This window comes from Danio aesculapii, chromosome 5 (assembly GCF_903798145.1).
Source record: "Danio aesculapii chromosome 5, fDanAes4.1, whole genome shotgun sequence".
NCBI lineage: Eukaryota > Metazoa > Chordata > Actinopteri > Cypriniformes > Danionidae > Danio > Danio aesculapii.
Genome location: NC_079439.1, coordinates 45,975,233 through 46,119,411, shown reverse-complemented (window position 1 = coordinate 46,119,411; position 144,179 = coordinate 45,975,233). Strand labels below are relative to the sequence as shown.

The following is a 144,179-nucleotide window of genomic DNA, read 5'->3' as shown; positions in this document are numbered from 1 at the left end:
CGTCAACCTTAAATAAAAATGGCATTTTCGAATGAAGATAAGAGTTTGATCAAAGGTTTAGGATAACTGAAAGGCTACAGTGCTTCCTGTTTTCTTCATGAATTCCTGACTAAAAACTGGACAAAAGGTGGATTGGATTACTTGTTGGTGAAAATTGGTCCCAATGGATCAGTATATCGTGTGGCGGGGAGTGGTTGTCCACGCACTGCCCGTACTGTTGAAAATATCACCACTGTCGAACACATGGTACTAAACCAAGAAGTCGCAGAAGAAATTCTTTCATTCATTTTCTGTTCGATTTAGTCCCTTTATTCATCAGGGGTCACCACAGCGGAATGAACCACTAACTTATCCAGCATGTACGCTATCCACTGCACCACCGTGTCGCCGAAAACGTATACATATAATGTATTATATGTATATTTCATCTATTTGCCATATCATTACAAAATATAATTAAAGTTGGAGGTAATTTGATGAAATTCTGACAGAATTAATTTTGCTTGGTTTGATTTGAGACACGGTGTGTGCGTGTCGAAGCTGTGAAATAAAATTAATGTTACACAAATTTTACAAAATGTTGTAAAAATGTTCAATTTCTTGCATAGATCAGTGTTTCTCTTCTTGTGGGTCATCATGACCCAAAAGTGGGTTGCAGAAGCATTTTGGGTCGCTGAGTGGGTCGTAAATTATGATTTTGACATATGTATGTGAAAGTCATTGATGTTTCTTGTCAGATGTGATTGTTTGTGAGAAAGACATGTTCCCCTAAAGGCCATTTCAGACTGGACGTAACATTCGCGAGGGTCTGGTTCATTTTCAGTGGGAGAGATGCGGAAAACAATGATTTCACTGGCAGCAGAGAGGCGGCACACAGACAGTGCTGGAGAATTAACTTTCCTGACCTGTCAGCTGTTATTCTGTGCTCACAGCGCACACACAGATGTGACAGCACACACAGCGTGTCACTTCATTATAAATAGGGAGTAAAATTACCAGCATGCACCTTAATTTTGACTATGTGGCCTATAACATGAATTTTATTTTAATAACATTTATTTTGTCTGTTTATTTTATTGTATCAAAAAAGTGATCTAATATTTATGTGTGTGTCAATTAGATTGGGGTGGCGCTTGAGTTGAACATGCGGAAAATGTGTGGGTCAAGGCAAAACCACTTGAGAACCACTGGCATAGAAGAAGATTTTGCTTCCTTAATATTTTGTCAATAGTTTTGCCCCCTGTATATATTTTATTTATTCTCAACATGCCAGTGGCTGTTGATTTGCATGCTATAAATCACAATGGACCACTATTTCAGCTACAAATTGTCTTTCTTGTTCTTGAATTTTTGAGTGAACTATACCTTTATGTTGCCACGTTCAACAAATCAAGGTAAAATATAGATGAAGTCACTGAAGTGTCTCTGTGTTCTACCTCAATTCCCCATCCTCTTCTGTCGATCCAAGAATTTCTGTCGCCTATCAGTCGGGATCTCATCCAAGCTGATACCATGGTTGCTCGCCCTTTGTGACGACACAAAGCAATTTATCAACACATCACACTGAGAGGATTACTGCTTACATTGTACACATGATCAAATGTAAATGTAAATGAAGATTAGTTCTCACCCAGGAGTAAGGTCTGGCGGTATAGGTAACGGCTTGTCAAATCCATCCCTCCCAACCAACCAAAATGTTTCTTCTACACCTTTACCCTGTTAGAAAATGACAAGAGCTCATATGATTTTCAGAAGCATTGTACTGTGTAGTCTAACGTGTGTTTTCAGGGTGTTCGCTTTCAGTGTTGGGTAAAGTTACTTTTAAAAGTGCTAAATTACAATCTTAATAATGTTTTTAAAATAACTACATGGGATACTCAGTTACTTTTTAAGGCAGAGTTAATTGTGCCAACAAACTTTAATTTAGTGTTAGTCTTTTGACTAAAATGCCATCAATTCAGTTCAGTTGATTTATTGGTTTTATTAGATTTTTTTCAGCAAAGTTTGGCACATCACACATACACACATATAAAAATGTACATACAAAAAAGCACTTCATAAAATATTACAATTTATTCAGAGTGACAATTGATGTTGGGACAAAAAAAAGCCATGTCATATTTTAGTCTTCTAAATCATTATAGATTTAGTCAATGAAAAACTAGGCTTAAGCAATAAGATTATTATTAATTAACCTTACAATTGATCTACTCTGCCCAAAACTAGATTCTATTGCCCATATTAGATTTGTCTTCTCATTGATTTATTTGCTCGTCGATGCAGTTTGTCAGCAGCAGTGGTCAGAATACTGCGCAACTGACCATTAAACCTCTGTTTTAAACTGTTTACCTTTGTGTGTCCTATGTTTGTCGTAGATATTTTCTGACATTTAAACCATACTCATGCAGTATTTTAAAACTGCATAACAACATCGGTGCATTGTGAGATCCCATAGGGTACTTCTAATGTCAGACATGTTCTTTTTGTATATTTTGAAATTGCATGAAAACACCAGTGCATTGTACAATAGGCTTTTTTATACAAACATTCTGAAATGTGGTGTATTTAGAAACTGCACAACAGCCTCAGCGACTTAAGTGCACATAACAAAAGGTTCACATTACAGTTTGTGACTAACATTTGTTTAAGGCGTTACAAGGAAAGTATCATTTTTGCTTCTTTTTTAAAGATTAAGATAGGCTTAAGACTGTATTAAATTACCTTTAAAAGTAACTTTGTCTGACACTTTTGCTTTACGGCTGTAAAAAAATCTCTCCATGGGTATTTTCACTTAACTTTAGGAAAAGAAATCCTTTGCATTTTTGAAATGTTTCTCATATAGATCACAATGTTGTCAAAACAAACCAGACACACAGAAATGACTAAAATGCTGAATTACGCACACCAGGCTAGCTGGTAATGTCACTAAAAAGTTACAGTACTGTAGTCTGCTGTTGCTTTGTTTGTAACATCTTTGGATGTAACATTTTCAATAGATTGACAAGAATTCCAGACCACCTACAATAAAATTGTTGTACATATAGACGGACTAAACACATAAAAAGTTTACCCTTATTGGATGAAATCATTGTTGTATTAATGCACCCTTAAAGCATACATTTTACAATAGTTTTGCTAGAAATTGTCCCTGCTACAGCCTGTAGCATGATGGCATACTGGATGTGGGCTAATAGGCTTATACATGGTGTACATTGTAACGCCCATTATGTTAACGCCCATGCTAATGTGACAGTTAGGATTGGGGTAGGTGTAGACGTTTATTACAATAATTTAATAATTATTATAAATAATTCTAGTTTCTGACTGACAGTCCTTTTTTTGGTTATTTCCTGTAGGAGAATAAAGGTTGTGGATGCTTGATTGAATAATTAACCAACTGAGTTGTTTTTGCGTTAGCTTTAGCAGTTTATTTGGTTTGCTCATATAGGGGGTGTTTACACAACACCATTGTAACTTCTTTTGAGTTAAACATTTTTTTGTGGGAGTAAAAACAGGTTTCAAATTGCAGGTTTTTGAAAACGGATTGGTTTTTATGTTAGTGTAAAAATGTGATTTAGTGAAAAAGGTTATTGAGTGTAATAATATGCATCATGTTTTCCATTTAAATATTTTAGCAAATTGTCAACCTAAACAATAGATAGATTACATGAGAAGGGTATAAATGAAGGTCAGAGCCAGCTCCAACTAGGAGGGTATTCGAGCTCCAAGTGGGCTGTACAAACATCCAGTTTAAAATTTTTTTTAATGTCTTGTACATGACACGGAGTCCAATGTTGTGCTTTATGAATGTCTACACCTACCCCAACCCTAAACCAAACCTCACAGAAACCTGATATGTTTTATTAATATCTGCTTCACCTACACCACCTAAACCCAACCTACTTGTGGTTTAAGTCCCTCCCACTTGGAGGTCCCCGGGCAGCATCACCTACTTGGACTACACAGGCCTGTTGCTCAAAGCTGGTCCCAAGCAAGATTTTATTTATATAATCACCAGAGTCCCCACCATATAATATTATCAAAAGGTCATGATGCGATATTGTTGTGATTTTAAATATATTGTAATATTCTCCAACTTCATATATTTTTTATGTATACATAAAATGGGCGGTTCATTCCGCTGTGGCGACCCCAGAATAATAAAAACTAAGCGAAAAGAAAATGAATGAATGAATGAATACTTAAATGAGATCTTTCTGTAATATCCGTTTAACTAAACAGAAACATCAGTTATATTTTTTTGCTGCAGGGTAAATGGGATTATCAAGCAGACAAACTGTCCAACACGTTCATGAAAATCTGTCATAAATGTAGTATGCACCTTTCTGAGAAGCTGCATTTTTATTTGACTAACTTTCCTGCATGCTGAAGGTGACCCAGCTCACCAGAAATAAAAAAAGTTTAACACCACCATCTACTGGACTGTGAATGTATAATAAATAGTATAATAAAATAGTACAAATAATATAGTTATTATAATAAAATAGTATAAAAATAGTTTATACAAATGGCGACGTGGTGGCGCAGCAGGTAGTGCTGTCGCCTCACAGCAAGAAGGTCGCTGGTTCGAGCCTCAGCTGGGTCAGTTGTCATTTCTGTGTGGAGTTTGCATGGTCTCCCCGCATTCACGTGGGTTTCCTCTGAATGCTCTGGTTTCCCGCACAAGTCCAAAGACATGCGGTGCAGGTAAATTGGGTAAGCTAAAATTGTCCGTAGTGTATGTGTGTGAATGAGAGTGTTTGGGTGTTTCCCAGTGATGGGTTGCAGCTGGAAGGGCATACGCTGCGTAAAACATATGCTGGATAAGTTGGCGGTTCATTCCGCTGTGGCGACCCCAGATTAATAAAGGGACTAAGCCGAAAAGAAAATGAATAAATGAGTAGTTTATACAAATATACAATTTTGCCATTATATTGATATGAACCTCCGTATACTAGTCCTGTATTGTCATGGAAAATATCACAATACTGTAATGTGTCAATATTTTACCTCATCCCTATAAAAAGCATACAGTAGTATACAGTATATAGTAGTTAACATTTGAAGTGGATCAAAAAAACTTTTTCAAAATTGTCCTAAGACAAGAATGGGTGTTGTTTAATAATTTTAGGACAACTTTGAAAGGTTTTGATCCACTTTAAATGCTCAGTACTGTATATGCAGTATATGCAAAGACACTCATAAAAGCCATAATAAATCAGTTTACAGTGATATTACATATCAACATATCAATATCTGATCTCTTCAACAGAGACGTAAAGTGCGAGGAATAAATCAAACTGACTCTCTCTCTATGTTTTCTAAGTTTGTCTGTAAGCTGCAATCATCACACTTTCAGTTGGTCCAGAGTTAATAATAAACTCTGGATTGCACTCTGAGATAAGAGAGGACGTTTATACCAAAGCATTGTGAAACCACTGAACCTGAACCGTCTTAAACAATGTGGGATTGTTCGGTTTTGTAAATTTTAAACCTACTCTGCAAATGAGAGCTTGTTCAGTTGGCTTCAACAGGTCAGAGGACTGTTTACTGCTCAAGATACTGACTGAATGCATAATACAGCATTTATAGCCAATTTCTAAGTGTTTTGACAGTGTTGTTGCTTGTACTTGACACATTTCAAAAATGCAAAGGAGAAACATTTAGTACATCACAGCCCTATATAGTTATGATTTTTTAAGTTGACTTGTAAGATAAAATCTGTCTTGTATTATAAAGCGCTAATAACTGTTTTTTTATTCTTTTAGAAAACCAAAAATAGACAACATTAGTAAGCCAAATTAAAGAGATTATTTGTTATTGACACACCATTGCATTGATTTTCTTTATTTCATTGCATTAGCATTGATGTGGTATTTGCCCACATATATTTAATATATTTTTCCCCTTATTTCTCGTATTGTACAATTCTGAAGTGTGATTAATATTTAACTTATATTCATTTATGCTTTACTCATATACTAAGTACAATTTAGGAGGGATATTTCACCCAAAAATGAATATTTGTTTGCTGTTAACTCACCCTCAAATTGTGTTAAATATGGGTTTTTCTCTTTTTATTTTCGGACACAAAAGAAGATATTTTGAAGAATGTTGAAAACCGGTAACCATTGACCATAGTAGGAAAAGTCAATTTTTCTTGATTTTCTGATTTCTTCAGTTGTGTTCAACAGAATAAAGAAATCAAACAGATTTGGAGCAAGTGAAGGATGAGTAAATGATGACTTAATTTACAGTTTTGGGTAAACTATCCCTTTAAGGAGAAAAAAAATGCGATTGAGATGATGGCAGAACATTGGAACAGATGTAAGTTATATAAACATGTGATATGATTATGATATAATAATTTTCTCTCAAATATTGAATGGATTATTGTACTGTCTGTTTAGATCACAGTTATAAGTATAGTCATTTCAATCAAAATAATTTCTCTGAACGTAAAAAAGCCTGAACTGAAGAAACACGCCAGCGCTTGTGTGTTTTCATACCTTGAGCTCGGTCCTGCCCCGAGTATCTATTTTGTAGCCAAGTTTGAGACTGTTTAGGACATCAACTGTACTCTGGTTGACATGAATTCTGTAAGCTGTAGAAACAGAGAAAACACAAATTAATGAAAAACATCTGACCATACAGGTTTCCTGTGAGCTCAAACACTTCATGATCGTGTGTTCCAGATATTAACTTTAAAGCAGAGATGCCCAAAGTAGGGCCGGCCCATGTCGGCCCATGGTAACCTTTGATTTGGCCTGCTATCCCATGTGAGAAGAGATTTAGAATGCACAAGTTATTGATGGGCAAATCAGGGCAAAGGCAGGTTCAGCTTGACTCATGTATTTAGCATTGAACACCATTGTGTTATAATTGTGTTTGTTTATGTTTTATTATAAGAAGTTTATTAAGGTAATTATCATTATGATTGAAGTATTTTATTTCTATTTATTTTTCAATATTAATAAATTAGGAAATTACCATGGCAGCTTTAATGTAATAGTTTGGTATATTCCTCTGCCCACCTCCCTTAATCAAGTTTGGTTTTTGGTCCTTCATAAGAAAAAGTTTGGGCATCCTGCTTTAAAGCAATGGTGTTTCCTGAGAAAACGCTAGATGGCAGCCTTGTCCTAAACTGACAGGACAGTTCGCTATAAACTCCACCACATCCCTCACAACTTTCTGTCAGGGGTGGAGTTAGTGATTTGGGGGCCCTAAGCAATTCTTGGTATGGGGCCTCATTGAAACACAAAACATTCCCTTTCTCTAAAGATATTTTTCCTCTGTAGATTCATTTATCATTAGTATTATTATTTTTGTAAATAAACTGATAAAAACTGCAATTGTATCCATCGCCACTGAACATATTGGACCAGTTACCAAAGATGCGACAGCAAAAACACACAGCACTGACATTTTTGAAATTCTATAGTAGTATTCGTTTGACCATTATTTGGATAATAGCTGTGTGTGAATCGGTGGCCGTCATTGTTCACTGGCAAATGTTCTTTTATTTGAACAGACCCCTCCTAACAAGCTAACTAAAGTTGCAGTATTCATGGGGGCCCCAGATTAGAAAAAAAGTAATAATGTTAGATCATAATGGTTATACACAGATTTTACAACATATGATAGAAAATTAATAAAAAGAGCTATATGATTAATATAGGCTTCTTGGCATTGGTCAGGGCCCCCTAATTCCCTGGAGCCCTAAGCAGCTGCTTACCTTGCTTATTGGTTAAGTCTGCCCCTGCTTTCTGTCACTTAGATAATCTGGGCAACTGCTTTAGCCATTTTATCCCCAAAGTGAAATTACACAACACTAGATTTGAGACCTATGAAAATATCTCCACTCTTTTAATTAAGATTAAATGGAAACAGCCTAAATTTTTCTGTTCTGTAAACAAAGTCTACATGTAGCTTTTCTTTGCTTGCTTGTAAGATATAATCTGGTATAATTAGGCACTAATTATTTTATTATGTTTGTAGAAAACCTTCAATTATCCAACACAAACAAACCAAACCAAGTCAAAAAGATTATCTGTGCCAGAGATGCCCAAAGTAAGGCCCATAATCTTTGATTTGGTCCACCATCCCATCTGAAAAGAGAGGGAGAATAATGGGGACGTGGTTGGGGTGAATGCCTTTGACAGTGATAGTTATTACAATATTTTTTTTACATAAATCTTTATTTCTTTGTTTTATTGCTGAGTTAAAAAAAATGTCAACAGGAATTAAATGTTTTAATTAATAGTTGTGAATAAATCAGACTTGAAAATGCAAAAAATGTCACTTGACAAAAAGCGATGCACAAGACATCGGAGAGCAAATCAAGGCAAAAGCAGGCACAGGTCGACTAGTGTTTTCAGCAGAACTCCATTGCAATATAAATTGTTTTTACTATAATAATACGTTTGTTATAAAATGTTAAAAATGATACTGCATCGGTTAATATGATAAAAAAGCAGTTTTCTAGTTATTTTTAAATAATACTGAATAAATTAGAAAATAACCAATGTCAAATTTAATGTTATACGATGTGATGAATTCAATTTGGTATATATTCGGGCCACATCCCTCAATCAAGTTTGGTTTTTTGGCCCTTTATCAGAAAAGTTTGGGTACCCCTGATCTATGCAATCGACACACATTTGCAGTAGTAAAATGTAAACTAATGTTTTGGTAGCACTTTATTTTGATGGTCCATTAGAGGATTAGTAGACTGTCTGCTTAATATCTGCTGATACTGCTCCCAAACAGACATTTAACTGACTATAAGAAACTTTGCAAGTACATGCCAACATACACTAACCCTAACCCTAACCCCAGCCTAACAGTCTACTTACATCTAATGAGAAGTAGTTGGCATGTAGACGCAATGTAACTTAAATTCAACAAACGAACCAAAATAAAGTGTGACCAAGGTTTTCTATTGTTTTATTTTTATGTGTGAAATGGTTTCACAATTTAAAATAACTCAGTGTCACATAATCAGTCAAAAATTATTGAAATATATTGATTTAGTGCTCATTTATTACTATCAATGTGTTATATCGATGTTGAAACTGTTGAGCTGGAAACATTCAAATATTTTATTAAGAATTTATTAACAACTAAGTAAAAAAAATGAATTATAAGAGAAAAAATCTGCCAGTTTTAAAACGTCTTTACTGTCACTTTTGAAACTCAAATGCATCCTTGCCACTCAATTTGCTGTACATGCTTTCTAAAGTCAATGGCAAACCTTTTATCATGTTTCAAACTTTCTTGTTTCTTCGAAACACGAAGTAACCTTTCTGGGCTAAATATGGCAGAAGGTCTGATTAAAGGTGAGACAGTTCAGGGTGATAGCGGAGGCTGAGTCCTAAGAGGACATTAGCTTTAAAGCAGAATTTTCTTTCTAATTTGGCTTATACTCTTAAGAGCTTACAGGGAACTCTGCACTTTAAGCCCTCTGAGCTTCTCACTGACATGCACTCGTTTATCAGCACACACATGCACAACTACTGAGTCTTCAAACTGATCCTTAGCAAAGACAAATTCCAGGAATCACGGCTTCAGAGACGGTCACAAATGCTGACACGGTTACTATCTGACTTGTGCACGTGCTCATTCATATTCAGCATGACATGTTAGTCTGTGTTACTCACGCAACCCTGTGGATTCCATTCGGGAGGCTGTGTTTACTGTGTCCCCGAACAGACAGTATCGAGGCATCTTTAAGCCAACTACACCTGCGACCACTGGACCTGTAACACACACACATGAGAATGAGGTTGACTTTTCACTTGTGTGGAGAACAGCATGTGTTGAATTGTGGGAAGGGGACAGAGGCGACACTGTGCTTAGTAATTGGATGAATCTGTTAATTGGATTTTGCCTGGGATTTACATTTCACTTGTTCTAGGAATACACCGCTATCAGAGGATCAAGTGTAAATACGCATTTACATTTAGCACTGTGTTCAGTACATTGATGTAAGACTGGGCCATATTTGTCAGTGAAAATCACATATAGAAGGAAATGGTTTGTTTGATATTGGAAATAATTGATTTACTTTATGAAACTTTAATTTGAGGAACATTATTTTGGAAATGGGGTCATCTTACGACTCCATTACAAGTAAACAGTGCAGTTTGACCTTTTTTGAAATCATTCAGCCGATTTCTGGGTATGCCGAGAGCACTTTTAGCTTAGCTTAGCATAGATCATTGAATCAGATTAGACCATTAGCATGTCACTCAAAAAATGTTGAAAACGAGTTTCACTAATTTTCCTATTTAAAGCTTGACTCTTCTGTAGTTTCATCATGTATCAAGGCGGATGGTAAAACAAAAGTTGCTATTTTCTAGGTAGATAATATGCCTAGGAACTTTACTCTCATTCTGGCACAGTAATCATTAGGTGGTGTCATGTGATGATCATGTGACACAGAAGACTGGAGTAACAGTGCTGAAAATTCAGATTTCAGAACAGGAATAAATATCATTTTAATACATAGTAAAACAGAACTGTTGCTTTTCTCACCAGAATGGAGTCCAATGCGGATTTTGACTTTGACGTCAGGCATGTGCCTCATTTTAAATGTACCGATGCAGTGCAGAATGTCTAGGGACATGTTGGCCATCTCTGCAGCGTGGCGGGTACCATTGCGATTGGGAACTCCTGATGCCACCATGTACGCATCACCAATAGTCTCCACCTGTTGATATACACCACACAAAATGTTCACACAAAAGTGGTTTTATATGCTATTGGTCTAACAATAAATGATACCTCATAAATATATATATATATATATATAATTTATTTTCACTTAATTCAATTTTCAATTTAAACATAAAAAAAATTCTTAAGAAATTTTTTTTTGGGGGGACTCAAATTTTTGCTGTCATTGTGCCCATTTAACAGGTACTATTAATACACTCAGTGGCCACTTTATTAGGTACACCTTACTAGTACCGGGTTGGACCCCATTTTGCCTTCAGAACTGCATTAATCCTTCATGGCAAAGATTCATCAAGGTACTGGAAATATTTCTCAGAAATTTTGGTCCATATTGACATAGCATCACGCAGTTGCTGCTGATTTGTCTGCTGCACATGCATGATGTGAATCTGTCATTCCACCACATTCCAAAGGTGCTCTATTGAATTGAGATCTGGTGACTGTGTAGGCCATTTGAGTACAGTGAACTCATTGTCATTGTCATCAAGAAACCAGTCTGAGATGATTCACACTTTATGATATGGTGCGTTATCCTGCTGGAAGTAGCAATAAGAAGATGGGTACACTGTGGTCATAAAGAGAAGGACATGGTCAGCAACAATACTCAGGTAGGCTGTGGCATTGACACGATGCTCAATTGGTACTAATGGGCCCAAAGTGTGTCAAGAAAATACCTCCCACACTATTAGACCACCAGCAGCCTAAACCGTTGATAAAAGGCAGGATTGATACATGCTTTCATGTTGTTGACACCAAATTCTGACCCGTCACAGCAGAATTTGAGACTCAACGGACTAGGCAACGTTTTTATCTTCTATTGTCCAATTTTGGTGAGCCTGTGTGAATTGTAGCCTCAGTTTCCTGTTCTTAGCTGACAGGAGTGGCACCCGGTGTGGTCTTCTGCTTCTGTAGGCCATCCGCCTCAAGGTTGGATGTGTTGTGTGTTCAGAGATGCTCTTCTGCATATCTCGGTTGTATCGAGTGGTTATTTGAGTTACTGTTACCTTTCTATCAACTGGAAACAGTCTGGCCATTCTCCTCTGACCTCTGGATATCTCTCCTCTGGACCACTCACTGGATATTTTCTCTTTTTCTGACCATTCTCTGTAAACCCTAGAGATGGTTGTGTGTGAAAATCCCAGTAGATCAGCAGTTTCTGAAATACTCAGACCAGCCCGTCTGGCACCAGCAACCAGGCCGCATTCAAAGTCTTCAATCACCTTTCTTCCCCATTCTGATGCTCGCTTTGAACAGCAGATCGTCTTGACCATGTCTACATGACTAAATGCACTGAGTTGCAGCCATGTGATTGGCTGATTAGAAATTTGCATTAACGAGCAGTTGGACAGGTGTACCTTATAAAGTGGCCGTTGAGTGTATGTACCTTTAAGGCATTTCTGCTCAGCTTTTATGAGTATACAGTGTCCTCCACTAATATTAGCGCCCTTGGTAAATATGCGCAAAGAAGGCAGTGAGGTCATTAAAATAACATCAATAGACTAGTCATTAAATACACAGGAATGAACAATTACACGTGAAGTCTATCTGATCTTTCCTTTTGAGTCTAGTCTATTTTTTACAAAACAATCTTGCTTGCCTCACAGACTTCTTTGATCATGTTTACCAAGGGCGCCAATATTAGTCCTGTCTATTTGTTGACAAGTCTATTTTTGAACTATTGTTAGTTGTTAGACGTCCATTCGGTTACCAATGACTGCCCAAATTTTGCCTTGTTTGGCTAAATCTGTTTGCAAGTCTATTAAACATATATTAAACAGGAAATTCCTGTGGTAAAATGTCTCTATTGTTAAACCTTTTGCTCATCATAATATTAACAACAAAAAAAGATGCTCAAGTTGTTTTTGGATGACTATCAAACTATTTGTGGTGATGTCGGCAACACTGGATTGTAGTTTTGGAGACTTTCTGACTCAACTACCTTTACGATTCTGACAGTTTTGTTGGGAAAGAAACACACTCTCCCTTACAGACTGATTCATAACACTTCCAGCTGACAGAAGTTTTCAGTGTTTTTGCTGTTGTCTTAGAGCCACTTCCCCTTTTGTGAAGCTCCTTTGGGAAGGTTAAAGATTTGGACTTGTGATCTTGTGGACTTGGAAGGTTGCAGGTTCGAGTACCAGCTCTGGGATTGTCGGTGGTACAAGTGAATAACCAGCGCTCTCACCACCATCAATTCCACGGCTGAGGTGAGTCCCTTAAGCAGGGCACAGATTCCCCAACTGCTCCCTGAGCACCACAGCAATGGCTGCCGACTACTATGTGTACTCTCGGTGTGTGTATGTGTTCACTGCTGTGTGTGTGTGTGTGTGTGTGTGTGTGTGTGTGCACTTGGATGGATTAAATCAAGAGCATAAATTCCAAGTATGGGTCAATATACTTGGCCATGTCAGGACTTTCACTTTTGTTGTAAATCAGAGCTCAGTTCTTTGCTCTTTTCCATTGTTATTTATGAGTGAGTTTGGCCTTTATTTTACCTAATATTAATGTATTATGTATATACTTGTGAAACAGGATGTCATGGTTTAACAATTTCCTGTTACTAGTCACCCAGGTGTACTAAAATCATAAACAATAATGACTGCTTCATTAATTGTGGCACACAAACATTTATCAAATATATTTGCTTTTGATAAACTGCACTGTTAATATTTGAGCAAATCATTCTTAAGTTTACCAATGAAGGGAGTCTTTCCACAGCCTTCTTTTCTGATACTTAACAAGTATAAATATGGGAACTGTTAGGCACAGGGGCGTACATTTAGACACTCCTAAAGGAAGGATCTGCAGAAAAACCCTTCAATCTGTTACTGTGAAATCAATATTGTCTGTTTAGTTCCCTGAAGTTCATCAAACCTTGTAGACATCGTGGATTGCGATGATTCCATCGAAGTGTGTGTAGAGGTCATTAAGCAGATCGACCACTTCGATGGGTTCACTGAGGGCAGAGATGGTGGTGAAACCTACGATATCACTGAAATACAGTGTGACTTCAGCGAAGTGCTCTGGCTTCACTGGCTTCCCTGTTTTTAATGCCAATGCCACCGACCTAAAAGACAGAGCAGCAGTGTGAGAAATAAGAAGAGTGGGAAATCCAGGGAGAAACATGAGCATGTGAAGCAGCACTTACTTGGGCAGCATCTGAGCTAGAAGAGCATCAGTTTTCTGTCGCTCTACCTCCAGTTCTTCGGTCCTCTCTCGGATCAGATCCTCCAGGTTTGAGGAGTACTGCTCCAGCATCCTTAACATTGAGTCTATTATGTTTGTCTTCTTTCCCTTGTTCATGCTCTTAAACTGAAAGAAGGGACATAGAAAAAGAGATTTATTATATTGTTTTCTCCCATATTTGTTTATATAGTGTGTGACCCTGGACTGGGTCTTTTGCCTCATTCACACTAGCAACAACTTTGTAGCTGTCTGTCGCTCTGGGTGGCGACCTGCTACAATCGCAGGTCTGTGTAGGTTCACAGCACGAAGAATTTTTTATTTATTTTTTAAATTCCCAAGTTCTGCTGGTTGACGCATTTGCCGAATATTTCTTGCCAATCTAAAGGCAATTGTAATCGTTTGTTTTGACTCAATTTGGAATTTTCCCAACCCTTGCAGAGCTCGGGGGATCAGAGTGAGTGCTCCTATTTGGGGCCCACCCTGATCCACAGCACGGAGAATACAACTGGCCGCTGAGTGAGCTGAGAGAAGATCATGTGACCTCTACTGGTGCTCCAATTGGCTGTCGCTTAAGCAAGTCACTCTTCATTTGCATAAAGTTGAAGGATTCTCAGCTTCGTTGAGTCACTCGACACGCCCACATGGTCAACAACGGTCACTGTAGCTCGCATAAAGGGAGGTTGCCGGAAGTCGCTCATTCTCTGTTGAAATGAACGGTCGCTTGTCGCTTTGCCTCTGCGAGTCGCACAGGTTTATTTTCAAGTTCATTCTCACAGTATTATTTTACATACGTTAAGTCTAAAATCATAGACTTTTATTTTAATGCAAAAAATTATTAGAATATTAAGTTATTTTGTGAAGATCAACTTTCAGTTTTTTGAGAGTTTGTGAGAATTCTGACAAATTTAAAGGCCATTTTCTCATTGTTTATATTTTTTAGAAACTTCAAATTTCTGATTTTTAAATACTTGTATCTCGGACAGATATTATTGTCTTATCACAACAAACCATACATCAATGGAAAACTTATTTATTCACATGATGCATATATCTCAATTTCCAAAAATGTTCCCTTATGACTGGATTTGTGGTCCTGGGTCTTTTTCTCATCTATACACATATATAGATGGATGGATGGATGGATGGATGGATGGATGGATGGATGGATGGATGGACGGACGGAATAATTCAACCCAGCCTCATTCTGAAAACTTACCGCTATATATATTTCTGGAGAGCGCCAAATGCGTTCCAGGAGCTAGTTTTTTTTTTTGTTTTTATTTTCAAATACTTGTATCTCGGACAGATATTATTGTCTTATCACAATATATATATATATATATATATATATATATATATATATATATATATATATATATATATATATATATATATATATAGATATATAGAGATATATATATATATAGATAGATGGATGGATGGATGGATGGATGGATGGCTGGCTGGCTGGCTGGATGGATGGATGGATGGATGGATGGATGGATGGATGGATAGACGGACGGATGGACAGACAGACAGACAGACAGACAGATAAAGCTAACTCCCATTTCTCATATCTATTCCACATATTTAACATGTTTTCAGGATACAATATAACTACAATATAAAAAACAAAACCATGTCACACCATGGATATACGTTATAATAAGAACTTTATATAGGAATAGGAAAACAGCTAATATATCATACCAAATAATGTTTTTGAAAATGTAAAAGTGCTGAAAGTTTTCTGTGAGTGTTGTGTTTAGGATTAAAAGACAGGTTATATAGTACAAAAATCCAACCCAGGCTCATTCTGAAAACTTACCGCTATATATATTTCTGGAGAACGCCAAATGCGTTCCAGAAGCTAGTTTTTTTTTCAGTTTTTGTTTTTGCAAATCCACCAGAGGCCGCTGTGTACGCTTTTTCAGATCTCAAATTTCTCTTGCAAGTGCCATGTGCGCCTGCTGTTCTCGTGTTAATTCACCAGAGGCCGCTGTCGACTGATGACTGACTGACCGACCGATCGACTGGCTCACCCTCCTCCTCCTCAGCCCTCGCCTGATTTTTACCGTCTTTTCAAATTTTACCACATTCTCACACTGTTACTTACTTATTTATTTAATCTTTTGGCTTCTGTTTTTGTCTTACCCAATTTCTGGAACTGTTTTTCGCCTGGTTCAAACCCCGGTGTCGTGGTTAACTCCTCTCTGCGCTCAAGTCCGCCGATGTACATGTCGAACTAACTGGACAAACTGGTAACAGCAGGAAAGCCGTCCATATGGAGATAAGTGGTCAGCTAGTAAGCGCGAAAAGAAACAGCGTCATGCTGCCCAGTAGCATTCGTTTTAAAGATGAAATCCAGCCATATGTACTTCTGGCTACATAACTCGCGATCTCCAGAAATGTATATAGGGGTACATTTTTAGAATGAGCCTTTGTTGCAAAAATCATTATCTTTACAGAAAGGCCCCATAAAACAAAACCAACACTTACATAAGTATGAAGTGATGCAAGATGGCTAAAAGACACATTTTTAGACACAACATGTGTAAGTGTCTTGTTTGTGTGTATGTGTGTGTGCAAATGAAAGAGTTAGTGTGTACCTGTCTGAATATATCCTCAAACGTGGGTCTCTGTTCAGGCTCCTCACTCCAGGCCTGCTTCATGAGCTGAATCACATCTAGCGGAGCTTCATCCATAGACACAGTGGGTCGGCACAGTGGTGGAGGAGAGCGCACCTTTTCTATTATTTCTGTATACAGAGAAACACAACCTGAGTATTGACAACTTACTACTCTGTATTCAGATCTGAAGTGCTCCAAACCAACTCCAGCTTTAGTTTTACTAAAGTAAACTTCGATGTGGATTGTAATTATGCGGTCTAACCTTCAGGAGGCATATCCAACATGCAAAAGGGTGCGCAGCGAGAGATCACCTCCTGCATGATGATAGAAAAGCTGTATACATCTGCTGGATACGTTCCCTTCTTCTTCAGATCAGGATTCCTCAAAATCTCTGGAGCCGTCCAGAACTGATCTGTAGCAAAGATATAGAGGTCAGAAAGACAGAATACACTACCAGACAAAAGTATTATTGTTAATCCCTGTTGTAAAAGCAACAAATAATAACTTGACTTCTAGTTGATCATTTGGAAAAGTGGCAGAAGGTAGATTTTTCTGATTAATCATCTGTTGAAATGCATCCCAATCATCACAAATACTGCAGAAGACCTATTAGAACCCACATGGAATTTGGTGAAGGGAAAATCATGGTTTGGGGTTACATTTAGTATGTGGACGTGCCAGAGATCAGCAGAGTGGATGGCAACATCAACAGCCTGAGGTATAAAGACATATGTGCTGCCCATTACATTACAAATCACAGGAGAGGGCAAATTCTTCAGCAGGACAGCGCTCCTTCTCATACTTCAGTCTCCACATCAAAGTTCCTGAAAGCAAAGAAGGTCAAGGTGCTCCAGGATTGGCCAGCCCAGTCACCAGACATGAACAGTATTGAGCATATCTGGGGTAAGATGGAAGAGGCATTGAAGATGAAGCCAAAGAATCTTTGTGAACTCTAGGAGTCCTGCAAGAACGCTTTCTTTGCCATTCCAGAGACTTTATTAATAAGTTATTTGAGTCATTGCAGAGATGTGTGGATGCAGTCGTCCAAGCTCATGGGAGTCGTACATAATATGAATTATTTTCCCACTGCACCATGACTTTATATTCTATACTGTACATTATTTCTCTTAAGTGACAAGACTTTTGTCTAAGCAAAGTCAGACCTTTCTGTCCTAATTAAATCATTAAAAATCAAGGCATGATCATATTTTATTTTGGTAAAATAAGCATAATCTAGAGGCCTTTGCTTTTCATATAAGCCACTTCTGATACCAAATGATCAACTAGAAGTCACGTTATTATTTGTTGTTCCTAAAACTTGGAAAGGCGACAAGACTTTTGTCAGGTAGTGTACATAGAGGTCTCTACACCCTGCTTCTTGAACTTACATTCCACGTATTTTTTGTGTATATTGTTTTGTTTAGTGACTCTTCTGTATCTGTTCCCATTAACTTACGCTACTCTTAAGTGTGTGTTTATTGGTCGATCTTGCTGTCAATCATTGTTACAACATCATCATCTCTGCCAATTCACTGAGAAGCTGACTGTGATTTAAAGGCTATTTAAAGTTTATTGTGTGGTGTGCACTCGGCCTTGGTGTACATTGTTCTCGATGTGGATTTCATTTGATTATGTATTACTTCAGGTGCCTGATGTAACTTAGGTTCATTTGTTGAACTTGTGATTTTGAGTAAGATTCGCTCCTTGGTTGTGAGAGAAACTAATTTGTGCACTGAAATCTTGTACTTTTTGTTCATGTTTATTAGGTTAGTTTATATCTTGTTATATTAGGTTTTGAGTTTGCTTTTTTAGTATAATTAGTTTAGAGTTTCACATACATAGAAGATCTCAGTTTATTCTTATACTTTATTTTGTCTATTAGTTTAGGAGTTCGATTTAAGGGTTGTTTACTTGTTTATTTCTTTGATTTGGCCAACACTTATGTTTTCATTTGTTAAATTATTATTATTATTGTATGTATCTTTTTTGGTCCAACTTTATAATAAGTGACCTCAACTAATATGTACTTGCACTGAAATGAATCATTTGTTACAAAGTACTTATTGTGTAAATACATGTTTTTACATTGTACTTATCCTCGATTAAACACATGCATGTAATTACATTGTAACTAATTTCTTTAATTACACACATAATACGCCGCTGACTGTCCCTTACACTTTTACACATCCCTAAACCTTCCCATACTCACAGACTTGTCCCTAACCTTAACCTTAATAACACCAAAAGTGGTCTCATACCTATGTCCCTGTCTTACCTAAATGTTGTTCTCTTTTAACATCTAAATTCGTAACATGTGTTTCACACATACCCTCCGGTGCGTTGTCCTCCAGGATGATGTTTTGGCAGTTGAGGATTTCATTGAAGCCATAATCCGTAACCTTCAAAACAAACCGACCATCCACCACACAGTTCCTAGACTTCAGGCGTCCATGAATAATGCCCCGATTATGCAAGTACTTCATTCCCTGACAGGGTAAGATAAAGAAGGCATTAAGAGGAAAGTGACAGAGAGTAGGAGACACTTTAATATTTAACAATATTTGGCATCTATATTTCTAGCAGTCGTTTTTTTACTCATTGCCATTTGAACCATCGCCTCAATTCCTCACCCTGATCAGGTCAAGGAGTAGAGAGGATTTGAACATCCAGTCGAGCCTCATTTCCTCGTTGTTGAGCAGGTCTTCCAGGCTGCCTCTGGTGCAGTGCTCTGTAACAATGCCGAATATACCAGTGTCCATGAACAGACCAAGGAACAAGTTCAGATTCTCATGACGCATATCTCTCAGCTGTGGAGAGTGAAGACAAGGACAAACAGAAGGGGAAAAGATGGTACAGAAGTTGAGTATGTCTCTTTTCAAAACACATACACAGTGTATTAGTTAAATAACCTTAGTTTCATTCTCTCACTTTCTCCTACCTTGACAAAGATGCTCTGTGTGCTTTCACTGATTTCTGTAATAGAATCTGCACAGGGGCATTTCTTTAGCCAGACCCAGTCACCCTGGCAGCACAGAATAAAACAATTTAACACAATTCAGATTAACACGCAACCTCCCTGTGATAGTTTTAATCATAATTTCTGTATTTCAGTAATAAAACAATAATAATCATAATAATAATTAAATAATTTACAGATTTTTTTTAACCAAGAATGCAAAAAAATATATAAAAACATGCAATAGTCACAAAATTCTACTGTTGAGTTATTGATCTTGATTTAATGTGTGGGTGGGAAATGGAAAACACAAAATACTGTAGATGTTTATAAAAAAAGAAGTGATTTTACAACATTGGAGCCGATGATGTGCAACTGTACACCTTATAGAATGCATCAGTAATGCCCTTTTTTCAATAGCATGAGTTTTCAGAACTGTTTTCTAATTAATTTTTCCCATATGGATCTTAAAAGGAGCGTTAGAAATAGTAGTATGACCCACAAACTAAACCAATCAGCTAAAATATTAATCATAAAAAGAAAAACATTAATTTGAAGTAAAGACAAACAGTGTGTAAAATAAGTATTGAACACGTCACCATTTTTGACAGAATTCTGAAGTTGCTGTCGACTTGAGATTTTTACCAGGTGTCAGTAACAAGCAAATTAGACCATACATACAAACAACAAAACTATGTATAATAATAATGACACAGAAATAGGTATTGAACACATGAAGAAAGGAAGGTATAAAATGCATGGAAGGCCTAGACAGCAGCTGAAATCTCACAGGAGTTAGAAAGCAACCCTGCCCCTCATCAGTGTTAATTAATATTAGCTGCTTCTGTTAAAACACCAACATTACCAGGTTGATGAAGGTTTCAGCAAAACAATGACCCCAAACACAGCCAAGGAAACTCTCAACTGGTTTCAGAAAAAATAAGCTTCTAGAATGGCCCAGCCAATCACCTGATTTGAATCCAATAGAAAAAAATATATATAGATCAGAGTTCATAGAAGAGACCCACAGAACCATCATGATTTTTTTTTAACTATGGGGAAAAAAAAATCACACCTGAGCAATGCATGCAATTTTATTCTCCATACAAGATGTGTGTTGAAGCTGTAATTACCAAAAAAAGCCTTTTATACAAAGTAGTAAACTCTCAGTCACTGAAGCCCTGTGAATTGCTAAAGCAGGTTCCAAATAATCTATTCTGCTTTAAATGGACCTGCCTGCTGCTTTTTATATGGTAAATCATCAGATTCTACGGTCCACCCTCTCGTCAATAGGCATCACTGGAACCCTACTCTGCTGAGTGTTACCTCACCGGCAGATCATTAAGGGTTGCCTAGAGAGAAGCTCAGCAGCTGGTCACAGGGGTACCTCAGGGATCTGTTCTTGGTCCCCTACTATTTTCTATTTACACCATATAACAAGGAACCATTTTCCAATGACACGGTATATTTAATAACTGTTATGCTGATGACATACAGCTCTACCTTTCATTTCAGCCAGATTACCCAACAGTATCTGCAAGGATCTCGCTCTACCTGGAGGATATAGTGGCATGGATGGAAACTATCACCTACAATACAGCTTAATCTGGCAAAAACAGCACTTCTTGTCCGCAACAAAATTTCTCCATCCAACTCCATCACCAAATATTACCCCATCTAATTCAGTAAGGAATCTTCGGGTTATGCTAGATGTAGGATCACCCCATCTTGCACCCTTAAACCTATACAAAGGATACAAAATGCTTCAGATTCTCTGGTTTTCAGTAAGCCCAAGAGAGCCCATGTAACACTCCTCGTTACCTGCTGAAGCTTATATCAACTTCAAATCATTGATGCTTGCTTACAGAACAGCCACTGAGTGAACCTATTTCTACGTGGACTGCTGACTCACTGGTATCCTTCAAATGACAACGTAAAACCCATCTCTTCCACAAACACTTCAGCACATAAAACTCTCCTCTCCCTGCTTACTCTAGCGCTCACTTCTCTGAGCACTAACAGTATAAGTAGAACGTCTTATGTGTATTGCCTCTTCATGTTCAATCGCTGAATGCCTCCTCATTTCTAAGTCATAAATGTAAATACATTTCAGAAGTTCAGTACTTTCTTCTTGTGTCATTCCATTGTTATTACACATAGCTATTTCTGATTTATACCTTTTGTTTTATTTGTATCATTGAAATGTTTTTGGTTTTACCAAAATGTGGTACAATTTCAACACCGCATTTAGAAATATATTTACCAGGAAAAGTCATGACGTACTAATTTCATATATAAATATAATTTTAAATGACTTTAAAGCTTTACGATAGTGCACAGGCAACCAGTCCAAAGAGTGTACCACTGGTGTGATGTGGCCATGTTTTTTGGTACCGTTTAAAAGCCTTGCTGCAGCATTTTGAACTAACTGTAAATGGGATAGAGTTGTCTGACTAATTCCAAAATATAGTGAGTTACAGTAGTACAACCTAGAGGTCATAAAAGCATGAATTATTATTTTTTTTTCTAGAGAGAATAGGCCTGACTGGTTTTAAGAGTTGGAGCTGAAAAAAGCAGGATTTGACCACTGCGTTTATCTGTTTATCAAATCTCAAGCCATCATCAAAGATAACACCCAGAATTTTTACTCTAGGCTTGATTTACCAAGATTTACTGTTGGTGTCCCAGAAGAATTTGATTGGTCGAACACAATTATATCAGTTTTACCCTCATTATGTGAATCATTTACAGTATAAAAACATTCTTTTTAAACCCCAAATGTCTCAATGGTTATCGTTCTCATAAATCTATTTCTCAGAAGAGAAAATAAGCCCTGGAAGTTTTTGTTTCTAGAATGATCTTAATGCTCTTATCTTATTTCCTGTTGCTTGACAGGTTTGGTGTGTTTTGGCTTACTTTGGAACTATGTGCATTGTTTGGGGAAAACCACTAAACCTACTGGTCAAAAGTTATCTGAAATTCCATTTCATAACTTCTTGTTTTTCTAAAATCATTTTACTGTACCGAGAATTAGATTACCTTCTGGTAACTAGTCCAAAATCACACTAGCTTGTTTAATATCGCTTCATCATAGAACCAAAACAATATGTCAGTGCACAAAAACTCCCAAATTTCACACACCTCAAATACAGCAACATTGGATGTTTCTGGGGTTGACGTGATGTAACTGCGACCTGAGACTGAGTGGCGAGGGGTTTTAACATCTAGCTGACTCTTCATCATACTCTCGTCATTCAATTTCTACAGAAATAAGCCAACAAAGAGAAAGACATTCAAAAATCGACACACAAGAAAACACTCATGCCTGTACTTAATATCATCACACTTGTAGCAGATCTAAATTCTAAACACATTAAAATTATTTTAGATTATATTATTACTATCCTCCTCTTATTCATTTTCTACACAGTGAAAATAACAGAGAAGTGAACAGTGAGAGAGACATAGACAAAGTCATTGAGGACGACCGAAAGACAGAGTTTGAGACCGACCCTTCTGCTGAGTGTGGTGTTGATGAAGACCAAGTCATCCAGTGTCAGCACTATCTTAGTGGGGCTTCCTCCTCCTCCCATAAACGCACTGAAAAAACCTCCAGACCCATATTTTCTGGACAAACACATATACACATCATTCAAAATATTAAAAAAACATTAAAAAATGAGTGTTGTTTGCTGCGACTCATACCTAACTTGTAGAAAAAGGATGCCTGCACCCCCTATCAACACAACGAAAAACATGAGCAAGAAGAAAAGCGTCACTCCATCCAATCCTGCAGAAAAAAAGAGTAAAACACAGCATCAGAGCTGATCTTTCAAGTGGAATACAATGAATTTATGTCGTTTTTTTACCTCCACTACATGCGACATAAGGACTAAACCAGCAGTTTGCGTCACTGCTCGGAGATGCTCCAGCAAAATGAATTGACTTCCCCAAGTACTTCAACCCTCCATATTTTCCATATGTGTGTGGAGCTTCCAGGGCGTGTGTGCGGTATAGGCTGGACCCAGAGCCGTCTGAATCCAGGACAGCATAGCGGACCTGCATTCCCTCTCCATTGGTACCTCCCGATATCCGCTGGTTAAAGCCATCAAATTCAAATCCACCCTCGTTTTGAGAAAGTAAATCGCCCGATACCCATCGCCCACCACTCGAAGCTCGGCTCTGCTCTGCAGCCATGGCTGTATAATAGATCATGTTATATATGGTCCCAAAAAATGGAGAAATCTGCCAAGAAGAGAGAAAAAAAACTACATTTTGAGTCTTTAGGGGACTCTAAGCAACTTGTGGTAACACATGGGCTTTTATATATCAAAACCTTTAGATATTTAAGTTCTATGTTCTTCATTTTCAACTGAGACAGACTCTAGTTAAGGTTTTGAAAGTGTTCATTATGGTTTGACCTAACTATGAAAATCCTGTTTAATTAAAATATGGAATTCATGATTGTTTATGTTGGATTTTTTTAGCAGGGAAATCACTCTTGTGGAAAAGACACCTTCTAAATAACTATAGTTTGAGCTTTTGCTGTCCACAAAACATTTACTGCCATTTTAAATTGATACCACTTGTAGTAAAACCTTTGGTAAAGCAAGTTCATACCCATTGTGTTACCTCTTCAGCTGATGTGCTGCTGCGGATTTCAAAGGATTCCTGTGCTGCATTAAAGGCCTCATAGAAGTTTTGTTCCCCTTGGTCCATGGTTACTGTTAAGACCCCATCGTATGCTCGTCGCAGTTTGGTGTCATTGGCCAGGATTGGATATTTTACATTTTCATATGGCAGTGAATATAGCAGGGTGTCGTATGGAATGAAGATGTACCCTCGGTCAATCATTCTCATGTCCAATGCTGTGGTCAGCAACTGATACTGTTCTTCTCCACCAATCAGAGCAGAGTGCATGCACATGATGACAACTGCACACAACAAATGAGGAAGGGGGGGAAAATAAAGTAATTTGAAAATAAATTATCAAATGAAAGAATAAGCTAATGATTATTATATCAAAACGAGAGACATAACATAATGGCTAAATAAATGTAACATTTAACCAAATTTTGTTTTTTAGTAGGCTACACTCACAATAAAGATTATTTATTATCATCTAGCTTCAAACATTCATGAAACCTTTTCTATCAAGGGTTATTTATAGTGAGAAAATATTTTAATTGTTAAAATGATTGACAATGTTTACACTAATAGTTGTTCTTTTGGTTCGTTGCTTTTCTGGAATAATGGTCGATACGGACCAACAAAAACACATTTAGTCCATGTTCACTTCAACAATTTTAAAGATTAATCAGCTTAAATGTATAAACAATGCCGGTTTTTATTATATTTTGCGACCAAACCTACCGAACATCCAGAATATTTCCGTTGAACGAGTTCCTTCGTTGTTTGTGAGTACAAAAAAATGACTGAAATGGACAATCAATCAAATTAAAGTAGGCGGGGTTTGCGGATCACAGACAAACAGTTCGCGACCAAAAGGGAAGACGGTGAGGTAAGTAAGATTGAAGTAACGAAACATTAAAGAAATTTTAACTGTTTGACGATATAAATGTAAAATATCTATTAATGTATATTGTAAAATATTATTTGCAAATGGGTCAGAATACTTCCTTCACCCTCAACCAAATGTCTAGGAGAAATGTATGTGCTTGTTATCAAACTATTTAATAACTAAGAAGAGGCAATTCAATCATAACTTAATGTTAAAACAGCTATCATTACATTATCAATATTATATGTGTCTCTTTTTGCATTCTTGGAAGCTATAGAAATGAAAAATGTAAAACAGGAAATACATTGAGACCATTGTTTTTGTTTACATTTATTAAAATGGTCTGTATATGCCACGTTCAAAAATACCAACACACCACATGATTAACAGATGAATCAAACTAAAACTGACTCCTTAAGTCAACCTGAACCCACCTTAAGCCATGAACCCACCTTAAGTGAAAATGATTATTTTAAGCTGTTGATAAATTAAATTTAAGGTTAAGGATAAATTAGGTTAAAAAAAATGTTTTACATCTGGTATTTGATATCTAAAATCTGAAAATCTGTATATTTTCAGCACAACAAAATATTGAAGTGAATAGCAATACTTTGGAAGCACTGATAATTCAATAGTAATTTTGTTCTCAAAGCAGTTAAAAACCTATTTACATTTCTAAGCACAAATGAACAGATCTCAAAGAACTCACCCCTCACTCGATCTGTGTCCCGTATTGCCTGTAGGGCTTGCCGTGGCCCATCTTTGTCCTGTTCCATCGTAACAACCTTACCAACAGGCAGACCAAGAGCACGCAGGGATGCTGCAAGCTCGTGCCCAGTCGCCTCCCACATGTCGCCCTCGGCAGTTACAATCCCAACATGTGCCCAACGGAAGAAACGCAGCACAGAGAAAAGCACCCGAGAGGATAACGGCAGCGGCCGCAGAAAGGTGGGATACATCTCTTCATCCATCTCAGCCTTCAGGCAACCCCAAGACAGGATGCCTTTGTTCCAGTTCTTTGCCAGCAGTGTGGCAGCAGTGCAGTAGCCAGGATTTGCCGGTCCAAGAAAAGCCGAACCATAACCCTCCAGCTCGGCAAAGCGTGCCAGGCCTCTGGAACTGGAGCAATCCTCGTTAATGACTGTGTAATCGTACCAGTAGCCTTTATTGAGTTCGGGGTCTTTGTTGATGCGGCTCATGGCTAATCGGGCAGCCAGGTCTGGCAGGGCTTTAGAGTACATGGGGTCACATGCCCAAGGTCCTACGATGGCAATTTTGAAGGTGGTGCCCCAGGCTTCACAGGGAAAGTATGAAAGCATGACTAGAGGAAGGAGAAAGCAGTTTCCCCACCAGCTGTGGCTGCGTAGCACTGGGGACGAGGACACTGGGCTCGCTGGGGTTTCAGATTTTTGCGATGAGGATTGTTTCCGTCGTCTCTTTCCAGCAGAAGACTGTGTTTGCCATCGTGGGTGGTGGGACTGGCAGAGAAAGCTAGAGCTTGTGTGGTCATTCATTTTAGCTTTGTTTTATTGTTGAATATCAGCGATGATGAGAAAACAGGTGGCACTGTGGGATGTTGTGTGCTTGGTGAGTGTTTTGTCAGTTTGAAGGCTGAAACACTTAGCTCTCGATTTGGGTTCTACCCACTGAGGGGCACTAGCCCAAAACTATTGCACAATAACCAGCCATCACTGTCTGTTATAGAAATGTGTATGTTGTGTGTGAGAAAAGCAACATGTAAGATTTTGGAGAAAGAGAGGGAAATGGAAAGGGACAAAAACAGGAAAGAAAACAGAAGGTTAGTAACAGTATAGGAGCATAAAATATGTAAAGCATAAATGTTAAGATGATTAGTCCTGCTCCTGGAAATCCACTGTCCTGTAGAATTTAGTTCCAGCTCCAGTTAAACACACCTGAGCAAGCTACTCAAGGTCTCACAGCTGTGTTTAGCAAGGTTTCTGCCGGATTCACCCAGTTAAATTTAAGACTTTTTAAGACATTTTTAAGACCATTATGAATGATATTTTAGATTTATACAAGGCTGAATGCTAAGGATATGTTTTCAAAGTTTTTCACTTGACCTATCAAAAAGTAATCATAATTGAATATATTTCATAATAATTTAATAATAAAAAAGTCAGGTCAGTATCCTCAGCAGTAAATAAATGAAGCACTTTTAAACAAATGTTACTGTAAGGAAAGTTATACAGTGCTATATTTTTAAATAAACAGTTAAAAATTGTATTGAGATGGATTATTGGTGATTGTAAAGGTATTAATGGCCAGGGTGCGTTTCTCAAACAACGACATAACTTGCGGCTGAACTATCATAGTACAATGCATTGTTATGGAAAAGAACAATGTAGTGTTTCCCAAAACGGTAGTTTCTCCGTCGCAGGTCTATCGTTTGAACCACATTAGTTATAACGTAAAATGTCCACAGTGACGCTCTAAATGGTGTGGAGTAACTACTTCTTTAGAGAAAACTCCCAAAAAAATGTTGTGCAAATTATATTATTTTTCAGGCACACGCACTTAAAAGAAATCCAATATTAGTTCTGGTAAAAACCATAGTAATTTAAATATATGTAAACAACACCTATAGGACCTATATATGTTTCCTTTACAAATATTATTAAGAATATTATATATAAAATCTCAAAGCTCACACGTATTCTAATCGCATAAATAAATCATATAAATCGTTAACGGTTGTAGGCCTAATTATCAGTAGGCCTAATTATCAGTAGGCCAGGTTATTTATTAACAAATGAAAAAAAATTCAACTTAATAATAATAATTATTATTATTATTGAATTATTATTATAAATAAAATGTATATATATATATATATATATATATATATATATATATATATATATATATATATATATATATATATATATATATATATATATATACATTTATAAATATTTATAATAAAAATCACCTATAGCTCTCGTCATGAGCCATGGCTGTGTCAAAATGGCGTAAATGTTTTCAAAGTGCACTACGAATGGAATGCAATTGTCAATATGAAGACTGCTCAAACTGAACTGTAAAAATACTTTGAAAGCAAATTACAGATGACTTTAATGTTTTTTTTTTTTACCATTCCAAGTTTAAATGTTGGAATGTTCTAAATAAATAGGGCACAGGGGGAATAACGGGGAATAGAACACAGCCATGAACAATGATTCTAACTACAGCTTGAGAGGCGTTGTTAAAAACCATACAGGTTTACAATGCAGTTTGCGAATGTTCGTTGGAACGATGGATTTGGGAAACAAGAAATCAACAAACTATGTTTGTAATGACGGAACTTGCGACCTTAGTTGGCTTACGATGGTTTTCGGAAATGCACCCCAGATTGGGTAGCTATACACGAACAAAGGATATAACAGCACAACGTACATTACGGTTCTGTTCTTTTCACTACAATGTAGTTTACTGCATTTATGTGTAACAGTGGCATGGAAATCAACATGTGTTTTAAATCATTTTCAATTTTAGTTCCAAAAACAAATATACTCTATGGTTGCAAAGTTTTGGGTCATTTTAATTATTTTTTGTGTGTGTGCTTACTTAAAAGTGTTTAGACATTTTCATCTAATTTGTATATAGCTTTATTATAGTTTTACTAATTAGAAGTATTTCCTCCTGAAATAATGTCGTCATGTTTTCAGGTTATGCTCAGAATCATGAAAAAATTAATCTAAAAACATGTTTGTTTTATGCAAAATTGTTATGAACAAATATTTTGCATTCACAACTTCTCTTTTTGTCTATTTTTTTAAAAACTATTTGCCACTACATTTTATTTTTTAATCTAAGTCAGACATTGTAGTCCAGCCTGAATGACCTCTTTAGCACACAATAAATATATTTAAAGTTTGGTATTTGTTTCTTTTAATAGAAATAAATCCATCTGATCTTTTTCTGGAGAGGCAATCTGAGATTAAAAGCTGTTTGGTTAGCAAATAAGAGTTTGGGGATGACAAAAGTGACCCTGAGGTATTGTCCCTTCCACTGTGATCTCCCAGACCTGATCTCTGATAGCACATCCTCACCTGACTCATGTGCCATCTGTGTTTAAAGGTGGAGGTGAGGTGAAGTGTCACACGATTTACACCAGGCAGCTTGCCCATTCCTTCTGTCTATCTCTCTCTCTCTCTCTCTCTCTCTCTCTCTCTCTCTCTCTCTCTCTCTCTCTCTCTCTCTCTCTCTCTCTCTCTCCATTGCTCAGCAAGCAGCAAGCAGATTACAATTTAAGAGCTCTGCCTTCGTTAGCCGTGGCCATAGTATCTGCCAAATAACGTGAGGCTTAATCAATCTTAATCTTAATTAACATTATCTCTTTACACCATCATCACTGGATATCTGTTGACCTGTCAGAAGTCTTTTCTTTTTTGACTTTGCTTTATTCTCCAAAAGTCTATAAATCGTTCCCCCTACTTCTCGTGTCTTCACCGTCTGGCTTACTTTCTTTCTTTGAACCTTTAGCCAGGACTAAAATAACTCAGGATTACAGCACGAGACCTTGCAGTCAGACTCACGCCATTCCTGTGTTTGACTAATTTACTGCCTGTCATTTTTATAACTTCACACACTGTTTCACAATAATCCGGTGAATTTTATGGCCTTGACAGCAACAGTGATTTTAATAACCAAAGGAGTTTCACATTGTTTGGGCTCATTCCTCAGTATTTCATTTGTAGTTACTTTATCAAAGATAATATCTATTTGTTAGGACATGATTTTGTCAGCTACGGTACACAACTCAAACAGCATTTTAAATCTCTAAATTTTGTTATTTGTTTTAAAAAAGATTTAATTGTTTAATTTATAGACATTTCTTTAGACTTTAAAGCAGAACTCAAATTCAAAACACAGGGAAAACGCCAGTGATAAAATTATTAATTCATATTAACATAGTATTGGCCTGTAGCCTTTAAGGCGTCTTGGAATGTAAGCTATTGGTTGCAATGGGATATCTGGTTATATGAATGCACCAATGTGATTAATCATAGCTTATCAAAAGCTACTTGAAGTTACCTGAATTAATCACCTGGCAGAAAATATAACTCGCTGAACTAGGCTCAAAATTGTTTTCTTTCTGCTTAATATTATGCTGCACATCGGAATGATAGAATTGTAATCTTAACATTGAATTCTCTAAACTGAAAAGTTTGATTAGCTGTGTATCTTCATAAACTTCATTTTTTGTTTACAGCTAATGATGTTTGACATCCACAAGTTTTGGCAAGGCTGTTTTTGGCATTTCACAAGTTTGCCTGCTAATTTGGAGTCCTCAAAAGAGGCTCAAACCCGTAGCTCAGCTCCACCTTTGGGTCAGTGGAGGACAACTAAGAGAACTAGTGGAGGAGACATAGAGATGAGGGATGCTGAACAAACTGTCGCTTGGACTGTGCCATGGCTGCGGCTTAAATACGCTCATAATGATGATTGACAGGACTGGTTAGGCTCCAGTTGAAGCTACGTTTGAAACCTCATCTAAAGTGTTACCTTTACAACATCAATGTGAACAGACAACAGGCATTTATAAAAGAAAACAGTGTTTTTTTTATCCTCAAAATGTAATTTTTGGTTGTTAGTGGATGCTAGCTGAGTTAGCATAGTTAGCAGCCAACGTTATTAGATAGACTTTTCAATAAGTAGTGAAATTAGTTTTTTTTAAGTATAATAACATTCATTCATTCATTCATTTTCCTTCGGCTTAGTCCGTTTATTAATCTGCGGTCGCCACAGCGGGATTAACCGCCAATTTTTCCAACATATGTTTTACGCAGCCGCAACCCAGTACTGGGAAAAATCCATACACATTCAGTCACATACATACACTACAGCCAATTTAGTTTATTCAGTTCGCCTATACCGCATGACTTTGGACTATGGGGAAAAAACGGAGCACCCAGAGGAAACCCAAGCCAACACAGAGAGAACATACACAGAAATGCCACCTGACCCAGTCGGAATTTGAACCAGCGACCTGCTTGCTTGTGAGGTGACAGTGCTAACCACTGAGCCACCATGCCACCTAGTTTAATAATATAATAATACTATAATAACATAAGGCTGTACAATAAGATTTCATTTGTTAACAATAAATAACACATTCACTTAAATGAGCTAACAAGAAGCAATGTATTTTGACTATTAACAAAATGTCATATATACTGTAGAAGTAACTGATGTTAAATTTTAATGTGTAGCTTTAGCGAAAGATCGACTTAACTGTGACGTTATACAGTAAACAATGCATATACTCAAGTAACATTACAAAACACATTTATCATTTCAGTCATTTTAAATAGATTCTCTCATCCCCAATAACCTAAGGACTCAACCTAAGATTACTGAGGATCCCTCAAGGAAGTCGTAATCCAATAAACCTCAGGGGCTTGCTACTCAAGCAAATAAATTACAGAAAATTACTGTTACTTTCAAAAAAAGGTTTGTTTAACAGAGAAGGAAGAGACCAGCTAACCTGCCGAGTGTGGCTAATTGAGAGCCATGTTGAGTTCTGCCTCCATTGAACACACAGAGTCTGGGAGGAACCAGATGGACACCAGAACTGCACTCCCGCAGAAGAAATAGCAGAAAGAAATAACAAAATCCAAATTAAAAATGGAAAAGTCCAAATATAATGTGGTGAAAAGACAGATATTCCATTAAAAAGCGAGATGGAAAGGTAGTCTTTAGAAAAGATAAGCCTTTGGACAGAATAGTACAAAAATAATAGAAGTAAAAATCCTTTTTCTTTTCTAAGGTGGAGAGTTGATTCTTGGTGTGGTGTCCCTGGAGGTTAGAGGCCCAAGTCCTGCCCTACTTTGAAGAGACTATTGGGGGAAGCCAGGGGAGCAAAAGCCTCTCAATGTCCTGGGTCTTACAGGGAAAAGGCAGATTTACACACACAGAGAAAGAGAAAGAGAGCGAGAGAGAGAGCAAGAGACAAGGAACAAGCGAAGGCGAAAGGAGGGGCAGGCTGGGAATCAGAGTGGTGACTTCTTAACCCTCCTTAGCTTATAATCCACACATGGCAAAAGGCATTTTGGGTTCTTTGCTGTATGACATTATGGTCATGTAACATACAAGATTGGCAGTTTGAAGTAGATGGAAATAATCACCACTATATAATAACACTTTCATACATTAAGCATTTCATGAAATCAATGTTAGTTAGAGTTCACTATTTAATTTTGTTTTTAAAAGAACTGTTCGGCAAAAGCTTGGGAAGCCAAAAAATAGGTCTTCTATGGGTTAATTGCAAAAACCCTCTTTAAATGATCTGCTTGCAAAAGAGGGCTAGGATTTTTTGTGGAAATACTTGAAGAAAAATAATGTTTGTAATAATAATTAATAAATTATTATTATTTTATTCAACACTTTATTATAATTACATGAAAAATCAAGCAAACTCCAGAAGTTTGAAGATGATGGTGTAAAACTATTAGTGTAACACATCCTCATGTCACATTAAAAAAAAATCCTGTGTCAGTGTGTTCCTCTTACTTTTCTTGCTCCTCCCTCCCGTCCTCTGGATCTTTCTTGAGTTTATAAGCTTGACTAGGAGTGTGCAACAGGTGAAAGGAGATTTGAGTTCCCAGGAAGCCCTAAGCCATGATACCTTTGTTCATTATGACATTGTGCCCTATACCAAAACCCTATTACAGACTCATATTTGTTTGCCAGACTACACAACTTAAAGGCCTTCCAGAGAAAACTTAGATAAAAGTTACAAGGGGTCACCAAGCTGTGATTACGAGAAGCTGTTGAAGATTTAGGAAAATAGACAGAAGAGAGATGGAGCTGTGAGGGATCATGCAGTGCATGTGAAGTGGTAAAAGCTTCTAGGTCAAAGACTCTGGAAATTAAATCCCAACTAAATCCTTGAAAAGTCAGGCAGGACTGGAGCACTGTGTTTGGACCTCAACTCAAATGTAAAATCAAACTTATTTTATGCATATTAAAATGTCCAAGTAAAACTATTAAATTAATTAGCTACAAACCACAACCTCAGTCAATCAGTCTCATATAAAAGAAATCACACACTGTCAAATTACAATGAAAAGTGACGGTTTATTATAATAGTCATCAACTAAATCCAGTGAGTGAAAAATCCCAGTGAAAACAGGACAAAATCTGAACAAAATACAGACTCTGATGATCCCCACGGAATCACTATATGTAAGCTCCTAACAAAATTTGATTGGCCACAATGTTTCCTAGTGAGATTACAACAATTATGTTTGTTCCCCTTATTTTCTAAGTATAACACAGTTTATTGTACTTTCTATTTATGTGGGACCAGCCTGATCTCACGAGAAAACGTAAGTATTTTACGCTTTGTCAGTATAGTGGCTAATTCGTACGAATTAGTACGAGTTCAGTCGTACGAAATTGTACGATTTTAAAAAGGAGGCGTGGCACCTAACCCCACCCCTAAACCCAACCGTCATTGGCGGATGAGCAAATCGTACTAAATTGTACGAATTAGATCGTATGAATTCGTACGAATAAGCCACTAAATCAAAAAGTTACGAATTGCCGTGAGATTGTGTTGGTGGGACTCTTATTTTGAGCTAGCTTTGCCTTGCATCTGTTTACAGCTCACCAGAACACAAAATTGAGGAAAGATGGATTGTAAATTTAGCACCACCTCAGATAGGCATAAGGTCTGATTATTCTTTTGTTAGTTTAATGTGCATATTGTGAAATTTGCTGCAAATGTTTGTAATGACACGTGTGAGTGTATGTTTATAATGAGGCAACAGCTTCAACAACTTAATTTACAGTGAGGTTTATATTTATTCCTGCCTGCGTTTTTACATATGTTAACCCACAGAATACAACAGTAAATACATCCCTGTCTCTTCATTTTGTTTGGTATGAATTTAGAGGTGGGCAATTATTTTTCCCAATGGGCCACATTAGACACTGGGGCAGTTTTAGAGGACCAGACTACAGTTTACACAGTTCTGCCAAAAATATACTCCTCCACAGTTTATGAAACATTATAATAATACAAATTGCGGAGCACACAATTATGTTTAACCTTTTTTTAACGACCAAGTTTACATAATAAGTGCATTAAGGCCAATTTTAAAGATCAGCATCACAATATCAAATTCATATGAAAAAGCAATAAACACCAAAGGGTTATTTGTTTGATTGTTCCAGCTTAGTTAATTAATTAATTACATTTTTTTCTTATGTTCAGTGAGAGAAATGTATAATTTGTTGGGCTTGAACAAGTGTACTGAAGTCAAGTTGAATATCTCAGATGAATACGCAACATATTACAGCACGCAAGTGACCGTCACTGAGATCTAAGTATCTGGATTTTTAACTCTGCACCTGGAAAGTATGTGAGCATGTCATACCGTGTGGATCTCTCTTCCTATTTGTGCAAACCACGCATTTCAAATAATGAAGCAGAGGGTTGAAAACAGCTGGAGTTATGGACTGTTAGCTCACTCACCCCTGACTTGAAAGTCTTCTCCACCTCAGTTTTGATTAGGCAATGATTAGGAATCTAATCAGTTTGTTCAAATTATTTTGATTACTGAAGTATGATTACATCCCGCTTTGTGAGCATAAGAGACATGAGTTGAGAGCAGCAAGATAGCAGAGCTCATTAATATTCACAACCCATCTAAATAAGATAAAAACTGAGGTTTCATTCTAAGGGCAATTTATAGGGTAATAAATGGGCATGTAAAACCCTTTCACATTAAATGTCAATGTATTCTATGGCAAATGCCAAACTCAAGGGTAAAATGCACAATGTTGAAAAGAGTTAACAAAACCTGAATTAAAAATGGAAAAATTACATAAATAAAATGGTAAAAGAAGATTCAATTAAAATATAGTGGAGGTGCAGTCAACATGTTCTTGTTTCTTTAACCTGTTAACAAGATTGCATATGCATACATGCACTGTCAGTCAAACATCTAAAAACATTAAGATATGTTAATGTATAATGACTCCACCTCCACAGAATTTCAATTCCATATTACTGGTTAAATATTAAAAATACATGGTTAGTGTGCTTTTCAGTGCCATCAGCTTACAATTAATTTAGTTAATTAATTCAATCTTTCCTTCTCACTTACTGGCCTTAATAATGGCCCTAACTGGAAGAGGAGCGCTACTAATTACTAACTAATAACTAATTAGAGGGTTGGAAAAAAGTTCAGCTTTTGATTTACTGTCAACCCCTATAGCCCCATTTATAGCTTATAACTAATTTACAGTATCAAGATGAAACAGCCCCACAAGTGTCTTTATCAAGGTCACAATGGTGTCAAGAGCTGCATAAACAATTTCTTCAATTGCTCACGACTGTCTCCTGCCTTTCACTTTTAACATGTTGCTCACTGGAACAAGGAAATGTGCGATTTCACCAGTGTATGGGTGTGTGTGTGTGTGTGTGTGTGTGTGTGTGTGTGTGTGTGTGTGTGTGTGTGTGTGTGTGTGTGTGTGTCTCACGCGAGCTCATGATTGATAGAAGTCCATTTTAAGTTTTAAGTTAATCAGATTAGTCAGATTGGGTTGTGCTATACTGAGCTTCAACTGACAAGCCTCTTACCTCTGATCAGACAGAGAGAGAGAGAGAGAGAGAGAGAGAGAGAGAGAGAGAGAGAGAGAGAGAGAGAGAGAGAGAGAGAGATGAGGTGGAAAGACAGGAAGCCTCAAAAATGCTGTTAATCAAAATTTTACATGAATTATAAGCATATTATAGAATTTATAACAGGTTTATAAATGCTCACATGGATCAAAATGTCTACCACAGTATGATGTGGTAATTGTGTAAACTGTATTCATATAAAAATGTAGGATTGTAAAAAAAAAATGATTACCCGACAATGGAAATCTTTGCAGCATCTACTTATTCTACTTGATCTCCTTGTTCAAACTACATATTTAAAAGGAGCTGAAAGAACAATTCTTGAGTTTTTTTTTGAAAACTTAATGGTTTTATGTTCAATCCACTTAAATCTGGAAAAACAATTAGGTTAACTTAATTATTTGTGTTGAGACAACCTAAAACAAATTGTGTGGAACCCAGCATTCTTTACAGTGTACTACCCTGGATTTTAGTACTTTAAATAACAACACATTCTGTATAAATCACTGTATAAATCATAAATCAAGCCGTTTTTTAGGTAAATCTGTGACCATTACTGTCAAACAGTATACTTAAATTAAGACTTTAATTAAACTGTGTTTAATTTTGTTTCTCGTGTAAAATGAAAATGAAAAAGACTGATGTGTGGATGAGTATTACATTTTTTTTATGTGACCTACGAGTATGTGCTACATCTGCATGGCACAGCACAAGTTAGTTTCAGAGATGCTGTGCTGATCCCTGTTCACATATCAAATGCAATTTGGATGATTGGGTCTCAAGCAGTCTACACTCCTGTTTACACCTAGTGTTTAATCAGACTACTTTATAGACTTTCCACTTCTCGCTTGGTTTCTTTGAAGAGGAGGGTAATTCTGAACCTTTGGTCCGATTCTATTACTAAAACAAAATAGAAAAAGACCAATCACACATGGATTTAAAAAAACACATCTTAATACCAGGTGTAAACAGGGCCTATGGTTCACTCTTTCAGATGTGCAAGATTGTAATGGAGCCAAGTAAACCTCATAATTCAGGTAGGCTAGAAGCCACTGAGATTATTTCTACCAATAATATTATACATCTTCTAAACGTCTACCAACACAATCTGATATAGCACACACAGGTGACATTAAGCCAGCATACGGTAGCATGAGAGGATAAGAGGATCTCTACAGGAAAAAAGCCCAATGATTTTAGATATGTTTATAATTTTGAGCTCAACAATTACACTGAAACTAAACTATGCCCACATAAACTATACATTGAGAAACCCTGCTGAAGAGATGAGGATAATGTTATCTTAAAATTCTTTGTTAAATCTATGACCTCAGTTTAAACTGACTGACATAAAAGGTCTACTGATATTTATACCTCTGAATTAATATCCTGTGACATACTTGGGTAATGAAAGCATATTAAAAGATAATGCTTTATTTTGAAGTCAGTCTCTCAATTTCCTGCAATAATGGGATATAAATATTAAATATTGTTTACTGATATTATGTATTAATCAGCATTTTGATTTGAAAAAAGAAGCCATTGTAATTAATCACTTATGATTTATTTGTAAATTTGTACATTTTAAAACACATAAAAAAATAACAGTGTTCACAATAACTTTTAACAGTAAGTTAAAGTATTCACCTAGTATTAGCATTCCCCTGTAAATCACATGATATACGGTAATTGACCAGTTATGATTAGGTGGGCTTTAGTGTTATGCCATTGATCAGTTGTTATAGGGCTGCACAATATACTGTTAAAATATATTAAATTAAATCAGCATTGAGACTGTAATGTGTAAATACAGGATGTGTGATATCAAGTAGGTATCATAGATTGGAAAAATATTAATATTTTATCCAACAAAATATCCAAATGACAATTTTGTCATATATTGTGCAGACCTATGTTTAATATTCAAAACATTCTTATTTATTTCCTAAAATTACAAGACTCAGTTTGTTGTCCACCACTCTACATCTAGTTACAGCATGATCTTGAAATAAAAACAGAGGACGAGTAAGAAGACCACGATCTTCAATATTCCTCATCCCAAAGCACCCTACATTGAGACAGCGAAAGCAGAAGTATGTGTTACAATGAGGGCAAATGATGTTGGGACAGCCTATCCCAGTGTGAGTCAGCAGGGCCTTGCATCCTGGACAGGCCCTGAAAAATGGGCATCCTTTCACTGAGCTTTCCGGATCACTGATTTTAGTGTCGCTGAGGAGGGCGGCACGGAGAGCACAGTTTGACAGTGTGCAAGCGTCGTTGTTCAAATCATTCCGTGGCCATTCTCTCTGACAGGCCACACAGAACTGAAACACACACCTCTTCGTTCTAGAGCAAGACCTGCAGACTGCTCGCTGACTGTCCAAAATACTAACATCAGACTTCTGACAGAAGGGACACTAGGGACAAAAAAAAAGAAGTGTTGGGATTTGGTGACACAACTAAAGAGGGATTTAACTTCACAGATACCAGAACATAAACATTTTGTGTATCAAAATAGGTATACAACTAGACATTGCCTTAAACCAGTGTTTCCCAACCCTTTTCCTGGAGGCACACCAACAGTACATATTTTGGATGTCTCCCTTGCCTGACTAATTAACTTCAGGTTTTGGAGTCTCTTCTTATCTTCTAATTAGGTGATTCAGGTGTGTTTGATTAGGGAGACATTGAAAATGTGTACTGTTGGTGTGCCTTCAGGAACAGGGTTGAGAAACACTGCCTTAAACTACATTATAAGCTCAATATTCACAGATAAGAAAAGGCCTATTATGCTGTTTAAATGTTCCTTCGCCTGCAGTAGTCTAACTGCATCACACTTCAATTCAATTCAATTCACCTTTATTTGTATAGCGCTTATACAATGTAGATTGTGTCAAAGCAGCTTCACATAAAAGGTCACAGTAAATAGGAACAGTGTAGTTAAGTGTAGTCACACTTTCGTTTTCTCATAACATCCACCTTTATTTTTCAATGCGGAAGTAAGGAGTTTACTATGAATCATTTATTTGCCACAATAGGGAAATTACTAAAAACAAAACAAAGACATTTCTTTTTGTGAGGGCATATGCTTAGTGACTGAATTTTAAACTATATAAACTCTAGAAGCAAACTAAGGCATGAATTTCTCAGCTTCAGTTATTATAACAGTTAATAAAAGTTGCTTCAAAATATTTTGTTTCTCAGCAATAAATGCTGCTTAATAAATGCAGGAATAAATGCTGTCAAAGTAGATGTTTGCGGGCATTGAAGAACATAGGTGCAGAATTATAGGTTCATGATCAATTCTTTTTTGTTTTTTGAAAAACATTGTTGTCCATTTTAATCTATAACTTTGCAGACATTTAACCTTTACAAAAAGGTTTTGTATGACACAACTATGGTTGACACACAACATAGGTTAATACTTGAAAAAGCATTATACAGACACGTTGTCAGTTTTGGAGATTTTGTCATTAAAGTACATATTTTAGATTTCAAGATTTCCTCTCTCAATGTACTAGAGCTGCACGATATTGGGTACACCTATGATGTACGATATATAACGTTCAATGCAATATTTAACATTTCTGAAATTTATATTGTGATACATCACAACATATCTTGAACAGTTCTATTTGAAAGAATTAATAATTAAATAATTTTGAATTCCTTGTGGCCAAACCATTTAAACTTGCTTAGAATGTTACCACACTGAACTGAGCTAAACTGAACTGAACTTAAACACTACAAACTGAACTACACGGTTCCAATTTACTATGACCTTTTATGTGAAGCTGCTTTGACACAATCTACATTGTATAAGCGCTATACAAATAAAGGTGAATTGAATTGAATGTTTACACAGTCACGGGTCTTAAAATCACATGAAAATTGATAAACTTAATCACTTAATGAAAGCTTCACTTTTAACTGAAATGACTCAAACATTCTCGTGCTCTGAACTGTTGTACCTGGTCAGTTATAATTCTGAATCACATCCTGTGGTGATTATTGAGGATTCACACATTGCAATATCTGACAACGATTCTAACACAATACATTTTGCAGCCCTACAATGTACTCAATTGTAATTGAACAGGAAAATGGTTAGAATTACACGTTTTACATTTGGTATGTTCTAGAGTGGTTTTCTGAAAATAATGCTCTATTTAAGTACACCCTTTGTGTACAGTGACTTGTGTGGCTACTGTAGCCTACGTCCCAATCTGAAGTGACAGTTACATCATATGTGTATTCAACTACAGCATAATAAAATAACTACAACAAATGTAGTAAGGCTAATCTTATTTGTATCGCTAATGGTTATTTATGTATTTATTTTCTACAATTTTCACATTCTAAATATAACTAAAATGGTTGGCAATAATTGATCAGTCCTAAAAGTTTTAACCTAGGAAGGCACTTCTAGACACTTATCTGTGGAAAACTGCGTCACAGTTAAATCAGACCCCTTGACACAGTGTGCTAAATAAAGGTTTAGATCTTAATTCGCCTCCAATAGTGTTCAGCCAGAACAAGTGCACGAAAATAGCGTGTACAAAATGTCTGACGTCACGAGGGATCAGAGAGATCTCGACGGTCAAGCTACCTTTGCAGTGCTCATGGCATAAATACTCCTGGACTACTTCCACTGATGGACAAACCTGAAAGAGAGGCACAGGATTAGAGAGGGAGAGGTAATACAAAGGTTTTGGGAACTGTGCTGGCAGGGAAATTGAGGACACTGTTAGCCTACTATGACTCAGTCTACGCCATAAGAATAACTCAAAATATTGACTTCAAAAGCCTATGTGTTTCTGGCACCAAGAAAACATTATTTCTGCGTACAATCATAATCAAATAAAGTTAGCTGAATGCAAATAAGTAGCCTACTTACTGAAGACGGATCACGGATCTCCACTTCACGCGACGAGAAACGCGACGAGAAACAAAATGTCAGTGACAAAATTTCCTGCTTAAGCAGATTATACAATGCAATACCTAAAACACTGAAGGGGAATACCAAAACACTCGAACACTTTTACTTTCTCTATCATATTTAACTTTCGGCTTTGGGGGAATAACACACAAACAAAAACAGATAAGTTACCCTGTCAATAGTAAACTACTAATTATCATAATAAAGGTCATTTTTTAGATAAATACACACAGCAGTTCCTACCATTGAAAAAAGAGCTTTGTTAGTTAGGTTAAAGTAGCGTCATCTGCTGGTCAGTGAAGGAAAGGAAAATAAAGTTTTCCCAATATTTTTGCACTGATGCACCATGACCTTGCATAGTAGGAAAGTTGCTCCAGATCCTACATCACAGTAAAAAAATATATATATATATATACATACATATATAAATGTGTAAATATAAACTTAAATGTGTTCGGTTGTACTCTTATAAAGTCTTTTTTAAGAGAATGAAGGCCTTTTGTGAAACACTTTAAAATAATATATATATATATATATATATATATATATATATATATATATATATATATATATGTGTGTGTGTGTGTGTGTGTGTGTGTGTGTGTGTGTGTGTGTGTGTGTGCGTGCGTGCGTGCGTGCGTGCGTGCGTGTGTGTAAACAAACATTGTATGGTATTTTTTCCTCGCTTATATTTACATTTAGTCATTTAGCAGACACTTTTATCCAAAGCGACTTACAAATGAGGACAAGGAAGCAATTTACACAACTATAAGAGCAGCAGTGAACAAGTGCTATAGACAAGTTTCAGGTGTGTAAAGTCTAAGAAGCTAAGCATTAAAAAAAAAGGTTTTTTTTTTTGTTTTTTTTTTTTTTTTTTTGAGAGAGAGAGAGAGAGAACAGTTAGTGGTATAGCCAGAGAGGCAGTTACAGATTAGGAAGGAAAGTGGAGACTAAATAGTTGCGTTTTTAGTCGTTTCTTGAAACGTTCATTCCACCAACTGGGCAGATTGAATGCGAGAGTTCGGGAAAGTGATTTCTTCCCTCTTAGGATATTTAATCAAATTATATATATTTATGTAATAAAATAAAAAGTATATTTAAAAATATAAATATATGCATATATTAGTATTTTTAGTAGTTTATCCTCACAGATGTCCACTAGAGCAGTGTTTCCCAACCCTGTTCCTGGAGGCACACCAACAGTACATATTTTGAATGTCTCCCTTATTTGACCCATTAACTTCAGGTTTTGGAGTCTCTTCTAATCTTCTGATGAGTTGATTCAGGTGTGTTTGATTAGGGAGAGGTTGAAAATGTGTACTGTTGGTGTGCCTTTAGGAACAGGGTTGGGAAACACTGCACTAGAGTCCCAGATCTTCAAGGGTCTGAGTGTTGTCTACTATCACACAGGGCTCTGGCTCAATATATTCCTCATTGTCACTGTCATAATACTGATCATCATAGCACTCTGAAGATAGAACTCCTTGTCACTATGATGTTCCTATCATGCAGTTAAAGTTTTTTTTTATGTGTCCAATGTTACTTTAACCACGGTAAACAATGTTCACTCATTCATCACAATAAGGACATAACTAAAAGACAATGGAAAACAAAGTGCAGTAACTAAACACAAAACAAAGTACAACAGGAGGTAAAGCTGTTACAAACCAGTGTGTTTGTAATTAAGGCAATACAATAAAGCAGATGACAGTAGCAGCGATAAACAAATACTAATGTTTGATTGTCGCTGACGTGAAAAATAAGGTGATTATTTGTATTTTCAAATTTTGGAGACACTTAAATTGCTTTCCATATATGCACTGCTTTAATTGCTCAGATGAGCAAGTCTGTTGTGGTTGGTACAGTGTGTGTAATAATGGTATTTAGTTTACTGTAAAATGTAAGCTTGAGTCCATTAAATATTTTTACTGCTTATTCCTTAATGGTCATTTTAGCTTCAGTAAGGAAACGGAATTCCTTTAGTATTAGTATTCCCTTATAAATATGATACAATTGGCCAGTTATGATTAGGTAAGTTTTAGAATACCAATTATCAGTTTATTTAGGACTGCACAATATACTGTTTGAGCATTGACACTGTATGATTACAGGATGTGTGATGTTAAATTGGGATCATAGTTGAGCAGGCACCACAGTTCAGAAAGCATTTTCACATCTCTGGAGTAAACACAACAGAGTTTCTCCTTCACACGTTTTTTTTTCATCTGCTACTGTGTAAAAGAGTTTTAATCATTCAGGCACAACTGAAATAGAAGAAAATAATAGAAGAAATAGAAGAAAATAAAACATTTATAGTTTTAACAATGATATTTACAGGAACAGAGAACAAAACAAGAATTTGAGATATAATGTATTAATGAGCCTTTAAAAAAACAACAACAACAAAAAACAGATTCCATTGTAATTGATCAGTTTTTTTAATCACAATTTTTTCACAATCACAATTTTTTTCATTAATTAGTTAAGAGTTTTAAAAGACATTCAACGTTATCAGCATTTACAATAACACGTTTAACAGTGAAAGTATTACCCTATAAATCACACAATATGAATAGGTGGAATTGAGTGTTAAGCCGTTTATCAGTTTTATTAGGTTTGTACAATATATTGTTTCAGCTTTAACCCTGTAATGGGCATATTAGGCAATAATCACACTGCAGGATGTGAAGTTAGGATCATGGCACCTCAGTTCAGAACACATCATTTCAGACTTACTTGCAATGGTTAACCATAACAGAGTAAAATGTATAATTTGCACCTTTTTAAAGAGTGTTAAGCATTCAAGCACAAGAAACAAAAACATCTGTAGCTTTAACAATGATTATTAGATTCATATTTTTTTCCACATTATTTATACAATGAAGATGACTATGCAGTGTCATTTTACATTGTAATCTTTGGGGAATTTCTGCACAGGACTAAATTAATTCTATTGTGTTTAACTATATATTGAGCTTCATATTGTATTTATATTATATTTAGCTTTTATATATTTAATGCAGATACACTCGCCTACAGAATTACCCCAATCCTTATATTAAAAAATCTTTACAAACAGAGCTATTCAATCATCTGTTAAAAATTGAGACTGTTGTCTACCACTCTACATATACTTATGTCATGACCATGACGTAAAGGCCCTCGTTGAGGAAAATAATCAATATGATAATCAATATCAAAATCCATTAACCCAATGCACCGTCGACTCAGGCAGCGGAAGCAGAAGTATGTGTGACAATGAGGGCAAGTGATGTTGGGACATCCTTTACCGTTGTGAGTTAGCAGGGCCTTGCACTTTGGACAGGCCCTGAAAAACGGACATCCTCTTGCCGAGCTGAATGGGTCACTGATTTTTGTGTCGCTGAGGAGGGCAGCACGAAGTGCACAGTCTGGCAGCATGCAGGCACTGGTGCTTGAAGCATCACGTGGCCATTCTCTTTGACAATCGCAACAGAACTGAAACACACGCCGATTCACTTTAGAGCAATACCCGCAGACCGCTCGCTGACTGTCCAAAACACCAACATCAGAGCTCGCACAGCTGGGACACTGGGAAATAAGGAAAGATTTTTGGGCTTTGATCATACTTCACAGATCCACAAATCTTCTTGCTTTTCCACTTATAAAATTTAAAAATCAAATAGTTATACAGCTAAAAATGACTTTAAAATATATAACTGCACTAAACCATTTTATAAGCGTTATATATTTTCAGATAAACCAAAAGACATTTAAAGTCTTCCTATTTTATGCTGCTAAAATGTTCCTTTTTTGTTTTGTCTCCCACAGAAGCCTACAGTGCCAAGAAAACACTTTCAATTTCTTATAACATCAACCTTAACTTTCATTATATGTAAGTAAGGTGTTTATTTTAATGTAGTTATAAATTACTTAATTAATTATTAATTACTTAAACTATTAATTGTTATATTATATGTTATATATAAAAACTGAAAACAGATGACACTAAAAGCCAGACATTTTTACTAATGTTTGATTGGCCGTGACCATTTTTAAATGAAAATAAAGTGAATATTTTTATTTTCAAATCATGGAACCAATTAAATTGCTTCTTTCCAAAAGTCTGCAGTGCTCTGATTGGTTGGTCAGATGACCCAGTCTGTTGTGGTCGGTACAGTGCATGTAATAATGGCACTAATTATTCCCACTTTATTTTGATATTCCGTTTGTTGAATTTAAGTTACATTGCATCCACATGCCAACTAATTCTCATTAGATTTTAAGTAGACTGTTAGGTTGGGGTTGGTGTTAGTGTGAGTTGAAATGTACTTGCTAAGTTTCTTAAAGACAGTTAAATGTCTGTTTAGGAGCAGTATCAGCAGATATTAAGCAGACAGTCTACTAATACTCAAATGGACCATTAAAATAAAGTGCTATCCTGATTTTACTGTATAATTTAAGTTCTTTTCCAATTACAAAAAAAAAAAGAATTAGCTGATTAACCTGAATCTCCATTGCAAAGAACCTGAGAAAATTGAGCAACTTAGCTTGTGGTACATAATACATTATGAGATGTTTCAGCTATTTAATTCCTCTATATAAACTCAGTATGTCCATCAGTGATAGAAATCAACAAATGCTTGTGGAAAAAGAACTACCAAAATGAACAAATCCAAATCCTTACACAATGTAATAAGATCTATTATGACTGTTGCAATTGAAGTGAAATGTCCAAATAAATGTACAGTGTCAATTACAATTAGATCTGTGCACATTTCGTCAGATTTCCTTAAGAGCTGAGAATAATAACCAATTATACATGTTTCAGTTGAACGCAACTGCCAATCAAAGGGTTTCAGAGTCACCACTGAAAGGTTTGTTGAGTCTCACAAGTATAATGTAAACACTAGATACAAACTAAGAGTTTAATTACTCGGCTTCAGTTATTACAAAAGGAGTTTTTTGAAACTTGAGCTAAAATACAATAAATTCTGCCTAAAGTGTTTGAGCCAGGTGAAAGTAGACTTTTGAAGGCAATGAAGACCAAAGGCTCAGAATCATAGACTCATAATCAATTTTTTCTTTAAGGAAAAAAATACTTTGTTGTGCAGATTGAACAACTTTTACAAACAGCTATGTGATATACTGTATAAAGGGTGATAGATGAAAAATCTATATCTGTCTATTTCTCATTAAAGTATATACTTTTCCTTACAACTGTAATTAAACAGCAAAATAATCAGAAGTTCAAATATTCCATTTGGTATGTTCGTAAGTACAATTTTCTTATTATAATTCTGTCATACAACGTAGGTGTACAGTGACTCATGCAATACTGTACTTCCCAATCTGAAGTGTCATACAAACGTCATACAGTTACATACAGTTACATACGGTTACAGTGTAGCCTACATCATAGGCTTCATTCAACTACATCGTCATGGATAAACATCAAAGATAAAGACAGCAAATAAATTTATGAGTACGAGTAGCACTAATAGTTATTTTATTTATTTGACAATTTTCACATTCTTAATAAAACTAAAACAATTGGCAGTAATTCAGAGATCAGAGAGATCTCGACGGTCAATTTACCTTTGCAGTGCTCATGGCATAAATACTCCTACTACTTCCACAGTTGGATAAATCTGAAAGAGAGAGGGAGGGAGAGAGAGAGAGAGAGAGAAAGAGAGAGAGAGAGAGAGAGAGAGAGAGAGACTACATTACCAAGTGTGCCATAAGAATAACTTAACTTCAAAAGCCAATGTGTTTCTGGCAACAAGAAAACATTATTTATGCATACAAGTGTGAAAACAAGTTAAGCATTTTAATAGACTCTTATTACTATCAAAAATAAAATAAAATGTGCTAAATGCAAATAAGTAGCTTACTTACTAAAGACAGCTCACGGATCTCCACCATGCGATGAGAAAAACAAAACGTCTGTGACAAAATTTCCTGCTTAGACTATACAAGGGAATACCAAAAAAAAAACTAAAGGGGAATACCAAAGCACTCCAACACTTTTACTTTCTCTATTATATTTAACTTTCGGTTTTGGGGGGAACAACACAAACAGATACCGTGTGAATTTTCCTAAGAAAGAAACAATATGCAAACACTTTTGTAGTACACAAAACTTTATAAATACAGCTATGAAAAAAGGCCACTTTAAAAAATACTTGTTTTTCTGGATTAAAAATATTAATATTTGTTTTATTTTAAGACCTGCAAACATTTCTTCTAAATTTCAAATAGCAATATTTGAAAATGACTAAATCAAACATCAAAATAATACAGGTATAGTCATCATCTTAATATACAGTGATCCTTTTTTTCCTTGCATATTTAAATCCAATACATTTGCAAACATCTTTATTTTTAGTAGTTTACCCTCATATAACTAAAAAAAATGCAAAACAAAGTCGTAACTAAACACAAAACAAAGTACAACAGACAGTAAAGCTGCTATAAACCAGTGTGTTTGTAATTAAGACAATACATTAAAGCAGATGACAGTAGAAGCGAGAAACAAATACTAATGTTTGAGTGTCACTGAAGTGAAAAATAAGGTGATTATTTTTGTTTTCAAATCATGGAGACACTTTCACTGTACTGGGTTGCGGCTAGAAAGGCATCCGCTGCGTAAAACATGCTGGAATAGTTAGCGGTTCATTCCGCTGTGGTGACCCCTGATAAATAAGGGACTAAGCACTAAGAAAAATTAATGAATGAATCATGGAGACACTTATTTGCCTTCCATAAGTATGCACTGCTCTGATTGGTCAGATGAGCAAGTCTGTTGTGGTTGGTACAGTTTATGTAATAATGGCATTTATTTTACTGTATAATTTAAGCTTGAGTCAAATAAATATTTTTACAGATTTTATGCATTAATGAGCATTTCAGATTCAGAAAGAGTCCATTGTATTAATCACTTATTATTTATCATTAATCAGTTTTGTATATATTAAAACACATTGAAGAATATTAGAGTTTACAATAACATGTTTAACGAGTGTTAATGTTCCCTTATAAATAACATTTGATATAACTGGCCAGTTCTGATTAGGTTAGTTTCAGTGTTTTATTTAGATCTGCACAATATACTGTTTGAGCATTGACACTGTATTGTGTGACTACAGGATGTGTGATGTTAAGTTGGGATCATAGTTGAGCAGGCACCAGTTCAGAAAGCATGTCCGCACTTCTGGATTAAACTTAAATTTTTTAAGCACAAGAAAATAAAACATTAATAGTTTCAACAATAATTAATAGATGAACAGACTCTGTAGAACAAAAAACAAACAAACAAACACAAAAACAAAAAGCACAGTTTATTTCATTTGCATACTAGCTCTATTGTAGTTGTCTGTGTTTTCCTATATTATATGCAGATACTGTATACTCCCCTACAGCATCACCTCAGTCAATAGAAAATAAGTATTTTATTTTTACAAACAGAGCTATTCAATCATCTTTTAAGACATGTTTTAATATCACAATATCTACAGTGCTCAGCATATATGAGCACACCCCTCACTGATCTCTCTTTTATATTATTATTTTCTTTAGAAAGCTTTACAATATTATATTTGTGCATATACATTAGATTAGTCAGTACCAAAGCCAAAACTGGAACTCATCTAACAAAACACAGTGCCAAATTAATATGTTAGGGGAAAATAAGAGTTACAATTTTAATAAACAGGAAAAATCTAAATGTACAATTCAGTAGTTTGTGATTTTTCATTGCAATAACTCGTTTGAATTTAAATGTCTTTTATCTTTCTCTTCTTACAAGATGTTCAGTGACTAATCTCTCATTTTAATGCCTTTAACTATTTAATGAAACTGTTTTGTTTAAATGCACCAAATGTATTAGCTATGTTCATGAGAAATTAGTAAAATCATTCATTTTCAAAAGATGGTGTACTCATGCACTGTTTATGGGAGAAATATAAATATTTGTTACTTTTTTCCAAATCAGACCTATGTTTAATGTTCAGAACTTTTTCATTAAAGCTACTGTAAATCTTTGAGACTCTGCTTGTTGTCCAACACTCTGCATGCAGTACTGTGATGACTCGAGTGATTCAGGCAGCGAAAGCAGAACCATGTTTTACAATGAGGGCAAGTGATGTTGGGACAGAGATCTCCAGTGTAAGTTAGCAGGGCTTTGCATCCTGGACAGGCCCTGAAAAAGGGGCATCCTTTAACCGAGCTGTTCGGTTGATTGATTTTCATGTCACTGAGGAGGGCGGCACGAAGCGCACAGTTGGGCAGCTGGCAGGCACTGGTGGTTGAAGCATACCGTGGCCATTCTCTATGACAGGCCCGGCAAAACTGAAACTGTGATATACGATATTTTGAGCAAGACCTGCAGACTGCTCGCTGACGATCCACAATGTCAACTTTATACCCCTGACAGCTGGGACACTGAGAAAAGAAGAAAGAATTGTTGGGATTTGTTGACACAACTAAATAAAGAGGGATTTCAATTCATAGATACCATCCACTTGCTTTTCCACATATATAACTATGTTAATCAAAATAGGTATCCAGGTAAAGATTTATTTGAGATTTACACAACATTTACAAATGCCATGAATAATTTTACAAGCTTTATAAATTCTCAGCTGAAACAAAGGGCATTTAAAGAACTCCTAATAATAATAATAATAATAATAATAACAATAATAATAATAATAATATCCTAATACTTAAATGTTCCTTTTTGTTTTGAAAGTCTCCTGCAGTTGTTTACATGCATCCAACATCAAAACACTTCCATTTTCCTGTAACATGCACCTTATTTTTCAATGCGGAAGTAAAGTATTTACTATGAATCATTTGCCACAATGAGGAAATATCTAAAACAAACAAACAAAAACAAAGTGCAGCTGACGGTAAAACTGCTACAAACCAGCGAGTTTGTAATTATGACAATACATTGAAATAGTATAGACAAATTAGCAGTTTGATTTTAATTTAACCCAATTTAATTCCAGTGATGAATCATTAAAAGAATTAGCTGATTAACATGAACAAAATACTCTACAAGTAAAAAAGCCCTTGCACAATGTGATTAAATCTTTTTTACAACTTTTGCAATTAAAGTGAATAATAAAAATGAACGCACAGTATCAATTTTGGCATTAAAATTACATCTGCGCACCATCAGATTTCATTTAGATCTGAGAATTAATCAAACACATTTCTGTTGAGCTTATGAACGCTTCAAATGCCTTCAGGTAAATCACATCTGAATTTTATTTTGTTGAGCTCAAATGCTTAGTGACTGAATTATGATCATTATAAACAATAGAAACAAACTAACAGATTTATTTCTCAGTTTTAGTCATCACAACAGTAGTTTTGCAGAAGTTGTTAAATACTTGTTTGTTTGTTTTTCCTCAGTAATTAATGTTGGCTTGGCAGAACAAATCAACTGAAGTATTTGAGGCAGGTCAAAGCTGATGTTAGCCGGCAACGAAGACCAAAGGCTCAGATTCACAGGTTCATAATAGAATTGATTCTTGAAGGAAAAAGTAACTTTGTTGTTCGTTATGATCTATAACTTTGCAGAGATTTAACCTTTACAAACAGTGACACGTGTAATACAGGCACTTTAAGATTTTGTCACAGAAGATTATTTTAGTAAGATTCTCCCTCCTAATAGACTAATCAATTGTTATTATTCATGAAGTTAATTATAAGTACACATTGCATTTGGTATGTTTTAAGTGTAATTCTTTTTTTACTACAATGCTCTAATGAATGCTTAAGCTTATACAGTTGCATCGTGTATGATTTTCAACAGCAGCATCATAACTGTAACAAATGTATTAAGGCTAATCTTACTAGTGGCCCTAATGGTTTTTTATTTATTGTTCAGTTTTTTAACATTCTAAAACTAAAATGACAATATTTGATCCTAAACGTTTTAGCCCAAGAAGAAGAAGACACTTCTAGACACTTATCTGTGGAAAACTGCATCACAGTTTATCAGACCCCTTGACACAGGGTGCTAAATAAAGCGTAAAGCGTAGGAGCTTAGTTTACCTCTAACAGTATTCAGCCAGTGCAAGTGCCTGAAAATATTGTGTATAAAATGTCTGACATTACAGGGGATAGGAGAGCTCTCAGCGGTCAATCTACTGTACCTTCATGGCATAAATACTCTTGGACCACTTCCACTGGTGGACAAACCTGAGAGAAAGAGCACACATACACAAATCTAAATATACTGAATCATAATTATTAATTAATATTATTTTATCTTTAAATGTTGTTTGTTAAACTGTTAATTATTGTGATTTTTATCACGTCTACTGTATGTCAGTTGTTTTCTCATGTTTTGTTAAATGTTAACATCACAAACGCTTTGGTAATACATATATAAGATTAGTCATGCCAATAAAGCATGTTTGAATTTGAGTTTGAGAGAGGTAGAGGCACAAGATTAGAGAATGAATGTTAGGAGACATTTCTGTTCCTCTGCACAAAGAAACATAATACACATGGTAATATATTCATAATACATATAAACATGATATACAAGTTAATTTTTGGATTATATATTGAAATAGATGTCATATATGCAACGTTTATTTTGTAATATGGCACAAATGGCCTCTTTTAGATATATATATATATATATAAAATCCCAATGATTGAAATAATATACAGCTGCAAGCGGCCATTTCTGCAATATTTTGAAATAATTGTCCACAATTTATGTCATAAATGTCATGGTATGTAGGTCAGTTAACACATTACCATGTGCGCCATAAATATAACTCAAAACATTGACTATAAACGTGTTTCTGGTAACAAGAAAACATTTTTTCTATGTATAAGTGTGAAATGACAGCTTAATGCACTCTTACTGCTATCAAATAAACAGTCAAATTAATAAATGTAAATAAATACTTACTGAAGACTAGCTCATGGATCTAACCACTTCACCGGATGAGAAAAACAAAAGGTCTGTGTGTGGATTACCTGCTTAAACAGACTATAAAGGGGAATACCAAAATACTGAAGGGGATTACCAAAACACTTTTACTTTCTCTATTATTTTTTATCTTTCGGTTTTTGAGGGGGAAAAATACCCTATATATATATAAAAAATTTATATATATCTGAACTGTTCACATACACACACACATATATATATATATATATATATATATATATATATATATATATATATATATATATATATATATATATATATATATGCCAGTTCTGATTAGGTTAGTTTTAGTGTTTTATTTAGATCTGCACAATATACTGTTTGAGCATTGACACTGTATTGTGTGATTACAGGATGTGTGATGTTAAGTTGGGATCATAGTTGAGCAGGCACCAGTTCAGAAAGCATGTCCGCACTTCTCGATTAAACTTACATTTTTCAAGCACAAGAAAATAAAACATTAATAGTTTCAACAATAATTAATAGATGAACAGACTCTGTAGAACAAAAAACAAACAAACAAACACAAAAACAAAAAGCACAGTTTATTTCATTTGCATTCTAGCTCTATTGTAGTTGTGTGTGTTTTCCTCTATTATATGCAGATACTGTATACTCCCCTACAGCATCACCTCAGTCAATAGAAAATAAGTATTTTATTTTTACAAACAGAGCTATTCAATCATCTTTTAAGACATGTTTTAATATCACAATATCTACAGTGCTCAGCATATATGAGTACACCCCTCACTGATCTCTCTTTTATATTATTATTTTCTTTAGAAAGCTTTACAATATTATATTTGTGCATATACATTAGATTAGTCAGTACCAAAGCCAAAACTGGAACTCATCTAACAAAACATCACAGTGGCAAATTAATATGTTAGGGGAAAATAAGAGTTACAATTTTAATAAACAGGAAAAATCTAAATGTACAATTCAGTAGTTTGTGATTTTTCATTGCAATAACTCATTTGAATTGAAATGTCTTTTATCTTTCTCTTCTTGAGATGTTCAGTGACTAATCTCTCATTTTAATGCCTTTAACTATTTAATGAAACTGTTTTGTTTAAATGCACCAAATGTATTAGCTATGTTCATGAGAAATTAGTAAAATCATTCATTTTCAAAAGATGGTGTACTCATGCACTGTTTATGGGAGAAATATAAATATTTGTTACTTTTTTCCAAATCAGACCTATGTTTAATGTTCAGAACTTTTTCATTAAAGCTACTCTAAATCTTTGAGACTCTGCTTGTTGTCCAACACTCTGCATGCAGTACTGTGATGACTCGAGTGATTCAGGCAGCGAAAGCAGAACCATGTTTTACAATGAGGGCAAGTGATGTTGGGACAGAGATCTCCAGTGTAAGTTAGCAGGGCTTTGCATCCTGGACAGGCCCTGAAAAAGGGGCATCCTTTAACCGAGCTGTTCGGTTGATTGATTTTCATGTCACTGAGGAGGGCGGCACGAAGCGCACAGTTGGGCAGCTGGCAGGCAATGGTGGTTGAAGCATACCGTGGCCATTCTCTATGACAGGCCCGGCAAAACTGAAACTGTGATATACGATATTTTGAGCAAGACCTGCAGACTGCTCGCTGACGATCCACAATGTCAACTTTATACCCCTGACAGCTGGGACACTGAGAAAAGAAGAAAGAATTGTTGGGATTTGTTGACACAACTAAATAAAGAGGGATTTCAATTCATAGATACCATCCACTTGCTTTTCCACATATATAACTATGTTAATCAAAATAGGTATCCAGGTAAAGATTTATTTGAGATTTACACAACATTTACAAATGCCATGAATAATTTTACAAGCTTTATAAATTCTCAGCTGAAACAAAGGGCATTTAAAGAACTCCTAATAATAATAATAATAATAATAATAATAACAATAATAATAATAATAATATCCTAATACTTAAATGTTCCTTTTTGTTTTGAAAGTCTCCTGCAGTTGTTTACATGCATCCAACATCAAAACACTTCCATTTTCCTGTAACATGCACCTTATTTTTCAATGCGGAAGTAAAGTATTTACTATGAATCATTTGCCACAATAAGGAAATATCTAAAACAAGCAAACAAAAACAAAGTGCAGCTGACGGTAAAACTGCTACAAACCAGCGAGTTTGTAATTATGACAATACATTGAAATAGTATAGACAAATTAGCAGTTTGATTTTAATTTAACCCAATTTAATTCCAGTGATGAATCATTAAAAGAATTAGCTGATTAACATGAACAAAATACTCTACAAGTAAAAAAGCCCTTGCACAATGTGATTAAATCTTTTTTACAACTTTTGCAGTTAAAGTGAATAATAAAAATGAACGCACAGTATCAATTTTGGCATTAAAATTACATCTGCGCACCATCAGATTTCATTTAGATCTGAGAATTAATCAAACACATTTCTGTTGAGCTTATGAACGCTTCAAATGCCTTCAGGTAAATCACATCTGAATTTTATTTTGTTGAGCTCAAATGCTTAGTGACTGAATTATGATCATTATAAACAATAGAAACAAACGAACAGATTTATTTCTCAGTTTTAGTCATCACAACAGTAGTTTTGCAGAAGTTGTTAAATACTTGTTTGTTTGTTTTTCCTCAGTAATTAATGTTGGCTTGGCAGAACAAATCAACTGAAGTATTTGAGGCAGGTCAAAGCTGATGTTAGCCGGCAACGAAGACCAAAGGCTCAGATTCAAGGTTCATAATAGAATTGATTCTTGAAGGAAAAAGTAACTTTGTTGTTCGTTATGATCAATAACTTTGCAGAGATTTAACCTTTACAAACAGTGACACGTGTAATACAGGCACTTTAAGATTTTGTCACAGAAGATTATTTTAGTAAGATTCTCCCTCCTAATAGACTAATCAATTGTTATTATTCATGAAGTTAATTATAAGTACACATTGCATTTGGTATGTTTTAAGTGTAATTCTTTTTTTACTACAATGCTCTAATGAATGCTTAAGCTTATACAGTTGCATCGTGTATGATTTTCAACAGCAGCATCATAACTGTAACAAATGTATTAAGGCTAATCTTACTAGTGGCCCTAATGGTTTTTTATTTATTGTTCAGTTTTTTAACATTCTAAAACTAAAATGACAATATTTGATCCTAAACGTTTTAGCCCAAGAAGAAGAAGACACTTCTAGACACTTATCTGTGGAAAACTGCATCACAGTTTATCAGACCCCTTGACACAGGGTGCTAAATAAAGCGTAAAGCGTAGCTTAGTTTACCTCTAACAGTATTCAGCCAGTGCAAGTGCCTGAAAATATTGTGTATAAAATGTCTGACATTACAGGGGATAGGAGAGCTCTCAGCGGTCAATCTACTGTACCTTCATGGCATAAATACTCTTGGACCACTTCCACTGGTGGACAAACCTGAGAGAAAGAGCACACATACACAAATCTAAATATACTGAATCATAATTATTAATTAATATTATTTTATCTTTAAATGTTGTTTGTTAAACTGTTAATTATTGTGATTTTTATCACGTCTACTATATGTCAGTTGTTTTCTCATGTTTTGTTAAATGTTAACATCACAAACGCTTTGGTAATACATATATAAGATTAGTCATGCCAATAAAGCATGTTTGAATTTGAGTTTGAGAGAGGTAGAGGCACAAGATTAGAGAATGAATGTTAGGAGACATTTCTGTTCCTCTGCACAAAGAAACATAATACACATGGTAATATATTCATAATACATATAAACATGATATACAAGTTAATTTTTGGATTATATATTGAAATAGATGTCATATATGCAACGTTTATTTTGTAATATGGCACAAATGGCCTCTTTTAGATATATATATATATATATATATATATATATATATATATATATATATATATATATATATATATATATATATATATATATATATATATATAAAATCCCAATGATTGAAATAATATACAGCTGCAAGCGGCCATTTCTGCAATATTTTGAAATAATTGTCCACAATTTATGTCATAAATGTCATGGTATGTAGGTCAGTTAACACATTACCATGTGCGCCATAAATATAACTAAAAACATTGACTATAAACGTGTTTCTGGTAACAAGAAAACATTTTTTCTATGTATAAGTGTGAAATGACAGCTTAATGCACTCTTACTGCTATCAAATAAACAGTCAAATTAATAAATGTAAATAAATACTTACTGAAGACTAGCTCATGGATCTAACCACTTCACCGGATGAGAAAAACAAAAGGTCTGTGTGTGGATTACCTGCTTAAACAGACTATAAAGGGGAATACCAAAATACTGAAGGGGATTACCAAAACACTTTTACTTTCTCTATTATTTTTTATCTTTCGGTTTTTGAGGGGGAAAAATACCCTATATATATATAAAAAATTTATATATATCTGAACTGTTCACATACACACACACACATATATATATATATATATATATATATATATATATATATATATATATATATATATATATATATATATGCCAGTTCTGATTAGGTTAGTTTTAGTGTTTTATTTAGATCTGCACAATATACTGTTTGAGCATTGACACTGTATTGTGTGATTACAGGATGAGTGATGTTAAGTTGGGATCATAGTTGAGCAGGCACCAGTTCAGAAAGCATGTCCGCACTTCTCGATTAAACTTACATTTTTCAAGCACAAGAAAATAAAACATTAATAGTTTTAACAATAATTAATAGATGAACAGACTCTGTAGAACAAAAAACAAACAAACAAACACAAAAACAAAAAGCACAGTTTATTTCATTTGCATTCTAGCTCTATTGTAGTTGTGTGTGTTTTCCTCTATTATATGCAGATACTGTATACTCCCCTACAGCATCACCTCAGTCAATAGAAAATAAGTATTTTATTTTTACAAACAGAGCTATTCAATCATCTTTTAAGACATGTTTTAATATCACAATATCTACAGTGCTCAGCATATATGAGTACACCCCTCACTGATCTCTCTTTTAAATGATTATTTTCTTTAAAAAGCTTTACAATATTATATTTGTGCATATACATTAGATTAGTCAGCCTGATCTCACGAGAAAACGTAAGTATTTTACGTTTTGACAGCTTAGTGGCTAATTCGTACGAATTCATACGAGTTCAGTCGTACGAAATGGTACGATTTTAAAAAGGAGGCGTGGCACCTAACCCCGCCCCTAAACCCAACCGTCATTGGAGGATGAGCAAATCGTACTAAATTGTACGAATTAGATCGTACGAATTCGTACGAATTAGCCACTAAAAAAAAAGTTACGAATTGCCGTGAGATTGTGTTGGATTAGTCAGTACCAAAGCCAAAACTGGAACTCATCTAACAAAACATCACAGTGCCAAATTAATATGTTAGGGGAAAATAAGAGTTACAATTTTAATAAACAGGAAAAATCTAAATGTACAATTCAGTAGTTTGTGATTTTTTCATTGCAATAACTCATTTGAATTTAAATGTCTTTTATTTTTCTCTTCTTACAAGATGTTCAGTGACTAATCTCTCATTTTAATGCCTTTAACTATTTAATGAAACTGTTTTGTTTGTTCATTTTTAGAAGAGGGTGTACTCATGCTGTGCACTGTGTATGGGAAAAATATAAATATTCCAGCAAAATATCCCAGTGTTATAGATTTCCCAATATAGTTCAGACTTATTTTTAATGTTCAGAACTTTTTCATTAAAACTACCCTAAATCTTTGATACTCTGCTTGTTGTCCGACATTGTACATGCAGTATTGTGATGAGTCTGGCTCAGACAGCGAAAGCAGAACCATGTTTTACAATGAGGGCAGCTGATGCTGGAACAGTGAATTCCAGTATGAGTTAGCAGAGCCTTGCATCCTGGACAGGCCCTGAAATATGGGCATCCTTTTACCGAGCTGTATGGGTCACTGATTTTTATGTCGCTGAGGAGGGCGGCACGGAGAGCACAGTTAGGCAGCTCGCAGGCACTGGTGGTTGAAGCATACCGTGGCCATTCTCTCTGACAGGCCACACAGAACTGAAACTGTGATATACGATATTTTGAGCAAGACCTGCAGACTGCTCGCTGACCATCAACAATGTCAACATCATACCCCTGACAGCTGGGACACTGAGAAAAGAAGAAACAATTGTTGGGATTTGGTGAAACAACTAAATTCTCCCCAATAGTACTTAGATGCAGACTAGATTTGCTAGCTGAGACTGCATACTGTATGTCAGACACAATGCACTCAATGATGTCACTGTGAGAGCTAGGGTTGGGGGTGGGGTTAGGTGTTCACATTAAAAGTATTGGATGCAGCTCGCCTTACAACTGCACCAAGTCTGCATCAAGACCCTTCTCCAATAAAGAGGGATTCCACTTCCCAGATTCCATCGATTTGCTTTCCCCATACATCAGGCGCATAGCCAGCCTAATGAAAGGGATGTTTTTTTATTTTTTAAAAAGTGGACCTTTTTTGCAGTTATTCACCTCATTTTCTATTTAACTATGAGGTTTAAACATTGCATTTTAGTGACATTTTAAGCATTACCTTTTTCAGCATTAGCTGAAATCATAACCACAATTTTTTATGTAACAAAAACATTTCCTAAAGATTTAGAATACAGAAATATGAAAAAAAAAACGTATATGTATATATAAGGCAAGGCAAGTTTATTTACATAGCACATTTCATACACAGTGGCAATTAAAAATGCTTTACATAAACAGGAATAAAATAAACAAGTATAAGAGAAATAAAAACAAATAATAAAAATGGTAAAAAAAATTCAAATAAAATAAAATAAATAAGAATAAAATGTGTTATAAAAGAATTAAAAAGAAGAGAAAGACATAGTAGTTTGATCTGTCGGACTTAGCACAGTGCTCATTCAGTAAAGGCACAGCTAAACAGATGTGTTTTCAGTCTTGATTTGAATGTGCCTAATGTTGGAGCACATCTGATCATTTCTGGAAGCTGATTCCAGCAGTGAGGGGTGTAGTAGCTGAAAGCCGATTCACACTGCTTTGACTGAACTCTTGGGATTTCTAATCTATTTGATCCTAAAGATCTGAGTGATCTGTTAGGTTTGTATTCAGTGAGCATATCTGTAATGTATTGAGGTCCTAGGCAATTTAGTGATTTATAGACCAGTAATAATACTTTAAAATCTATTCTGAATGTAACTGGGAGCCATTGTAAAGACCTGAGACCTATATATACTTTTTACTTTTAAAAATACAAATTTAGCACTGTTAGAATTTGGCTAATTGAATAATAAAAAATAAAACATAATAACATAGAGCTTCTCAATTTTTCTAGGCTCTCTTGTAAAAAAGTACATTTGAAAATTCCTGGCTAACAAGCTTAATTAGTATTAAAATTAACTTTAATATGCTTTAAAATTACCTTTCGGTGCTTCACACCTTTTTATTGGTCATTTTTTCTTTCAAGAATAAGGTCCAAGATTTAGAATAAAAGTCACTTATAAAATGATTTCACTGTTTAACAACAATACAGTAACTTAGCAAAAGATGACGTCAGATTTCCACATTAGCGCTTTCTTTCTTTGATGGGATTTTTCACTTTTTATGATGGCATAGCAGTCAAAATTGGACGAATTAGCTCATGTATGGGAAAACTTCTGGACCTTTGTCAGTGGAGGGTGCCTTTCTCCTGCAATTGTTTACATGCACCCAACATCAAAATACTTTCATTTTCCTGTAACATGCACCTAATTTTTCAATGCGGAAGTAAAGTATTTACTATGAATCATTTGCCACAATAAGGAAATATCTAAAACAAGCAAACAAAAACAAAGTGCAGCTGACGGTAAAACTGCTACAGACCAGTGAGTTTGTAATTACGATGATATATTCTAATAGTATGGACAAATTAAAATAACTGAAAATGGATGATCCTGAAAATCAGACACATTTACTAATTATTGTCCATAATCACTCTTATGTGAAAAAAAGGTCAAAAGATTTATTTCAATGGGACGAATAATCAAATTGCTCCTTTCCAAGAATCTGCATTGCTCTGATTGATCTACTGCTTACAATGTGTGTAAAAATGGCTTTATCTTACTGTAAAACACAAGCCTAGGTCCAATGATGAATTATCAAAAGAATTAGCTGATTAACATGAACAAAATACTCTACAAGTAAAAAAGCCCTTGCACAATGTAATTAAATCTATTACAACTTTTGCAATTAAAGTGAATAATAAAAATGAACGCACAGTATCAATTTTGGCATTAAAATTACATCTGCGCACCATCAGATTTCATTTAGATCTGAGAATTAATCAAACACATTTCTGTTGAGCTTATGAACGCTTCAAATGCCTTCAGGTAAATCACATCTGAATTTTATTTTGTTGAGCTCAAATGCTTAGTGACTGAATTATGATCATTATAAACAATAGAAACAAACTAACAGATTTATTTCTCAGTTTTAGTCATCACAACAGTAGTTTTGCAGAAGTTGTTAAATACTTGTTTGTTTGTTTTTCCTCAGTAATTAATGTTGGCTTGGCAGAACAAATCAACTGAAGTATTTGAGGCAGGTCAAAGCTGATGTTAGCCGGCAACGAAGACCAAAGGCTCAGATTCACAGGTTCATAATAGAATTGATTCTTGAAGGAAAAAGTAACTTTGTTGTTCATTATGATCTATAACTTTTACAAACAGTGACACGTGACATACTGTGCAAAAGGAAAGGCTTAAAATAGCATATACAGGCACTTTAAGATACGGTCACTAAAGATTTTCCCACCTAATAGGCTACTCAATTGTTATTATTCATGAAAATAATTATAAGTACATATTGCATTTGGTATCTTTTAAGAGTAATTCTTTTTTTACTATAATGCTCTAATGAATTACAGCCTTGATGGACAGTGACTCATGTGGCAACTATATATGTCACTAGCTCCATTACATCTCTGAGAGATGCAGTCTCAGCTTGCTTGCATCATAGATGCTGCATCCAGATACTTTTGTCCCAATCTGAAGTGTTAAGCTTCACACAGTTGCATCGTGTATGATTTTCAACAGCAGCATCATAACTGTAACAAATGTATTAAGGCTAATCTTACTAGTGGCCCTAATGGTTTTTTATTTATTGTTCAGTTTTCACATTCTAAAACTAAATCGGCAATATTTGATCCTAACTAAGGTTATAATAGTTTTGGATTTTTCATTAGTTTTAGTTTCTATTTCGTTTTGACTTTTTGTTTTCAAATTCAGTTAGTTTTAATTAGTTTTAGAGGCAGATTTACTAGTTTTTATTAGTTTATATATTTTAAAATGACGTAGTTTTAGTTTAGTTTTTATTAGTTTCAGTTTTTTTTCTAAATGAGGATATTTGTTAGGGGCAAGATTCAAAATCAACAGAATAAATATTGTATAATAAAAACTCAGCCGTACATTTTTTGAAACCTGTATTCAGAGGACACATGAACACTATCATCTACCACTACCATCTACCCATCCTCAAACTCAAATACAACGGCCCACAAGACAGCAGCCTTAAGTACAATATGTGTGCAAGGCTGATTCTGATGTTAGATACACAGTAGTGATGGGAAGTTCAGATATTTATCGCGGATGTTAAGACTCAACATTATGTAGTCAGCAATAGTAATTTCAGTCAGTTAAAACATCACCATGATCTAAAAAATGTCTTACAGTAATGTTTTGCAACCCAACTGAAGCATGATTAACCTATTTAAACTCCATTACGATTTTATTTTATGAAATAAACTTACGTTTCACCAGATCCTCTCATTTAAGCCCTCGGTTTACCCGCGCTGTAGTTCAGTCACAGCAGGCTGTCATGTACTGTTTGTACTCGGTTCTCTGAATCACGCATGCGGTTTTATCGGTTAACCGCTTCTCAAATTTGATCTTAGTGTAACGTCACTGTTCTGATAACTGAATAAGAGTATTTATTGAATTAGAGTTAGAGGGGGTATTAGGCTTCTGAAACAGTAAGTAGTTTGTGGACGAGTGCTTCCTGGAGACGCGAATCGTTTCAAATGATTCAGTTCGATTAGGTGAAATAGTTCAACCGGTTCACTTGGAAGATCCGGTTAAAAAGATTCATTCGCGATCGTGATACAGAGATAGAACCCTGTTTAGTTTTAAAATAGTTTTAAGTCTCTGTATTTAATGTTGTCACCGTGCTGCTGTGATGTCCACTTGTTGTTTTTTGTCGCGGGAGCAACAGCGAAGATGACTGGAGTAGAACCGGCTCGTTCCGGCCAATGGCAGCAGGACTACAGACTCTGAGGTGCCGTACGGGTCAAACACCTGCAGCGCGGAGTAAATAGATGTACTTCTAAAAGGCTTACAGTAAGATTATTTATTAAATACATTTACGAATACGAAAACGAAGGAGGTTTTTGCTATAATTGTAGTTAGTTTCAGTTAGTTTTTTATGTACACAATACAGTTTCAGTTAATTCTAGTTTTTTGAAAAACTCCTGTTATTTTTAATTCAGTAAACGACAATTATTCTACATTTTAGTTTTCGTTTTTTCGTTCGTTTTCTTTAACTATAGTAACCTTGATCCTAACAGTTTTAACCCAAGAAGAAGAAGGCACTTCTATGCACTTATCTGTGGAAAACTGCATCACAGTTTATCAGACCCCTTGACACAGGGTGCTAAATAAAGCGTAAAGCGTAAAGCGTAGGAGCTTAGTTTACCTCTAACAGTATTCAGCCAGTGCAAGTGCCTGAAAATATTGTGTATAAAATGTCTGACATTACAGGGGATAGAAGAGCTCTCAGTGGTCAATCTACTGTACCTTTGGAGTGCTCATGGCATAAATACTCTTGGACCACTTCCACTAGTGGACAAACCTGAGAGAAAGAGCACACATACACAAATCTAAATATACTGAATCATAATTATTAATTAATATTATTTTATCTTTAAATGTTGTTTGTTAAATGTACTGTTAATTATTGTGATTTTTATCACGTCTACTATATGTCAGTTGTTTTCTCATGTTTTGTTAAATGTTAACATCACAAATGCTTTGGTAATACATATATAAGATTAGTCATGCCAATAAAGCATGTTTGAATTTGAGTTTGAGAGAGGTAGAGGCACAAGATTAGAGAATGAATGTTAGGAGACATTTCTGTTCCTCTGCACAAAGAAACATAATACACATGGAAATATATTCATAATACATATAAACATGATATACAAGTACATTTTTGGATTATATATTGAAATAGATGTCATATATGCAACGTTTATTTTGTAATATGGCACAAATGGCCCCTTTTATATATATATATATATATATATATATAAGCCCAATGCTTGAAATAATATATAGCTGCAAGCGGCCATTTCTGCAATATTTTGAAATAATTGTCCACAATTTATGTCATAATGTCATGGTATGTAGGTCAGTTAACACATTACCATGTGCGCCATAAATATAACTCAAAACATTGACTATAAACGTGTTTCTGGTAACAAGAAAACATTTTTTCTATGTATAAGTGTGAAATGACAGCTTAATGCACTCTTACTGCTATCAAATAAACAGTCAAATTAACAAAATGTAAATAAGTACTTACTGAAGACTAGCTCATAGATCTATCAACTTCACCGGATGAAAAAAACAAAAGGTCTGTGTGTGGATTACCTGCTTAACCAGACTATAAAGGGGAATACCAAAACACTGAAGCACTTTTACTTTCTCTATCATATTTTAGATTAGATTAGATTAGATTCAACTTTTATCTTTCGGTTTTGAGGTAAAACAGAAACCCAAATTTATTTATATATATATATATATATATATATATATATATATATATATATATATATATATATATATATATATATATATATATATATATATATTCTAACTTAAGTTACTTTTATTTAACCAGCCAGTTTTTTTTCTATCATTCATCTGAGAAAGGTGTGCTTTAAGAATCATTATTATTATAAGCCCATCTGTTCTGAATCCCTGATCAAGGCTGTAATCATGAACTATTTCACTTCATCCTAATAGTTTTTATCATTTTCTAAATGTTCTTTTGTGCTCTTTCAGAGTCTTTAGGAGCGTAAAGACCTTTTCTAAAACACATTTAAATTTGGATTAAAATATTTTTCCTTGTTTCTAAAAAGAACAGAAAACATGAAAATATTTGTTTTCTTTAAAATTTACTTTAATCAATTAGGAAGTACACCTGCTGTGTAAAACATATGCTGGGTAAGTTGGCGATTCAATCCACTGTGGTGACCCCTGATGAATAAAGAGACTGAGCCAAAGGAAAATCAATGAATGAATGAATGAATTTAATCAATTAGCAGATACTTTAACCTACTTATGGACAATAGAAGTACATAGAGTTTAGGAAAAATTTGTTAGAGACCATTTAGAAAATTCTTAGTTTCTCTGCAAATACTTCATTAACTGGGGTTTTAGTAGTTGATTTATTTGATAAAGGTGTTTTATTTGATAAAGGTCTGCTAAACTTTCTTCTCAATTTAAATTAAAATTTGAAAATAACAAATTCTGATGTCAATATTATCAGATAATAGTCTACAACCACTGAAATTAAAATAAAAAAGCAGTAATATGTCAGTGCTAATTCCACTTTGCTCTAATTCATTACAGTGCAAGGTTATTCTTAGTTTTGTTGATGTTTTTTAAATATCTAGAAAAAACAAGACTGTAATATAATAGTCTTCTTAAAATGTAATGATCTTCTTTCTCTTGCTATTTTTAAATCAAATACATTTGCAAATGACATTAGTATTTTTAGTAGTTTATCCTCACAGATGTCCACTAGAGTCCCAGATCTTGAAGGCACTGAGTGTTGTCTACTATCACACAGGGCTCGGGCTCAATATCTTCCTCATTGTCACTGTCATCATACTGATCATCATAGCACTCTGGAGCCAGACAGCGAAAGCAGAACTCCTCATCACAGTTTGGACAGATGATGTTAGGGCAGCCCTCACCACTGTGTGTAAGCAAGGCCTTGCATCCTGGACAGGCCCTGAAATACGGGCACCCTACCACTGAGCTTTCTGGGTCATCAATCTGCTTGACACTGAGAAGGGCAGCACGGAGTGCACAGTCTGGCAGCATACAGGAGTTGGTTGTTGAAGCATCTCGTGGCCATTCTCTCTGACAGGCCCAGCAGAACTGAAACACACACCGCTTTACTTTAGAGCAAGATTTGCAGACTGCTCGCTGACCTTCTAGCTTCCGGATATCATCAGACCCCTGACAGCCAGGACACTGAAACATCAGACAGACAGAAACACATTCAATCTGATTAAATCATTGAATCATTCATTCATACAAGTCATTCAGCATAATGGTTTGTTCATTAACAAAACAAGCATGTGGCCTTATGATTTAGTCTTTTAATCATTTACAAGTGATTAATTGACTTCTGATTAGTTCATCCAGCAACAGTGACACTGCTTTGACTTTGAAAATGTCATTAATTGGGGTTTTTAAAGCATAGTGTTAAAATTGAAGCTGATATCATTAATTTGATTGTATTATTGGTCTAATTTAACATACAGCCTTTTCTAATAAAACCCACAGTAATTAAATCATGTACGCAGTATTTAAATCATGGGTCTCAAACTCAATTCCTGGAGGGCCGCAGCTCTGCACAGTTTTGCTAATCAAACACAGCTGATCCAACTAATCAAGGTGTTCAAAAGAGTCTTGGACACTTTGATTAGTTGCATCAGCTGTGTTTGAATAGGATTGGAGCAAAACTGTGCAGAGCTGCGGCCCTCTAGGAATTGAGTTTGAGACCCATGATTTAAAGAAACATTAAATAAAATTTTTAGAAAATTAAGGCGACATGATGGCTCAATGGTTAGCACTGTCACCTCACAGCAAGAAGGTCGCTGATTTGAGTCAGTTGACATTTCTGTGTGGAGTTTGCATGTTCTCCCCGTGTTTGCGTGCGTTTCCTCCGGGTGCTCCGGTTTCCACCACAGTCAAAAAATAAAGTAAATTGGCCGTAGTTTATGTGTGTGAATGTGAGTGTATGAGTGTTTCCCAGTACTAGGTTGCAGCTGGAAGAGCATTCGCAGTGTACAACATATGCTGGATAAGTTGGCGGTTCATTCCGCTGTGGCGATCCCTGATGAATAAAGGGACTAATGAATAAATAATAGAAAATTATATTAACTATGTAATAAATAGTTATTACTATATTTTTTATTAGTGTCCAATTCATGTAATTTCTTTCTGTTAATGCCTTATAGTATATTATTATTATTATTATTATTATTATTATTAATATGCTAAAATAATAGTGTAGAAAATTTCCTCTCAGAACTAAAAATGAAATAGTAATTTCATGTAAACTGTACTCCAATAAAATTATTTATAATGTTTATAGTAGGGCCAGGTGATATGGCAAAAATGCACTCTCGACTAATTCGATTTCATATTGAACAATAACGATATAAATTTCAGTATAAGTTGTTAATGCTTCCAGATTTGAAAGGGTATCCCAATAATGACTGAAGCCACAAAAATGAGAGGGTCTATTAAATCGCATAACCTATTTTCGGTGGCCGATATTTTTATGCAGCCAGAAATTCAGTGCATCTGTAATATCAGCACACTTCTAGAAAGTCTGAAGCTCATCATTGTTATCACAGGATTTCTGCAGGCTTCAGCAAGTTAAATTTAAGACTTTTTAGGACATTTTACAGACGATTAGGAATGAAATTGTGACTTATAAAGGGCTAAACTCTAGGAGTCTTTCAAATGGCCCAGTTGGATTTTATTTGCCCTATCAAACTTTTTTTTTTTTTAGAATTTAATAAATTTAGTAATACAATAATAATAATTTAATAATTTAAAAATATAATATTTTAGTTGATTCTGGGCAAAATATTTTAAATATTGTGTCAAAACAAGCAAGCTCTAGTTGTATACATACACTTCTTTCTGTAACCTTTCTTAAAAAAAAAAAATAAAAGTTTTAAAGGTTTTAAACACTATAATAAACTAAATGTATGCACAACAGTCTGTCCAGGTCAGCTTCCTCAGCAGTAAATATATGGAGAACTTTTAAACAATGAGTTAATGTAAGGAAAATAATTCAACCATTATGGTAAGAGTTAAAAATGATATTCTTATTCTTACGGGTGTTGGCCTGATTGGGTAGCTACACATGAACAAAGAAAAATTAAGACACGTTTAAAAAACCATTCTAAAATAGAATATTTCAGTAGATTTAAGACTTTTTAAGGCCTAAAATTTAGTTTTTGAGATTTAAAATATTGTAAGACTTTTTAAGACCCCGCAGATACCCTGTATCAACATAAATTTTATCGCACTTTGATATAATATCATTTATCGGCCCAGGCCTAGTTTATAATTCAACTCTTTTTAATGATAAAAAAACAAACATTAAATAAACAGTCAGTGTTTCTCAACCACATTCCTGGAGGACCACCAGCTCTGCACATTTTGCATGTCTCAACCAAACACACCTGATTCAGATCATCAGCTCATTAGCAGAGATTGGAAGAACTATAATGAGTGTGACAGACAAAGGAGACATCCAAAACATGGAGTGTTTGTGGTCCTCCAGGAACGTGGTTGAGAAACACTGTTCTGAGTCAGTCAAACATTCATTCATTCATTTTCTTTTTGGCTAGGTCCCTTTATTAATCTGGGGTCGCCACAGCGGAATGAACCGCCAACTTATCCAGCATATGTTTTACGCAGCGGATGCCCTTCCAGGTGCAACCCATCTCTGTGAAACTTCCATACACTACGGACAATTTTAGCCTACTCAATTCACCTGTACCACATGTCTTTGGACTGTGGGGGAAACTGGAGGAAACCCACACGAACGCAGGGAGAACATGCAAACTCCACACAGAAACGCCAACTGACCCAGCCGAGGCTCGAACCAGCGACCTTCTTGCTGTGAAGTGACAGCAGAAACTACTGCGCCACTGCATCGACATCAGTCATACAACATTAGTTTATTGAATTGTGGTTCAGTGTACTAGATCTAATTTCTTCCAATAGTGTTCTCTCAAACTGAGGATACAGCTTGTGCAAAATCATCCAAAATAAAAGGAATACAAAAGCCCTACCTTTGGTTTGTTCATGATTTAAACAGGAACTAATCCAGATCCAGAGATAAGATTGAGAAACCTGTGAACAATACAGAGGCATACTGCTCATTGGTAATATAAAACTGTTTAATCCACAAGAGAACAGGTTGAATAAGAGCTTTGTGAGATGATTTCGTTTTTTTTTATCAATCTGGAAAAGGTCAAGTAATCGGCTCACTTTTAAACACAGCCTCCACTCAGGTGAATGTTTGAAACTATCATAACAACAGTAAAACAACAAAAAACAATCAAATACCTTCTTTACTGGCACATCATACGTACACCACCATACAGGACATTTACATTCCGTCGTCTGTGAAGCATAGCCTGAATAAAGGGGAACACCACAGAGTGACATGTAACTTTCACTTTTGCTTTTACTCTATTTGATAAACAGCCTCATCTGACCTTTCTTTTACTGCTTTACGACTGATTGTATGACAGGGTGGGATCACTGTAACCGACACCAACCGTAAGAGCCAAATTTATTGTCTTCTTAGGTTTCAAACTGAAAGAACGGCATTTGCAGATCTGTTTTCCCCCTTCATTCTTTTATTTTTTGCTGTAATGTGACATGAACTGCATTTACTTATTTAGCAACTAGCTTAGTTTTTTAAGTTGTAATTTTTTTTTGCCTTTATTTTAACAAAACAACAGAAAAATAACTACAGATTACAACCTACAAACTTCTCATCACAGCACATAATGAAGATCAAAAAGAAGACGTACACTGAAAAAAAATGCAGGGTTGCACACAATTCATTCATGTTGTCCCAACACAAAACAATTAAGCTTAACATAACACTTTTAACAAATTTATGTGGATTGAACATAAAAAATTAAGTTGTCCCAATGAAATCTCAAGAATTGTGCTGTTTCAGCTCATTTTAAAAAAGTAGTTTGAACAAGCAAACAAATGTTTTTGGAGTATAAAAAAATCACAAAATAATAATAATAATAATAATAATAATAATAATAATAATAATAATAATATAATAATAACAATAATAATATAATAATAATAACAATAATTATATAATAATAATAATAATAATAATAACAATAATAATAATAATAATAATGATAATAATAATAATAATAATAATAATATAATAACAATAATAATATAATATAATAATAATAATAATAATAATAATAATTATATAATAATAATAATAATAATAATAATAATAATAATAATAATAATAGAAGAATACACAAATTAGCCAAGGTTAATAGTGGTCTAAGGTTTTGCAAAAAACTACCTGAGATCCTGGGACCTTCATACTCAGGGAAAGGTGTCCAGATCTGATATACAGTATACATTTTCCCCCTTGATCAGTGGGTAGTATATTCCAACGCTAAAAAAATATTCAAAGATGATTCCTTGAATTTACTAATTTTATTTGTTAAGTGATTGCAAACTATTTATTTGGGCTGAAATTAAACAAACAAATTAAGTTAAACATTACTCAATTTAATTTGTTTGTTTAAATTGAACCCATATAAATTGTTTGCAACAATTTTGCAGAATCCATTTTTTTCAGGGAATGACATGAGGTCAAAAATTAATTTGTGCCATTCTGATACTGTCTGCGGTTTATCAGATATCCGTTTAAGAAATATACTCTTACGGGCAGCATAGGTAAGAATGCTAAACAACTTTCTGTTTGTTTGCACTCTTTAAATCAGCAAGACCTAACAAAAAATTAAGATAGTCAAAGTCACATCGTGTATTAAATATAAGACTTAATCTCAAAGAAATCTGTACCCAATAGCCTTTAATATACGCTACCGGTCAAAAGTTTGGGGTCAGTAGGAATTTTAAATGTTTTAAAATAAGCTTCTCCTGCTCACCAAGACTGCATTTATTTCATCAAAAATACAGAACACATTGTGAAAAATTGAGAAATGTTTTTGCACTATAAAATAACTGTTCAAAAGTAGATTATCATTTAATTTAATCATTTACTCCAGTGATTTTAAAGATGAATTTTCAGCTTCATTACTCCAGTCTTCAGAGTCACATGATCCTTCAGAAATCACTCTAATATTGATTATTATTATTACTTTTATTAATATTAAACTTCGATATTTTAGACCCTCATCATACAATATAATTTAGAAAATTATGTTATATATAATTTGTACTTGTCGGCACGGTGGCGCAGTGGGTAGCGCTGTCATCTTACAGCAAGAAGGTCGCTGGTTCGAGCCTTGGCTGGGTCAGTTGGCATTTCTGTGTGAAGTATGCATGTTCTGCATGTGTTGGCGTGGGTTTTCTTCAGGTAAATTGGGTAAGCTAAATTGTCCGTAGTGTATGTGTGTGAATGAGAGTATATGGGTGTTTCCCAGTGATGGGTTGCAGCTGGAAGGGTATCTGCTGTGTAAAACATATGCTTGGCGGTTCATTCCACTGTGGCGATTGATCATTCCTGATTAATAAAGGGACTAAGCTGAAAATAAAATGAATGAATGAATGAATTTATACTTCTGGGTATTTATTTGGGGGCCCCCAGATTTCCTGGGGCCTTAAGCAGCTGGTTACCTTAAATCCACCCCTGCTCCTAGCAACAAAGCTTCATAACAACAATTTATTGTTGATTTTGGTAAATAATTTTTTTTATATTTAAATATTCCATGTTATAATTGTATAATATTTACATATTGAAATAAAGAATTAAAATCCATCTATGCTTTATTTTAAATTAAATATTACATTTCTATCATTGATGATACAATATAAAACTCACACATTACATCTTTGCAAACAAATAAAATTGTAGGTGTTTTTTAAAATAATTTATTAATTAAATTAAATGCCTGTTTACGTAATACATTGTAGCTGACTAACCAGTCAGCTATCGCCATCTAGTGTTTATACAGAATCGTAAACAAGCGATTAGAACAAGTTGTACCTGTATGTTCTGCCAGAACGTGTAATGTTTTTATAACTAACATAATCTACTTAATACCTTTCTGTCATTTTGACAAATCTATGACATACAGGTTCAATGAGGAGACAAACTGGACAAAAGATTTGAACAGCAGTTCAGCACTGTTGCTCTTCATTAGTACACAATATCCTGACACACGTCAAGTTATGATGGTGTGTATTTGCCGGTGTCCTAATGTACTCCAACATTACTTATACAAGCAAAAGTTTGGAATTGGTAAGATTCCTTAATGTTTTATGAAAGAAGTCTCCAATAGGTTAAGAATGGATTATTTCTATCGAAAACAGAGTCAGATGACAAGCGTACACAGTGCAGACAATAGATGCATTATATGATTAATTATTTATTTTCCAGAGTTTCGCCTGGAGTTATCCAGCAGCGCACACAGTATACATTAGACACCACTGTAGGCTGTTCCTGTGTACTTATCTATGTTTACAAATTACCAGGAAATGACAGCAATCAGGCGAGGCTCTGTGGGAGATCATTAGCTTGTATTTGTGATTTAATATCTGTGAGTAAGGCTACTATCAGGGATGGTGCGTGGCTTTATATCTGTTTCGTACTGTAATAAACTGTCCAAACAGTGTGTCATGAAAGGCAGCTCAGACCACATGACAGATATTAATCGAACCATATTCCAAACGTTGCTCCAAGCTAAGAAAATCCACATGATAGAGTTGAGGGGAGCGCACATACTGCATGACCTCTCACCTGTAAACACGAACACTGTGTGCGTGTGTTTAGAGGCGGAGTTACACTTTCTAGGATATGATGTTCTATTCTATACTGCTGACCAATGACAGACAGCCCTTAGGCGCGGTGGGCGGGCCCTGCATATAATTAATTGTGTGTGTGTGCGTGTGTGTGGAGTTTTTCTCCCACCTTTAACTCTGCAGCATACCAGAACGTGCTCATTGAATTGTTTAAGACAGTGTCACAGAAAGACGCTGTTGTGAAGAAGATGGGAGACAATGCAGAGTGCTGCTGGTACTCAATTGTGTTGTGTGGCATCGGTTGTGTTACGGTTGTGTATTACATGCTGAGGTGGTCCTGGCAGTGTTGGCACGGGTTCAAAGTGTACGTGATCTCTGAGATCTGGCAGACGGACCTGAGGACATACGGCCGCTGGGCTGGTAAGACTTGACTCACTGCTGCACAGAGGCTTCCTTTCTCATTATTCGGTCATCAAATAATTAATAATAATTGTCATCATAAAATAGTTTAGTGTAGATGCTTCATAAAAGGGGGAATAAGCATGTTTGATGTTTGACACAAGTGCCCGTCTGTCATCGGACGCTGCACATTTGTACGGCAAGCCAATCATACATTTATTCCTTCCAAACAACGCCGAGGTTTAAAGTACAGGGCTGTTAATTCTTGATTCTGATTAGCAGATGAATAGGCCAAGATTTGTGCAATTATTTTTGGGGAAACGCAAAGCTAAATATCATCTCATGATATCAGTTAGCAGATGGCTTTGGATGAGATCCATTAATACAAACAGGAGCTGTTTGAGGACTAAAACCTGACAAATGAGACACAACAACTGAATAGTGTCTCTTTTAGGTTTGGTAACCATAATACAGTATAAGCAGAATAATTAACTGTGGTCTGTTGATTTATTATAAAATAATGCAAACCCAAGGTGTAATGGCATTTCTGCAAATCATCACCACCTTCAATGTGGTGAACAGCTTTACTTATATATGAATATACTTATTATTTGTAGTCACAACCAGACAAATATCACGGTTTCACTGAAAAAAAATGCAGAGTTCCTCACAATTCATTCATGTTTACCCAACACAAATTGATTAACATAACACTTTTAACAAATTTATGTGGATTGAACAAAAAAAATTAAGTTGTCCCAATGAAATCTCAAGAATTGTGTTGATTCAGCTTATTTTAAAAAAGTACTTTAAACAAGCAAAAATATATATTTTTTGAGTGTATCACGGTATTGTAATTACTGCTCAAAAATATATTGTTTTTAAATGTCTGGGTAAAAAACCCAATATAAGTGAATATATCAGTGAACGCAATATCATTTCTTTTAAAAAACATTTAAAATATTTTGGATCAGTAGCTTTTGATGTAGAGAGTCCTTTTCAGCTGGAGATACTGTTGGCCGAAAAACTAAATAAAATAGTTGTAAAATACAAGTAAATAAAAAACAACGTACATATACCTTAGGAACGGTTTAACATAAAGTTCTGGTGGTTTTAAAACCTTTACTTTTCTAAACCAAGGTAAACCTTGAAAACGGTTATCATCCCATGCCTAGTGCTGGGTATGTAAGGCCCCGTTTACACTTCCAGTTAAATGTGACCCAATTCCGATTTTTTGCTCATGCTCATACAGTATGCGACAGATTGGTTCAGTCCTATGGCCGTGTAAACACACACAAAAAAACGCATGCATTCGGATATTCAGAAATTGGTTTCAGGCCTTCTTCATATGTGGAAATAAATCAGACATGTGACAATGCGACTATCATGTAAACAGGCTGATCAGATTTATTGAGGCATTGCGTTTGGTACATCATTAAACTTGCAACAATGTAACAGTGACTGCTATTGTAACTGAAGTTGCCTGTTACTTTTTTACAAACAACAACTACTACTACTACATGATTAGAGAGTAATTACTACTGGAATTAGTACCAGTAGTAAAACAGTACCAGAACAGTAAAACAGAAAAACACTACACCTTATTAAACTACATGATTACACAATAAAAGATGCTGAGCTGACAAAACCAACCATTGGGTTAAAACGTGTTTGTATTTACTCATAGCTGGGCTTGTTCATATTTTAAACAAATTTGGGTCAAACAAACTAACATTTTTAGGGAGTAGTAACAAAAAAACTGATAAAAAATACTACTTTTCAATAGGAATGGGACGATAACTGGTTTCAAGGTTTACCGTGGTTTGGAAAAGTCAAGGTTTTAAAACCCCTAAAATTTTCTGTTATATCAGTCCTGAGGTATGTTTAAGAGTTTTTAATGTGTTTTTATGTGATGTAAAGAAATCTGTGTTATTGAAACTAATGAAGACAATAGTCAATGATTTGTTCCCCCAATGACATGTTTACTGTTCCAAAATATCATAAATGTTTCAATAAATGTTCAATGGTGGAAAATATGTTGTTTTTTATTACCCAGACATTTAAAAAAAATCTTATTTTAGAGCAGTAATCACAATAGCATGAAACCATGATATTTTTATACAAGGTTATAATACCGTCAGAAACTTATATCGGCCCATGTAAACTTATCAATGCTACATGTTAAATTGTGGCAAAAATCTGATCCTGAGTAATTTTACTCTGAACATTGAGAAGCGTATTTCTGGGTCATGCCTAAGCTAAAACACTTAATTTGTCTAGGTTGTCTGCTGTATCCCTGTAGCAGGGATGGCTCAACCAGTACGGCAGTGTATGACACCAGGAAACATGCTGTTTGAGTAAAGTCAACATTTCAGGTCTGGTCAGTTCTCAGTTTTAGAAAGAATTAAATGATAGTGATGTATATCTTGCTCCTGCTGATCAAAAGTACTGTTAGCAGCATGAATCTTGTGCTGTTCTGGGGCAGGTTGTACTGTTTTTCTGCTGCTCCAGCCGGTGGACTGTGCTTTACCAGCAGAACCCTGCTGATTAGCTGGTGGGTCGTAGGGAGTCCGGCAGACAGCAGGATCTGGCCGGAGCTGGACAGATGTTTGTGGTTTAGCAGCGTGAAGGGGTTTCATACCAACATGTAGTGTCCAAAGCACAACATGTGCTCGTGACCCGGTTTGCTATTTTTTCTGCAGGGGTTGTTCTTTTGCATTGGTTGTATTGTACTCATTCTGCCCAGGGCATCAGCACAGCCAGAAACCAATCACTGCTGCCTTGGATGATTTCTTGTTTACTAAAAAAAAGCTGTACATTCCAGACATAAACCGTTTCGAACATCAGTGCGCTGCATCCGGGACGTTAAGACCCACAGGTCTAATTTCTTACTCTTAGTTTCTTTGGAGATTTTTGTAGTTTTTTTCCCCATCACAGTGTGTGGGGTGTGCTGCTCACATTGTAAAGCAAAAATGTCTAAATGTGTGTTTACCACACACAGACCTTATTTTACTCATCAACTGAACAAAAATCCCATTATAAGAACCCATAGGAATGTCTCGAGGGAACTAATGGCGAATTAGTCTTCCATCACAGTGGCTAAATGGGTAATAAGTGGCAGTAGCACAGGAAGGATACTGATATTTGTAATTACACTAAACATTTCTTTGTCTTTTTCAGTTGTAACTGGTGCAACATCAGGCATTGGTCGAGCATACGCTGAAGAGGTCAGTATCTTATTCTTTTTTAAATAAAAACAAGTATAGTAGCTTCTCTACTGCAACTTTAGTTAACTATTAATCTGAAATAGAGCTATGATTTCTCTATGCTACATGCAATATCTGGCTAAAATAAGTCTTTAAAAGATCTCAGGCTTTGATTAAAAAAATGTGGCATGAGTCTGGTGCCAGTAGCCTAGTGGTTAAGTGTGTTGACACAGCACTCAGGTGCTCAGAGCGACTCATGTTTGCCCTACTAAAAAAAACAGCTTAAACCAGCCTAGGCTGGTTGGCTGGTTTTAGAGGGGTTATGGCCATTTCCAGCCTGATCTTAGCTGGTCAGGATGGAAAATGACCAGCTAAAACCAGCATGACCAGCCTACCCAGGATGGGAGCCCAGCCAAATTCAGCTTTGTCCAACGTAAACCAGGCTGGTCAAGCTGGTTTTAGCTGGATTTAGCTGGTCATTTTCCAGCCTGACCAGCTAAGACCAGGCTGGAAATGGCTGAAAACCAGCCTGGAAATGGCCAAAGCCCCTCTAAAACCAGGCTGGTCAACCAGCTAAAACCAGTCAACCAGCCTAGGCTGGTTTAAGCTGGATTTTTCAGCAGGGTGGTTAGAGGTCTTGTGTTGATCCTTCCCCTCTCTCTGTTCCCCACCCATTCCTGTCTACACTCTACTGTCCTGTAGAATAAAGGTGAAGAAACTTTCATTAGATGAAATGTATACTTTTGTAGGTTTTTTGTATTAGGTTATTTTTCTGCTGTCTGTCAGCTCAGAATGATTGAAAAGAAGCAATGCAGCAATATGCCATAATTAGAATCTGAATTTCAATGACTGATGTAGTTTTGCTGATGAAGGTCACTTGTTTGTTATACGTGTCTCGAGTGCCATGGAGGAGACAGAAGGATAAAAGGAAGAGAGACAACAGAGAGAGAACCAGGCCTCAGACAACTTATGTGTTGTTTTGCTTTCACTTTGTGGTAGTTGTCCATCATGGGCTGCTTTGTCAGGGTGGACGATTAATTGTAAAGTAATCGAAATTGACATTCAGAACCTATAATTGAATAAACTTTTCCAGGTCAATTTTTCAATTACTACTTGTACTTCTTATTTTTGAAAACATTGAAAAAAATTCATTTTGTTTCCAAAAGTTCAAGTTATTTGTTTTCAATGTTGATGTTCAGTAAATGATCATAGATAGTAGATAGTGCGTGTTTCCTTCAACTGTTTTAAAATCAAGTAATGCACCCTTCATTCAAAAATCTCTCACTTGTCATATGTGAGCATGTTTACTGTACAAAATGTTTACGAGTTAAAACTTAATACTCAATTAATTAAGATTTAGATTTTAGGCCAAATTGCCCAGCCCTACTGCTTTGAACATTTGACTGTGGTCCTCCACAGTGCTCGTGTCACCGGCTTCACTCCCTTCCCACAGATCTCAGCCACACACCCTCATGACACACAGAATTGCAGCTTCAGAAGAGATGTAGAAATTGCTTAATTTTATGTATTATATAATATAATACATTTTTTTGCTGGACTGATTTTCAAATGTTAGGCAAAACAAAGCTGGACTCACTTTAAAATTGCAATTACATGATGTAGATTCACTTACAATTTGTCTGAAAAAAATACAAATAAATAATAATAATAATATTATATATATATATATATATTAAATGTCACTTTAAGCTGTATAGAAGTGTCTTGATAAATATCTAATAAAATATTATTTACTGTCATCATGGCAAAGATAAAATAAAATCAGTTATCAGAAATGAGTTAATTAAACTGTTATGTTTAGAAATGTGTTGAAGAAATCTCTTCGTTAAACAGAAATTGGGGGAAAAATAAACAAGGGGGCTAATATTTCAGGGGGGCTAATAATTCTGACTTTAACTCTATAAATATTCTGTGTTTATCAGTGTGTTGTTGTAGTTTTCACACTAACCATACAGACCGTACAATTAAATATTAAATCCAGTAGTCAGTTTTTATGTGTATAGATGTTTGATGTGCGATTATGTGCTACCTGCTTCAGAGAGGGGTGGAGAAGCAGCAGCTCATTATCATTTAAAGAGACATGTACGGAAATGGGTTAACCAAAATAAGTGATAGATTTTTCTTTAAGGCCCTAAAGAATATTATCCTCTGATGAAACCTTTCAAATTTGAGATTAGTGCAGGATTTGACTATACCGGCCCACTGCCATAATCAAGCAGCATGGAAGTCATCACAAAGGTATCTTGGAGGATCCAGATCCCATGAGTAATTTCCGTTTTCCAAAATCTCTGTGGATATGGTTAAGTATTTTATCAGATTTACATCTGGCCCCCTCTTGGCCGCCGGCGTGTTGTTCTTGTCCTCACTTGAGGAACATGGAAGTAAGTCTGATTGATGAGAGGATGTCCATCAAACAATGTGTTTGCTAAAGAAAGTCTCCTGTGATTGGCTTTTACAAGTTAAAGAGAGAGTTCACCGACCCCCACCCCCCAAACCCCCTGGCAAAAAAGCCCCCAAAAAAACGTTTACCTTACCATTAACTTAACACTCAAATAGTTTGAAACTTTTATGAATTTCCATCTTCTGTTAAATACAAAACAAGATATTCTGAAACATGTTGGAAAACGCAATGTATATTTTCCAGCATTCTTCAGTATCTTCTTATCTTCTACTTGTTTGGAACAAGGATGAGTAATGATGATGGAATTATCCTTTTTGGGGTGAATTACCCTTTTAATAACACTGAAAGACAATGTTTAGATCAATGTTTCAACTGTTGCAACATTTATTGGGTCCAGAATGATAGTAAGCGGCACTGATTCTGGTGAGAAAAATCCAATCCAAATTTCTCTGATGACATATCTTATACATTTCAAAATAAAAAAAGAGCGTTTGTCTTCTCTGAATGACATTTCATTTGTTGAGATCGAAAATCAGGATTAATCAATCAAATGCTGACTTGCTATTATTGATGTTTTGTAATATTGTGCTGACTTCAAATGAACATATACATGTCTGTAAATGGGACATCTTTGTTTTTGGTATTTTCATGGAAAAGTAAATTACATTTATAATTTTCAATTTGATAGTCAATGCCTAAAAATGAAATTAAACATTTAATCCAAAACATAAATGTATATCATAAATACAGACAACCTTATAATTGTTAAGCATTCTCTTATTTTTGTGTGTGTATACACATGATGAATGAATCTTTGCTTGCATATTTGGATTTTAGCTTGCCAAACGAGGATTAGACATTGTTCTGATCAGTCGCTCAGAGGACAAACTTCACAGAGTCGCCAAAGATATAGGTAAGTTATCCTGTGAGTGAAATAAAAGCATTTACAGATCTTCTTCACGTCTTTACTCTGTGTTTTTTGTAAGAATAGAGTAAAAAGAGCATAAATCTCCTGTATGTGTTTTTTTTACAGAGTCTAAATACAGTCGAAAGACACGCGTCATTCAGGCAGACTTCACCGAGGGTCACTCCATCTACTCTACAATCACACAACAGCTCGAGGGCCTGGAGATAGGAATTCTGGGTAAGATAATGATCAAGGGTTACTTGGGTTAAATGCACCTAAGATGGTGTAAGAAATGTTTTAATTAATTTTGATACGACTTACAGGGGTCAAACCATTAAAATGGTTTCATTTTTAATCACGAAAAGCCATAAAAATTCCCAAAATCCCATACCAATGTCTCTAGGGTAAACACGCTTAAATTAAACTGCTAAATGTGGACCAGAAGGTTTTGAGGTTTTTAAACAATGCTAAATTAACGTCAGTCTGTTCCCTTCTGCATGTTTGGTTATATTTCAACATAGGCTCATTCTGAAAACGTAGCCCTATATGCATTTCTGGAGAGCGCAAATGATGTAGTCCGAAGTACAATACGTATGGCTGCATTTCGTCTTTAAAACAAATGCTACGGGGCGGTATGAGGCCGTTCCTTTTTGCGCTTACCAGCTAACCGCTTACCTCCGTATGGACGGCTTTTCCGCTGTTACCAGTTTGTCCAGTAGCTCGACATGTATGTCGGTGGACTTGAGACACAGAGCGGGGTTGACCTTAACAATGGAGTTTGAGTCTGGAGAAGAAGGGTTCCAGAAAGCAGGTATGACAAAAACAAAAGCTAAAATATAAAATAAGTAAATAACAGGGTGAGAATGTGGTAAAATATGAAAAATGTGGTAAAAATCAGGGGGCTTTTCTTTTTCTGGGTTGCTTTTTAAAACACTGCGGTTAGGTTTAGGGAAGAGGGTGGGCGCTGGTCAATCAGTGCTTTTTAAAACACTATTGGTTGGGTTTAGGGAAAGGAGGAGGGTGGGGATATTGCTCAGTCAGTAAGTCAGTCGACAATGGCCTCTGGTGGATTTACGTGAGAACAACAGGTGGGAATTGCACCCAAACTTTTCATTAAATTTAAAGATTTAAAATTATAATTTGAGATTTAAAAAATGGTTTACACATCGGCCTCTGGTGGATTTGTGAAAAAAAAAAAAAAAAACATACCTCCTGGGAAGTTTTTGGTGCTATGGGTATGTAATCAAAATGAGCCTGGGTTGTATACTGGGTTATATATGGACTGTTTTTCTAAGCAGAAGTCCTACATGCTCAATAAAGAGTGCAGTATAATTACTGACTAAAATTAAATCTGCATGTACCATTTCCAACAGATTGTGTATGATTGCGTGTCTCTTATTTTTTTTTCATAGTGAACAATGTAGGCATGAACTATATCGGGGTTCTGGCAAATTTCCTTGATGTTCCTGATCCAGACCAGGTCTGATTCGGCTTTTCTACACTTTTCTACACACCACAATTACTACTCTACTCTAATCTGAGTCCTTACGAGAGTGTGTGATACATGATGCACTTTCTTCTGTCTGCAGAGGATCACACAGGTGCTAAACTGCAACACACTGTCTGTCACACAGGTGAGATATGTTACAGATCATACATGTTTACATTCATTCTACACATCTGTCATTTTGACATTTTGACATTTTTTGCTATTTGAATTTAGATTTTAGGAGTATAGTAACAAAAATTCAAGTAATAACTTTTATTTAAGATTTACAATGCAAATCCAATTAGATCTACAAGTTTCACATATACTGTACAGTAATAGATCTACTAAAAGACATAAATATTTGCATACTTCCTAACTCTCAGGGCCCTTTATATCGAAGCTGATATTTAGCCGCACCATGTTGGCGTTTCATAGCATTTAATTTTTACGAGGAGTGTCATTAGCCCAACGCTCACCCCCAACCTGGAGGACCAGGACATACACACGTACACTATGGACAATTTAGCTTATCCAATTCACCTATAGCACATGTCTTTGAACTTTGGGGGACACCGGAGCACCGGGAGGAAACGCACAAACACAGGGAGAATAGCAAACTCCAACTGACCCAGCCGAGGCTCGATCCAGCAACCTTCTTGCTGTGAGGCGAAAAACGTTACCCACTGCGCCACCATTCTGCCCTTAAATATTTTCATATCAGTCAATAATATTACTGAAATTAATATAAAAACTAGTGCTGGGCAAAGATTAACCACGATTAAGTTGGATTAATCCAAATCAAAAGTTTGTTTTGACATAATATATGTGTGTGGGGTTTATATACATGTATTATGTATAGGTGACACACACACACACATACCCAGAAACAGAACTATACAAAACAGTTTTGTTATATAGATATTTAAATTTAAATATAATTTGTATCATCTACATATATATTTTATATCTAAACATAAAAAATTCTCAAATATATGAAAGTGTGTGTGTATTTATATATACACAATAAATATACACAGGCGGCGAGGTGGCTCAGCGGGTAGCGCTGCTGCCTTACAGTATGAAGGTTGCTGGTTTGAGCTTCGGCTGGGTCAGTTGGCATTTCTGTGTGGAATCTGCATGTTCTCCCCGTGTTGGCGTGGGTTTCCTCCGGGTGCTCCGGCTTCCACCACAAGTCCAAAGACATGCGCTATAGGTGAATTGGGTAAAAGCTAAATTGTCCGTAGTGTATGTGTGTGTGTGAATGAGAGTGTATGGGTGATTCCAATTGATAGGTTGCAGCTTGAAGGGCATGCACTGTGTAAAATATTTGCTGGATAAATTGGCGGTTCATTCTGCTGTGGCGACCCCCGATTAATAAAGGGACTAAGCCAAAAAGAAAATGAATGAATGAACGAATAAATATACACAGTAAACACACACTTAAATTATGTCAAAACAAACTTTTATTTTGGATGCAATAAATTTTTGCCTAGTACTAAGAAAAACTGGAGAAATATATATATTTGCACGTATTGACATAAATGTAACTATAAACTGTAAGCGTAGAAATGGTTATAAATTTATTGGCTAAGAAATATGCGCAGGAAATCTGCACAAACAGATTATGTGTGGGCCTAGTTATATGATAAAGATGTTGCGTAGACATGCATATAATTCCGTAACTTATGAACTACATACATGGGCCAAACACACTTATATAATTTCAAGAGTTCCCACTTAGATATGCTTGGCGTATAAAGCAGGTTTGGCATGCTGTCCCGGGAGAGAACCCTGAGCTCGGAGATATTTGAGCCCAGGGCTCCCGCCCGGTCGATAAGCATATCAGGAGATCCGAGATCAGGTAGGTCTCGAGAGCTCCCCCTTTAGAAAAGGGAGGAAAAGGAGGAGATGGGGTGGAAGGGGGGATTCTTCCAAACGAAGATAGAAACAGTAGGGAGAAAATGATCCATTTATAGTAGACTAGGATCACTCTGATTGGATTATTACTGATTACAGATGAGTGGCCAGACGTGCTCAATCATATCACGTGCTCCTCTCGAAATTAGTTTATGAAACTTCACTTCCTGAACAAATAATCTGGAAATGAAGACTTGTCATGGTTTTCACTAATCTATAAGAACATATTAGCTCTTTTTAGCTTATTGTTATGATTTCTAAAGGATCATGTGACACCAAATGACTACTGAAAACACAGCTTTTCCATTACATGACTAAATCACATTTTTAAAAATATAATACAAACAAAAAATCATTTAAATCGCTAATAAAATTTGACAATGCTACTGTTTTTATCATATGCTGCAGGTTTAACAGAAAGGCCTCAAAATACATGTTGGTAACACTTTACAATAAGCTTATATTAGTTAGTGTATTAGTTAACATAAACGAGCAATACATTTATCACAGTATTTCTTCATACAGTTGTCATTGTTAACTCAGTGCATTAACTAATGTTACCAAGCACAACTTTAGATTTTAATAATGCATTAGTAAACGATGAACTATGATTCATGAATCCTTAATAAATCAATATTTGTTGATTTTTAGTGAATACATGACCTACAGTACATTAACTAAAGGTTGTTATTGTGAAGTGTGACCTGCATCTTTATGTTTAAACTGTACATTGAGCTGCAGTTCTGCACTGATGCTGTTGATAATGCTGTTTTGTAGATGTGCAGAGTTATTTTGCCAGGAATGGTAGAAAGGTAAGGAATGCAGGTGACTAGTCTGATAATATCAGTTAAATGATGAGAATTCTTTCTTCAACTGAGGGCTTGTGTTTACGGTCAGGGGGAAAGGCCTCATCATAAACATCTCATCAGAAGCCGGATATCAGCCTTTACCAATGGTCTCACTCTATTCTGCAACCAAGGTAGATACAAAAGCCTCACACACACACACACGTTTGAGAGAAATGCTACTTTACAGAATAATAAAAAATTGCACTAATCTGATGCGAGACGTGCCATGTGAATTGGGCAATAATCTTTACATATGAGCTTCCCTAGTTGATTGATGACATTTGAGAAACAATTTCTTTGTATTAGAACTTTTCTCACATGTAATATTAAATTAAATAATGCCTTATTTACATATTACATATGTGCTAATTTCCACATATTTCTAGCACAACATTCTGAACATTGGACGAAGTGAGTAAAAATCTAATTATCACTCCATAATTCAGAAAATACTGTGAACAGGCAGAAAATAAACATGAAATCATGCAATTTTTTTGGTGGAATATAATGTTACATGTAATTATTCATGTTATATATGAACATATAAATAAAGACACACAAAATCACAGCAAAAGAAATACTAACATTTTCCCCTAAAGGGATAGATCACTCAAAAATGTAAATTCTGTCTTTGTTTATTCACCCTTAACTTGTCACAAAGTTTAGAGTTTTTCCTTATGATAAACACAAAAGAAGATATTTTGAAGAAAGCTGGAAAAAGCTGGAAGAAAGCTGTTTTTCCCACTATGGAAGTCAATGGTTACAGGTTTTTGTCTTTCTTCAAAATAACTTCTTTTGTGTTCAATCGAAAAAAGAAATTCTTAAAGGGCACCTGTGATGAAAATCATCTTTTGTAAGCTGTTTGGACAGAACTGTGTGTAGGTACAGTGTGTCCACAGTCATATTGGGGTGAAATGAAGACAATAAGTCTCTTTTGTTTAAATTTCCTGACGTTAAAATAGGATCCAAATCCCTCCCATTTTGAGGCCCACCGCAACGTGACGTAGGAGTGGGCTTTCCCCACCCACTGAATTGATTGACAGCCGCGTATTAACATACCTCCTTAGTAACTCGTATAATCATATCAACAAGACAGGATGTGCACAAAGCAACTGCAATTAAAAGATCTGTTCAGCTCTCTGTGATCATCAGTCATCATCAAATGTGATCAAGAATGAGTTTTACAAGTTTAAAATGTTTTTAAAACAGTGCATGTGTGTTATAAAAGAATTATAAAATTATAAAAGAAGACGCTTCAATCCCAGTTTGTGGACATTAAATCAGGTTTATTTTTATTTATTTTGGAAAGTTCTTACTGGAGTATTTCTCACAAACATTACGAGAGATCTGCTTCCGTGCTGTTTATCTGACGCAGCTGAGGCGGAGATTGAGGCACACTCTGACAGGCACGTGGGAACGGTGGGCGGGAGAACTAACATTAAAGGCACAGGCAACAAAAACAGCTACATTGTGTTCAGAGCAGAAAATCCCAATGTTCTGAAAAGTATAATAAATAATCTGATGGGTGTTTTGAGCTGAAACACATTCTGGAGACACAAAAGATTCATCTTAAATCTTGAAAAAGGGGTAAAATAGGTGCCTTTAAAACTTTGAAACCACTTGAGGGTAAACTATCCTTTTCATTCTACATTAGACTGCCCTAAACCAGGGCCGGAGCAAGCTGAACTGCCGCTCTAGGCAAAGGACTATCACGCCGCCCTCAACCCGAAAGTGAAAACGAAAGCGACCGATTCATGAAATGAGGGGCGGTGTCGCGAATGAAACTGAGGACCGGGGGCTCGGGCGGCTGCCTAGGTCGCCTCTATGGACGCGCCGGCCCTGCCCTAAACACACATACTATGAAATGCCAAAAAGATTAGCATCTTAAAACTGAGAACCTGTTTTTGCCTGCAGTGCCTCTACCTAAAATGACCAAAGTATGTATTCCTTTTCTCTTACACCTTAGGCATTTGTAACATATTTCTCTCTGAGTCTGAATGCAGAATACAGGTCAAAGGGAATCACTGTTCAGGTAAGTCCAGTACTCGTAAAGCCCGTTTATTTTTGTAGTTTGCAAACCTTGATGTTGTTTCTCTTTCTTTTGTGGTCCAGTGCGTCGCCCCGTTTATGGTCTCCACGAACATGACTCATAATGTACCTGTGAATCCACTGGTGAAAAGTGCAGCTTCGTTTGCTCGAGACGCTCTGAACACTGTGGGCTACACAACATACACAAGCGGCTGCTTAACTCATGCACTGCAGGTAAAAGCCACACATCTATAGTGGATACATTCCTTCCTAAAATGCGCATTTCAACTGTTGGTACTATATCAAAATGAAAGCTGTATTAGTATGCTAAACAATATGTAATTACACAAATTTAGATATTGAATCGTAACTCACCATTGTTTGTGGTTTCAGCACATTGCTCTGTCCATTGTTTTTCCGGGTTGGCTGCGTCTCACGTCCTTTTGTGTGCAACGCATGGAAAAATTTGCTCGTAGCATCGAACCCCAGTTGAATGAGTTGATGGCGGAGACAAAAACCAAACAGGAATGACACGAACTCATGGATCGAAAACACACAAACATCCACATACTGTACAGTAACAGCATTAACAAAACATTCTTTTGCAGTGAACAGTTAGCAACTGTTCCAAATACGCAAACACACACACGTTTTTTACAAAATAGGTGCACAAATAACAGTATTTCCGTGTGTATTTGCATTGGAAATAGGATTTTTAACCTATGCACCATATTCACAAGGACATATTTAGCTGGATAAATCTAGGGACCATAAATGTACAGTTTATTGTAATGTACATTTACCAGTGGAAGGTTTGTGTGTTGCTCGACAGATTTCACTAAATATACAGCGATATTGTGAAATCTTATTACAATTTTAAACAACTGATTTCTATTTTTATATATTTTAAATGCAATATATTAGTGTAATAGTAGAGCTAAGGTTTCAGCATTGTCACTCCAGTCCTCAGTGTCATTATAGTATATACAGTACTGTGCAAAAGTCTTAGGCCTCCAGTTACATTTGTTGTTGTAGTGAGGGTATAATGACATTATATATTACTTCTCATTCTCTTTATTAAAATACAACCAGAAAATAAAGGTTCTAGACAGATTTTGTAAGACATGTGAAAGAAAGAGTTAGAGATAGATAGAAGAGTAAATGAAAAATGCTGGCGTTTCGGTCTTGGTTTGATCTGTTTTTCTGCCAGAGCTGTTGTCAATATTGTTTGTTGTCAATAATCTCGGGATTGTGAATGCCGATAAAGTAGACAGGTTTTAATTCATCAGCAATTCTTACTAGGTTTTATTTTTCAGCATGACAATGTTCCCAAACACACTGATAATGTAATTAAATTATATTTGCAGAGAAAAACAGCTGATGAAACAAAGACAGTCATGAAATAGTCTCCACAGAGTCTTGAATATTATATACAGTATTCATTCATTCAATTTCCTTCAGCTTAGTCTCTTCATTCATCAGGGGACGTCACAGTGGAATGAGCCGCCAACTTATCCAGTATATGTTTTACACAGTGGATGCCCTTCCAGCTGCAACCCAGTACTGGGAAACACCCATACACACTCATACACTAAAGCTGCGGTCACACTTGGCTTTTCTTCCCATAGACTTCCAGTCATACGCATGCGAACGCGTCAGACCGGAAACGCAAGTTCGTGCGTCAAGTTTCGCAGATCACTGCATTGGAAAGTTCAAGCTTGGTGAACTCTGACCTGCAAGATCACATTACTTGACTGCGTGAGACCAATCGAGGATCAAAACATGACCTCTCTGGACAGAAATGTAAAATATGGACCGATCGTTTGCTTTTTTAATGTCTAATCATCCTGTTTAATCCCGCCCCTTTTCACAGCACTGTACGACAGAATTTCACAAGCTCAAACTCTAGTGTGACCACAGCTTTAGACCAATTTAATTTATTCAATTCACCTGTAGCCTATGTCTTTAGACTGGGGAAACCAAAGCACCCGGAGGAAACCCACGTGAACACGGGAAGAACATGCAAACTCCACTCAGAAATGCTAACTGACCCAGCCGGGTCTCGAACCAGCGACCTTTTAGCTGTGAAGTGACAGTGCTAACCACTGAGCCACCACGTCACCCTCTTTTCTCAAATACAATCAGAAAATACAGGTTCTAGACATATTTTAAGACATATGAAAGAAAGCATTAGAGAAAGATGGAGGAATGAATGAAAAATGCTGGAGTTTCTGTCTTGGTTTGATCTGCTTGAGCTGTTGTCAATATAGCCTGAATTGCTGGGATTGTGAAAGCTGAAAAAGTACAGACAGGTTTTAATTAATCTGTAATTCTTACTAGAAAGCACCTAATTTGTAATAGTTTTATTTTTCAGCATGATAATGTTCCCAAACACACTGATAATGTAATGAAATCATGTTTGGAGAGAAAAACAGCTATTAAGACAGTCATGAAATGGCCTCCACAGAGTCCAGACCTGAATATTATATACAGTATGTATAGGCACCATAACAGGCAGTATGGAGAGAAAATAGAAAGACAGAACATGATAAATCTAAGGAAGAACTCTTAGAAATGCTCAAAGATGCTTAATATTAAATGGCAAATTATTTCAGAAAAGACTCAGCAAAAATGTTCTAGATATTCTAACATGCTAAAGAGTTCATGTTAAACTTTTAATGCTAGTCTTTTGATTCCGAAAGTCATTTTGTTCTGAATATGGTGTACAAATTTCCCATGTTTCTGTTTTTTTATATTAAAAGTATAGCTCACCCAAAAGTAATGACCCTGCACTTGCTCCATACCTTTTTATAGATGCTGGTGGAGGACTTTTGCACAGTAATGTATGTAGTATTAGAATACTATTACCATGGTACGTTTTGGATACTTTGATGAACAAAGTTCAAAAGGAACATTTATTTGACATAGGATTTTGTTGTTGTTGTAAGAACATTAAAGTCTTTACTGTCATCACTTTTGATCATTTTATTACACCTTTGCTAATAAAAGTGTTTACATAAATGACCCCAAACTTAGTGGTGAGTTTATATTGAAAAAGTGTTAATACACAGTAATTAACCGTATCCTGTCTTTAATATGTTCAGCACATCACTAGTCAGAGTTCTTTGAATTTGCTTTAACATTAGCAGGATTAATCCTTATATAGATATTGTTAATCATACTTAGCTACTATATACAAGTCTTGTTTTTAGCGGTTCCTGTAATCTAATGAATTTTATTGCTTAAACCCAGAAAAATGTCCACATTACAGAAAAAAGCTAATTATAAAATAAAGTGTTTACACTGTAGGTTATAACTGTTGCGTGATGCATTTATTACTTTAATATAATGAGTTTCGACTCAAACTTTAGACTCAACAAAATCAGAATTTCAGCATTAAAAAGTAAATGAAGGAAAAAGATGACTGAAATATTTTGTTTAATCTTAGGCCTGTTTTTTTTTTAAACTCTTCATTCAGGAAATACCAGTTGATCCATTCTGAGATCATGACCGTGTACTATCTTTGCCTGTATTGCACAGTAGGATGTAGTATATATGTACATATTTTGAAAGTACTTTAATAGTTATTATGCGCCAAAATGATTTCAAATCTTCTTTGGAATACATGAAATCTGGATTGTGTAACGCAATTTGTGCATCCTCAAAGCAATGTTAAAACAAACTCATATCCTACGATGATAAATGTACAGACTTGCACACATTTCTAATTTAGCATAGTACTTCTATTATTGAACAGCCATTATAAAGATCCAACTGTCATTTTTGGATATCTGCATTGTTAATGCTAACAACAAAACACATGCACAGAGGTGCAAAATATTCAAGTATTATTTAAGAAAAGTGTCCCTTTTCAGTTCTCAATGTCTAACACAAACATCATCATCATCATCATCAGTCCTGACCAATCAGATGACATCTATGAGCTCTTAGCTCCGCCCTTATCTGGTTAACACAATTATTAATACACTTGAACTATAAAAATGACAACAAACACACAAACAAACAGGACATAAAAGCAGCCAATGGTCAGAGGCCCACAACCTGAAACATAAAGGAAAACGTGCGCAAGAAAAGAAACAAACAAATTCACAAAATGTCGCGATTATAAATAACATGTCTATATAGAACTACTCGAGTGACAGTAAATACATCCATACTCCAATCAGAAAGTGGAAAGCGGAATTTTCGCCAAGAAACTAACAATGGCCCAAACCCGTGAGGGCTCCTCACTGCTTCACAAACTATAATTGGGACAAAATGAGTTCAAAGTCTGTTTTATGCCAAGAAAAAAGCAGAAATGATTAACGAAGCACAATAACAAAAAGTGAGTGACGAGGCTCGCTTCGCCCCATATTACGGTGCCAAATATAACCATGAACATCTCATTCAAGGATACTCTTTCCATTCTAACCAGTCAAAGTTATTTCCCAAACTGCATTTTACCCATACAAAACAAACAGATCACAAGATCCTATTTAAAGCGGGACACATGAATGAACATAAACAGCAACTCCAATTTAATGCAGTCACTTCCTTTTCCAAGAACACTAAACCCGCTGTTTAAGACAACAAACGGTGGTGTGTGAAGAACAACACCAAAATAACGGCACACAAGATCCGGCAGCATTTACCCATAAATCCCAAAACACATTGAAAGCAGTCATCCACCTATACATGATGTGGTCTTTAAGAGCGTAAGGACTCAAACACACTTCTGCTCACTAACATGATGTTCCTCTCTATCACACAAACACATTTGGTTTGTCAGAGCTCAGTGCACGTAACTGGTGTGACCCCATGAATCAAGAGCGTCGGGCCCAGGTCTCGGGTCAGCGTGTCTAGCTGGGTCAGGTACTGTTGGGACAGCTCACAACTAGACGGAGGATCGGGCAAATACAGAAAGCGTACGGCGGCAGTCGAGCTGTGCTCCTTCAGAAGGCCATTCACGGCACACAGGAAGTCTTCTGACACCGTTTGGTTCTCTGTGTTTGGCCCTCTAACCATGCGTGCGACATTATCCCACGCCACGATCTTAATAGCAGCACGAATCCTCAGCTTTCCCAGCAACTCTCTAAACTGCTCCTCTTTGGCAAGCCAACCCTGGTCTTCCGATTCAGACTCCACACACACAAATATACGTAATCTTGCACGGCGCCACCCGCTGGCCATGTTCAACACACACGCCATCTGAAGTAGGAACAGACTACCCACATCAGCGTAACTGGCACTACCTGGAGACAAGAGGTTTGTCGGCCACACGTCGATGGTGTCCATGCTGTCCTTTCCCCACATGTACGTTGCACCCTTGCTCTCGGGCGGCAGCTGGAAGAAGTAGCGCGCTAAACAAATGTTCTTGCCCATTTTGATGGCATCCTGAATGATGCTGACGTACTCCTGAGGCTGCAGTGCGCGAGGGCTCTCGGCATGGCGTACCGGTGGAAAATGAGCCTGGAGGGATGGAAGGTCCACACCGAAATTATCACCTTCAGTTCTGTCGCCCTTGCAAAAGACAGGGTCCTGGAGGAAGTAGTCCTCTGGGTAGGAGTTGTCATAAAAACCCAACACCAAGGTATTAGGCTTCATTCCTCCTAGAAATGATGATAGATGGTCAGAATTAGAAATGTGTATTCATAAATTTCATGATTTGATTTTTCAAGCTTTCGTTTTGATTCAGTTTATTTCAAATCAGACTGAAATTGTTACAATATTTGTCATTTCTCCATGTCGGAGATGACCAAACTCTGTCCTGGAGGGTCGATGTCCAGCAAAGTTTACCTCCAACCCCGATTAGACATACCTAAACCAGCTAATCAAGCTCTTAATAGTTATAGCACACTGGCTGCATCCGAAATCGCACACTTCCATACTATATAGTGTGCTAAAAACAGTATGCGAGTAGTACTGAATGTCCGAATTCATAGAATTTGAAAAAGTACCAGGATGACCTACTATTTCCAGGGGAGATTCTGAATTGTGCATCAGATTGACGCTAAACTATCCCATGATGCACAGCAAGAGAATTTAGTTTATTTATTTATTTATTTATTTTTTATTCATAAATGAAAATATACAACCACAATCAGGAGATCAATATAAGAACAATATATAAGAGAGGAAAAATACAAGTTACATTAACTACAGAGAGAAAAAAGACTAACAAAACAAAGAAAGGGGTAAGTAAATTACAATTGTACAAATGTGTATAAAATAAACAAGAGCATTATAGGAAAGCTAACTCAAATCAGAGTCAATAGACAACAGTTTTTCATGTAGTACCAATAATCTGACACACTTTTGTTATACACACGTGGAAAGATTAAAGCAGTAAGTCAACTTCAATCAGAAAACGTCGAAAAGTATGGATTGAAGCCATGCATTTTTGTTGCAAGAGAATTCATTAATGGGAATAAAGCTGATGCAGATAGGTCACGTGATGATGACAAACTGGCGGATGTACAACATCAGAGTTCCATTGATACTACTGACATTCATATTGTATAGAGCATACGTTTCTAATAGACGAGTAGTACATTTGAATTCATATGCAGTACCTACTGAGTAGTAGGCAATTTCGGACGCTACCACTCACTCACTCCCTTTCCTTTGGCTAGACCCCTGCTTTATCAGGAATCGCCACAGCAGAATGATCCCCCTATTACTCTAGCACTTGTTTTACACAGCAGATGCCCTTCCATACCGTACAACCCCCAGTGCTGGGAAACACATATTCACACACTGTGGCCAATTTAGTTGATCAAATTAATCTACATTACATGTTACTATAATACTAATCACATGATCAGTAATTAAGTCACTAGTTTGTGAATTAGGCTACACTGCTGTTGTATGTGTTCAAATCCTTGACAAGAACCAGCTCATGAAGGTCATTTGTATGTATCTGATGACACTGATCATGCTGCATTTATTATTACTATTTTAAATTAAAGAGCCTCCATACAATAGTCATTTATTCACAAATCAGGGGTTTTCTGCTTTTGATTCAGTAAACAGAAGCAGATTATCAGAATAATATTTTTTAAATCATGGCTACAGGGGTTTTATGTTGATTTACTAAAAACCTGCTCATTTGTTGCTCAGTCAGGCTTATGTATATATATTTTTTAATTTTTTTAATGAAACAACTTAGAATAAAGGACGACATGGGGGCACAGGGGGTAGCATAATTGCCTTACAGCAAGAAGGTCGCTGGTTCGAGCCCCGGCTGAGTTAGTTGGCATTTCTGTGTGGAGTTTGCATGTTCTCCCCGTGTTCGCATGGGTTTCCTCCGAGTGCTCCAGTTTCTAACAGTCCAAAAACTTGAGCTATTGGTGAATTAAATAAGCTAAATTGTCTATAGTGTATGAGTGTGAATGAGTGTGTATGGATGTTTCCCAGTGTTGGGTTGCGGCTGGAAGGGCATCCGCTGCGTAAAACACATGCTGAATAAGTTGGCGGTTCATTCCGCTGTGGCTACCCTTAAATAAAGGGACTAAGCCGAAAAGAAAATGAATGAATGAACTTTGCCAACTTAATTGAAGGATGTCTTTTCACAAATACCTTAAAAATTTTCTTTCAAAGTTCTCTGTAATAATTTTAAAAACTTTTATCAAATGCCTGTGTTTTCCATGTAAATCTGTTTACATTAAACATTTCTTTGCTGTCATCTCAATTATGCATACATACAAAAAAAACAGTACTTATGTAAAATGAGTAGGATGGGTCAAAACAACATGAGTGATGTTAAATATTGTGGAGCAGCTGCAGTTTCAGATCTAGCTTTCTAAAGGATTACATTACTGTACTTACTGTACTAATTCACTTGCTATGAATTTGCACTTTGTACAATAACAATGCTGATAAATCTAATCTGAAAGCAGCTTTCTGGCTCCACGCTGTAAAGATAATGTGATAAGAAACGTCTCACCAAGTCCAGTGATGCGGAGCAGATGTTGAGTGCCCTGCCTGACCGAGGGAGAAAGAGTCAGATCCACAAAGGCCTTCACACCCAGCTTATCCACAAGGCTCAACCAGAAATTATACTGCGGCTGCACCGGGTCTGCTGGTAACACATCTGGGAGACAGAGTCCAGAGAGTATATATGCTTAGTTGTTTGCTTGTTTCCATTCCCAGGTATTTCTGCAGGTATTAATAAAACTCTGACCATAAAACAAGTCTACACTGCCAGCATTTTAAAAACACAGCATTTCCATTGACAACAACGGAAAAAAATTCTCCATATCTGATGCGCTTCAGTGGACAGTGATCCAAAAAAACGGCAATTCAGACAGACTTTGAAGAACATGAAAGTTTTCTGACAGATATCAGAGAGACAGTTGAGAACATTCATCAAAATATCTTCTTTAAGGTTTCAAAGAGGAAAACTAGACAGGTGTGCATCATGAATTAAGGAAGCAGCATGTCATCTATAAGGGTGAAAAGTCTGAGTTAACAGCTAATCTGATTCAAATGAACAGTTTACAGTGAAATGACAGAAAAACAAAACATTAGCTGCCAAAAGGTATGCAAAACTAATTCATTGGCAGGTCTTCTAGTACACTTTCTTCTATCTCAGGCTAGATGTCTACAGACAAAGTTGTAAAGTCAGTGACTTACCTGAACAGAATAAAAATCTTTGTTTTTATCAAAACACTGCTCTGCGTATTTACCAAGAACAATGACCCTGTCTGCATGCACTTAGGAATCTTTTTAGTCAACAGTTTATGGATAAAAGTGGCCCACTTTCATTTGTCCAATTAAAAGCACTGTATGTTATTTCTTCCACAAGACGAATCATATTCACAAAAAACAAAGGTGTAGATTCATGACGCTGTGACAGTGTGGAATCATGGGGGTTTTGTCTTCGTTACATCCTATGGGACTGTAGAAATCCTGTTCATGGATGAGCTAAAGTATTCAACATTAATCATCATGAAATTATGAAGCAGAGTAAGACTAAAACAAGACAACTGAAGCAATTGCTGGTGAGAGACAAGTGTGATGCAGCGCAAACGCAAAGAAGCTTTCATTACGCCACAGTCACTCATTTCCATTTTTTCCGGTCATGATCATGTGGTGTAAAAGCAGCACTGCTTTATTAGGGTTGTGTTATAATGCTACAATGTGCAGTCTGATAAAACCCACTACATTTAAAGAGCCCTTATTATGGGTTTTTGAAAATGACCTTCCATACAGTGTGCAACAGCTCTAAGTGAATGAAAACATCCAGCTGAGGGTTAAATCTAAAAGTGCACCTTGTTTAAAAATATAGATTTATTTAATAGAAGATTCGACTCAGAGTCGTTTAAATGATTCGTCATTCGTCCAGATATTTTGCCTATTCAAATCAACATCGACACGAAACAATACCAAATATGAAGTGCCGGATCCGGTAAAACGTGAACGCCTTTCGCTTCAGAGACTAGCGGAGCACGAGGGATCATAGGATTGATCATGACAAAAAGATTCCGACTCTGTCAGTAACTGTAACACAGTTTGTATGGAGCAGTTTCATTTTCCTCCAGATTTGGTAAGGGTTTCTTCTTCCTACACAAAGTAAAGTGTGATTAAAATTGTTGCCTCGTTTTCTGTAGTTTGCAAAATAAGTTTTTGATTGTGCATTGTAGCTTGTAATCGCTCCGTGCGGCTTGTAATCATGTTTAAGTTATAGATCAGTGCTTGTATGGGTTATTTCACATATCGTGTTGAAAACCATGTTGAAAACGAGACACTTGCTTCTTTCTTTACTGATTTAAATGTGTTTTGTGCTTGCTATCTCCTGCTGTTTTTCGTTGGCCACCATCAGCTGTTCCTCACATGCGCAGCGCGGTCAATTTTCAAAATAGTTCAGCTTTTGCCACTGTGTGGGTTAACACTGAATGTGTGTCATTGTTATTACTTGGGGTTGTGGTTAAGAATAGAGTAATATGTTGGTGATTAACTGCATTGCTTTATTGCACTCCTGCATTGCGCTCACACATATAGTCAGTGCTCTGACTACTTAGGTGTTTCTCTTTGTCTCGCGCTAAACACAGTCAACCAATAGCAACAGACTGGGTCATCAGACCAATCAATGCATATTAGCCTCACTCAAAGGAGGGGTTTGAGAACAAATGAATCGCTGAACAACTCATATGAGAGTCGTCGGGATAATTAGGTAAAAATAAATGCATATTATAAGACAATGAAAGTGTTTTTTGGCCTTGCACGTATATCAGCCTGTTGTTGGAGACCCCCCAAAACCAAAATATGACCTTTTTTAATGCATAATACGGGCTCTTTAAATCATTTTTGATGTTTCCCTGTTTTTATAAAACCAAACTGGAAATTGATGGTGTTTGAAGCCATACTAAAATCTTACATATTGTGCTTTAAAGGAATTACTTAAGAAGTATACAGCTCTGAAATAAATGCAAAAGTCACTGAGGAATCATTCATTTCTCTAGTTTTACTATTTAAAGCAGTGTCCGAGTAAACAGAATCATTTAAATAATTTAATTCCAAATAATCATATCGCCATTTAGTGCATTGTTTTCAAAAATTTGCAACTTAAATTGTTGTCTGGCCTCAAATAAAAATAAACGCATGTACATTTTTAAACTCAATGGACCATTTTACACTGTTATAACACGTTTATTGGTCATCAGCATCTTATATCCTTGAAAGTATTTAGATTTTTTTATAAAATGTATGTATTATATCATCTTAGTATCAAACTACAAAAAACTAAGTACTGCTTATGCAAGGCATTTGTAATGCAGTGTCTATGGACACGACAGTAAATTTGACGTTGTTCTCTCTTCTGTCGTTATCCGTCTCACACTACTTTTTTCTTTTTCTGAAAGTTTTGATAACACCATTATTGAGTTTTTATTTTATTATTTCAGCAAATAGGATTGTAAAAAAATATATTTTTGTACTTTTCCATTCACTGCACTCTAAATGTACCCAGTTATTATGACTTCCACAACTAGGAACTCGGAAATGTGAAAAGGGTCCATACTAGCTGCCTGTTCTGGCTGAGTCCAGATTTGACTCCTCTGTGGACCCCATAGGATAATATGAATAGCTGTGCATTTATGCATGCATGCATGTGAGAAAGTGTACATTGGGCTTTAAGAGGAAGCGGTTAAAACATCTGGCATTCAGCTGTATGTCAATTGGCAAGGGATTAAAACCTTGGCCTATGAATTTTGTGCAACTTCATCCAACTATTACACATTTGTCCCCTGACCCTTGCCTGAACCTACCCAGATCTCCAATCTGCACATGTCCAAGGACAAACAGGCCCCCTTTCTTCAGCTGGTTGACAAAGCAGATGAGCTGACAGGAGGAGCGCGGGTTCGACACCATCAGTAACACCTGCGGCCGCCAGAACTTCACATGATCCTTACGAGAGTCCAACATCAGAAGGTACTTCCTCACCTGAAGAAGCACAGAAAGACCATCTCACCAATTTGAAATTTAGTACATTCATTTGTGTTGTGTATGTGTGAGAGAGGGAAGAGATGGCACACATCCTTTACTCGAGTACAAATACAGAGACTCGTGTTTAAAATGATTCTGGTAAAACCTGAAGTACTCATTTTTACTATAGTAAAAGTTAAGTATGGCTTTAAACAGGATTAAAAAGGATCTGTTACTACAGTCTGTTTTAGTTTAGGGTTAGTAATTAGACCTCAGATCACAGTTACTATATTTACATGGACATCAGTAATTGAATTATTTGACTTAATCCGAATAAGACAATAATATGATGAAGGTGTTTACATGAGTTGTTTTTTGAATGCTCCTTTCATGATCCCGTTATACATGTTATAGTACATAGATCAATTAATGTGATTGCGTTGCTATGCCATCCTCATTTCCTCTGGAGTTTCATGTAGTTTGGGGTGTTTCATTTTTAATTTGTGGACTTTAACTTTAGTTTGGCACTTTCACTTTCATTCAGGGACATTTTGTGCCTGCCCCCGTGACAATGAGAAATTGGATGCGAGAATGAACTGCTGGAAGAGTGTAGTTTAAATGGAATTTGATAGCGCATGCTGTATGGAAGAAAAAAAATACCTCTGCATTTCGCGGTGTGTGTCTGTGGTTGCAGAGAATAGTGTCAAATAGCCGTGTGTGTATAGACTATCCTGTTGCAAAACGCTGTGAAAAGTCCTACATGACTTAATAGTCTGATTAAGCTATTTACATGTCTGTACTGCACTTCAATAATGCCATGAAAATCGGCATACTCCGCATGTCTTAATTCCATTTCTTTTTAGTTTGATTATGACCCTAATCAGATTAAATTAATTAAAAAAAAAACAACAACAAAAAATGCTGTTCACATGGTAGACTCTTAATCTGAGTATTGTAGTAATCATATTAAAATCAGATTACCGGTGTCCATGTAAACATACTCATTGATACATTATACAACAGAACTTAATTTTCTAATTTTGATGTTAAAATGTGCAATTCATGAAGTATTAATAAAGATTTTTGTACAGCATGAAAATTGCACAACCCTATTTTGCGTTTGAAAGATCAGAGAAAGGCTGTACAGTACATACACAAGTGGACAAAAGAGCCAAACTCTAAGCATTTCTTTGGGATACTTTAATGGGCTATATGACGACTTTCACCAAAAAGGCCAAGTGAATATTTTTCTCCATTTCTCAGTGAATATAGGCTATGTATTTTGGTGCATTTAAAAAAAACAGATTTATTAAACAGATGAGTTTATTAAAATAATATTTTAGTCACCAATTATCTTTAGAAATTGAAAGATAATACAATTAAATTCAAGCAAAATATTGGAAAAAAAATTTATGACCTACATAATTTCAACTAAATTTTTTAATTCTTTTGTTTCTCTTGATTTTTCCTCTTGTTTAAATTTGTATTTAATATTTTTCTATAACATATAAATTTGGGTGTACTCATTTTTGGATCATTATCGCAAGTTATTTTGTTCGATAAGCTCCAGATTTGGCTTCAGTGCTGACTAATCTAATGTATATGCACAAATATAATATTGTATGGCTTCCTATTAAAAATTGAAAATTCAAAAGAGAGATTTGTGAGGAGTGTACTTATATATGCTGAGCACTGTATGGGGTGGTTTACCCAGAATGCCATTTAAACTAGAACCGCCACTGATTTAAACACTGGAAATGAACAGGAATGTTTATCGGATATAAACAAGGCATTGGTCATGTTTACATAGCTGACTTATCCAGTCTCATCGAAGTTACACATACTAGCCTTTTTTGATGGTAAACTTCATAAACTAGTCTACGTATGATGCCTGATAACCTAGGCTGAAAAATCTGTGCACTGCTCGAAAAGACATTCAAATTGCACAATGACAAGAAATAATGTAGCCTGTACCACCAAAAACAATAAAACTAAAGTAGCAAGCCTGATTCCAAAAATGTAAGCAGTAGAAAGTGGAGATATTTGTGTAAAAATGTCATGAGTAATAGTAAAACGTTGTCAGAAGAATAAATAGTGAAGTAAAGTATTAATACCAGTAAAAAAATCTACAGTATTTGTGTGTGTTTGTGTGTGTACCTGATGGAAGATGAGGGCTTGGCTGATGTAGCCCCAGCTGCTGGTGGGAGAGCGATAATGCAGAAAGAGCAGCAGGAGGAGCAACAGCACAATACTTGCTGAGGAATACACGGGGTTAATCACGAACATCATGACCAGGCAGCTGATGATACCCAACAGACACGTGTGCCAGGAGAAAAACTGGAACGTCGGCCTGAGAGGAAAAAAATAGAGAAAAGTATAATATCCCTTATGTGCTGTTGAGGATGTTTTCATCCACTCTGGGGAGATTGAGTCTTAATTTGGCTATAACCGTTTCTGTGTTTCAGCTAGAGGAATGATTTTCAATGACAAATCTTGGACAAATTTACTACATTTTAGTTATGTTAGGGATGAAAGCATCCACTGAATTTAACTGCTGTAAAACTGCATCAGATTATTATTATTATTATTATTATTTTGCATAAATCTGTTTATCAACCTCAGTCCTGATCAAAACTACTAGATTGTTAAGAAAATTACAGGATTTTAACTCTTTATTTATCAAGTTCATAAATGTGGTCACTGATTTGGTGAAAAAAAAACACACACACAAAATTATGTATTTTCAGTATAAAAGGAAATTGTGGACTGGATTTTTAAAAAATGTATCACAATCTTGATACCCTTGATGCATTGTTTTTGATTTTTTTCTCCCTAATTTACTGTTGGTGGCTGTTTTTGCCCCATTGACTTCCATTATAACCACATTTTTATGATTGCAAAACCATGACACCATATAATCATGCATTTTTGATTGGTGGTGGTTTTCCCTGTTGGGAAGAGGTCAAATTTGTAATTTTTACTGTTGATCATCAGCTGGCACCAATAATCCTTTAGATTGGCCTGTGCAAAAAAGCTTAGTTTTTTGGATTTTATATGGAGTATAGCAGCTAATTAAAGTGTGTGTATGTGTGTCTGTGAGATTATGAGTAACCTTTGCACAATTACCTTGATGTGTCTGAGAAAATCAAAATATACATCTCAGCTCTCAGAACTACATGGAGTAAATAAAAACAAAGACTGTATTTATGTACGATCAAATGTGGTTATAATGGAAGTCAATGGGGCAAAAAAGAAAAAAAAAATCTAACAATGCATCAAAACCAATGTTGTTACTAATTGATCACATGTCCAAGGCTGATGATAAAAAATCCAGTCTACACCTACTTTAAATATTGAAAATATGTCATTTTGTGTGTTTTTCACCAAATCAGTGACATCATTTGTGAACTGGCCAATGAAAGAGTTAAAATCCTGTAATTGGCTAAACAATGTAGTATTATTGATCAGGATTGAGGTTGATTAACAGATAAAAAAAAAAAGGAAAAAAATCATGTGATGCATTTTTACAGCAGTTTAATTTAGTGGATGTTTTCATCCTGAACATAACAAAAGGATAGTAAATTTGAACAGTGCACAAGGGGTCTAGAAATGAGTACTGTTGGTTTAATCTGGTAATTTATTAAATCAGAAAAAAATAATAATAATAATTTAACACACTGCCGAAGATCTGTATAAAATCAGCGAACATGATGCGGGACAACTCAAAGTATATTTAACCCAAGAATTAAATATACTGCAGCACAAATGCCCTGCAGTGTAGTAGTTAATCCTAGTCCAAGTCGACCAAAGAGGATTGAGTGTGAGCAAAGATCGAGACCAGGCCCATGAAAGAGAAGGCAAGGCCACTCACTGCATAATCAAAACAGTGTGTACAAGTGCCATGTCATATAGCAGTGGTTCCCAAAGTGGGTGTGATTCCCAAAAATCTAATTAATTGTATTAACCATTAAAATGACCATATTTTATCCATCACATACTGAAGATAAAAATAGTAGATTATGGTAACAGCCTTTGGATTTTTTTTTCTATTGGATTGCGACCCTTGGGGTGATTACCTTATATTAAAGACACAGTAATAGCATTAGATGCAGCAGTGTGATTTTAAGGCACCCGGTTAAACTTTCTGGCACATATACAGCACTCACATACAGAAAAATAATTAAACGAAGATTTACTTTCAAAGGATATTGGGGGTCGCGAGTCACTGGCTTTGCTAATTTGGGGGTTGTGAGTTGAAAAGTTTGGGAACCCCTGTCATATAGCCAACCATAGTTTATTTAGCCTTTTTTTAGCTTGTTTACTTACACATGGCAATACAATGAAATCATGAATTCTTTATTTATATTTAAACCTCCCATAAAAAGCTTGTGAAATAATTCAATAAGCATTTTGTCAAAAATGTCCATAACTCCCATTTCTTCAAAAATTTTTCTGTTCACAATGTCTGAAATACTCTGACCCAAGCCAAGAATAGCAAGTTTGGAAAGCCTTCTGCCGGCTAACTTGTGGTCAGGCGACATGATTAAAAGCTTTAACATACCGGGATATTTAATGATTTTGCAGTGAAAACAGGCTACACTACTATAGGCTTCTATTTTTGGTTATACAGATAAGTACTCCATTCAAAACTGTGAATATTTCACAGATAGAAGATGGAAGCACATGGTGGGCTTTATCTTGAACGCACTTCATTTTACCTCAAATCTTCAATCAAAATGTTTTTGTTTATTTTGTAGAACACTGACCAAATAAAAATACATTTAAATTAAGATGCTAATTACGCCAAACAAAATCGGTACCAAAAACAGGATTTTTCTAACAAAATAAATGAAGTAGGGCGGCACGGTGGCTCAGTGGTTAGCACTGTCGCCTCACAGCAAGAAGGTCGTTGGTTCGAGTCCCAGCTGGACCGGTTGGCATTTCTGCGTGGAGTTCATGTGGGTTTCCTCCGGGTGCTCCCATTTCCTGCACAGACATGCGCTATAGGCGAATTGAATAAACTAAAGTGGCAGTAGTGTATATGTGTGAATCTGAGAATGAATGGGTGTTTTTTAGTACTGGGTTGCGGCTGAAAGGGCATCCGCTGTGTAAAACATATGCTGGATAAGTTGGCGGTTCATTCCACTGTGGTGACACCTGAATGGGACTAAGCCAAAGAAAAGAGTCCCATTTACCACGCACCTACGATGTCAACTGTGTGAGCTTTTGTCTCATATTTGTAAATAGTTAAGCAATCTAATCTCATGACATAGTTGAGCAGTGACTTAAATATCACGTGAGAGCTTGTTTTTGTCCAGACAGGCACACTGTGATGGTGAGTATATATAACAGTAAATAAGTTAGCATTCTGTAATATTTTTGACACAATATTGTCTGTCTTTGCTCAGTTTTGCTAATGATAATATTAACTATAAACTATAAATTATAAATGTTGTGCAGTTATATGATCAACACGCAGTGATGTTTCATTTCAAAATGAATCTGTGGTTTGAACTAGGGATGTTCATCTCAGAACTGAGGCAGATTCAATACAATTTTTATAATTATTATTCTTAATTCTAAATATTTTTTACTCTGAAGCTACTTTTTGTAATGTCTATGCACTTTTAGGGTGGTGTAGTGGTTAGCCCACAGCAAGAATGTCCCTGGTTCGAGCCTCGGCTGGGTCAGTTGGCATTTCTGTGTGGAGTTTGCATGTTCTCCCTGTGTTCAGGTGGTTTTCCTCTGGGTGCTCCGGTTTCCCCCACAAGTCCAAAGACATATATAGTATAGATGAATCGGGTGAGCTAAATTGTCCTTAGAGTATGTGTGTATGTCCTGGTCCTCCAGGTTGCGGATTTAGCATTGGGCCAACAATCCACCTCGTAAAAATTAGATGTTACAAAACACCAAAATGGTGCAGCTAAATATCAACTTCGATATAAGCATCCCTGGGAGCAAGGAGTTAAGTAAGTATATGCACTTTTAACACAGTGATGACACATGACATGAGTAATTTCAACTTAAATTTTCTTTAACGGTGTTAGTCAACCAAATTTATCATGCTATTAATCTGTGATTAATTAGAATAATCAAAAAATTGTGTAATTAATTGGATTTTATTGATTAACATCCCTAACAGAATTAAATACTTTATGTGCTGGTCAGATAAATGAATTAATATTCTTATTCAGAAAGAACGCATTAAACCAACAGTGCAATAAGAAAAATTCTTAATAAATCAAAATAAGATCAAATGTATTCTGTGCTTTCTAGGCTGCTCTCTGTAGAACGCATCATTCTTTAATATGTGCAGTGCAAACCAACTTTCCTTAATTAGTACATTTTAATAAATTCTGAGATTTGGGTCAGTTTTCTTATAACACCTATGCATACCTGAAGTTTGGAGCAGAGGCCCATTCCAGAGCAAGACAGGCCAAATCAACCGCAGCATACGCCAACAGATAAAACACTGTCACAATACCAGCAATCACATTCAGCTGCCCTGCAAACAGCGTACACTACAACACACACATAAACATCTAAGCACACAACATATTTTATATAGTATCATGTGTCACAGTAAGAGATGCACAGAGAAGCACCTGCACCAGAGCCCAGGTGTAGAGCACAGAGACCCAGGGGTTCCCCGAGCTGGAGGTGACAGCAGCCGGAGCCAGAGGAAGACCTGAAAACCAAAGAGCAGGGATCTCATAAGTCACACTTTATTTTGATGGTCCGTTTGTTGAATTTAAGTAACATTGCATCTACATGTCAACTAATTCACATTAGATTATAAGTAGACTGGTTGGGGTTGGTGTAAGTTGACATGTACTTGGAAAGTTTCTTATAGTCAGTTAAATGTCTGTTGAAGGAGCATTGTCAACAGATATAAGCAGACAGTACTAATCCTCAAATGGACCATCAAAATAAAGTGCTACCATCTCATTATTATAGCTTTGTGCAGAAACCTTTCTAAAAGTGAATGTAATAAATAGCCATTTACTTATTAATAATTATGCCTCATCTGATGATTTAAAGTGGTTCAATTAAGTTAAGTTAATTATGTTTATTAAAAGCTTACACAATTAATAATGAAAACACAAGGTCTCTACTATGAATATGGTGACAAATCAAGTCGACTCTTGGCTCATCAGCTGAAACGTCAAAAAGCCTCCTATATTATTTCTCAGATAAGGGACACTAATCAAACATTACTTAATAACTCAAAAGAAATCAATAATATTTTACATTTTTTTACTCTTCATTATGTACATCTGAATCTCCTTCAGATCTAATGGATATGGAAAATTTACTAAATAATTTAGATATTCTCTGCTGTTAAATAATCTGTATATCTTTTTTATCCATTGCATAGTGCTTTTTATCTTAAATGTAGTTTGTCCTGTAGACTTTTATTTATTTATTTATTATTAATTCCCATGGTTTTTGTAATTGTTTTATTTATTTATTTATTGCATCACTGTTACGTTCCGACATGCATGACTCCAGACTGTTTAATTATTGTATTTGACCCTAATTACTATGTTAAGCTGCCTTGGGATGTTCAGGTCTTGGGGTGGGACTTGGGTTAAAACAAACCAAAAAAAATAGAAAGCTAGAAACTGTAATGTTTATTGTTGTATTGTATGAAAATGTTATTTTTCTTCAATAATAATAATAATAATAATAAAAGAGTTTATTTACAGCTGCACACATTCTCCAATCAAGTTTTTTTTTTTTTTATAAATCACAAATGTGACTACAAATCACAAATTATGCATGTGAAATGCTGTTTCCTGGAGTTAATATAAATTTTTACCATTTTTCAATCCATTCAGCCAATCTTCGGGTCTGGCGGAAGCACTTTTAGCTTAGCTCATCATTTATTTTGTACAGCAGCAAAGTTTCTGGATTATTGTGATTATTATGCTCCTTGAATGAGTATAAGAGTATAGTTCCTATAGCCATACCAATCTAGAAATAAGTAACTTTTCATTTTCCTTCAGTCTTAGTACACAATGTACACAATTGAGCAAATCTTCTCTCTGTTAAACAGAAATTGAGGAAAAAAATAAACAGGGGGGCTAATAATTCAACTGTATATTTGGGAGTTTTTATTCATTCATCTATTTATATTAAGAATTCAATTGTGCCTTTAGGTAATAAATGCAGTGCATATCTCATGATACATGGTCACATGCTGACATGCTATGTAGTAGCAAATAACCACCTTAAAAACAGACCAAAAACAACAAATGACAAATTGATCCTTTCCTTGGTTTCAAATGGTTTCCTTTTATACCAACAATTTGGAAATAGTGAACTGCAGTTGTGTATTTATACATGCAATACTTTTTGGATCGCTGTGTAGTTATATTTTGAACAAGGGCACAGGTTTGATGTGAATGATCTGTTCATGTTTATAGAGGGATGGCAAATCTTTTTAAAAATTGCTTGTTTTGTTTTGATTATGACTTGTGAATGAACTAATTTCAACAGAAAATGATTAGAGGAAATAAACGTTTTGTGAAAATATCCTCTTTTTTCATGACTTCTCAGACCAAATTACAGCCTTAATAATGTGACAGAAAGGTTACTTAATTACTAAATACTATGAAAAGTTACTTAAAAATACTTACTAATGTTTTTTTTAGGAACCATGAATACCGGTTTCAAAGTATTGCTCACTAATGTTTTTCCAAAACACTTCTTGTGAGCAGTTCTAGCTCATATGAACATCAGTATCAGTTTCATTCTGAAATACATTGGCAGCCACACAAAAAAAGTCGTTTGGATAAAAATGACAAGATCTCAGCCAAAAACTACATGCAACTTTTGATGGGAAAAAATGCAGTTGTGACTGTTAAAAACAATGCCACAGCAATTATAAATCATCACGAAATATAAAGCAGGCACAGAAATATAAAACTCTGCACATTTTTATGTTGCTTAAAAGATATAGTTCGCACAAAACATAAAAATGTACTTACCATTTACTCATCCTCAAGTAATTTCCAAACCTTTATGAGTTTCTTACTTATGTTGAACACAAAGGAAGATATTTTGAAGAAAGATGAAAACCATTGACTTCCATAGGAAAAACAAATACCATGAAAGTCAATGGTTACAGGTTTCCAGCTCATTTCAGAATATCTTCTTTGAACAGATGAAAGCCATCAAAGTTTGAAACAAGTCCAGTGTGAGTAAATGATGACAGAATTTAGATTTTTGGGTGAAGTAACCTTTAAAACAGACCACCTCAACAAATGCACATAAACCAAAAACACTAACCAAAGAGCTGGTCCAGAGCAAGAGCGTGAAGGATTCGAGAGGCTCCTATCATGGAGCACATGGCAGCTGAGAGAGAAGCGCAGTAAACACCGATCGTGACGAATGGAGGCCACACGTTCACTCTCTGAAACACTGCGTAATCATTGAGTAACAATGACCTGAGAAAGAGAGCAAACAAACAATGAGGACTAGCGGATAAATGTGCTGGAGGAGAATGCACGGTGTCAGTAAAAAAAAATCTTCCCTATTTTCATCTTATTTTATGTATGTAGATTTTTGTGTATATATAATATATATGGTATATGATGATATATATGATATTCGACCCTATTATTTATATACTTATTTAGTAAATAATTACGTTTTCCTGATAGTATCTTGTTTGGTGAATTTTATCAGTGCGTGATTTTATGGCATGTTCTGTATATCTATATACATTAATACATTACAAGCAATGCGAGTAAAGTAACCCATTACTTTCAAAAATTAAGTAATATTTGAGTTACTTTTTAAAAATGGAATGCAAATTTTTAGTTTAATTAATTAGGTTTTAAAAAAATAAATTGCTGAATAAAAATTAAAATTGCCTTACATTTCTGTGATGGAAGTATTCTCATTGTTATCATAATACACTAATAATAATACTCTAATAATTATTTAATAATAGTACACTATTTTTATTAGTATTATAAATAATAATACACTAATAATTATTTAATAATTATGCATTATAATTATTTTAAATAATAATACACTAATAATAATAAAAATAATACACTATTATTATAAATAATAATACACTGATAATAATACACTAATAATTATTTAATAATAATACACTTATTATTATAAATAATAATACACTAATAATACACTAATAATAATAATACACTAATAATTATTTAATAATAAAACACTATTATTATTATTATTATATTATATTACTATTATTATAATAAATAATAATAATACACTAATAATTATTTTATAATAACACACTATTATTATTATTATTATTATTATTATTATAAATAATAATACACTAATAATACACTAATAAATATTTAACAATAATACACATAATATTTTAAATAATAATACACTAATAATTATTTAATATTAATACACTATTATTATTATTATTATTTATTATTTATTATTATTATAAATAATAATACACTAATAATACACTAATAAATATTTAATAATAATACACTCAATATTATAAATAATAATACACTAATAATACACTAATAAATATTTAATAATAATACACTCAATATTATAAATAATAATACACTAATAATTATTGAATGATAAAACACATTATTATTTTATATTATTATTATTATTATTGTAAATAATAATACACTGATAATACACAAATAATTAAATAATAATATAAAATTTTTATTATTATAAATAAAAATACACTAAAAATACACTAATAAGGCGACACAGTGGTGCAGTAGGTAGTGCTGTCGCCTCACAGCAAGAAGGTCGGTGGTTCGAGCCTCGGATGGGTCAGTTGGCGTTTCTGTGTGGAGTTTGCATCTATGAGTGTGAATGAGTGTGTATGGATGTTTCCCAGAGATGGGTTGCAGCTGGAAGGGCATCCACTGCGTAAAACATGTGATGGATAAGTTGGCGGTTTATTCCGCTGTGGCGAACCCGGATTAATAAAGGGAAAGCCGAAAAGAAAATGAATGAATAATACACTAATAATAATAATACGCTAATAATAATTTAATAATAATACACTATTATTATTATAAATAATAATACACTAATAAAACAAAAAGTACAAAAGTAGCAAACACTTTGCTTCAAACTTTCATTAATCTGTATATACGGCATGCGTAGTCATCAGGGAGTTCTCAGAAGATAACATTATCCTACATTATTAATTTTTATGTGTGTTTTAAAAGGTAAATGAAGATTATACAGCCAATTGTTAATTAAAAAAAAAAAAAAAAAAAAAAAAAAAAAACACTGTTCTGAAAGAGATCAAGCCTCAGCCAGGTCAGAGCAACTCAATTTTTGGGGAGCAACTCAATATTGTAACGCATTACTTTCAAAAGTAACTTTCTTCAACACTGTCTATATGTTTCAGTATTATTTATAGTGTTATTTTCATGCATGACCAAAGACGAGTAGGGCTGGGGCGATAAACGACATTATATAAAATCACGATAAAATTTTGCTAATCATACTGCAGGAATGTGCAACAATGGGAATCTGAAAGTGTGTTGATATTACAGAATTTTTCAGCCACTACAAATTTATCGGCCGAAAATACATTATTCCATTTAATGGACCCTCTAATTTTTGTGGCTTCAGTAATTGTTGGGGTACTCTTTTAAATCTGGAAGCATTACCAACTTATATCGAAACATAAATCATCATCATTTAATATGGAAAATTATTATCGAGACTGCATTTTTGCCATATCACCCAGCCCTAAAGATGAGCCTAATAAAAACTCCCTAAATGAAACAGCATGCAAGTAGCATAGTTCACCTGAACCACCAGGAGGCCCCATTGTCATCATGACATAATGACTTGGTCCATGCAAGAGATTGGTTTATTTTTTTCTTATTTTGACTTTTAATGATTATGAAAACACTATGAAAATTGCCACATTTCATCATAGATTCAATTGGGTAGCACTTTATTTTGATGGTCCATTTGAGTATTAGTAGACTGTCTGCTTAATATCTGTTGATACTGCACCTTCAACAGAAACTTTGCAAGTACATGTCAACTTACACTAACCCCAACCTAACAGTCTACTTATAATCTAATGAGAATTAGGTGGCATGTAGATGCAATGTAACTTAAATTCAACAAATGGACCATCAAAAAGTGTGACCATCAAGGGAAGCAATTCCAAATCATACAGATAGAGACGCTGTCTCTCAGAGGCCAGTTGTACCAGAAGGATGCAAGTTAAAACTTAGCTTAATTGCAGTGTAAATAGTCAGAATTTAAATATTTTTGTGTTGCACTATTGAATCTAACTTAGACATAATTCTATGTTCCAACTAGATATTGACAGAAGCTTCTGCCCATGATTAATGGTAGAAAAGAGATGACAGCGAGATAAGATTACATTGAAGAGCTTGTGATTGATAATGAAGAACCACAAGTTCTCACTTCCTTCCTCTTTCTCTGCTTACAGCCACTTCATTTCATTTTTTACGTCTTGAAAATATCACAATTTGGGGGAAGTTGAGCGAAACAAGTTCAATTTTCTTTCAAATAGTGTTTTGCTTATGCCCATCAATAAATTTCCTTCCTGTTCCTTATCTTCCATGTTTTAATTTCGCTAAGTTTGTTCTCAGTTTATGTACATTTCAGGCTGTTTTCCCATATTACAGTTCATCAGCCCAAATCGAATTGAAGGCTCCTGATTAGGTATTATGCCAATTAATATCACAATTCATTTCAACCATATGAAGTGCTCGTGGTGCAATCGAAGTACGTACTTAGTTACAAGCTAGTAGTTACTAAGTCTCTAGTTTGGACTTTATGTTCCAGTTTAAGAATTTGCAAACAGCTCATGCAACCCTACCCAGGCGGCTTCTGTACACACGATTTGACAAGGAGAACATTTTTGGGTGTGCCCTTGGACAAATACAGACAAAAATATATAATATAAAAGAATTTTGAAAAAAAACTGAAACAGTTAATTATGCCTTATATATACAGTGCTCAGCGTAATTGAGGACGCCCCATTTTGAAAATGAATATTTTTATCCATTTCTCAGTGAATATAGGCAATGTACAGTATTATGGTGCATTTTAACAAAACTGATTTAATAAACAGATATGTTAATTAAAATATATTTTAGTCACCAAACATCTTTAGAAATTGAAAAATAATACAATTAAATTCAAGCAAATTATTGAAAAAAAAAATTACAAAACTACAAAATTTCAACATTTTATATATATTTTTTTTGCTTCTCTTGATTTTTCCTCTTTTTAAAATTTGCAATTTTTGGACTGTTATTAAAAAACATTTTGTTCGATAAGCTCCAGATTTGGCTTCAGTACTGACTAATCTAATATATACCAACAAATATAAAATTGGATAGCTTCAAATTAAAAATATGATTTCAAAAGAGAGATTTGTGAGGGGTGTACTTATATATGCTGAGCACTGCATAAACAGTAATCAAACGCTTGCCATTACAGATCTGTTTTGCAGCATATGAAATGTCCCAAACACTATTTTTAACTGTCCAAAATGTGGGGAAAAAATCGTTTTTACTCTCTGATAGTCAAAGCAAGTAAAAAAAAATTCTATATTAAATATGCATTAAAAAAAAAAAAAACCGGAAAACGTATTTTATGTAAATTCAGACCACGAGTCTACATATATGGACATCATTTGTCTCTAAAAGTACATTGTATCAAAGGATGATACATAGGTTTTTGTTCTAATTAGGTTACAATAAACCCAAGATAGCAAAAAAATATAAAAAATGCATGTAATAAAAGACCTTGGGCCTTAAAGTGACACCTGAGGACAAACAACAACAGAGAATGACAAGAAAATCTAACTAACATAACTTTCACACATGTTGTGAAGGAAAACAATGTAAAGAGATTTGAGGACTTTATTTAATTTCTGGGCTATTGCTTATTATAGGCTAAACTGTTTATTTTACTTCTCCTATTGTTTGTAATAGCCATTGGACGATAACTGGTTTCAAGGTTTACCGCAGATTAGAAAAGTCAAGGTTTTAAAACTGCAACAATTTTCTGCTATACCGTTTTTATAGTAAATGTTAAATTTATTTGTTTTTACAAATTTTTTGGGGGGGGTTTTTAAGGCAACAGTATCTCCAGCAGAAAAGGATGCTCTGCATCAAAAGCTACCGTCAGCCCACGATTTAGGAAAAAGAAATTACTTATAAACCAACATCCAAGCATGCTATAAACCTGAACACTGCAGTAGCTTTACTTTATGTCCAAAAAACAGAAAGATTTCCAAAGATGCCTTTTAAAGTTGTAAAGAAATCAGTGTTTTTGAAACTAAAGAAGATAGCACAAGTCAATTGATTTAGTTGAATTATTTAGCCTGACATGTTTACTGTAACAAAATATATTAAATGTTTCATAACATAATAAAATATATTGTGTTCAATGGGGGGAAAAAGGGTTTTGTTTTTAACCCAGACATTTAAAACCGTGATATTTTTATCCAAGATTATCTTACTGTAAGAATCTTATACCAGCCCATGCCTAGGTTGTAATTTTCTTTTTTTATTAAAACACAGACTGTTGAAGTCACTCATCTGTTGACTACTCTAAACGAAGAGGATTTTAATTTATACATGAAGAAGGGCCAGTTTAGATCTTTGCTTGTGTCCTCCACAATTCTAGAATCAGCTCTGTGTGGTGTAAAAAAAACAACAACATTATTTTTGGGGGTTGGTCAGTTTAGTTTTAGGCCCTGCCCACACGAACACAGGTTATTTTCAAAACCACAGCGGTTGTAAACAGTTCGGCTGTTCATCCACATGCATCTGATGACTGAAACTCAATCTTTTTGAAAGCTTCTGCCAAAGTGAATATTTTCAGAATCACCAGTCACAGTGTGAAAGCCGAGATCTTATTGTGCAGGCTTCTGATTGGCCCAAGTAGGCTCTATCACCACTCTTTGTTTTGGAATGCTCTTGACAGTGCATCATAATGTTTTTTTTTTTAAAGAATCAGGGAAAAACTTGTTTATTAAAATAACCTCCAGCACGGGGGCGCAGTGGGTAGCCCCATCTGTGTCAGTTGGCATTTTTGTGTGGAGTTTGCATGTTCTCCCCATGTTCAAGACATGCACTATAGGTGAATTGAATAAGCTAAATTGGCTGCAGTGTTTGGGTGTTTCCTGGTGTTGGGTTGCGGCTGGAAGGGCATCCGCAGTGTAAAACATAAGCTGGACAAATTGGCGGTTCATTCCACTGTAGTGAGCTCTGATTAATAAAGGGACTAAGTCGAAAAGAAAAATGAATGAATGTGATGTTAACAGCACCTGTCACAGGTAGAGCTCAGCAGGAGATAGAGAAGCACATAGACAGTGAAGGTGTATGCCACCGCCATGATGGTCCCTTTAGGTATTGATTCACTGGGGTTCTTCAGCTCACCTGAAAAAAAAGAGACAAATAATGATATTTATGATATTATTCCATAAATAGTGATGAAATAGTAAGAGAGGATACAAAAAGGTTTTGTACCCGACATGTTGGCTCCTGCCATGATGCCTGTGCAGCTGGTGAACATCACAGCAAACACAGTGGCGAAAGACATCATAGTGTTGGTACTGTAGTCCAAAGAGTAACGAGCTACAGGAACAGATATTTGGACAAGATTTATTCCAGTGAAACAATAATAGAAAGTAACAGATCTGTGTGCCCCCTTGTGGTTGATTGAAATACAAAATACAAAAGTTGTGCTCAGCTTTGGTCATCCATAAACTTCAAATAGAAATTATTGTGGAGTTATGATCGATTATCCCAAACACACTCCATATAATCAGTCTAATAGCTCTATTGTACTGGAATCCAAATGCAAGATTATTAAGCATAAGGATATTACAGAACCTCTGAATATTTTATTTTTATTACATTAAAAAAAAATTCACAGTTCTACCGAATATGAAAGATTCATAAATGGGTTAAAGAAAATGTCCTTTTTTGGTGCTGGTCTCAATATAGTACATTATATACTCCAGTATTTCATTATATTATTTATAAGTATCTCTTAATTATATAAAAACATAAAAATCAGACGATCGACAGAGCAAAATAGTGACCAGACTAATTTATTAAGTGAAACATGTTGAGCTTATATGCTGATAATTATGTCTACAATGGCCATTTAAAGCCCATATTAATGAAACTGATATAGTATGTTTAGGGAAAATGTATTTCTTTCTTTGATGAACAGAACTCATTCAAAATAAATTTTTTGTAACAACATAAAAGTCTTCAAAATACTTTTCATCAAATCTGTGAATAAAATAATCAATTTCTTTTAACAGCTTTTAAATGTTTCTGACCTCAAATTATTGAACGGGAGTTTTTTCACTACCCAGTATTTACAATTTTTCAACAATATTTTTGATGAAACTGCTGATCATGATCAGTCCAATTTATCTTTCAAGAATTTTTAAATAAATGTAACCACTAAATATCTTCAGTTAATTACCATCAGCATCATTCTTATGGAGTTATTCATTTTACAATATCAGTAGTTACATTTATTGGGCCCTATCATCCACCCAGCGCAACAAGGTGCAAGATGTATAAGGTGCGATTTGTTGCTATTTTCAGACCAGCACAACTCTAAATTTTCACGTTTTCCACCACGTTGTTTAAATAGCAAATCCATTTGCACCACTTTGTGTGGACTCATTGGTGTACTGGTCTAAAAAGGAGGTGTGTTAAGGCACATTGTTGGTGTGTTGCTATTTTTAAGAACTGAAATAGACCACGCTCTTGACCAACTAAAGCCTGGTTTAAAGTCCAGAACAAAGCATGTTAGTTATGCACCTACGCAGGTTGTACAGCAATACACAAAACATCTTTACATATAAAAAAATTAATTATTAATTTCAACAGAAATATAAAAACCACTGCCTCCATGCCTTCTTCATGTCAGGGGGCTTTTTTCAGTTTATTCATGACAATTTGTTTAATGTTATTATTATTATTTATTATATGCTTATTTAAATTTTTTTTAATAAAAACAAGCTTAGATTTGTCCACATGTCAGGTTTTGGAGATGCATGCGTCACCTTATGGGGCATAAGAATAGGACTTGTGTAAGGATATAACATTTTTGACCACATTTGGTAATTATTGTTAATTTATTCATTTGCAATGTTTCCTTATCCACTAAAGTAAAGAAGCAAAGAGTAAAAGTATAGTAAAAAGAAAATAAAGAGGCCGAATGGAGGAGGCTCGTTCTTTATCCTCACGCTGCAGAAGATCTGTTTAACTGTTTTCTCTGCTAGTGAAGCGTTCAGTTTTTCCTTTTACGAAGTCCGCCATGTAAATAGCAAATACACCACGGCGCGACGCTACTAACGCTTCAAGGGAATGAGAGTTGAGACTCTGATTCGTTTAATATTAACGTTATACTCAAAACACACCCAAAACTCATTAAGAGAATAAGCTCAACCCTGTTAGACCATGCGCTGGGGCGCAAAGCGTGTTTTCCCATCCTTAAAATAGCAAAAGTCTTCATTAACTGTAAATAATGTACAATATTCGTTCTTTTTTTACGTCATTGTATTATACGGTATTCTTTTAACAGGTGGTCCCTGGAGGAAAAATTTGTTCAGGATCATTAGAAATTGATCTTATTGCATTGTTGATCACTCACGTCCAAGGTTGTTCTTCAGAGTGGTGCTGTTAAAGCCCGTATAGCTTGGATTGACCGTGACACTGTGGTTGTTGCCGTATGTGTGTGTGATATTGAAGCGCTGTGGACTGAGTATCAGAGGACTGATGATGATGGAGATCAGAGACACCGTCACCACCAGCAGAATGAGAAAAGAGGCTTTGGCGTAGATGTGAGCACCGACCAGACACACCAGCATACACAGCAACAGCACCACAGAGGAGTACAACACGGTGTACCAGTAGCCCTGCGGCAGCACACGCACCCCCTGCGACACAGCAGAGCCTGGAAAGAGAATAACAGAGACACTTAATTTGATTCAATGACCTTTCAGTACAGTGTGCTTCAGTGCAGTGCTCACCTGGATCCTGACCGAAGACATCAATTATGGCCTCCACCAGACCGAGAACATACACACCACACGCACACACCTTCGCTAGGTAAAACATCAGGCCGATGCTCCCGCCAAATTCTGGACCCAGAGAACGACTGATCATGACTGAGACTCAAGAGTTAAAAATATTCGAACACACAAGGATAATAGAGTAATATATGATTTGAGTTCAGTGTGCAAGTTTAGTGATCCATGGTAATGGCTCCCAAGTTTTTCCAGGAAACCACCATTTTAACAATCAAAATCCATAAAGCAAATTTTTCTTATGAAGGGCCAAAAGCAAAACTTTATGGAGGCTAGTGGGCTAAAGGTAAATAGAGTTGCCCTAGGTAATTTCCTGATTTATTTAATAATATATTTTGAAAAATAACTAGAAATCATTATTTTACATAAACTAATATAGCATATATACATTTTACAATGTAGCCTACTTATTACAGTAAAAACAAAAACAATCTCATTTAAAGTTTTAAAAACTCATTTCATTTCAGTTAGCTTTTTTGCAGCTCAGAAATAAAACAAACAAAAAAGGTTACATCAAATTAGAAATGACAATTTCTGTTAAAGGCATTCTCCCCAACCCTTCATCTCATTCTCAGCTGGGATGGCAGGCCAAATCAAGCTTAAAACTTTGGCCATCGGGCCCTACTTTGAGCATCTCTGCCTAAAAGTAATACATAATCCAAAACTAAAAATTGTGTCACCATTTTCTTATCCTTCAGTTGTCACAAACCTATTTGAGTTTCTTTCTTTCTGGACGTTGTTTTGAAAATTGTTGGAAAGCTGTAATAATTAACTATAGTATTTGTTTTTTTTAATATACGTGTTATGGCTACCGGTTTTTAACATTCTTCGAAACATCTTTTGCTGTGTTCAATAGAAAAAGAAACTTAAAATTTGGAACCTCTTGTAGGAGAGTAAACAGTCAATAAATTTTCATTTTTGAGTGAACTATCCCTCCTAAACTCGGCTTATCCGGTAACGGGTCCGTAACATCATTTACTTCCGCATTCTTTAAATTTTAAACGTCCGTATTGGCCCAATACCCCCATAAGTGGTTCCGTTCTCTCATCAGTTGGAATAGAATAACTTTTGCATAGATTATGATACAGATTTTTCTTTTTTCCTATGATTAGTGACATGCGCAGGAAACACCTAAATTAATTACAGCAACCTAGACCACGCAGAACCTAAAAGGTACACTTTCAAATTAGGGTTTACAAAAAAAAAAAAAAAAGCTCCTCTTTTTTGGAGGGGTTCATTATAACACAGACAACATATACAATTATTTTAATCACTTCAACTGTGTTTTATGAAAATGTAAAGGGTTTTCTTTAAAATGACACCAAACTTTTGCACTTACACCTCTGCATTTGGATTTGGGAGGTTTTTGAATTTGGGTAGGCAAAATCCTGGCGGAAAGCCTAAAATAGCATTTGACTTTAAGATAAAAATAATGTTATTTAGAGCTCTTTTTTTTGCATAAAATAACATTAAAGGTGCCAGAAGCCCATATTCATTTATCAAGACTTCAGACCCCTTAACAGTAATAAGAAGAAAAAAAACAAGTATAAGAACAACAGTTATTAGGTTTTTAATAAAATCGCAACAACTGCATAAAGATGAAAATAATTACATTAACAACAATGGATTTTAAATAAACAAATATGTTGGTTGGTCATTTACAAACGTTATCTATTAAGATTTATCATGCTCAAATCATTTTTAGGATGCACAATGTGTTTAATTTGATTTAATATTTGCAATATAGCATTGAAGCTCAGTCTAACTTTGGATTTTGTGTGATTCAATCTATGATCTGAATAAAAACTGCAGAAAGCCTGAATGAAAATGTAAGTCCACTTTTTGACAGTAGGGGGTGCTTATACATAGAAAGAAACATAGGGGGAAATGCCTAATGCCTTAAGGAATCCCTCAGATTTTTCAAAGACGTAATTAAATATTATTAATGATTATTAAAATTAAAATTAGCTGTCATTATTTCTTATCATCAAACTAATATATGTTTCCTTGTATAATTAAACTTCAAAATAAAGCGAGCCCTCAAAAAATTTTGGTGACTCCTAATTGGGAACCACTACTCTATGGCCATGTAAAGTTTCTTGAGTGACAACTGAACTCCCTAAATTTTCATTTCATGTGTGACAACAAAAATTGTGGAAACGTATCAAACGTCCGGTGTCTCTGATTGGATATTTTTGACCAAAGTAAAATTAGAGTGAAAAAGGACATTTCAACTAAATCACCACTGACGGAGATGTCATATTTTGTTTATGCTTGGAGGGCAGTTTTGCACAACACAGTGGTTCTCATCCTTTTTGACGTCATGGGCCCCCATTGCACAATAGTGTTGGATGACACAAGTTTTAATTTTGCATGATGTATAAAACACATTTTTAAAAATACCCTAGTTCCTCTTTTGTCTTTTTGGATTAATATCATTCATAAATGTAATTATTTACTCTGTCTCTTCTCTGCATGCATGAAAAATATGATACACACTAAAATATATAATTAACACAGTGCTTCCCACAGGTTTGAAATATACTTGCGGTGGTTGCCAGATTGAAAGACATCTTTTACACACAGCACATAAATGGTCAATTACATGCAACATACAACAACAAAAAATGTGATTTTTAACTCTTTAATTGTTTTATTTTTATTGTTATTTCATTCTCTCTCTCAAGCTCAGGTTGCTTTATTCGCATGGCATTTTGTACAGCATTGCCAAAGCCTTTTAGATATGTATAAAATAGACTACGTAAAATACGTAAAAATCATCAAATTAATAAAATATACAGCAAATGAGAAATAAATAACAGAAAAAAGGGAATAAAAACAGACAATATCTCTAAAAAGATAATAATTAAAAGTGTGGATTATTTAAATAAAGTAAGTAAGTTGATTAACCATTTATAATGGTGTACAAATATTTTTGCCAGTTTAGATGTCATTTAGATGTCGAGTATATAGTAAATTTTTAGATTCGTTTAGATTAAAGAATGAATTATTTAATGTTTCTCTCACGCTCACGGCTGTGCGTGCACAGTCAGCTGTAGAGCCAAGCGAAGGTAGGTTTAAATAAAAAGGTATTGTAAAAACGCATACACTTAATGACAACTTTTGAAAGCAAAAGCCAAATACTGGACATTAGGAGATTTAGAAACCCCAGCCGGATGCATTTAGGTGCCAAAAAGGCTCATCTCTGTGGGTCTGCAGGGCACGTGATTGTCTGTGGGAGTGCACAGATCCAGCAGTAGGCTTACAAAATGGGTAAACGAGAGACAATTGTTTACTCATTAATCGATTGCAGATATTGGGGAAGATTTTTTTTTTAAGTATAAAAGGATGATAATAATAGAAAAAAATTTATAAAAAGTGTTGCCAAATGTACTTGGATGGCCGTTAATATACCTTAGCATCCCGCCCAAGTAAAGTCTATGTATGGGAAGCACTTTAACAACAGCTTTGGTTCCAGAAACACTACAATTTTTGTAAATGCAGTTACTACCTGAACATTTTTATAGGTAATTCAGTTGTGGAATGTGGTTAAATTACTGAAAAGAGTGTACAAGATAAAATGACGAGTAAGCAACAAATGCTGACCTGATAACCCAATTTAGCGGTGTTAGATATGCTGCATCTATAAGACACAGAGATTGGTTAAGGATACAATAGGCTCCACCTCCTTCCACAGCTCCATTAGTTGAAATGGCACATATAGACAGGATTGTCAATGAGATGATGAAGTAAGCCACTAACAGCATGAGGAGACCATGCAGAAGACCAGCATGTCCCACAACAAAACCTAGAACATCAACATATACTGTATCAGAAGACTTTAAGCTCAGAACACTTTAAGCTTAACACACACAATGTATTAATAAAAATATAATGTAAACATCTATTATAAAGTCTCTTGTCATCCTCTTCTGTCTTTTTATCTTACCTGTGCGAAGAAAGAGCACAATACTGAACATGGAGAGGATGGTGGGCACCATGACGCCAAAGAAAGTGTTGAGTTTGCGGGGGTCTGATTTGGAGTTTGACGCCTCTCCTGTCCCTGCTGATCCACCCCTGGAGTCTTCAGCATTTCCCATCATGCTGTAAACCCCATGAACTAGAAGAGGCGAGTGCTCGTTTGCCATGATCTGAAAAACAGGAACCCACAAATTAAGAAATCTTTCAACCAATTCCTGTTTAGTACAAAATCAAACAACATTTTTTATGACTTGAAAAGTAAACTTCATAAAAATTGCTCAAAAGTGACACTTTTATGACTTAATATCATGGAAAAAGGCTTGAACAAATACAGCAAGCAGAATTACCGTTGATAGTACACATAAAAGTTAGTTCCTCAGGTGTTTATTTGGGTGGTTGAGGTATTATAAACAGCATCACTACTGTATTAAGAAAATGTTGAACCTTCTGTTTAACAGGTTTTGTTAAGAAACTTTCTTAAGAAGTTCTTTAGGGAATTTAAGATGCCATGAAGCACCACTGCCATACAAAGACCCTGGTGAGCCCATGTAGATTTTTTTAAATGTTCTCTAACTGTTAATAGTCAATTTGTTTAGAGAAAGCTCTTAAAAACATCAATAAAGGGATAATTCACACAAAAATCTAAATTCAGTCGTCATTATCAACACTCAATTAATCAAACCCATAAAAAAAAATGTACATAGTATTTTTTTTCTAAAGTGGAAGTCAACGGTTACTGATTTCCAACATTCTCCAAAATATATTATTTTGTGTTTGGAACTATTTGAGGCAAAGGAAATGGTGGTAATATACATTTAATATACATGGGAGAACTATTCCTTTAAAAAAAAAGGACATTTCCTGAAGATAACATCAGAACTCAACCTTTTTGCTTCCCAAAAAACAACGTTTGAAACAGATTTTGCCACTGTAGTAAATTCTTTTTCGTGACAAACCATAAGACCTTAAATGAAGCACCTTTAAAGGGTTAGTTCACACAGAAATAAAAATAAGAAAATGATTTACTCACACTAAAGGCATCCCAGGTGTATATAACTCTTCTTTTAGTTGAATCCGTTAATTTTCCTTCGGCTTATTTATTAGGGATTGCCACAGTGGAATGAACCACCAACTTAGCATATATTTTACACAGCGGAAGCCCTTCCAGCTGCAACCCAGTACTGGGAAACGTCCATACACATACTCATTCACACAGACACTCAATACACTAAGGCGAATTTAGTTTATCTAATTCACCTATAGCACATTTCTTTGAAATGAGAGGGAATCCAGAGCACCCAGAGGAAACCCATGCGAACACAGGGAGAACATCCAAACTCCACACTGAAATGCCAACTGAGCCAGCCAGGACTCAAACCAGCGGCCTTCCTGCTGTGAGGCAACAGTGCAAATCACTGAGCCACCATGTCACCTAGTTGAATCCAATCAGACAAAAAAGTCCTGGCTTTTTTAAGCTCTATAATAGCAACAGACAGGTATTTCTCTTCAACCGTCTAAAACATGACCAATAAAGTCCATCCATCCATAATTAAAAAACAGTTTATTAAAGATCTCCTTTAATGAATCGATGAGTTTTTGTAAGAACAATATCCATATTTAAATTGTTATCAACAGTTTTGTTAATTTTTTGTTAATTTTTTGTTAACTTTTTGTTAATTTTTGCTAACTGTCATGTGCGAGTTTATGATTAATTGATACAGCGCTCGAACTATGCATATGTCCCAAGTCATCCGCTATCCCAGTCTCTCATATACAACAGTTAGCAGGAGTTCCAAAAAAAAAAAAAAAAAAAAAAAACAGTTTATAAAATTTTAAACAGGGATATTTTTTTCTTCCTGTGAGTCACCTTTTTAACACATTGGTGCACTTTATTGAACTTGTTTTGGTCTGGTGAAGAAAAACATTGTTACCATTGTAGCCATTGTAACATTGCTACAATGGCACCTGTTGACAATGTAGCATGAATAAACAACGACATTTTTTAAAGTAACCTTGATTGGATTTAATTTTGACAAGGAAGAAAGTCACCCAGGATGCCTTGAGAGTGAATAAATCATAATAATAAACCATTTCGTAGAGCATATACAGTTTTGAATAAAAATTAATAGACCACTCGAAAATCTGCAGTTTCTCTGGATTTACAATTTATCGCTAGATGTTTTATGCAGTAAACTAATGATTACTGTGATAGTTCAACCAAAACTCAACATTCTGTCATCAGAATTGACTAGTTCCAAAACACAATAAATTATTTTAAAGCAAGCTGGAAAGCGGTCACCATTGACTTCAATAGTATTTGTTGTTCCTTTATGGATGTCAATGGTTACTGTCTTTCAGCTTCCTTCAAAATAACTAGTTTTCAACAGAATAAAAAAACTAATTCAAGTTTGGAACCTACTGATGCTGTATAAATTTTCATTTTAGGTGAACAAGCCCTTTACTATAAAAATGCTAATTTATAGCATATTTCTCGCATAAAGTAACATTAAATGTGCCTTGATTTCAGACGTTTATATTGATATTTTAACAAATTCTTATTTTTGATTTTATTACTGCTGTTATTACATCTTGAGTGTTAAGAAATAAATATTTGGTGGAATATTCGCTCTAAATTACCATAAGAACATTCATTTTCAAGAATAATGTGACACTGAAGACTGGAGTAACCACTTATGAAAATTCAATAACTCTGTAAATTCATGGATTTGTATTTACCTTTTTCCAATACTTTATAAGGCCTATAAAAAATCTGAGTTTTCACATTTTTCATACATTTCAGTGACTAATGAAGCCCTGAAACTGGAAGACCTCGAATGTCTCGCTAAACGTCTTGGATGAACCGCGTTTTTAAAACATTTTTTCCATATTTCTGGTAGCGGAAGTACATGACAATGTAAACAATCCGAAGTACGCCGCGTACGTTCACCCAATAGAGCTAGAAACAACAATCTGACTTTTAAACCACCCCAATATCTAACAATAATAACAACAGCGACATCATACAAGCAGTTGTTTGTATCAAGCAGACGTTCATCCCGATGTTAATAACACCTGACATTTCCAGACCACCGTCATCATCATCATCATGATCTCCAGCAGATGTTGGGTGTAAGCAGTTATCTTGACACAAATAGCGGTGAAGTAATTAAAGTGAAGAGAAACAAATGCGACCTACCTGTCCGTATGAACAACAGCGCCAACAAAAATCCAAAAAAAGCTATGTTTTACTTCCGCTTTCAAGTAGAAGCTGCACAAAACCACGGAAACCAAACTACTCGTTTTGGCAATGTGGGCACAGGATGTCCTGACTCCTATCTGACCGATAGGAGCATCATGTCGAGCTGCTTTCGTTTGTTCAAAGACTCGCGTGTAGAAAGTTTTCTTCCGCAGCCTCAGATCTCGTGACCGTCAAACCCCCGGGACATCATCATCATCATGATGACGGATGGCGAAGAGCGCTCCCGTGTCAGGCTGTGATCAACAGACAGCAAGACCTCATCAAAACATTTATCCCTTACATAACGGTTTATTGAAATGTGATGATGGTTGTAAGTTAACCTGCAACTTACTCTCACAGTCCAGAGCGCATGGGCTGTACAACCGCCTGCATCTGTTAAAAAATAGAGTCACGGGACAGAGGAAGCGCCCATGTGACTCTACAGAGAAAACTGAAGTATATCACAAGAGGGAGACGAGATTCAGAGGAACATGTGGGAACCCTGTTGTTTACCATTTGGTTTATTTATAGACCCATAAATCTAACTAGTACAACATTTAATCAGAAAACTAATATTCAGGTTATAGCAAGCACTTAGAATACAAACAATGCACCTTAAATGCTTTAGTGCTAAAAAATTATAATAAACAATTTCACCCAGTAGCACAATGGTAGTAAAAAGGGATAACATGTTTAATCTTTATATTAGTGTGGACTTTCAGCTTTTGTTTGTCAGATTTTTTTTAAATATTAAAAGTGCTGCATTCATACAGACTAAAAAAGTGTATAGTTTCAGTTCTTATTTATAAAGGATGCGCATAATTGTATCCGTAAAAGTAACTATCATACCCAGAAAATGCACAATTGTGGACTTCTATTCATGTTTGTTGCCAATTTTAAAACATTTGCATTATGATATGTGTGCAAACAACTTATGCAATCATGCTGGACTGCTGATGAGACATTTTAGACATTTCCATATATGGATTTAAGTTAAATAATGGTGTATAAAGGGAAACTGTTCATGTGAGGCATGCTTTGCATTAGAACATGTATCCTTATAAAACGTTTTCTGCCTTCTCTTCACTGGGTTTTGGACTGAAGTGGACACACTGGTAAAGTAGCATGCTGCTGTGATGACAGTATTGTACATGTGCAGTATTGTTATCACCTAAACAGTTCTGTTGTCATTTAAACAGTGAATGATTCTTGTTAGCTTTATTATCCAAATGATTTAGATTTTAGATGTTTAGAATTATCGTTGATGCTTATTTTTCATGAGAATGTGAGATTTCTAATCTGAAAAAACAACGAGAACAACTAAAAATGAAGTATAGCAGTTACGCAGATAATATTTCTTAAATATTTATTAATTTTCCTTCAGCTTTCCTTCCCTTTATTCATCAGGGGTCGCCACAGCGGAATGAACCGCCAATTTATCCAGCATATGTTTTACACAGTGGATGCCCTTCCAGCTGCAACCCAGAACTGGGAAATACCCATACACACTTATACACTACACCAATTTAGTTTATTCAATTAACCTTATAGCGCATGTCTTTGGACTGTGGGGGAAACCGGAGCACCCAGAGGAAACCCACACCAACACGGAGAGAACATGCAAACTCCACACAGAAATGGCAACTGACCCAGCCGGGGCTCAAACCAGTGACCTTCTTGCTGTGGACGACAGTACTGACCACTGATCCACTGTCACCTTTTCTTTAATATTTTAGAGAATATTTCTTAGTATTAAATATTAATAAATTACAAAACTATACATAAGTATTTTTACACTGTTTCAATCAGGATTAAACACACTAGGCCAGAAATATCTAAATAAGGGCTGAAAATGTTCTGATTCTTTGTTTTCATAATGGTTTTATTGTACTTAAACGTTCCAGGTTCTTTTTGTTATCTGAATAGTTAAATATTGTTGTTAAATAGTTAACCCAGCTCAAAATCATTACTTACTCATGCCAAAAAAAACTTTATGTAGAAACTTTTAACTAAAATATTAATTTGTTACTAAAATATGAGATTAATGTTCAACCGTTGAAAGTCTATTCGGCCAAAACGTGCTTCAGAATATTTATGAAGACCTCACGTCTATTCCAAAACTGGATTTAAAAACTTTTTCTTTACAAACATTTTGAATATTCAGAAATTTGAGTAAACAGACTAATTAATTAAGGGACAGAAATCTCCCTGATTTGAATAAAATTATCTGTAAAATAACTTAAATGTTAATCTAACCTTTTCAGTATTTCATGTTTATTATGAACTAAGCATTAACTATTAAGCATTTGTTTCCACCGGCACTGAAAAAATATTTATTGAATTGACTATTTTCTAAGGTAAGTGGTTGCAAACTATTTATATGGGCTGAATTTACAAAACAAACACTAAGTTGAGCATTACTAAATTTAATTTGTTTGATTAAATTCAGCTTATATAAATTGTTTCCAACCACTTTATCTTAAAAATAAATAAATAAATCCAGAGAATAATTTTTTCAGTGTATTATATAACAAATTAAAAGATTCCAGCTAAGAAAGAATAGCTATAGGAATACTATATTCCCTTCAACGGATTTTTGTAAGAACACTTCTATTCAAAACTGTTAAACTGTTGAGATTTACCAATTTTGAATCCATTCAGCCAATCTCCGGGTCTGATTGGAGCACTTTTAGCTTAGCTTTGCATATGGCTGGGCTGATAAAATTGATAATGATAAGCTCTGGACTTTCTTACTCTATATTGATCTAAGAGCCAGTCACACAGCAGAAATGGGAATCTAGAAGTCTGTTGACATTAGAGTTGTGTTGAATTTTCATACATCAAAATTTTCATTAATTAGTCTCTTTATTAATCTGGGGTGGCCACAGCGCAATGAACCGCCAACTTATCCAGCATGTGTTTCACACAGCGCATGCCCTTCCAGCTGCAACCCATCACTAGGAAAAATTCACACACATACACTACGGACAATTTAGTTTACCCAATTCACCAATAGTGCATGTGTTTGGACTGTTGGGGAAACCGGAGCACCCAGAGGAAACCCACACAATCACAGGGAGAACATGCAAACTCCACACAGAAATGCCAACTGACCCCGAGGCTCAAACCAGCTACCTTCTTGCAGTGAGGCGATCGTGCTACCCACTGTGCCACCGTGATCCCCTACACCGAAAATGTATCATCTGAAAATATGCTACGCCATGTGATAATTTTTGTAGCTTCAGTTATTGTCAGGGTACTCAACTAAATCTGGAAGCATTAACATATGTATATCGTTATTGTTCAATATGTAAAATAATTATCAGTCAATTAGCGTTAGTTTCAATAATTTTCCTTTTTAAAAGCTTGACTCTAACTTAGTTACATCATGTAATAATACAGGCGGAAAATGAAAGTTGCTATGTTCATAGGACAGTATGGCTAATAACTATACACTCATTCCATAAAATAAACAAGGAGGTTAGGTGGTGTACCATGACTGCAGCAGGAACCATGGTATTGGAATGAGTGCATAGTTCCTAGCCATATCGGCCTAGAAAATAGCAACTTAGTATACAAATGTACCAAAATAAACAAGCTTTAAAACCAAAAAAAAAAAAAAAAATATATATATATATATATATATATATATATATATATATATATATATATATATATGTAAACACTTTTTAAATTCTTTGAGCAAGATGCCAATGGTCTAATTCGATTCAATGATTTATGCTATGCTAAGCTAAACGAGATTCCACCAGACCCGGAGACCCGGTTGAATGGATTAATAAATGGTAAAATGCTACTGTTTAACTGTTGGAGACCTGTAAAATGAGCCTATTTTCAAAAACCGTTGAGTGGTTCTTTAAATAATGGTTAAAAACGTTCTGACTGTTTATTACTATTAAAGCGTTATTTGGCAAATAAATCTGTTTATTTTACACACTTTTATTGTACGTACACAATCCAGGTTCTATTTCTTATTTAAAAAGTTATTAAACTTGCCATTATTGTGACAGCGGAAACCCAACAAATACAAATTTACTCACCCTCAGGTGGTTCTAAATCTTAACAAGTTTCTTTTTTCTACTGGACAAAAAAGAAGATAGAATGGCAGCCATTTACACTCACAGCAGAAAAAAAAAACTCAAATAGCATAGAATAGATGGAAGGTGAGTAAATGATGACAATTTTCATTTTAGGGTGAACTATCCAACTATATCTTTAAGAGAACATGTTTGGTTTTCTTTTAAAACAGTAAGTTAATAAAGTAATTCAATGCCGTCATAACATCATACACAAAGTGTCCACAATTACTGTGTTTAAACATGTAAAGCCTAGACTGAATCCAAAGACTGTGTGTTAAGATGTGGCCACACGTAGGAGGGCCCGGCTGGGAGGAGCGGGAAGGTGGGATTGGCCACAGGAACGAATGTGGGTGAGTGTTTGAGTCTGTGTTTTTTGAGTTGTCCAAGTTCTCTGAAGCAGCATCCACACTCAGCGCAGCGGTACGGTCTCTCGCCCGTGTGAATGCGCTGGTGCTTGTGCAAGCTGTCCAGATGGCGGAAACGCTTCTCACAGTATCTGCACGGATACGGACGCTCCCCTGTGTGTATGCGCTGGTGTGTTTTCAGGCAGTAGAAACGCCTAAACCCTCGGCCACAAATGTTGCAGCGATGTACTTTATCAGGGCTCTCAACAGTCCTGCTGAAACCAGAGTCGCTGCCCGCAGTTGGAGCCAAGGCCAGCAAAGCATCTCCATCACTCTCAGGCACGGGAGGAGAGGAGATCTGCGGTAACTCTTGGATGGAGTTGGCTGAAGATGCTAAAGCTAAATTGGATGAAGGAGGCTCTAATGTAAGTGAATCAGGATCGTCTTCGATTTTAATGGTGCCTTGTTTGACATCAGAGTCTTCCATCACCTGTATGAGCTCCAGCTCATTAACATTGCCAGCAGGCGTGCTCATTTCAAACTCAAACTTTGACATGTCCGACGGGTCCTCTGCTGGGTTTGTGGAAGGGCCTGGAGATTCTGGATCCTCATGTCCTCTCTCTGTGTCTGGCACTGCAGAACTGTGGTCTAAATACAAAACAAAAAGGCTGAAAATATTGATGCACACTTCAATAATAGATGATTTAGACAACAAGGGTCTCAAACTCAATTCCTGGAGAGCCACAGCTCTGCATAGTTTAGCTCCAACCACCTCCAACTCACACCTGCTTAAGGGCCTACTCACACTATGCTATCTGAACCGTGCCCAGGCCCATTTTCCTAATCGTTTAAGAAGTGTGAGTGCTCTGAATTGGAATCCTGATTGGAAGAGGTGTGCCAGAGTGCGGTTCACTTGGACTCACTTGGGTGCCTGAGCCCAAAACTGAAGACGAGATGTGACTTTTACGGGATTGTTTCATTTGGATTCATTAATCATTCGTACTGTTCAATGAATGCAAACTGTCGTAGATTATTAAAGACGCAAACCCTTCACAGCACCACAGCTGCACCTTTAGCAAACCTCATCATCCCAGCAGCACGAGGACTTTATGATTGTTTATGAGCGTCAAAAGTGGCTGATCTGTTCGGCGAAATATTTGACCGCGAGTCACTGCATCCCAACAACTAAAACGATATAACTAATGAAATCTCCACAGTGCTGAGAGAGAGCGCTTACTGTACTGAACAGCGCATCATCGATGAGGTAAGCATGCCCAGGCCTGAATGTAATGCGAGTGTGGGCCATCGGGAGAGACAAGCATGCTTCGGCCCGGTTCAAGGCAACTGTACATAGTGCGAGTACGCCCTAAATCCATAGTAGTCTTGAGCCCCTTGATTAGTTGGATCAGCTGTGGTTGATTAGAGTTGGAGCGAAACTGCTCTGCAGCACTCCAGGAATCAAGTTAGAGACCATTGATTTAGACCATCAAATCTGACAAGGTCTTAACTTTATAAAAGCTACTTATATAATCATAATTGATACATACTTGCATACATTTAAATTATGCTGCTAAACTAGATGAAAAAAGAAACAATCTGCTAAATGCTTCCTTTTATCCATAATTAATACATTTTAGGAAGTAAAAACACTATCCATCGTCAGGTTGATACAAATGGTTTGATGCAGTGGTCTCAAAATGGTTTGCTGTAAATGGTTTGATGCAGTTGTCTCAAACTCAATTCCTCGAGGGCCGCAGCTCTTCATAGGCTGCATTTCAATATGCGTTCTTCAGTGATCTTGTGTCCTCGTGTAACGTCACCATCAACTGCCAAAGTTCAGTTCCAACACTCAAGACCACATAAAACAGAGGACGCGTGAAAGTTCCCGGATGTGTTCTTGATATCGAGGATGCATCCATGCAGACTTGACCACCGAACACGCTCTAGAAATCCCAGAAGTCATTGCGACTGGAGGTGGGAAGTGTAGCATTTTATTTAGAATTATTATTAAAGTTCAGAGAAATAACTTATTTGTCTCAGGAGTTTCCCTAAACGAGACGGTAAAAGTAAACATCACCATGAAAATCTTAATAGAGACATAAACACATTAAAGGCGTTTATTTGCTGAAATTCACATTAAAATCTGTTTTGTTTGTATTGTGCTATGTATATTTGTAAAGTCTTTATGCAAAGTATGTATTGCGAAAAAGGGAAAAACAATCAAATGCTGTATGAATGCTGTGATGTTTACATAATTTTTGGTTAAACTGCGTGGTCACGTGACCATCAGGAAGACTGCAGCATATTATTTCTCACAGGACGCTTTCTCTGTTCTCGTGGTCTCCCGAGTTCGTTCTTCCGAGGTAACCTGGCAAGACCGCTCTTCACAAGAACACAAGTCCATTCTCTGCGTCCTTGGAATTGACAGCCACAGATTAGCTCCAACTCACACCTGCTTAATAGTCTAGAGTAGTCTTGAACACCTTGATTATTTAGTTCAGCTGTGTTTGATTAGGGTTGGAGCAAAACTGTGCAGAGCTGCGGCACTCCAGGAATCGAGTTTGAGACCAAAGCTTTAATGCATTTATAAATAAATCATATGAGTTACATTGTTGTAAATAGTTATATTGTTGCCAATATCTGAAGACATTACAGGACTGAAGCCAGTATATATGAATTACAAAAGGGTTTTAAGGAATGTTTATCTATACATATCTCAACCATTATTTAACTGCATTTAGAAATGCATCGATGTATTAGGAATAGGCATGGGACGATAACCGTTTTCAAGGTATACAACGGTTTGGAAAAGTCAAGGTTTAAATACCGCCAAAATGCTGTAATACCGTTCCTAAGGTATGTGTAAGAGTTTATTTAGATTTTTTTGTTTTGTTTTTTAGAACAGTATCTCCAGCAGAAAAAAAAATATCCAAAGACGCCAATTTAAATTGTAAAGAAATCTGTATTTTTGGAATCTAATGAAGACAGCAGAAGTCAATGATTCATTTGAATTATTTAGCCTGACGTGTTTACGGCTCCAAAATATCATAAACCTCTCAAAAAATAGAATATATTGTTTTCAAATGGGGAAGAAAGTCTGTGTTTTTTACTCAGACATTTTCAAAGACTATATTTTAGAGCAGTGAGCACAATACCGTGAAACCGTGATATTTTTATCCAAGGTTATCATACCGTTAGAATCTTATACCGGCCCATGCCTAATTGAGAACTGCCATTTATAGGTCTATTTTTTTTAATTTATTCGAAACAAATGACTTATGAGGTAGTTGAATAATGTCTGCTGCATATACCTAAGCTTTTATATGGATAAACGTTTAGTAAATACCAAAGCAAACTTACATTTGTACAGAATATAATTTGTGCAAAAAATATAATATTAATAAATATGAATAATAATATTAAAGAGCCCATATTGTACATGAAATAGGGTCATATTTAGGTTGTAAGGGTCTCCAACAACAGTCTAATATGCATGCAAGGTCAAAAAACACTGTCATGGTCTTATAATCTGCATTTATTGTTACCTAATTATCCCAGCGACTCCCATATGAATCGTTCAGCGATTCCTTTGTTCCCAACCCCCTCCTCAGCGCGAAGCTAATGTGCGCTGATTGGACCGATGACAGCCTGCTGCGATTGGTCGACAGTGACAGCCTTCAGCGCGAGACAGAGTGAAATGCCCAGCAGATAATCAACAATATAAAAGTAGTCACAGTGCATACACGCTTCATAGTGTAAGGCTTTTTTCACACACACACACACACACACACACACACACACACACACACACACAACCCTCCTCAGAAGAACTGGGGAGATCGACGCAAGTCTCCTAGCTGTCACACACTCGACCTGCTTTCTCTCTCTCTCTCTCTCTCTCTCTCTCTCTCTCACACACACACACACACAACGCTCCTCAGAAGAACTAGGGAGAGCGACGCGAGTCTCCGGTCTCCTAGCTGTCGCTCACTCACTCGACCTGCTCTTTTTCTCTCTCACACACACACACACAAACAAACACACACAAACACATAACGCTCCTCAGAAGAACTAGGGAGAGCGACGCGAGTCTCCGGTCTCCTAGCTGTCGCTCACTCACTCGACCTGCTCTTTTTCTCTCTCTCACACACACACACACACACACACACGCACACACACACACAAACAAACACAAACACACAAACACATCACGCTCCTCAGAACAACTAGGGAGATCGACACGAGTCTCCTGTCTCCTAGCATTTAACTTTAAATCCGTAAACAAAGCGGCACGCGTCGCGTTTTCAACGTGGCTTACATGCGATAAGAGAATATAAAGAGCAACCGCGTGTACTGTACCAGGTTAACAAGTAACAAAACAATAAATACATTAATTTGCAAGCTAGAGTAAACGAGGCAACAATTTTAATCGCACTTACTTACACTAGTGAATAAACCTTAACCACTGACTCTTCACAGTTTCATCTTTGGGTAGAGACTGTCAATATTATCCATCTGAGCACAGCGTGACTTCATTCGACCTGCGGCGTCTGTGTGTGTGTGTCTTCAGGTTTCAAATCTCCCTGGTTTGCGCGCATAACTACTGGCGAGGCTTGTGTTTCGTGGCTGCGTCATCGCGAAACACCTAATGACTCGTTATCAAGGCGACTCGTTTGAAGCACTATGAGTCGACTCTTTTATAGATGAATCAATAATTTTAAACACTGTACACTTACAGATTTAAGCCTTAGCTGGATATTTCACTTCACTTAGAGCTGTGTTACACACTACATGGAAGGGCATTTTCAAAAACCCATAATATGGGCTCTTTAATGTTTGCACTGTTGTATGCTATGTTGAATGTTTTTCAGTGTTTGGTCCTCTGAATAAAACTGTTTTGTTTTCTTTTATTGGGTTTGACCTTTTTTAAAATAGAATAATCGTCAGCCTTTATTTTGGCCATAACTGATGGTCATGCAACTCATTATCCTGCTTCCAAATGAAAACAATAATAACAATGAACCTTTTCCGCCCTCGTTGGTGATGTAAAACGGGCCCTCTGTGTCCTCTTGCGGTTTGAAGAGGGCAGCAGTGTTGTCCAGAAGAGTTTGTGTGTTTGCAGGGTCACTCGTGAGGGCTGAGCTGTTCCCTACTGAAGAGCCTCGTGCTTTCCTGCGGTTCACACAGTCACGAGGCCAGACTGACTGCACTGTGGGCAGACAAAGCCCCACACTGGGAACATTTTTAAGACTGTGGATTCTCCCCGGTGAGCTGCGAAAAGTCTTGCGGGAGGAATCTCTGCTCTGCGCGGGTGTTGTGGGGTTTTCGTCCGCGACGCGTGAGGGAAACACGAACACTGCGTCCTCTGCGCTCGGCCGCTCGCTGTTTGACCCGGGCTGGTTTCTGTTGATGAGTAAACACTGTTTAATGTTCTTCTCGGCCGCGGTCATGTAGTAGCGTACTGCTTTGAGCTCGCTCTCGGAGATCTCCAGTCTCTCCCGCAGGCTCTGGTTCTCCCGGTGCGACTCCGCGGCTGCATTACGAGCCGCGGCCAGCTTTACTCCGACAACACGCGCCGTTTCTCTTAAAACCGTCTCCACGGCGCATCTTACCGCTTGATCAATAGTAGATGCGAGTTCGCACTTGAGAAAGGAAACGCTGATGTCCATGCTCAAAGTCATGGCTACGATCCACGGCACGCTTTTACACACTGTGCGATATAACGTTACATACGGGATTGCAGAGCTCTGAAGGCGCGTTTGCTTTCTGTCTTGGCTGACTAGAGCTGAATGGTTAACATCTTAACATCCATTATCAGCACTTCGTTGCACTGTCTGTTTGCTGTGTTGAAAACACAGACCCCCACTAAAATGTTTGTAAATCTTGATCAAGCTGTCGCATTCTGCTTCCGTCACTGACCATGTCGAGCAATGATGACGTCAACATATCGCCTGGGATTTGGAGTTTTCACGCAAAGGCTGCAAATGAGGGTTTCTGGGTACAAAATACAATTGTGGTTATAAAAGGAATATGTGGCTGATTTTAAAATGGTCATTTATTGGCATTAAATAATGAAATTATGAAGAAATGGGTAATAAAGGCTGTTTAATCAATAATATGCTATAGGCTACTTCTTTTAGCAAATAATTCATTTGTTCATTTTCCTTCAGTTTACTCCCCTTATTCATCAGGGGTCGCCACAGCGGAATGAACCCCTAATTCATCCAGCATATGTTTTACACAGTGGATGTCCTTTCAGCTGCAACCCATCACTGGGAAACATCCATACACCCTCATTCACACACATACACTTCAGCCAATTTAGCTTATTCAATTCACTTATTCACACGAGTTTAAGAAACTCTCCTCCTCCATCTCAACACTAAATCATATCCCAGACAAGAATAGGAAAGGACTACTCTGTTAATAAAAAAGGAAGAGAGAAAAAAAGGAAATGCATATTATTTATTCATTTTCTTGTCGGCTTAGTCCCTTTATTTATTTGGGGTCGCCACAGCGGAATGAACCGCCAACTTATCCAGTATTTGTTTTTTATGCAGCGGATGCCCTTCCAGCCACAACCCATCCCTGGGAAACATCCACACACACACACACTCATTCACACTACGGACAATTTAGCCTACCCAATTCACCTGTACCACATGTCTTTGGACTGTGGGGGAAACCGGAGCACCTGGAGGAAACCCATGCGAACGCAGGGAGAACATGCAAACTCCACACAGAAACGCCAACTGACCCAGCCGAGGCTCGAACCAGCGACCTTCTTGCTGTGAGGCGACAGCACTATCTACTGCGCCACTGCGTCGCCGAAATGCATATTATACAATTTCCAATTATATGTAAGAGTGAGCTTGTAAACAAAGATTTGAAATGTAGTCCTAGGTAATTCATACAGTGCAAATCAATGGATACAGCACTTTGTTGAATATAAAAAAGCATAAAGCTCAAACAAAAATCATAAACTGGCAAAACTAAATGAATCAAATTCTTTCACATGTCAAATGTTGGGAATTGAGCACAATCAAACTATTTTATGAAGGCTGCAGTTTCTCAAATAAGCACAAGTACTATTTTGATGAGTGACATCAAACACTTGTATAGCATCAGCTCAAATATGTGAGCTTGTGTCAAGTCATAATTACGCAAGTGCAATCTTGCATTCCAGACTGTTGTTTATGACTGTTAAACAGCCTGTGAGCTGTGGATTAAAAGTAAAATGCTGTAATACTATGCAGTGTCTACAGACAGATAGTTTAGCTTCATTAGACCTCAGTACTTCATCAGCAACCACATGTTCATTTTCTTTTGCCTGTATATTTTTTTGTGAAGATATGACTTAGGCCTGCATAATATCTTGTTTTAGCATTGATATCACAATATGCGCATCCGCATAAGTCCCATCGCAGGATGTGTAATGTTGAATTGGAATTATAATTAACTAAAAATCACAGTTTAGTGCACATAATTTGTTAAATAATTTTGAATTTCGACCATAATTTATTTATGTGATTTTTTTTTTTACTCCACCAACAATGCGCCTTAACCCACCTCCTTTTTAGACCAGCACACCCATGAGTCCACAAAGGGGTGCAAATGGATTTGCTATTTAAACAATGTGGCACAAAATGTGAAAATTAGAGTTGCGCTGGTCTTTAAATAGCAACAAATCGCACCTTACACTTCTTGCGCCTTATTGCAATTGGTGAATGATAGGGCCCTACGTTCATTTCACAATATATACCACAAAAATACAAAATATTGCAATGTCGTTTTTGTTCCAATATCATGCAGCCCTAGTATGATCCCAATTCACCAAGGACCACAGTATCAGTCAAAAACCTACTAAAGAAATATTGAAGAACAGTCCATATACAATTTGGTTGATCAGCGTGCAAATTTTGCATTGGCTATCTTTGTAAAACACTAAGGTTATATTTATACATAGTATTTATATACAGTTGAAGTCAGAATTATTAGCCCCCCTGAATTATTAGCCCCCTCCCCCTGTTTATTTCTGTTTAACAGAAAGAATATTTTTTTCAACACATTTCTAAACATAATAGTTTTAATAACTCATTTCTAATAACTGATCTATTTTATCTTTGCCATGATGACAGTAAATAATATTTGACTAGATATTTTTCAAGAGACTTCTATACAGCTTAAAGTGACATTTAAATGCTTAACTAGGTTAATTAGGTAGGTTAGGTTAATTAGGCAAGTTATTGTATAATGATGATTTGTTAATAATTTTTAACTTAAAATGGCTTTTTAAAAAATTAAAAACTGCTTTTATTCTAGCCGAAATAAAACAAATAAAGCTTTCTCCAGAAGAAAAAATATTATCAGACATACTGTGAAAATTTCCTTGCTCTGTTAAACATCATTTGGGAAATATTAAAAAAATAAATAAAATGAATAATTCTGACTTCAACTGTATGTATATATATATATATATATATATATATATATATATATATATATATATATATATATATATATATATATATATATATATATATACTGAGACACTGGCCAATTTAGTGTTGCATGGAGGTTTCATAACTAAATATAACCAGCCTGGTGACCAATTGAATGCACATTCCACTTGTAAAGCTGCGGTCACACTGGACTTTTCTCCCCACAGACTTCCATTCATACGCACGTGAATGCTTTAGACCGGAAACACAAGCTCATACGTCAAGTTTCGCAGTTCACTGCATTGCGAAGTTCAAGCTTGATGAACCCTGACCTGCGAAATCACTTCACTTGACTTTGTTAGACCAATCGACATCAAAAACTTGACCTCTCACGACAGAAATTCAAAACATGGACCAATCGCTCGCTTTTTTAAATGTCTAATCATCTTGTTTAATCCCGCCCCTTTTCACAGCACCGTATGACCGTAAGTAATAGCACTGTCCTGAAAATATTGCAATGCACACAACATAATTGGTGACATATCAGAGTTCAAAAGAGGACAAATTGTTGGTGTGTGTCTCTCTGGTGCGTCTGTGACCAAGAGAGCAAGTCTTTGTAATGCATCAAGAGCCACAGTATCCAGAGTAATGTCAGCATACCACCAAGAAGGATGAACCACATCCAACAGGTGCTAACCCAGATTGTATCCAAAAAACATAAAATGACAGCTGCACAACTCACAGCAGAATTAAATGTGCACCTCAATTCTCCTGTTTCCACCAAAACGGTCGGGAGCTCCACAGGGTCAATATTCATGGGCGGGCTGCTTTAGCCAAACCTTTTGGTCACTTATGCCAATGCCAAACAATGGTTTCAATGGTGACAGCATCGAAAATCTTGGGCTGTGCACAATATGAAACATGTATCGTTCTCTGATGAGTCAACCTTCACTGTCTTTCCCATATTTGGGAGAGTTTTGGTCTTGAGAAGCCCCAAAGAAGTGTACTATCCAGACTGTTACATGAGTGAAGCATGGGGGTGATCAGTGATGGTTTGGGCTATGGCATTCCCTAGGCCCAGTACTTGTGCTGGATGGGCACTGGGTCACTGCCAATGCTTACCGAAACATTCTGGAGGACCATGTGTACCCAATGTATTCAAACACTTCAATTCAAACACTATATTCTAAAGATGGTGCCATGTATCAGGAGCATAATGCATCAATACACACAGCAAGACTGGTGATAGTGATTTGATGAACATGAAAGTGAAGTTGAACATTTCTGACGGCCTGCACAATCACCAGATTTAAATATTACTGAGCCACTTTCGGGTGTTTTGGAGGAGCGAGTCAGAAAATGCTTTCCTCCACCAGCATCACATGGTGACCTGACCACAATTCTGAAAGTAGACTGGTTCAAAATCCTTCTGTGCACAGGCTTGTAGCCACGGGGGTACTGGTGGTTCGAAAGACCCACCCCTCACTGACAAAGGTTCAGAATTTGTCCCATGAGCTCATTTGTCCTATTTTGACTGTTATGCGATCATTAAAAAGTGAAAATAATCCATCTAAAATTAATTTGAATACAATTGTTAATACATTTTTAAATGTATTTTTTTACAGAGAGGCTAGAAAAAATATGAAGCTCTACATTATAGTTATTATTTTTTTATTATCATTATTTAAATGGCCAAATTCTGACTGAGGAAAGTTGAATGTGCTGGCCAATATGTTATCTATAATTTGCCTAATAAATGACAATAAGCTTGTTTTAATTTAAAACAGATTCTTTTTTTGATATATGATGAAATAAATTAGCATTTAAATAAATAGGTATGTTTTCATATTTCTTTTTTCTAAATCTACAAAATATTTTTGGTACATCAAAAAGTCTGGTTATGATGACCATTCGACAAGCTAATCCAGCTAAAAATAGCGCTTAAAATGTCACCTAAGCATTTAAATCTCATGATTAAATAGAAAACTAGGTGTATAACTGCAAAAGGTCCACTTTTTGAGAAACAAAGAACCACCCCTTCCACCAGGCTGGCTACGGGCCACGTGTAGGACTAGTATCTGTCATTCCCAAGACGAAGTGAATCTGCATTGGCCGCAAAAGGAGGCCGTACAACATTCTAATGATTATCAGTTTCATTGTCCAACCCCTGTCTGTCTGTGCAAGTGCGTCAGCTGGGTTTATTCTGGGTACTCTCCTTCCACACCCCAAAGACAAGCAAGTAAGGTGAACTGAAGATTCTGAATTGTCACTCCCAACTTGTGTGTAGGAAAGACTACAAAGATTACTGATTCTTTTCATGAATATGACCATAGGTATCCGCTGCATAAAACATATGCTGGATAAGTTATAATAATACATTTTATTTGTAGCGCGTACAAGGCAAAAACATTTATTCATTCATTTTCTTTTCAGCTTAGTCCTTTTATTAATCCGGGGTTTCCACAGCGGAATGAACCGCCAACTTATCCAGCACATGTTTTACGCAGCGGATGCCCTTCCAGCCAGAAACCATCTCTGGGAAACATCCATACACACTCACTCACACTCATACACTACGGACAATTTAGCCTACCCAATTCACCTGTACCATATGTCTTTGGACTGTGGGGGAAACCGGAGCACCTGGAGGAAACCCACGCGAACGCAGGGAGAACATGCAAACTTGACACAGAAACACCAACTGACCCAGCTGAGGCTCGAACCAGCGAGATTCTTGCTGTGAGGCGACAGCACTACCTACTGCGTCGGCCCTAAGGCAAAAACAATAAAACAGTAAAGACAATAAATAGGAATATATAACAATAAGTAAAATAACAATAAGTTGACGGTTCAGTTACTATGACAACCCCTGATTAATAAAGTGACTAAGCCGAAAAGAAAATGAATGAATGAATAAATAAATAAATGAATAAATGAATAGTAATGATGATATATAATATGATGAAGATATGTTTTGCCTCTGCAGTTATGAACAGTTAGTTTTAGAAACCTGGTTTAAGGATGAAACTGACCTTTGCACTGCTGAACATGTTTGATTAAACACAGCAGGGTTAAACATTAGAAAGTTTAAAGTCAAACACTAGATTAATCCCTGCTTCTTCATTTCAGCTTGGGCTGCAGATCAAACAACAAAAGCTTCCTTTGGCAATTTGTTTTCAGAGCTTCTTAAAATGCTGTTCTAGTACAGTAATACTTCAGTAGTATTAGTAGTTTACTAAATAATTAGTTTAGCAATACTGTTTACTCAATCATTTAATTTATTTAGCACAGATCTGTTCTCGTTGTTGGTAAACACCTAAGTTCTTCCACTACATTTACATATATACTTATTTAACACATTGATTATATGTAAAACTCATATGAAAAGCCCCTTTTCTTTTTAGGAGCAATAGCGCACTCTAGAGGCTGACACTACACTCACTGTTCGTTTCAGATCCCAATATTCTGACATCAGAATGTGACCCCTTTTTCTGTCCCTCTGAACCCAGTTAGATATGGAGAGGCTAACACACTGTGCTCACACTGCATCCTTTATCTTCAGCCCTTTACCCATTCTATCCATCACATCTGTTAGACGCATTTTTCTTTGATTATACTCAGAAATCAAGTACATCTGATCTGTGTAAGACAGTATGTGACCTACCTAGTGGTTATGAATACATGTGTGGAGGATTAATACAGTTCACGTCCATCCAACCACATTCTGCTTGCAGTGCACTGGTCTCTGGAAACGGTGTTGCTGGGCAACCCATTCACAGCAACTACAGTCCCTTATGGGGAGTAGGGCAGGTGGAGCGTACCATCACTACATTTGGTGAGGGGGATGTATGATGATGATAAACCATATTTAGCTATCCTCCTCCATGATGTGCGAACCAGTTTTAATGGGGACAGTTGCAGATGTAAATAAAAATAAATGAAGGACAGTTTAGATGTTTAACCATGGCAGCACAGCATTAGCAAAAATCCGAATTTTAATGGGGCCAATAAGCAAGTGCACAGTAGTGCAAAGTGTAATCTGTCTGTGCTCCTCCCATCAACTTGTAATTATAGCAGGTGTAATTAGGAGTGTGTCTCTGGTGGGTGGCAGCTTATGTCTCTTGAGAGAAAGTGTGCATTGCATTACTGTCTGCTCTTACAGGGGAATTTTAATTACAGATACAAGTCAGGGGTTTTCAAACCTGGGCCTGGGGAGGGGACCCACACGGGACAATAAGGAAGTTCTATAGGATCTGTGGAAATGTCCGGAGAAACAATCTACTGGAATAAAAAAATAGAATTTACATTTAGGGTGAAACAGTGGCTCAGTGGTTAGCACTGTCGCCTCACAGCAAGAAGGTCGCTGGTTTGAGTTCCAGCTGCGTCAGTTGACATTTCTGTGTGGAGTTTGCATGTTCTACCCATGTTGGCGTGGGTTTCCTCTGGGTGCTCCGGCTTCCACCACAGTCCAAAGACATGCGCTATAGGTGAATTGGGTTGACTAAAAATTGTCCGCAGTGTATGTGCATGAATGTGTGTGTATGGATGTTTCCGCTGTGTGAAGCATAGACTAGATAAGTTGGCATTCATTCCTCTGTGGCGACCTCTGATGAATAAAGGGACTTAAAGTCGAAGGAAAATGAATGAATGAAATTTACATTTAATAAATAAATGACTAAACTTAAAGTAATTCATATAATATATATTTAATAAAACAAAAAGTTTCAAAGAAAAAAATTAACATTTGATTATGCTATAGACACATATTAGAAAAACAAGAAACAAATCAATGATGAACTAATAAACTAATAAAGAAACAAGCTTATAAAATTTGGGTTCAAAGAATCAAATAGGCTTACAGTACTTATTAAAGCATAATTACAATAATATAAATGATGATAATATGAGCACATTTTTATATAAATATAGAAATAAATAAGCTACATATGTTTCTTTATGTTTAATAGACTGTAAAACTTTACTTTGCATTAGGGTGGGAATTCCACTCATGATTTAATTATATTTGGGGTGCAAAATTGAAACGCCTATCTTTATTTTGGGAATGTGTGAGGTTGGTGTTTGGAAAATTCTAGAGTCATTTTGTAAACATGTTTATGTACACTGAAAAAAATGATGTCTGCAAAAACTGTTGCAAACAATTTATTTGTGTTGAATTTAAACAAACAAATTAAATTTAATAATGTTCAACTTAATTTTTTGTTTAAATTCAACCCAAATAAATTGTTTACAACCCCTAACGTAAAAAAAATTGAGTAAATCCAAGGAATCATCTTTAAATGATTTTTTTCAGTGTATGGAAAAAAAAACTTATTAAGGTGGTGATTTTTGGGAACTTTGCAGAAATGCCATGTTGCCAAGCTCACATATTAGAAACAACTTCAGTCGTTAATTTGTTAAATATGTTTAACAGTTTATTTTCTTTCTTAAATTTTTTTTCTTTATAAACTTTATATTTTTAAATGGTTGGCCAAAGCACACGGTGACCATACAATTCACACCTCCGAACACCCTCATCTCTGAATACAACACTATAAATAAAGATAAATTATTATGAATAAATAATTCTTAGCTCCACTATATTTCTAAGGGAAAGTTGCTTATTTTGTGTTTATTTTCCACACAACAGTGTGCTTTTTGCTAGATCTGGCAACACTCCGCTCAGGAGCGCACTCATGTAGTCACTGACCAGCGCGTAGGGGGAATTCAGCAGAATGTCACTGTCTTCTCAAAGGCATTTATATGTCATTTACGGCAAACATTTACACTGAGTTATAGTGAGTAGAGAGTTTTCACATCTGCTGAAAGAACTGACATGTGTCGTCCAGCGGCCTGAAGTCGAGTGTGAGGTGCTGTTCACCCCCCTGAGCCGCGGTTTGGCGGTGCAGCTCTGCGCTGCAGTGGTACATTCGCAATAAAATGGGTGTGGTTGAATCGCGCATATGTGATGCTACGTGTTTCTGCTGCAGACTGAATGATTTCATGTGGGACTGAATTGACAGCCGAGCGAGCGCAGATTAGTTTAATTATTTAGAAAACAAACTGTACTCTTGTTTATGTTGAATCCACCCCGCCTCCTGTTCTGGCACAGCCACGTTTGAACTGATGGATGGGTTTAATGCTCCTCCGGAGAGATAGCCAAGTCGATTTTTGGGTACTTTATTTTGATTTCTTTGAAGGGACACGGGGTGTCTCGTGTTTTAGAGAATTGGTCATTTCTTGGACGAGAAGCGACGGTCAAAACGAGGAGACAAAAACGAGAAGACGGAGGAAGAAGAACCTCGGGAGGAAAGAGACGAGGATCGGGCAACGCATTATAAAGGCAACGACATAATCTAGAAGCTTACCCTATTTGGACTTATAACATATGTCGCTAATTATAGGCAGAGCGCAAAATACGTTTTCACCCCCAAAAGAACAGTGTGCTGAAATCAGGAATACGGTGGAAAAGGCTTCCTGCTATTCTCTCGAAACGATCAGAGGGCGACATGGTGGTTGCAGACTTGATGATAACACATTTTTGATCCGTTCACACATGAAGCACTTTGTCGTCGAGGCCTAACTGTAGCACCAGGAAAGAGGCGACAGTATGCGGTCGGAGTCCTAATCATTTTCCAGCAGAAAAATTCCCTGCGAATTACTTCCGCCACCCACTCCAGCATTCCTCTCACTTTACTGTACGCCGAGACTAAAGCCAAACTGCAAGATTAAAAGGTACTGTTTTATTCCATTGCAATGTTGTGTGACCCAATGAGACATATAAAACAGTAAGAATGGATCAATTGGATTAGACTAGAATATTTGTAATGTGCATTTGGGGTTTTTCTAGTTTTGGCATCAACTCCCACTACTGAATTTGCTATTTATTTTCATGAAGGTGTATATCACATTATATCTGGATTTAAAGGTGCAGCATGTCTCATGATTTCAGCCGTGAGTCGTGAACTGATGGAGCAAAAGCCTCCTGTCCTGTGCAGCCTCCAGCGCTTTGCTCGCTCCACAGCTGATTATGGCAAGCTGTTTTAACATTACCAATACGCTACCAATAATCAGTTCACTAGTGACTATTTACACTCGATGCAGAGCTAACTAGAACTACGTTTACGCATTACAGTTTTAACTCTTCATTAGGTACCAATGCTTACTTCTTGCTTACCCCAAAATGAAAAGTGTTATTAATTACTTATCCTCATGTCCTTCCAAATCATTAGCTACGTTTCCATCCACCTATTTTAGGCGTATTTGGATGTGCGCATAAAAATTGGTTGATGGAAACGGCAAGATGTGCATAGATTTTGAAAATATGAATAAAATGTATGCGCATAACTGAGTAGGATAAACTTTTGATTTTGAAAAAAAAAAGATGCACAAACTACGATGGAAACACTTTTACTGAACAAATTCCAGTACGCGCATTGAAACAAGTCATTTGATTTTGTTATAAGAGATCATGTGATGATAAAAATGTGTGTTAATAGACAGAGCAGCGGCTGGGCACATAGTAAAAAATTTGAAATGTTGTTTTGGTCATTCTAAAACGCCTAACCATTTCAGTATTAGTGTAATTAGAATATTAATCACCTCCAGAAGACTGTGCTCAACACTGTGCTCCGTGGCTCATGCCTTCAAACGCCACCACAGGTTCATTGTGTGTCAACATCTGTCTTCTGAGGCACAAGTCATTTATTAAATATGAAAAAGATTCCCGCAGCTTCTCCCATCGCAGAAAATCACATTTTTACTTTTGGTATTTGGCGCCAGTTAATCAGGAAGTGATGATTTTGGTCTCTTTGACTCGTTGGATGGAAACGCTGTTGTATTTGCACGTCTTTTATGCGATATTCTAGTTTGCACATAAATTTAATTCGCATCTTTAGATGGAAACATAGCTAATGAGACTTTTGTTAGTCAATGGAATACCAAAAAAAATCCTCGAAACAGAACAAAACAGACCTACAAAACAGACCTTAGGCCTCCAGTGGTTCAAACGGAATATGATCAGGCTACGAGAATACTTTTAAGTACACATAAAACACAAATAATAACATTATGCAACAATTTCTTTGCTGCAGTGTCAGTATATTACGCACATTCACAAGCACTGAGCAATGACACCCCATACCAGCCAGCTTGAATATGTCAGGACCCTTACTGACTATGGAGGATGAGGAAGATCTCAGATTTCACTTAAAATATCTTAATTTGTGTTATAAAGATGAATAAAGGTCTCTGGGGTTAGATATGACATGAGGGTGAGTAATTAATTGACTATTAAAATTTTTGGGTGAACTAACCCTTTAACTCAGTTGGTTAATATAATCTATGTCAGTGTTACCAGTACTCTTATGCATTATATACTAGTATTAACTGTTTATAAGGAACTGATACATTTAAGAGCTTACTGTTAGATAAAAACTTTAAGACTATGACTTAAGATTATGACTTTATTTTAGTCTTCTTTGCATGTATGTACTTATCACAGTCATTACATAAACTGGGTAATTTGTACAATAAGCTTTACGATATTGGAAAAATTACACATTGGGATATTTTTTTATTTTGCGATGCACATACAATTTCACTACATGTGTTAAATAAATGTTTGTAAGCAATTAATAATTTTAGATTAATTGGGATGATTCTGTAGTGGAGTGCATAAAGTATAATAAACAATCTACAAGCACAGATACATTCATTAAAGAAAAATATGCAGACTAAATAAACAGCGCTTTATTGTTTTCCGAAAAGTCCAAATGTATTCAAATATACAGTAACTGAATAATCAAATGTAAAATAATACTGCTTAGTCTTTGTTTTAAAAACAATAAAAAAAAAGAATCATTATTAATTTTTCAAAGTTACAAACGCTACAATTTCTTATACTTGAATGCTTTTAAAACCCTTACACAGGTACAGCTCTTAAAAAAACACTTGTAAAATGATAATGTATAATTCAGACTCAACACACATGATGTGACTATTGTGAATGATCACATAGCGATATCAATGCTGAAACAAAAAGTTGTCCAGCCCTAGTTACTTACAGTACATGTAGTGTAGAATAAAGAGCAGCCAAAAATATTACAATTTGATTAAATAATATCTTATATGGGAGGTTTTGAGCCTTTTAGTACATATTTGGTGCAAAACATGGAAAGTTCATCCATTTCATAAGTTTGGTAATGACATGCTGGTTTAGTCTGGAACTTTACCGGTTCAATTGTCACTTGTATTCTTGATTTTTACAAGCCACCAGTTCATTTTGATTTGTTTTGTTTTGTTTTGAAATCTGTAGTGCCAATTCAGTTCTTCAGTAGCTGTAGCCAACAAGGCTAATTATGGTGGCTTGAAAAGCCAGCATATTGTTATCTATCTTAAACTTATTATTATTCTTCTTCTTCTTCTGAGACTAATTTCTAAGTGTATCTCCTCCTAGGCCTTTCAAGCTACATACTTCAAACTTTCGTCAAACCTTCGAACTGGTCTGACTCGGGTTGCTATATCTTTTCTAACTGATCCGACCTTGGGTTTTCCGAAAAACGACCCAGAAAAAACCCAAAAGTCCCATTGACTTAACATTGGGTCAAACTTTGTGAGCTCATAACTCTGCATCAGACTGTCCTACAGACTTCTAACTGGACTCATTTAACTCAGTCTAGCCAGCAGCCAATAACTGATGACTTTTTAACTTACTAGCCACTCCCTAGCAACCACTTACAGCACCCTAGCAACTGTCCCATAGACTTCCATTGTAAAAGACTCCCATTTACTTAACATTGGATCAACCTTTGTGAGCTCATAACTCTGCATCAGACTGTCCTACAGACTAGAGTCTGGCCTCATTCAACTCAGTCTAGCCAGCAGCCA

At 35.8% G+C, this 144,179-nt stretch overlaps 7 protein-coding genes and 1 long non-coding RNA gene across 12 annotated transcripts in view; 2 read left to right on the top strand and 6 right to left on the bottom strand.

Moving 5' to 3' along the window:
* The window catches only part of gucy2d (guanylate cyclase 2D, retinal), a 29,846-nt gene extending 3,299 nt beyond the window's left edge, over positions 1 to 26,547 (bottom strand). Inside the window, exons 1-18 of the mRNA XM_056457005.1 lie at positions 25,743 to 26,547; positions 24,145 to 24,446; positions 23,382 to 23,757; positions 23,218 to 23,302; positions 23,025 to 23,139; positions 22,654 to 22,773; positions 19,495 to 19,578; positions 19,187 to 19,363; positions 18,886 to 19,042; positions 16,816 to 16,965; positions 16,533 to 16,681; positions 13,886 to 14,049; positions 13,612 to 13,804; positions 10,537 to 10,711; positions 9,660 to 9,758; positions 6,510 to 6,604; positions 1,631 to 1,716; positions 1,437 to 1,525 (exon numbers count right to left, since the gene is read on the bottom strand). Coding sequence (XP_056312980.1) covers positions 1,438 to 1,525; positions 1,631 to 1,716; positions 6,510 to 6,604; positions 9,660 to 9,758; positions 10,537 to 10,711; positions 13,612 to 13,804; positions 13,886 to 14,049; positions 16,533 to 16,681; positions 16,816 to 16,965; positions 18,886 to 19,042; positions 19,187 to 19,363; positions 19,495 to 19,578; positions 22,654 to 22,773; positions 23,025 to 23,139; positions 23,218 to 23,302; positions 23,382 to 23,757; positions 24,145 to 24,446; positions 25,743 to 26,547 — 3,420 coding nt within the window. The 3' untranslated portion in view covers position 1,437. The remainder of the gene's footprint in view (positions 1 to 1,436; positions 1,526 to 1,630; positions 1,717 to 6,509; positions 6,605 to 9,659; positions 9,759 to 10,536; positions 10,712 to 13,611; positions 13,805 to 13,885; positions 14,050 to 16,532; positions 16,682 to 16,815; positions 16,966 to 18,885; positions 19,043 to 19,186; positions 19,364 to 19,494; positions 19,579 to 22,653; positions 22,774 to 23,024; positions 23,140 to 23,217; positions 23,303 to 23,381; positions 23,758 to 24,144; positions 24,447 to 25,742) is intronic.
* A 15,437-nt stretch (positions 26,548 to 41,984) lies between these two features.
* LOC130228574 (E3 ubiquitin-protein ligase lubel-like) lies at positions 41,985 to 46,802 on the bottom strand. Of its 2 annotated transcripts, XM_056457004.1 has the most exons (4): positions 46,501 to 46,802; positions 46,201 to 46,253; positions 43,848 to 44,193; positions 41,985 to 42,094 (listed from the first exon to the last, which is right to left on the bottom strand). In XM_056457004.1, the coding sequence occupies exons 2-4, from the start codon at positions 46,213 to 46,215 to the stop codon at positions 41,985 to 41,987; spliced, it is 471 nt and encodes a 156-aa protein (XP_056312979.1). In that variant the 5' UTR covers positions 46,216 to 46,253; positions 46,501 to 46,802. The 2 variants fall into 2 exon arrangements, with proteins under 2 accessions (XP_056312979.1, XP_056312977.1); XM_056457002.1 differs by lacking the exon at positions 41,985 to 42,094 and having other exon boundaries at positions 43,111 to 44,193; positions 46,501 to 46,801.
* A 1,851-nt stretch (positions 46,803 to 48,653) lies between these two features.
* LOC130228573 (uncharacterized) lies at positions 48,654 to 51,684 on the bottom strand. Its single transcript, XR_008837781.1, has 3 exons — positions 51,545 to 51,684; positions 50,772 to 50,817; positions 48,654 to 49,044 (listed from the first exon to the last, which is right to left on the bottom strand). It is a non-coding gene; the product is annotated as an uncharacterized LOC130228573 (long non-coding RNA).
* A 12,372-nt stretch (positions 51,685 to 64,056) lies between these two features.
* On the bottom strand, positions 64,057 to 68,126 carry si:ch211-284e13.9 (uncharacterized protein LOC566600 homolog). The gene is made up of 3 exons (XM_056457001.1): positions 68,016 to 68,126; positions 67,739 to 67,799; positions 64,057 to 64,889 (listed from the first exon to the last, which is right to left on the bottom strand). The coding sequence occupies exons 2-3, from the start codon at positions 67,751 to 67,753 to the stop codon at positions 64,431 to 64,433; spliced, it is 474 nt and encodes a 157-aa protein (XP_056312976.1). The 5' UTR covers positions 67,754 to 67,799; positions 68,016 to 68,126; the 3' UTR covers positions 64,057 to 64,430.
* Positions 68,127 to 71,594: 3,468 nt separating this feature from the next.
* Positions 71,595 to 87,678, top strand: hsd20b2 (hydroxysteroid (20-beta) dehydrogenase 2). Its single transcript, XM_056458331.1, has 11 exons — positions 71,595 to 71,852; positions 75,012 to 75,058; positions 78,297 to 78,372; positions 78,493 to 78,603; positions 79,779 to 79,846; positions 79,956 to 80,000; positions 82,550 to 82,584; positions 82,670 to 82,751; positions 84,587 to 84,652; positions 84,733 to 84,882; positions 85,042 to 87,678. Exons 1-11 carry the CDS (start codon positions 71,681 to 71,683, stop codon positions 85,177 to 85,179), a joined length of 990 nt encoding a protein of 329 aa, XP_056314306.1. The 5' UTR covers positions 71,595 to 71,680; the 3' UTR covers positions 85,180 to 87,678.
* Positions 87,679 to 88,069: 391 nt separating this feature from the next.
* On the bottom strand, positions 88,070 to 121,846 carry slc12a9 (solute carrier family 12 member 9). 3 transcript variants are annotated; one of them, XM_056458329.1, is made up of 15 exons: positions 121,765 to 121,846; positions 121,371 to 121,666; positions 118,143 to 118,344; positions 117,867 to 118,001; positions 114,137 to 114,274; positions 113,758 to 114,060; positions 111,606 to 111,713; positions 111,404 to 111,515; positions 105,367 to 105,524; positions 102,678 to 102,760; positions 102,469 to 102,593; positions 98,230 to 98,422; positions 95,916 to 96,090; positions 92,594 to 92,740; positions 88,070 to 90,257 (listed from the first exon to the last, which is right to left on the bottom strand). In XM_056458329.1, exons 3-15 carry the CDS (start codon positions 118,339 to 118,341, stop codon positions 89,434 to 89,436), a joined length of 2,700 nt encoding a protein of 899 aa, XP_056314304.1. In that variant the 5' UTR covers positions 118,342 to 118,344; positions 121,371 to 121,666; positions 121,765 to 121,846; the 3' UTR covers positions 88,070 to 89,433. The 3 variants fall into 3 exon arrangements, with proteins under 3 accessions (XP_056314304.1, XP_056314303.1, XP_056314305.1); XM_056458328.1 differs by lacking the exon at positions 121,765 to 121,846 and having other exon boundaries at positions 121,371 to 121,738; XM_056458330.1 differs by lacking the exons at positions 118,143 to 118,344; positions 121,371 to 121,666; positions 121,765 to 121,846 and having other exon boundaries at positions 114,137 to 114,247; positions 117,800 to 117,874.
* Positions 121,847 to 125,329: 3,483 nt separating this feature from the next.
* Positions 125,330 to 131,754, bottom strand: LOC130229494 (Krueppel-like factor 6). The gene is made up of 2 exons (XM_056458326.1): positions 130,877 to 131,754; positions 125,330 to 126,501 (listed from the first exon to the last, which is right to left on the bottom strand). Exons 1-2 carry the CDS (start codon positions 131,532 to 131,534, stop codon positions 125,759 to 125,761), a joined length of 1,401 nt encoding a protein of 466 aa, XP_056314301.1. The 5' UTR covers positions 131,535 to 131,754; the 3' UTR covers positions 125,330 to 125,758.
* An 8,292-nt stretch (positions 131,755 to 140,046) lies between these two features.
* gnb2 (guanine nucleotide binding protein (G protein), beta polypeptide 2) overlaps positions 140,047 to 144,179 on the top strand; it is a 40,169-nt gene continuing 36,036 nt past the window's right edge. The window contains exon 1 of one of the 2 annotated variants that reach the window (XM_056458324.1): positions 140,047 to 141,026. The gene's annotated coding sequence lies outside the window, so the exon portion shown is untranslated. The remainder of the gene's footprint in view (positions 141,027 to 144,179) is intronic. The other variant, XM_056458325.1, reaches the window with a different exon arrangement.

Coding starts and splice junctions, on each gene's coding strand:
- hsd20b2 (XM_056458331.1), top strand. CDS start 71,681: ATGGGAGACAATGCAGAGTGCTGCTGGTACTCAATTGTGTTGTGTGGC. Junction 75,059..78,296: donor GTCGAGCATACGCTGAAGAG/GTCAGTATCTTA, acceptor TTTGGATTTTAG/CTTGCCAAACGAGGATTAGA. Junction 80,001..82,549: donor ACACACTGTCTGTCACACAG/GTGAGATATGTT, acceptor GCTGTTTTGTAG/ATGTGCAGAGTTATTTTGCC.
- slc12a9 (XM_056458329.1), bottom strand. CDS start 118,341: ATGGCAAACGAGCACTCGCCTCTTCTAGTTCATGGGGTTTACAGCATG. Junction 96,091..98,229: donor AAGCCCTCATCTTCCATCAG/GTACACACACAA, acceptor GTGCTTCTTCAG/GTGAGGAAGTACCTTCTGAT. Junction 92,741..95,915: donor TGTGCAGATTGGAGATCTGG/GTAGGTTCAGGC, acceptor TCTGTCTCCCAG/ATGTGTTACCAGCAGACCCG.
- LOC130229494 (XM_056458326.1), bottom strand. CDS start 131,534: ATGACTTTGAGCATGGACATCAGCGTTTCCTTTCTCAAGTGCGAACTC. Junction 126,502..130,876: donor CACCAACGAGGGCGGAAAAG/GTTCATTGTTAT, acceptor TTTTGTATTTAG/ACCACAGTTCTGCAGTGCCA.